The sequence below is a fragment of the Saccopteryx leptura genome, chromosome 4, assembly GCF_036850995.1.
Source record: "Saccopteryx leptura isolate mSacLep1 chromosome 4, mSacLep1_pri_phased_curated, whole genome shotgun sequence".
NCBI classification, from domain to species: domain Eukaryota; kingdom Metazoa; phylum Chordata; class Mammalia; order Chiroptera; family Emballonuridae; genus Saccopteryx; species Saccopteryx leptura.
The window spans coordinates 190,789,087-190,929,260 of NC_089506.1; the positions used below are offsets into that span (position 1 = coordinate 190,789,087).

The window sequence follows — 140,174 nt, forward strand, 5'->3', positions numbered from 1 at the left end:
GGCACGTATGAGAAGCACTCAATGAACAACTAAAGTGCCGCAACTATGAGTTGATGCTTCTCATCTCTCTCCCTTCCTGTCTCTCACACTAAAAAAAAAAAAAAAAAAAAAAAAGAAAGAAAGATTGGAGAAAGTGAAGGTGAATGGCTCCCAGTCCTCCAGTCAGGAGGAGAGGCCAGCTGGAGAGAGGGGCCACAGGAGGACGTTGGGGGTGAGGGGGCAGCAAGTGTCAGACAGGAAGATCGGATCAGCCCATTCACCTCCTTGGTTTGGACTCACCGTGGCCCAGTAGGCAGTGTGATCATTTTCATTTTATAGATAGGGACACCGGGGCCTAAAGAAAAGCTTGTCCTGCCCTAGATGGCTTAGTCAGCCTAGGACCCTGGACCTCAGCCCTGTGCTATATCCTCCTGAGAACCCCCACCCCTCAGAGGATCTGGGGACAGCAGGGGAGGAGACTGCCAGGAATACAGCGACACTGGTGCACAGGGGGTTGTTGGAGGCATTTATTTTTGAGCTCCAGACACTGCAGGACATGGTCTCGTCCCAGGCTCTGCAGCCTGGACCAGGGAGGTTGAGGGGCAGATGGGAGCCCCCTGGAGCCACTCAGGAGCCTCTCACAGCTCGAGGGCTGAACATGTGGTGGGTGTTATATCTTCTCATGCTCACCGATGCCCCTGTTCCAGAAATGGGGGTGCTCTCACAGGTGTCGTAGCTTGGGTAGGGGACAAGGAGGCAAGAGTGAGAGAGAATGATGGACATAGGGCCTGAAGTCCCCTGACAAATAACTGGAGCTCTAGGCATTGGAATGCTGGAGAAACAGGCTCCACTGGCCAGCTGGATTAACCAAAGGGAACAAGACTATTTCCCTAAACTTCACAAAGCCAGCTCTCCCCTCTCTGCCTTTGTCATCATCCAGCCCCACGCTCCCCTCCTATGTCCCCACACCCTAGGATGCCTGTCTTTCCTAATCAACACCTTAAGGATACAGCCATTTCCTAAGCTGGGAATCAGAGCTAGGCCTTGCCTGTTCAAGAACCTCCCCCCTCTCTCCTCACCAAATCCTACCCAGGGGTAGGTTTCCTTTTACTCTCAGAGGCCTTGCGGGCACCCCCTCTCCACCAGGACCCCGGCATCTGAGCTCTGAATGAAAAGCTTGAGGCAAAGTTTAATGCTTGACCTAAAAGCAATTCACCTCCACCTGGTGACTCCCTGCTGGAGGGTTGCTGCCCGCCCCCACTCACAATTCCAGTTATTGCCACCAGGGGGAGGTGGTGGCCACTCAGAAATTGTGTACCTCCTGGGCAAGTAGCAAGGAAAGGAACAAGGTAGGAAGAAGTTAAGAGGTTCTGGAACCTTGGGGATTCCTAGCTCAATAATTGTTACCCATGTCTGGCCTTCAGGGAAAGCCACTCCAGCATGGCTAGCAAGGGGGGGGGGGGCTGGGCTGAGGGCCTGGGCGGGGGCTATAGGTCAGGGTCCTCACCCCTCTCAGGGACCTGGCGAGTCTCTGCCTTGTCTACTTACCAGGTATAAATGAGCAGGGCAAGGAGGGCGGTGAGGAGGACAGCCAGCAGGACTGAGAGGATGGCGATGATGACCACGGCCCCCGTGCTCTGGAGCCCAGGGGTAACCTGGAGAGCCTCAGCTGAGGGGCAGGAGGGACAGGAGGGGCCCCCACAGGCAAGCAGGGCAGGCCATGCAGGGAGGAAAGAGAGAATCTGACCCAAGGGAGGGGACCTGGAACAGCGTCCAGGTCATCCAGCCCACACCCAGGCTGGGGAGGGGTACCTGCAGGCACAGGTGGGAAGGGTGGTCCTGAATGACAGGAGCTGGCTCACACCCAGTCCTGGGGGTTTCCCCAGCCCCCCAGCCCTATTGTGTGACTTGCTCATCAGATGCCGTACCTTGCTGCAGATGGATGTCACTGGACCACTCTGTCTCAGCCACGGGTCCTCTGTCACTCATCACCAGGAACTTCACTCTGAACAGAAGATCCAGCATTGGGGGTGAGGGTCCCTGCATCCTGAATCCGTGGCCCTGGTACCTATCAATCTGTCTAGGGCCTGGCAGGTGGGGGAGTGGGGACTGGGGCTTAAATATAGCCTTGGAGCCCACCTGGAGGGGCTCCTATCCCAGCTATGACATTTCCCAGCTGTGTGGCCTTAGGTGTATCCCTTACCCTCTCTGAGCCTGTGTTCTCACTTGGGAAATGTGTGTGGAGTAGACTGTATCCCCCAGCACTAAACATTAGTGAATTAAGCCCTGAATGAGGGGAGATAGGTCAAGGGGCCAGTCCTTCCTAGGGGCACACCCTGCCTGGATGGGGGAGACTCTATCTGCAGGATTTAAATGGCCCGGAGGGGCAGTGGCTCAAGTCAGGGGACCCTCAGCTCAAGAAAGACAGAAATCACCCAGGTCTCCTCCTACGCGGAACTACGCAGAGAACCCAGGCACCCAGGTGGGAGCTGCCCCAGACTCGGGTTTGAGCACAGGCAGGAGCACACCCAACCCAGCAGGGCCTGGCAGAGCTGCTCACCTGTAGGGACCCGGGCCTGGCAGGGGGTGGTTGCAGCCCCTTGAAGTTGGGAAGCAGCTGGTATCATTGCCCACACGGAGGACCCGGAGTTGGTTGCCAGGCTGGCTACTCGGATAGAGTGCCCGGTTGGCCATCAGAGTAAGGTAGTAGCCCCTCTGGGGGAAGTCGGCAGGGACTGGGATGTCCTCCACCCTTTGTGGAATGGCGACATTCTGGGAGGCTGAGGATTCGGGTCAGACAATGGGTAATGGTGGTTCTGACAACAGGGGCTGGCTCACCCCCAGTCTTCAGGAGCCCCCCAGGCTCCCAGGCCTAATGTATGACCTGCTCATCTGACCCCACAGGCCACAGGCAGGGTTCCAGCACATCCCCCCAGGTCAGACAGCCCCTGGCCACACCTCCAGCAGCACCCCCCCCCCCCCCCCGCACTGCCCCCGCCCTCCTGCTCCTGGCTCGCCCCTGCCCTGTTCAGAGGGAAACCCAAGGCCTGCCTAGTAGCTCCCACCGTTGCTGTAGGCCACCACCAGCCAGATGGGGTCAAAGTCAGAGATGTTGAGAAGGCCGAACTGGCCCCGGGGCTGCTCCAGTGTGAAGGTGGACTGGGTGAGTGTCCCCGCCAGAGTGGCACTTGCGAGCTGGGGCACATAGCTGATGCGTTCTGGAGCTGGCCGGGGTCAGAGACAAGAGGCTCAGCCAAAAAGCAAGCCCCTACAGCTCAGATTGCGGGAAACATGATCTTGGGAGCCCAATCTGAGGGGAAAGGCACAGCCCTAGTCTGAGCGAGGAGCTTTGCTCAGGCATTAATCAGGAGGGTTCCCGGGCAACTCTGTGCCCATGCGGCATGGGTGGGTGGCCTGAGCCCAGCCCCAGCCCCTGCCTCGGGAGTCTATAGTGGAGGGCACTGTGGGAGGTGAGGGGGGGCACTGTGGGAGGTGAGGGGGCGCCCGTCGGGCCCTGCCCTACCTAGGTCTCCCTGTGATGGGCAGAGTCCAGGGAAGGGGGCACGCAGAACCCCTAACTTCTCCCTGGGCCCCTTGAGAGCGGCGTTCCTCCTCTCTAGAGGCCTAAATACCAGAGAGCCACAGAAAAAGGAGGTGAGCCTTTATCAAGTCTCTGGGCCCTTACCACCACCACCCTTTTTGGTTCAAATCAGACAAATTATATTCATTTCCATTTCATTCCACTCAATTCCTAAGGTTCGGTGCTAGAACCTTCCTTTCTCTGAGCTCCCAGTTCTACCTCTGAGGCCAAGTACACACTGCATACAGCAAGTGTTAAGGTTTGCTTAACAAGGGAAAAGGCAGGGAACCGCAGAGATGGGGAGACTGCACCTCTGAGCCCCTAGGTTAAGAGCGCATGGTGAACAAGGCCTGCGGCCTCCCTCAAGGAGCTTTCTTTCCGGGTTGTCTCTGTAGATTTCTTTTAACCTTTGCTCAGAGACAGGAAGGAGAGCAAGGAGGGGAGGAGGGAACCATTTGGTGAGAAGTGGAGTGGGCTCAGGGTACACGGAGATGAAAAGCCCAGAAAGACAGGAAGCATAACTCCCTTCCCTGTCTTGGAGTGGGGGATAGGTGTCAGTGTTGTGACCTCTCTGGTGGGCTGTCTCTCCGAACCCCCCCAGAGCGAGGACCCAGTCCCCCGCCTTGAGGCTTGGGGGCCAGCTGGGAGAGGGGAGGTCTGTCCTCCTGAAGCCTGGGGCACAGCGAGCACCCTGCCCCATTCTCACTCTTACTCACCCAGGCCTGTCCCTGGCCTCAGGCAGATCAGCAGCAGCAATGGTGGCATCAACAGCCCAGACTGTCCTCCACTGAGCCCCATGGGACAAACCTCCAACTGTTTGTCCAAGGGTCTGTCTGCAGCATCCAGAGCCCCGGAGCTCCTTCCTCTGGGCTGGGCTGGGGGAGGCTTCTTCTGGCATCTTCTGCTGCCCCTCCCAGGTGCCCCCCCATCCCAAACAACTGGTTGGACAGGTTTGGGGGCAGAATCTGCTGGCCTCATGAATTTGGCATCGCCAGGGAGGGGTCTGAAGAAGACAAATCAGTTGCTGCGTCAAGACAAGCCTGGACACCCCCACCCCGACTCTAGGAGAGCCTGGCCCAGGAGGGGCCACAGAGAGGAGGCATCCCCGGTCCAGGCAACCCAGGGACAGTCCTGCCACACGCTGTTAAATCTTCTTGTCCAAACAGCCCCCAGCCTGGCAAATAGCGCTCTCCATAGCCCTCCTGTGCAGAAGGGACTTGCCCTCAGTTTTCTAGATGAAATCTAAAGAGAGGAAGGGGACTTGTTCAAGGTCACCCAGCCAGCCAAGCCAGAGCCCAAATTACAGGATCACACCCAAAGGCAAGCTTCCCCTTCCTCCATCTGTGGCCACTGCCAGGACAGGACAATCCCTCCGTAACCGAAGATTCCTGGATAGGGCCCAGGGCAGGCGGGCAGAGCGTGAACTGACCCTATCGCACCTGGATTGGACTGCAGCCCTGCAGGGCTTTATTATTATTATTATTGATTTTGGAAATACAGAGAGAGGAAGTTGGGGAGTGCGAGGGACATTTATTTGTTGTTCCACTTAGTTGTGTATTCATTGGTTGCTTCCTGAATGTGCCCTGCCTGGGAATCAAGTCCGCAACCTTGTCATATCAGGACAACACTCTAACCGACTGAGCTAACCAGCCAGGTCCTTGTAAGGTCTTTCTTTAACCCTCCCGCTTTTTACTACAGAAATGGCCACACCTAAAGAAAAGTTGAAAGAACATATATAGTACAATGAATGTCAGTATACATAGCCTCCACCCAGATCCTACAATTGTTAATATTTTGCTGCATTTGCTCTGGATCCTCTCCCTCCTAGGTAGATAGATTTACTATACATATACTATGTTACTCTCTATACATCGGTAGTCTACAGTTAGGCATGCGAAGTAGGAACCATAGGCCAGATATTGAAGGTCACCAGGGCAGAAAAGCCCCAGGTGCCTAGCAAGGGACAATTGTAGGGTGGGACTTTGCCCCCAGGATGACCTTTCTTCCCCTAGCATATTGCTGGTCATGCGATTTAGACCCCCTGACCTTTCATATCACTGGGCATGTGGTCTGGAGCCTCCCTTGGCATATCACAAGTCATGCAAGTAGAAAAAGGGCCCAAGAATGGCCTCATGCCTCCTTTGCATGTCCACTCCCTTAAGTATTAAGCCCTCAAAACAGTGAGGTTCTGGCCTGCACCAAATGATCTTGGAAGCAGAGTCTCTGGTCTGTTGGCCACAGAGACAGAGTTTGGGTCAAACTAGAGACAGCATCCAGGCTTCAGTTATGTTTCAGCTCCAGGCCAGAGAAGCAGCAAGACCAGGTGGGACAGAGCCATGGTGGACATCCAGACCAGCCGCGATGATTGATGATCCTCTGCCCTGGTGCCGATCAGTCAGTGACCGTGGCCCTGAGGGGACCCACCTGGAACGCTGATGAACAGGCTATTCAGATTCTCCCCTGAGACCTCCAGATAAGCACTCTCAAGGCAGGATTCAGCTCCCTTCTCCTCCCCCTCTCATTTCTGTCCACACTCCCCTCCCTTTGCCCCTCTCTCTGGGGCCTCTGCTGCCCCCAGGCGCAGTCTCTCTGCCTTTCTTTTTCCTAAGCTCCAGGGCCCTCCTTCTGCCTCTGTAACTTGCTTCCAGAGCCCGTGCAGCCCAGCTGGCTCACTTCCACGGTGGGCTCCCTCTACCTCTGTGACTTTCTAACTAAACTTTTACATGTATTTAAGTCTTGGCTCTGAATTCTTTCTTAGCCAGAACTCAAGGACCAAGGTGACACCTGGTTCCATTTCACTGCTAACACATCTATATATACACATGTGCATGTACATATATGTGCTTATATAATAGGTTTTTAGATATTACATCTTTTTATATAATATATTAATAAATATATATATTTACATCTCTCTCTCTCTCTCTCTCTCTACCTTTGAAAAGGAGTTGAAAGCAGACATCATGAAGTGGGAAGGGCTGCTGCATCCTTTTGAATGCTCATTCTTGCTCATGGGACTCATCTTCTCCCCAGGTCCCCAGAGGTGAGCAGGGCAAGCGAGCATTCTTCTTAATCTCATTAATGCAGATGAAAAAACCCAGCCCCAGCCAGGAGGGACTTCCTGGGCAGGGCAGCAGCATAGCTGGAAATCAACTGCCCATCTTCTGAGACTCAGGCAAGACTCTTTTTCCCTTTTTCTTCTGCATTTAATGTGGGAGCAAGTGATTAAGCTTCCCTCTCAAAGTGTGACACGCTTCGTGGCTGCTCTGCACAGCGCTGCTCGCTGCTTTTTTTTTTTTTTTTTTTTTTGTATTTTTCCGAAGCTAGAAACGGAGAGAGACAGTCAGACAGACTCCCGCATGCGCCCAACCGGGATCCACCCGGCACGCCCACCAGGGGCAACGCTCTGCCCCTCCAGGGTGTCGCTCTGCCGTGACCAGAGCCACTCTAGTGCCTGGGGCAGAGGCCAAGGAGCCATCCCCAGCGCCCGGGCCATCTTTGCTCCAATGGAGCCTCGGCTGTGGGAGGGGAAGAGAGAGACAGAGAGGAAGGAGAGGGGGAGGGGTGGAGAAGCAGATGGGCGCCTCTCCTGTGTGCCCTGGCCGGGAATCGAACCCGGGACTTCTGCACGCCAGGCCGACGCTCTACCACTGAGCCAACCGGCCAGGGCTAGCTGCTTTTATATTGCTAACTTTTCTCTTCATGCCCATCTCTCGCCTGCTCTTGCCCCTCCCTCAGTTCGGGGTGTGCCTGTATCAGTTAGTGACCTGTGACAGCTAGGATACATGTTGAGGGGGGGTTGTCTGTAGGACCAAGCACCTTTGTCTCTAGGACCAAGCCCAGGGCCCCTAAAGGGGCATCTTTTGTTCCCTGAAATAGCTCTGGAGTAATGAAGGGGAAATGGATACTTTTAGTTTTTCATAACAGGCCCTTTTCAACTATACCTGAGTTTACATGAATGAAGTGATTTTTGGAAAACCCGGGATGGGGACTGGTTGCCAAGGGAACCAAAGGTGTAATGAGAGGGTTGAAACTACATCCAGGGAGGGAGGGGAGAGAGGCTGGAGGTAGAATTAATCACCAAGGGTCTATGGTTCAATAAAGACACCCCAAATCCCCAAATACTGAAGGAACCTAAAATACTGAAAAATCAGACTTTTCCTTATTGATTTGAAATACCATTTTTTATCATATGCCACAGACATGGGCAGTCCTCAAAGTCCCCTCTCCCACACGGACCTCCCGTGAGTATCAGGGGTGTCTGCACCCACAGCCTGCTCAGGGTACCAGCTGCCCAGTTTATCTCCTCAGGTTTTGGTGTGAGCGTTTCTTCCCAGACCCACAGGGCTCCTGGGGTCCCCCTTGGTCTTGCATGCATCCTGGAGCTGCCGCGAGTGACAGCACTGTAGCCAGGCAGCAGACAAACACTCAGCCACGCTGGGGGGTGCTCCCTCCCACAGTCCCGGACAGGGGCCTGGCCAGCTAGTCCGGGGTGGGGTCCGGCTCCCACTGGAGGATAACTGAACTTCGCAGGAGTAAGCCACACCCAGCAGTTCCACAATGTTGGAGAAATGATAACAGCCAAGGGACCAGGGTAGACCCAAGACCAGAGACCCCACCTCCACCCATTGCCATTTTCCTAGCCTGGGCCAGCGCTGGGGCTTTGGCACAGCTCAGAGGGGAGAGGAGCTATGTAAAGTGACTGTTATTGTTACTGTCTTGAGGAGTGGACACCAGAAACCAGAGTTGCTATTATTTAGAAAACAAATTCAAAGGTCATGAAGACATTTGTGCCTGCTGTGTATGTGGTGTGTGTGTGTGTATGTGTGTGTGTGTGTGCGTGTGCGCATGTGTGTGTGTGTGTGTGTGTGTGTGTGTGTGTGTGTGTGTGTGTGTGTGTGTTTTCAAATTAGTTTTCAGACTCTGACTCACACCCTGGATAAATCTGTTTCCACAAGAATCAGTATCAGACCATTTTGGTCACTGTAACTTTACACTGTGTTTTGCTGTACCACAGGACAAACGATCCCTTACGTCAGGAGTCACCAGTTAGCTCGATCATTATTTGGTGAATAACTCCTTTTTCCATGTAACTCCCTGAGGGCAGGGATCAGGTCTATTTAGTTCTCCCCTCTATCCCCAGAGTTGAGCCTGGGGTCCGGCACAATAGTTGTGCTCAATAATTATTTTGCCTGCTAATATGGACCCCCTTTTTGCTCAGTATATCTGGCCAGCTGGCCCACGGGTGCCGTCTTGTTCTATAGCATCAGGCTGATGACCAGAATGTCATGGCTTCTGAGCAGAAGCCAGCCTCCCTGCTGTGTCCCTTCTGCCTGGTCCAGATGTGCCCAGCCCCAGTGAATCCCAGTGTGTAGGGAGTGGGCCCAGGGTGCCCAGAGGGGCCAAGGTGGCGTAGGGTGAGGAGGGACATGTCAGACTCTGGGGAATATAGTCTATTCCTAAGATCCTACCTTGCTGTGTACCTTTAGGGTGACTCATGGGACAGGGTGGGGTTCCCACTCATCCCCTCACATAGGGCAGCAAGTGAAAGGCTTCCAAAGGCCCACCCAACCCTGTGTTGGCAAACAAGGCCTTGGCTCCTTGACAACCTTTATACCCTGTCCTTAGGAGGTGCACAGGGAGACATAGCAGGGCTCTTCCTCACCCTTTTCCAGCAGAGAGAGGCCCCAGATTTGTGGCCTGGGACTTTGTCTGGGCAGAGAAGGGAACTGCAGGTGACCTAATTCTTCCCTTTCCACAAGTTTGGTGGCAACCCACCCGACCCTGACAAAATCCCATCTGTGCTATTATCAAGGGGGACAAACCTCACAGTTCATCAACCTTGCCCTGGGCTTGAATCTTTCTACTGCTCTGTGGTCTCGCCCTTTCCCAGTCTGTTTGTACACCTCTCATGACAGGAAGCTCACCACCTCCTTAATCTAGTTAAAGCCTCATACACATGGAATCATAAACCAGAAACTTTTTTAGTAGGTGAATGCTTCTCTTCAGTGAAATCTTACAATTTCAGGACCAGGAGGCAAGTGACCCTGGCTCATCCTTGATCCGTGTCCTTCATGCTCTGGGCCTGCATCTCCCTACCTGGGTATTGGGCAGCTGGAGGTCAGAGCACCGAGACCTTTTCAGTTGTTACATTCAGTGCAACTGACACACAGTTTAATGAGAGTCTTCTATGTACAAGGACCATGTGGGCATGGGCTATGGGCAGAAGCTCCAGAGAAGTCAGGGTTGGGAAAAAGGCAGGCATTTTATCCATTCATTTCTCTAGCAGGTCATCACAGAGCCCTTGCTCTATGCCAGGCACCAGGCCAGGCTCTGGGGTACCTCAGGGAAAATAAACATAGTCTGACATCCAGCTTAAGAGGGACAGAGAGTTAATTAAAAAATACAGGTATAGGCCCTGGCCGGTTGGCTCAGCGGTAGAGCGTCGGCCTGGCATGCGGGGGACCCGGGTTCAATTCCCAGCCAGGGCACATAGGAGAAGCGCCCATTTGCTTCTCCACCCCTACCCCTCCTTCCTCTCTGTCTCTCTCTTCCCCTCCCACAGCCAAGGCAAAGATGGCCCGGGCGCTGGGGATGGCTCCTTGGCCTCTGCCCCAGGCGCTGGAGTGGCTCTGGTCGCGGCAGAGCGACACCCCGGAGAGGCAGAGCATTGCCCCCTGGTGGGCAGAGCGTCGCCCCTGGTGGGCGTGCCGGGTGGATCCCGGTCGGGCGCATGCGGGAGTCTGTCTGACTGTCTCTCCCCGTTTCCAGCTTCAGAAAAATACAAAAAAAAAAAAAAAAAAAAAAAAAAAAAAATAGCCTGACCTGTGGTGGCACAGTGGATGGAATGTCAACCTGGAAATGCTGAGGTTGCCGGTTTGAAACCCTGGGCTTGCCTGGTCAAGGCACATATGGGAGTTGATGCTTCCTGCTCCTCCCCCCTTCTCTCTCTCTCCCCTCTCTATAATGAATAAATAAAATCTTTAAAAAAAAATACAGGTATAACAGAATGTCTGGTAGTGATACAGGCTTCAAAGAAACAAAAACTAGTAGGTTAGAGCAGTGATTTTCAACCTTTGTTTCTCACGCACTCATAAACTAATTACTAAAGAAAAAGGGGCCCTGACCTCTTCTTCTTTAGTAACTAATTTATTTGTGCCATGAGATGAAAATGGTTGTATTTAGTCAAGGGCACTGACCTTAGTAATTAGTGTGTGTTTGTGCCATGAAAAAAAAAGGTTGAAAATCACTGCGTTAGAGGTATGGAAGAGGGGGCTATTTTAGGGAGAGAGATCATGGGACCCGGACAAGGTGACATATAAACATAACCTGAATGAACCAGGAGGGTTCCAGCTGTGGGAACCCCTGTGGGAATGCTCTATTGGTAGAGGGGTCATCAGGTGTGAAGGTCCCAGGGTCAGTTGTCTATTGCTGTGTAACAAATGTCCTCAAAGCTCTGTGGATTAAAACAACAGCCATTTAATCATCTCTAGCAATTCTTTAGGAGGGCTGGGCTCCGTTGGGTGGTTCTTCTGCTCTGTATGGTGTCTGCTGGAGTCACTAATGTGATTACATCCAGCTGGGAGCTTAGCTTCATTCACATGTCTTGAGGGACGGGAACAACTAAGGGCTGGCTGGACCTCTCCTTTTGTCCTCTTCCTTCCTTCCCCTTTCTCTTCCATCTTCCTCCCTTCTCTCTTGATCTTCATCTTTTTCTGTCTATTAGGTTGCTCATTTTCAGTGGTCCAGCTTAAGCTTCTTTACATGGCAGTAAGAACTGCAAGAGGACAAGAATAGAAACTGTCAGGCCTTTCAAGGGCTAGACCTAAAAGTTGTACAGCATCAGTGCAGCCCCATTCTACGGCCAGAGCAAGCCAGAGGCCAGCCCAGCTTCAAGGGGGGTAAAGGGACACCACGTAGAGTGAAGTGCAGCATCCACACAGAGATAGGGGAAATGCCAGTATCATCCTTGGAACAATCCACCATGGGACCAAGCAGGGAGCATCTCAGTGGGTTTGCTAGGGTCAGAGTGGCTGGGGGTTAATTAGAGGGTGAGGTCAAGGGGCAGGACAGGTGGTGTGTGGCCATGCAAGTCACTGTCAGAACTTTGTCTTTGACCCTGGAAGAGATGAGAGCTAACATGTGGGGTTAGAGAAGAGGAAGGATGTGGCCAGGGTCTCCCAGACTTCTGTGGAGAGAACAGATTGAGGCTGGGGGATATATTCATCTCCTGGAGCTGCTGTGACAAAGGACCACAAACGGAGTGACTTATAAAAAAAAAATGTATCTCCTCAATTCTGGAGGCCAGAAGTTCAAAGTCAAGGTGTCACAGGCTGCTCCCTCTGAGGGCTATGGGGAAGAATCCTCCTTTCCTCTTCTTTGTTTCTGGGGGTTGAAGCCGTTCTTGGGGCTCCTTGGCAGTGCCCTAATCTCTGGCTTCATCTTCACACGCTGTTCTCCCTTCTGTGTGTCTCTGTGGTCAAATTTCCCTCTTGTTATAGAGACACCAGTCACATAGGGTTTAGGACAAACCCTAATCTCAGTTTGATCTCATCTTAACTGCAAAAGCCCTGTATCCAAATGTCACATTCACAGTTTCCCAATCGACATGAATTTGGGGGGGAGGACACAATGCAACCCAGTCCCGGGGCAAGGACTTTAGGATGCCCAGTGAGGAGGGTACAGGGGCAAGGACTTTAGGATGCCCAGTGAGGAGGGTACAGGGGCAAGGACTTTGGATGCCCAGTGAGGAGGGTACAGGGGCAAGGACTTTAGGATGCCCAGTGAGGAGGGTACAGGGGCAAGGACTCTAGGATGCCCAGTGAGGAGGCTACTATAGTCGTCCAGAGGAGAGCCAAGCATGGTAACAGCAAGGAGGCTCTCTAAACTCCCTTGCCATCCTGACTTGTGCAGGAGGCCCTCTGAGAAGGGCTCCATGCCTCAGTTTCCCTGAATCTCAGAAACCCTCGGCACTGGAGTCCAGGGGACCAGGGCCACCCAGTGCTGGGTGCTGCCTGCCTGCAGTGGTCCTGTCTGGGGGAGAGGAACCCAGTTCTACCAGGCACCCCCAGTTCCTTCAGGCTCACCCTAGGAGAAGCTGGGGGGTGTTCATGGGAGACCCTGTCCCCCAAGGCCCCACTCAGGCTACCTCCTTACTCTGCTCAGCTCTCCCTGCCACTCACTCCACCGGGGCCACCACCAAAGAGGCCTTCCTGAAACCCAGTCGGCCCCACCCCACTTGCACATCCTCTGCATGGCTGAACTCCTCTGGGTGGTATTCAGGGCCTCCCACACCAGGCCATGCCTTCCAGCGTTTGATGTTCCAGACTCCACATCTGTCTCATCCCAGACACACGAGCCCTCAACAAACCTGCTGTGCCCAGACACCACCTTCTTCAGGAAGTCCTCCTTGTGACCCCCACTCTAGTCATACCCTCAGGCTGGGTCAGATGCCTCCCCTGGGTTCTCCCCTAACCTTAACCCTAACCTTAACTTTAACCCTCACCCTAAGCCTGTCTTGTTGCCCCATCACAGTTCCCTCCCCCTGTTCTGTTCTGTGCTCGGTTTATCTGCACCCCCATGTGTGTCCAGCACAGGACTCCATGTGGAAGAGGCACCCAGAGACGTCTGATGACCTGAGCCCACTCTCAGCTCCCCACCCTTCCTGCCCATGCCCCCATCCCCATCCAGCCATCCCTGGGGACTCTCCCATTGCCCTGGTCCCGTGGAGTTAGGCCTCAGACAGGGACAGGACTCCATGCACAGGGCTGAGAAGACAAAGCTAAGCCTGGATAGTCATGAATTACTGCTGGGGCCTTCGGGCCCCTCCGCGAGGGAGCAGAGGGAGGGGCCTGGAGGGGAGGAGGGGGAGGCCAGGATGATTAATGGGACATTCCTCTCTGTCCCTGAAGAGGGAGAAGTCAAGGAGGAGGAAGGTTGTCAAGGGCAACACATTCTTCCCTGTGGGTAACTAGTCTGCGTCACCCACAGGGAGCAGGGTTTTGGGGAGCTGGGACTGGAGTGTCTGTGCTGATGGAGCCTCAAGACCCTCCTTCATTTTACAGAGGGGAAACTGAGGCCAGGGAGGGGGCAGGACCGCCTGGCAGGCTCACAGCAAATGAACATAAAGAGGAAAACCTGGGCTCCTGTCTCAATCCTGGGGCTGTCTTCAGGAGTCACGGACATCCAGACTGAGACCAGTGTGCAGGACAGATGTGGGCCAGGACACGGCGGCAGTGGCTTCTGGCTTCTCTAGCTACAAGGGACAGAGAAGGCAGCCTAGAAAGCTAAGCGAGGGGTCCAGTGTGAGCAGGATCAGGGCCAGGGCCCGAGAGCAGGCAGGCTCCAGCCGGCACTCATTCAGTTCCTTTCTGAAGGCCTTGACCTGCCCAGACCCTTTCTTACCTTCAAGCTTCTGCAGGGGCTGTTCCTGCTGCCGGCAAAGCCCTGCCCGCTGCTTGCCTGTGGGCTCTCAGTTAAGTGTTGTCTCATCACTGACTGCCTGCTCTGTGCACTCCACCCCCGTAATACTCCCGGCCATGACACCGTAATGGTGGGTGGATTGGTCTGATTGGGCTGCCAGGGAAAAATGCCACAGACTGGGCAGCCTAAACAACAGAAATCTCTTTCTCATAGTTCTGGAGGCTGGAAGTCCAAGTTCAAGGTGTGAGCAGGGCTGGTTTCTCCCGAGGCCTCTCTCCTTGGCTCGTAGATGGTTGTCCTCTTGCTGCCTCCATACATGGCCTCTGCGCATGCACCCCTGGTGTCTCCATGTCCTGATCCCTTTCTGTAAGAGATAGGGTTATTGGATCAGGGTCCACTCTAAAAGTTTAAATTTACTTAATTAAAAAAATTTTTTCCAGGCCCTGGCCAGTTGGCTCAGCGGTAGAGCGTCGGCCTGGCGTGCGGGGGACTCGGGTTCAATTCCCGGCCAGGGCACATAGGAGAAGCGCCCATTTGCTTCTCCACTGCCCCCCTCCTTCCTCTCTGTCTCTCTCTTCCCCTCCCGCAGCCAAGGCTCCATTGGAGCAAAGATGGCCCGGGCGCTGGGGATGGCTCCTTGGCCTCTGCCCCAGGCGCTAGAGTGGCTCTGGTCGCAACAGAGCGATGCCCCGGAGGGGCAGAGCATCGCCCCCTGGTGGGCAGAGCGTTGCCCCTGGTGGGCGTGCCGGGTGGATCCCGGTCGGGCGCATGCGGGAGTCTGTCTGACTGTCTCTCCCCGTTTCCAGCTTCAGAAAAATACAAAAAAAAAAAAAATTTTTTTCCGGCCCTGGTCGGTTGGCTCAGTGGTAGAACGTCGGCCTGGCGTGCAGAAGTCCCGGGTTTGATTCCCGGCCAGGGCACACAGGAGAAGCGCCCATCTGCTTCTCCACCCCTTCCCCTCTCCTTCCTCTCTGTCTCTCTCTTCCCCTCCCGCAGCCGAGGCTCCACTGGAGCAAAGATGGCCCGGGCGCTGGGGATGGCTCCTCGGCCTCTACCCCAGGCGCTAGAGTGGCTCTGGTCGCAACAGAGCGATGCCCCGGAGGGGCAGAGCATCGCCCCCTGGTGGGCAGAGCGTTGCCCCTGGTGGGCGTGCCGGGTGGATCCGGTCGGGCGCATGCGGGAGTTTGTCTGTCTCTCCCTGTTTCCGGCTTCAGAAAAATACAGAAAAAAAATTTTCTTTCCCATTGATTTGGGGAGAGGGAGAGGGAGAGAAAGAGAGAAAAGCATCAACTTGCTGCTCCCCTTAGTTGTGCACTCGTTAGCTGCTTCTCTTATGTGCCCTGACTAGTGATCAAACTCACAACCTTGGCGCGCCAGAATGACACTCTATCTACTGAATCACCTGCCCAGGAACTCTAATTACTTTCTTTTTAATTTTTATTTATTGATTTTAGCCAGAGAAGAAGGGAGAGAGAGAAAGAGAGAGAAAGATCAATCCATTCTTGTATGTGCCTTGACCAGGGATCAAACCAGCAACCTCTGTGCTTCGGGCTGATGTTCTAACCAACTGAGCTATCCGGCCAGGGCTCTAAATACTTTTTTTAAAGGTCCTACCCCAAATACAGTCACATTCTGAAGCACTGGAGATTACAGCTTCAATATATGAATTTTGAGGAACACAATTTTATCTATAAGAGTGGGTGTGCCTCCCTCATGAGTGGGACACTTTCTGAGGACAGGGACTGGATCTGAGCCCCTGCATGGCCTGTGGGGTCTCTGGGTCAAGTCTCTAGGCCTGTTGCTTTGCCCAGTGGTGGGTGCCCAGCAAATGCCCCCTCCCCCAACTCCACCCTATTCCGGATGCTCTCCCTCCTACGGGGAGGGGCAGGGCTGGAAAGCGGCAGAGTGGCAGAGTGAGTAGCGAGGTGGGACTTTGTCCCTCTGTGCCTGTTCATGCCGGCCCCTCCTGAGAAGGTGGAGTCTGCCCCACCCTCTACCACAGGCCCAGCAGGGACGGGAGCCCACGCAGGCGGTGGGCTAGGCTTCAGATCAGGAGCTGGATACCCCTCTCTGTCCCCCAGCTTGCTCCTATGGACAGTAGTGAAGGGTTAAGGTCTGCAGAGGGTCCTCGTGTCCCCATGCTGGAGAGGGAACAGGAAGCTCTGAGGTGGCCGCAGCCAATGGTCAAACTGACAGCTATGGCTCTCTCTGAAATAACAAAAAGTATCTCAAAGGAAAATATAAAAATTCACTAACTGAGCACATATATATCAAACCTTCCAACTCCTCCAATCGTGGCTGCTCACAGCAGCCCTGGGTGCCAGCAGTCACTGACCTCACAGCAGCTGTGAACGCTGAGACTCAGGGTGGGTATGGCATGCTAGAGAAGCCCTCCTCTCTCCCGCACTGACCCTGGGGACTTCCTAGAAGGCGGGCAGTCACAAACCCCAGCAAGGCTCTGAACATCCAGCATGTAATGAAATTCTTTCATGATAAGGAAGCTTGCCGACCAGCATAAGCTCCCCATGCTCCTGAGCACGGGAGACGGCTGCCACTCTTTCTGACTGCCCGGCTCCGGCCATTCCCTCCTTATGTCTGGGATGTCGCTTTCCTGCCACATATGTCCCCAGAGCAGCAGTAGCCACATGATATCTTTGTGAGAATCACAAAAAGGCATCCTTCTCCGGGTGAACTCGGCCCCTCCCTCACACCTGGGCACCCTCGTGCACGGCCCGTCTCGCACTGCAGCAGGCACCATGGGTGACTTTCCAGCCTCTGTGCAGCCAGGATGTCCTCCAGTCATGCACCCACACCAGACAAGGAAGCGGGTGACATGGCCAGCTCATTCTGACCAGGACAGGGGTTGCCATGCCCAGCTTCCAGAGATGACAGAGAGAGAAGGTCCCACGGCAGGGCCAGTGGACTGCAGGCCAGGACCAGCAGCTTTGTTTTGCACTGAGACGGCTGGTGTGGTCTCCAGCCCTTGCTCTCAGAGCCTCCAGGAGCTCCCTATAACCTGAAGCGTGTTCTTTTCCCACTCAACTGTCCGTTGGTTTTTGCTGTTTGCAACTGAGAATACGGGGGTGGGTGGGGTGGGGTGGGGAGGGAGAGGGGTCTTGGGCTCCCTTGATAGTTGTCTTGCGTGTCCTGGGTGAAAGAGACCCCACTCTTCCCAGAGGCTGGACCCTGGATTGCAGTTCTACCCAGTTATAAAGGATTAAGAAACAATTCAGTCAAGCAATGCAGGGCTCCTGTTTCCTTTCCCCCCAGACTGTGCTCAGTGAAACAGTCGAGTCCCAAAGGTTCACATATTGTGTGATTCCATTTCTATGAAATGCTCAGAAAGTAGGTGAGGGGTTCCCAGGGACTAAGAGAGGTTGGAGAGGAATGAGGAGTGACTGTTTAATGCAGGGGTAGTCAACCTTTTTATACCTACCGCCCATTTTTGTATCTCTGTTAGTAATAAAATTTTCTAACCGCCCACCGCTTCCACAGTAATGGTGATTTATAAAGTAGGGGAGTAACTTTACTTTATAAAATTTATAAAGCAGAGTTACAGCAAGTTAAAGCATATAATAATAATTATATATATTTATACTTTGGTTGCTCCGCTACCGCCCACCATGAAAGCTGGAACGCCCCCTAGTGGGCGGTAGGGACCAGGTTGACTACCGCTGGGTGTAGGGTTTACTTTTGGGTTAACTAAAATACCTAAAGTTGACAGTGATACAACTTTGTGGATACTAAAAATCATTGAATTGAAAAATACACTTTAAACAGGTATATTACATGGTATTTGAATTATATCTCCATGAATCTGATTTTAAAAAGAGTGTAAAGTGCTTTTTATGAAGTATTTAATCAACAATTTTTTTTTTTTTGTATTTTTCTGAAGCTGGAAACGGGGAGAGACAGTCAGACTCCCGCATGCGCCCGACCGGGATCCACCTGGCACGCCCACCAGGGGGCGATGCTCTGCCCACCAGGGGGTGATGCTCTGCCCCTCTGGGGCGTTGCTCTGCCACTACCAGAGCCACTCTAGCGCCTGGGGCAGAGGCCAAGGAGCCATCCCCAGCGCCCGGGCCATCTTTGCTCCAATGGAACCTTGGCTGTGGGAGGAGAAGAGAGAGACAGAGAGGAAGGATGGGGGTGGGGGGTGGAGAAGCAAATGGGCGCTTCTCCTATGTGCCCTGGCCGGGAATCGAACCCAGGTCCCCTGCACGCCAGGCCGATGCTCTACCACTGAGCCAAATGACCAGGGCCTCAACAATTATTATTATTATTTTTTTAAATTTATTTATTCATTTTTTTTACAGAGGAGAGAGAGAGCAAGGAGAGAGAGACAGAGAGAGAGAAGGGGGGAGGAGCTGGAAGCATCAACTCCCATATGTGCCTTGACCAGGCAAGCCCAGGGTTTTGAACCAGCGACCTCAGCATTCCAGGTCGAGGCTTTATCCACTGCGCCACCACAGGTCAGGCTCAACAATTATTTTTTAAGCACCTACTGAGAGTCGGGCACCATGTTGAGCCCGACATGGGAGCTCTGGGAGCACCCTGGTGAGCAAACCAGACCTGGTCGGTCCCTGCCCTCCTGAAGTTCACAGTTTAATAGGAAGACGCAAAAGCTCACCATTTTAAATGTCTAATTGCAAAATGGAAAATGTGCTGGGAAGGAAAAGAACACAGCTTAGGAGAGCTGATGGCTCAGGAAGGGCCGCCTTGAAGAAGAAAATGAGCTAGAGGAAGGAAAGCAAAGAGGAGTGTTCCACATCAAGAGATAAGCAAGTGCAAAGGCCCCATGGCCTCTGTGGCTAGAATATAGGGGTTAAGAATGGATCATGGGGCCCCAAGCTGAAATGTTGAATCCAGATTCTGTTCTTACAGTAGGAAGTCTCTGAGAGCTGTGAGCAATGGTGAGACATCATCAGGTTTATAATTTGGTCCCTCTGGATGCTGGGAGGAGAATGGAGGTGGGGAGCAGGAACACTGGTGTGGGCAGACTGGCAAGGGGCAACTACTGACATCCCAGCAAGAGACCAGGCTGGTTGCCACCTGCTGTCATTCTGACTCCTTTGATTTAGGTCTGATGAGTCACCTGCGAGTCATCACCCCCACAATCATTGCTGTTTTTTTCCTTTTTAACAATGAACTTGTTTTTAACTACTGAACCATTATGTTACGGGCCAATGGATTTGGAGACGCTTCCCCAAATACAGTCCTGGGGAAAAATTTAAATGCCATTTAATAAAAGAGTCTCCAAAACTCCATTTAATAAAAGATTCTCCACAATGTGACTATCACTATGTATTCTGCTCAAGGCTGTAATGAGCTGGCCCACAAAGGGCTGGGGTCAGCTAATGACCCTCTTGAGCTGGTCAATGACCCATCCCTTCACCCCTTTCTCTGTGGATTCTGTGACACCCTGGAGTGGTTGCCAGCACAGCCTTGGGGCAGAACACCCACAGTCATGCGAGCTCACAGCTGACCAGGGTAGGCATCCATCTTTGTAAAATATTAACAATTTGTTGACGTGCTTGTGGACTCACCCAGCTGCTAAGGTGACGTCTCCAGTACTCCCTCTTCTAGGGATTGCTGAAGCAAGCTGGGCTGATCGAACCACTTCCAGAACATAAAGGTCCTCCATTTTGCATCCACACTCATCCTCATGTCAGAAACCCAGGCCTAGCCTTCTCCTTCTGCCTCATCTCCCAGACCTAAGACAGAAGGTCCCCAGTCCTGCCATTCCTGAATATTTCTGGAATTCACTTCTTCCTCTCCAAACCACCTTTGTCTTTTTTTAAAAGATATTTTTGGAGAGAGAGAGATGAGAGAGAAGAGAGAGAGAGAGAGAAGGGGGGAAGGAGCAGAAAGCACCAACTCCCATATGTGCCTTGACCAGGCAAGCCCAGGGTTTCAAACCAGCGACCTCAGCGTTCCAGGTTGATGCTCTGTCCACTGCAGCACCACAGGTCAGGCTCTTCAACCCCTTTGTCTTTTTTTTTTTTTTTTGTATTTTTCCGAAGCTGGAAACGGGGAGAGACAGTCAGACAGACTCCGCATGCGCCCGACTGGGATCCACCCGGCACGCCCACCAGGGGGCGACACTCTGCCCACCAGGGGACGATGCTCTGCCCCTCCGGGGCATCGCTCTGTTGCGACCAGAGCCACTCTAGGGCCTGGGGCAGAGGCCAAGGAGCCATCCCCAGCGCCCGGGCCATCTTTGCTCCAATGGAGCCTCGGCTGCGGGAGGGGAAGAGAGAGACAGAGAGGAAGGAGGGGGGGGTGGAGAAGCAGATGGGCGCTTCTCCTGTGTGCCCTGGCCGGGAATCGAACCCAGGACCCCTTGCACGCCAGGCCGACGCTCTACCACTGAGCCAGCCGGCCAGGGCCCCCCCTTTGTCTTGTTAAAGGCTCAGTCCATCTGCCTGGAAGACCAGGCTAGGCTCTTGCATTGGCCTCCAGCCTCCAGTTCCCCCTTGGCCCTCAGCCCCCGGCCCCCAGCACCATTTATGCCACCACAGGGCAAGATGGTCTCCTTCCTCCCTCCTTTCCTCTCTACTTGACTAATGCAGCTCAGAAATCACCTCTAGGAAGCCCCCGTGACCCTCAGGTGGGGTCAGCTGCCTTCCCTGGGCTCTCCAGCCCCTTCAGTCTTTGCTCAGGTATTGCAATGTCTATTTAGAGCCTGACCCTATGGTCAAGCCCTGGGCCCCAGATCGGGTGAGAGCAGCTCCTCAGAGGGCTGAATGCCAGGCCCTTCAGAAACCAGGGGCAGCCCCAGGCACTCTCGGCCTGTCGCTGGGGCTGTGCCTGGAGTCAGCACAGATTCTGGCGTAAGAACCAGCCACAAGAGGGCCCTAGGACAAGAGCCTGGAACAATTCCTGCTCCCGACTAATCCTCCTGCTCGTCCGTATTTTCACTCAATAAACGCTTAGAGGACCCGTCTTCCTCTCCTCTCCACCATAGTCTCTTGGGCAGACCCCAAGCTGGGCATCTTGAGCTTCGAGGGCCTCTTCATCTGGTGTAGGAACCAGGTCTGAATGAATAGAGCAGTGTGAGACAGACTCTGCGAGGGGTAGCCGGTGAGGGTGAGGTGGGGGCATTTTCAACCCAACTCCAATTCCAGAATAGTACACTTTCAAACGTGGCTGCCCAAAGAGGCTGGCTCCCATTGAGACAGGTCAGTAAAAATCTAGGAAAATTCCTTGACAAATAGGATGGGGAAACTTAGCTGAATAAACCAAACTGGACAAGCAATTTATAGCCAGATGCAGAGATAACATCTAGGCTTCAATTGTGCTTTAGCTCCAGGCCCAGGTGGGTGAAGCTGGACGACAGACAGGCTGCGGTGGCTGATGGCCCACTCACTGCCCGGTTCTGGCGAGGAGCATGGTCAGTGGAGACCACAGCCAGGGGGGGGGGGCTGGAGAAGCTGATGAATATTCTATTGAAATCCTCCTCTAAGAATGCTCTCCTCCCTGGAGCACACTAGTCAGCCTTTCTCTTCCCCCTTCCCCTCTTCCCTGCCTCCCCAGGGGAGCAGTGGGCAGCGGCAGCTCTTCCAGGGCTAACTCCCTGAACCTGTCCCCAAGGTCCCTTACCTAGCCTCTCCCCTATTGTTCTTCTATTCTAGGCCCTCCCTTGTTTTACTGTCCCAGTTTTTTTTTTTAATTGATTTTTAGAGAAAGAAGAAGGGAAAGAGAGAGACAGAGAAAGAGAGAGAAACAGTGGGCTCACAGTGGCCGGTTGGCTCAGTGGTGGAGCGTCGGCCTGGCGTGCGGGAGTCCCGGGTTCGATTCCCGGCCAGGGCACACAGGGGAAGCGCCCATCTGCTTCTCCACCCCTCCCCTCTCCTTCCTCTCTGTCTCTCTCTTCCCCTCCTGCAGCCGAGGCTCCATTGGAGCAAGGATGGCCCGGGTGCTGAGGATGGCTCTGTGGCCTCTGCCTCAGGCACTAGAATGGCTCTGGATGTGGCAGAGCGACACCCCAGAGGGGCAGAGCATCGCCCCCTGGTGGGCATGCAGGTGGATCCCGGTCGGGCGCATGCGGGAGTTTGTCTGACTGCCTCCCCGTTTCCAGCTTCGGAAAAATGCAAAAATAAAAATAATAATAAAAAAAAGAAACAGTGACCTGTTGCTCCACTCATTCATGCTGTCACTGGCTGATTCCTGTGTGTGCTCTGATCGAGGATCGAACCCACAACTTCGGCATGTCAGAACAACACTCGACCAACCGAGCTACCTGGCCAGGGTGAGTATCCCTAGCTTTAAGAAATGTACTCTTATAATCACGTAGGCTCATGTGTGAAATTTTTCCTGCATGAAGTCAAGAACCCACACACTACTGGCTGGCCTTGGCAGACCTGAATGGCCAGGTCCCCTGTCTGGTAACACCATGACCAGATGTTACCCAGGACACCAGGGCCTGAGCTCCTGACTGCACTGACTCTGTTTCTGTCTACACCTGGAAGGTCTTGTAGCTGATGGGGGTACAGGCAAGATAGGGGAAAGACCACCAGGAGCCAGGAAAGACTCTCCTGAAGTGTTTGCCTGGGAGGGAGCACTACTAAACCCACACAAACTGCTTAGTAGCTGGCTTCCTGGCCCTGCAATACATGGGTGGGTTTCCCTAGTGCCCACCGGGAGGTGGGGGCACCCCCAAAGAACAATTAGGGCTTGCAATCAAAGGGACAGGCTCAGGGCAGCCCTGGGGCTGGTGGGGGGCGGAGGTGGACAGAGCAAGGCCAGGCTGGGTCCTATGGGTAAATGCTACTCTCCTGAAACCAGCACAGGAACCACTCGGATGGAAAAGCCAGCCTGACCAGGTGGTGGCACAGTGGATAGAGCGTCGGACTGGGATGCGGAAGGACCCAGGTTTGAGACCCCGAGGTCACCAGCTTGAGCACGGGCTCATCTGGTTTGAGCAAAGAGCTCACCAGCTTGGACCCAAGGTCGCTGGCTCCAGCAGGGGGTTACTCGGTCTGCTGAAGGCCCACGGTCAAGGCACATGTGAGAAAGCAATCAATGAACAACTAAGGTGTCACAACGCGCAACGAGAAACTGATGATTGATGCTTCTCACCTCTCTCCGTTCCTGTCTGTCTGTCCCTGTCTATCTCTGCCTCTGTAAAAAAAGAAAAAAAAAGAAAAAAGAAAAGCCAGACATTTATTCACCTCAAAAAGAGGGGGTACCCCTGCCCGTAGGCCACTGCAGGCAGGCTAGAATGGCCAGGGCACACGAGGTAGGGAGGCAGTGTGGATAGAACATGCAGGCAAGCCTCAGTTTCTCCATCTAGAAAACGGTGGGTTTGTGTGGACTGGATGGCACGCAGTGGTCCCTGAAGCAGGAGCGTGACTGCGCGTGCCCCAGGCTTGGTCGCGGTGGGGCCTGCAGCCTAGGCCTCCAGATACTCTGCTGAGTTGCGGCTGTTGAACAGAGCCATGCTGCTCCGGGAATAGGAGTGCGCAGGCGGGGTTGTGCGGCAGCAGCTGCTGTGCACTGGCGCCCTCGTGTGGCCACGGTGGGTACCACCGGCCTTGTTGGCAGACGGACGCTGGGGGAGTGAAGCCTGTCATTCAGTGAAGGGTGGTTGTGGACCTGAGAGCTCGTTGAAGGTGACTGAGGGAATGTGAGCCTGAGGGTATGTGACAATCAGAACGTGACAGCCTCCCAACAGTAACAAGTCACATCTGGACATGTGGTCATCTGAGGTCCAGAGCAGTGAGTGTGCTCCCCACCATCTGCCTGAGGCCCCATATCTAACACTGTGCATGGCCTGCAGCAGGCAATCAACAAATGTCTGTGGAGTAACAGTGAGTAGATAAGTGTGTGAGCCCTCTGTGTGTGCAAAGGGGTTGGAAGTGGTGGCCCAGATCAGTAGCCGGCCAGTCATAATGTGTATCTACACCCTGTCTGACCTTCTAGCCACCCTCAGGAAGGGACAATGACGGTGCTCTGAAGACTTTGCTGCAGCCCCGCCAGCAGCAGCTGGGCAGAGAGACGGGGGAAGCTCAGGCCTCATACACCCATGGTGGGTCCAGTTCAGCTCCTGCTCAGGACAGAGCGAGGCCCCTGTAGGCCTCCTCCCAGGCTGGAAGCTTCCAATCAAGGTGTCTTCTCCACATTACCTCCAGCCTCACTGACGGGAGGACAGGCAGAACAGAGGCACGGATGGAGGTGGGGCCGGATGCCAGCCTGACCGGAGCCGTCACCCAGACTCCCCTGCCTGGAGAGAGCGGGGAAATGGGGAAGCCGGTCGGGGCTGCTGCCGGCGGCCTTTCAGGCAGGGGGAGAGGGGGATGGGGAAGGCATGCGGCTGCAAGGGCAGATAAGGAGCAGCACTCTACCTGGTCTCCCCCAGCCCCTGCCCACTGCCCCAGCCCCAGCCCCGGGCACACTGGCCAGGCTAGGGACCAAGGCTGGGGAAGGGGTCCAGGCCGGGCTCGCAGCCCACAGGCAGGGTGGCAGCTTCACTAGGCGGGATGTGGTGGGTCATGTAGCGCTTGCCCATGAAGGAGCCAATCCGAAGCTGCTCGGGGGCCTCCTCAGGCCACCACAGGCTGGAGCTAGGAAGGGAGAGGAGGAGCGGTGTCACTGGTGGGCGGAGCTGGCTGCCATGTCAGGGCCTCCCCCACACACCCACACCCACACCCACACCCCTCCCCCGGCAGCCTCTGCTCTCCCTTCCCTCCCTTCTAGAACAAGCTGGAGGCCGGCCTTCTCCAGGTGGCCACCTTGATTACCCTGCTGTCAGTTCACTGAAATGACAGGGCTCACTGGAGAGAGAATGAGGCCCCAGAGGACAAGGGCGAAGCAAAGGACACGCGGATGGACAGGGCAGAGCAAGGTGGCCCTTTCTCTGAACCTGTGGCCAGAGGAAGGGCTGACCCACCTCTCTGACCTCCCAGGGTAGGCACACTCAGGGTGGAAATTCTGTGCGCAGCCCTTCCTGGGACATTTCCCAGCTCAAAGCCACAGGGTCAGGGAGGCTTTCCGTGTTCAGGGGTCAGGGAGAGGGAAGAGGTTCCAGGTGGGCGGGTGGGGGGTCCTGGGAGGTCCTCACTCACAAGCGCACTGTGGAGGCTGCCAGGAAGGCCAGGAGCAGGAGGCCAGCCAGAGAAGAGAGGATGGAGGTGATGACAATCATGTCACCACTTCGCCGCCCTGGCCACGTGTCGATGGAGCCTGGGGACTTCCCTGCACACACAGTGGCTGCTCAGAAGCTGCCCCTAGACCCCAGAGCAGTCACCTCCACTCATTCCCATACCCAAGGCCTGGCTGTCTCTCATCCAGACAGCCTACCAGAAGGGCATCTGTGCCCTGTAGCCAGGACCACCCATCACTCCAGCCTCCAACCTGGTCTTACCTTCCAGGCTGTTCCCACCCATGTGCCCACCCCTGCCCCAGCCATGGCAGGCAGTCTGGCCACAGACCTCGGGACTAACTGTGTGGCTGCCCACTCCTGAAGCCTGGCATACAATGCCTTCAAACAACAAGCCCCACCCCCATCTCTAGTTTCTGCAGCCCGCACCCCAGGCGTCCTCCACACGGGACGCTCTGGCCTTCGTACATGCAGTTTCCTTGGCCTGGTGACTCATGCTGGCTTTTTGGAGTCTGGCTGAGGGAAGCTTCCCAGAACCTGCGGCCCTGACTGACTGGCCTCCTGCTTGCCCTGGCCCTTCTCCACCCAGCAGTGCTGGGCCCCGGGCTGGCTCCCCACAGGAGGGGAAGGCTGTTTCTGTCCACGACTGGGCTTAGGCCTGGGCATCCAAAAGATGGCAAACATCTGGGGATGAACAGAGCTAGTGCCTCTGCCGCAGGCCCCAGCCCCCAGCATGAGGTTCTGTGTGGAGGGCCAGCTGGACTTGAACACTGCCACCAGGTCCCCAGTCCCATGGCAGCAGGGTGGGGGTGGCAGCTGAGCATGACCGTTTTGCAGAGGGTGATAAGTCTGCATGAGACAGACTGGAGCCAGAACACCCCCTTCCCCAGCGCTACCTTGGTGGAGAGTGATAGGGTCGGACCACCTGGTCTCAGCCTGGGGTGAGCCCATGGCATCCATCAAGAGGAACTTCACCCTGAAGAGAGGAGGGAGGAGGCTCAGAGCCTCAGCTGCCCTAGGCAGGGCGCCCACCACAGCCAGACTCCAGGCAGCTCTCCTGGGCCAGGCTGTGCACCTTGGCTCGCTAGGCTGTGTGGGCTGGGGGCTACAGGCCTCCCGGAGGAGAACGCTGGCCCCATGGAGTCTCTGAGGCCCAGTTGGGGTGAGGACCCCAGGTAAAGGCCTAGGGAAGAAGGGATGTATTCAGAGCATACTCAGGAACACAATGGGGGGGCAGGCTGGCACCAAGGGCCATACAGAGGAGCTCAGGTTGTATCAGGCTGGCACCAAGGGCACCGAGGGCCATACAGAGGAGCTCAGGTTGTATCAGGCTGGTACCAAGGGCACCGAGGGCCATACAGAGGAGCTCAGGTTGTATCAGGCTGGTACCAAGGGCACCAAGGGCCATACAGAGGAGCTCAGGTTGTATCAGGCTGGCACCAAGGGCACCGAGGGCCATACAGAGGCACTCAGGTTGTATCTTTGCTAGGGTTGGGGAGCTCTGGAAGGTTTCTTAAGGTTTTTTGTTTGTTTGTTTGTTTGTTTGTTTGTTTACAGAGACAGAAAGAGGGATAGATAGGGACAGACAGACAGGAATGCAGAGAGATGAGAGGGATCAATCATCAGTTTTTTGTTGCGACACCTTAGTTGTTCATTGATTGCTTTCTCATATGTGCCTTGACCGCGGGCCTTCAGCAGACCGAGTAACCCCTTGCTAGAGCCAGCGACCTTGAGTCCAAGCTGGTGAGCTTTGCTTAAACCAGATGAGCCCGTGCTCAAGCTGGCGACCTCGGGCTCTCGAACCTGGGTCCTCCACATCCCAGTCCGACACTCTATCCACTGCGCCACCACCTGGTCAGGCTGGAAGGTTTCTAACTATTAGGAGACTCAGGCAGCCTGGTACTGAGGGAAGCTCACTCTGGTGGCTGCTAGGGATGGAGGCCAAGCCAGGGAGTGGGTGGGGAGGTGGACCTGACAGGGCTGAGTGAGAAGGCAGAGGTGGTGGATGGAGCGCTGGCCCAGCCCACACCGCACCACCTTCCCTGTGTACCTGCTGGTTCTCCCAGCTGCACCTGGTCTCCCTGACGACACCTTGCCTCATCCTATGGCCCAGGCAGCCTTGGTCTGAACAGCTGCTCTCCCACCCTAGCTCTATGCTGACCTCGACAAGACACTTGGCACTTTTTTTTTTTTAGAGAGAGAATGGGGGAGAGAGACATGAAGGTAGAGAGATGAGAAGCATCAGCTCATAGTTCTGTCACTTTAGTTGTTCATTGATTGCCTCTCAAAAATAATTTGACCGGGGGACTCAAGTCAGCCACTATGGGATCATATTGATGATCCTATGCTCAAGCTGGTAACCTGTGCTCAATCTGAATGAGCCTACACTCAAGACGGTGACCTCAGGATTTCAAACCTGGGACCTCAGTGTCCCAGGTCAACGCTCTAACCTTAGCGTCCCAGGTTGCTGCTCTATCCACTGTGCCCCACGGGTCAGGCTTTTTTTTTTTTTTTTTGCCACTTGGCACTTTTGTGCCTCAGTTCCTTTGCCTGTAAAAATGGGTGGTGTTTCCCCACCTCATACCCACCAGGGTTTGAGCTCAGCCCTGGGCTCAGTTTCCCACCAGATGCCCCCATGAGAGAAACGGTGGGCCCGTGACTGCAGCCCTGCAGACTCACTCACCCCACCTCGCTCTCCAGCCCCGTGCTGCCACCTCTTTCTCCTGGGCCCCTGGATAGGCCGAAGTCCGCCTGCCCCCCCAATTGTGATGAGTGCTGCCCCACCCACCCTGGAGGAAGAAGCCAATGCTTGCAGAGTGGAAGGGCCTTCTTGGGCCTGCAGCCAGATAGGGCCCAGGGAAAGGCTAGGGAGGGCAACCCTGGGTCCCAAAACCCTTCCTCTCCCAGCATAGCCCTCATCCCAGGCTCCAGGCAGTGACCCACCGGTAAGGTCCAGGGCTGGGGAGGGGGGCATTGCAGTAGGATGGCTGCTGGAGGTCAGCCAGGCAGTCAGGGTCATTGCCCACCCGCAGCACGGGGATGCTGCTCCCGCCCACGGGATCCTCGCAGGGCAGCTGGTCCAGGGACAGTGGCAGCGTCATGTAGTGGCCATCGGTCTTCAGCTGTGGGAAGGCTGGGATCTCAGCCAGTGTCTTCGGGTTCTGGAAGTTCCTGGAAGCTGCAGGAGGAAGGGACAGATGGGACTGGTGGGCCAGGAAGCCAGGCCTTCCTTGCCCCAGCCCTGGCCCTCCACGCCACAGCACCCAGAGGACCCGTATGACACAAAGCAGGCTTTGTCACCCCCCAGAAGCCCTTCTCCACATAGCCCAACTCCCAATCCACACCCAGCTGTCAAAGGTCACACTGAGGGACTCCCGAGACCCTGCAGCTCTCCTCAGCCCCACCCCTCCCCCAGGCCCCACACCTGCACTGTGACACACCGTTGCTGAAGGCCACCACCAGCCAGACAGTGCTGGCAGCACTGGCATGCCCGTCCAGCACACAGCGCGGCTGCTCCAAGGAGAATGTGGTGGCCGTGACCTTCCCTTCCAGGTTCCAGGCTGTTATCTGCGGCATGTAGGGGATCAGCTCTGTGGCCATGGAGACAGGTGTGAGGGCCCTGGGACCCAGTGCCCCGGGGCTGCCTCTCCCAACCGGAGGCCGTGGACTCCCTCCCAGGGTCCAAATCGCTCCAGCAGGAGCCCCAGGCCCTGGGGTTCTGGCCAGGTGCATACAATCCCTGGACCCATACTCACCCAGGCTCATGGAGGGCTGGGGCCAGACCAGCGCCAAGAGGAACAGCAGCTGTGGGCGAGGCTGCCTCTTGGGAAGCCCCATGATAGCCACCTTCTGGGACATCCAATGCCTGGGGCTGGTCTGGCTGTCTCCTGCGGTACCCCTCCCCCAGCACCTTGGACCTGGAGGAGCTGGTTAGTCAGGCTGCCAGGCTGGCCAAGGGCTGGAAAGACCTGAAAATATGAATGCACCCAGCCCCTCCCGTCAGCCCAGCCCACCGCGAGGAGGGGCCAGAGCTGAGAGAAAGGCCCGGGATCCCTGAGTCCCAAGTCTGAATTTAGGCCCACCCAAACTCCCAGCCTCCCAGTATGCCAGTCCGGGGGGAGGGTCAGTCTCTGGAACCTTGTTTGTTGGCTCAGGGCCACATGCCTGAGATTCCTGCACCCTAGGTACCAGGAGACTCCCTCGGCCTCCCAGTCCCACCCAGGAGCACGTTGTAGGGGCAGCTCCAGCCTGTCCAGCTCCAGCCCCATCACAGCCCCCTGCCTTGCTGCCCTCTCGTGCCCTGTCCTCCCTCCTCAAGGCCACATCCTTCCTCATTCTTCAGTTTCCTTGTCCAAAGGAAGAACTTAGAGAGGTCTGTAGAGCCCTTGACAGCTGACAAGGCCCCCACTTACTTTACGTCCTATGGTTCTCACTATATATACAGGTGGGGCAAAGGTAGGTTTACAGTTTTTCAATAATTTTTTTTATTAGGTTCACATAACTATTCATTATAATTTTTTTTTTTTTTACAGGGACAGAGAGAGAGAGTCAGAGAGAGGGATAGATAGGGACAGACAGGAACGCAGAGAGATGAGAAGCATCATCAGTTTTTTGTTGCGACACTTTAGTTGTTTATTGATGCTTTCTCATTTGTGCATTGACCGCGGGCCTTCAGCAGACCAAATAACCCCTTGCTCGAGCCAGCAACTTTGGGTCCAAGCTGGTGAGCTTTTTGCTTAAGCCAGATGAACCCGCGCTCAAGCTGGCGACCTCGGGGTCTCGAACCTGGGTCCTCCACATCCCAGTCTGATGCTCTATCCACTGCGCCACCACCGGGTCAGGCTGTTCATTAATAAATCATTAACAAGGCCTGACCTGTGGTGGCGCAGTGGATAAAGCGTCGACCTGGAAATGCTGAGGTCGCTGGTTCGAAACCCTGGGCTTGCCTGGTCAAGGCACATATGGGAGTTGATGCTTCCAGCTCCTCCCCCCTTCTCTCTCTCTCTCTCTCTCTCCTCTCTCTCTCTCTCTGTCTCTCCCTCTCCTATCTAAAAAAAAAAAAAAAAAAATGCTTATTGCAGCTTTAATAAAAACCAAATTTATATAAAAAAAATCATTAACAAGAAAAACTTTCACGTACTCACAACTATAAATATATATGTATATATATTTTACTAAGATATAATTAATTCACATAGCATAAAATTCACCCTTTTAAAGTGTAAGTTCACTGGTTTTTAGTATATGCACAAGGTTGTGCAATCAACAGTGATTCTAGAACCTTTTCATCACCTCAAGAGGAAACACAGGACCCATGAAAATAGTCACTCCCCATTCCCTCCATCCCTGGGAACAGCTAATCTTCTACCTTGTTTTCACAGATTTGCCTATTCTGGACCCTTCACCTAAATGGAACCAGTCTGTAGCCTTTTGTCTGGCTTCTTTCACTTGGCATAACGTTTTCAAGACCCACCCATGTTGGAATATGTCAGTATTTCTTTTTTATGGTTGAATGACGTTCCACTGTCTGAAGAGACAACATTTTGTTTATTCATTCATCCATCTGCTGATGACTATTTGGGGTTTTCCCCACTTTTGGGCTATTATGAATAACGTTGCTGTGAACATTCCTGCTTTGGTGTGGACGTGTTTTCAGCTCTTGTGTATGAATCTAGGAGTGGCATTGCTTAGTCACATGGTTACCACTTTCTGAGGAACTGCCCAACCGTTTCTTTGAACCCCTGCTTTTCACATCCCTGCCAGCATCAGATAAGGGCTCCAATTTCTCCACATCCTCATCAGCACTTGCTTGCTATTTTCCTTTTTTCTTTGTCTTCCAATAACCACCCTCATGGGTATGAAGTGGTTATCACTTTGTGGTTTTGATTTGCGTTTCCCTGGCAATGTTGAGCATTCCTCCTGTACCTGTCAGCTATCTGTACATCATCTCTGGAGAAAGCCCTTTGCTTTTTAAAAATAATTGGGTGTCTTTTTATTGTTGAGCTCCTCATACAGTCTGTATACTAGACCCTTCCAGGAAGATTTGCAAAGCTTTCCTCCCATTCTGAGTCTCATTATACTGTAACCTGGGAGTCAAGAGGGCAGCGGCCCTCAACACCCTTACACCTCCTGTGCCCTGTGAGCCAGCGAAGCAGGTCTCACAGTGGAACCAAACAGGGTGGGGGTCCAGCCAGCTCCCCACCCTCCCCAGGACCAGCTCCTACATGAGGCTCAGCGAGCAGTGCCCAGGGCCCACAATACTTTTAGGAGCCCAGTCTTAATTTCTTTTAAAATTAGAAGGAAAATAATGAACTTCTAGATGAAATAAAAATGCTCTAACATAATCATCTTTATACCAAAACATTGTAAAACAAAATTTAACATTTTTCCTTTTAGAGAAAGGGGCCGCAAAGCAAAGTGTCTGTGGCCCATTCAAAATGTGGCCCTGTGAGTCCCTCTAGTCCCAGGCCACGAGCACTCCCTGGGCCAGACCAGTCTGGGAGTGTTTAATCCTCTTTCTGAGGGGGTCCAGAAGAATTAGAACTTTGAGGATGGTCTCAGACCAGTCCTGGCCTGGATGCCAGCTCTGGCTCTCTACACCCTTGAACCTGTTTCCCCATCGGTAAAACGGAGACTGCAGCACTTGCCTCCTGTGAGGAGCGTTCCCCAGAACCCGGGCAGATAAAGGGATGATGGCTCTGCACGCCACAGTGCAAGGAGAACTGGAGTGGGGTGGGGAAGCAGCACAAGTTGGTGCCATGGGCTCTCCAGCCCTCACCGCAGCCTCAGTTTCTTCACTCAAGAAATGGGAGTTGAATGGGCAGCCTTTAGGCCCCTTCCTGCTCTAATACAACAGGACATGTGTGTCGGCCTTCATCTCTCTCTTACACACACACACACACACACACACACACACACACTCCACTGACAAATACACCAGGACCTGCTGACTTTGGCTATTGGGCATTTATTGCAAACAGAACATCTGAGGTATGAGAAGCTAACCCAGACCCATGCCTGCCCCTGGCTGGGGGTGGGGTGGTCTCTCCTCACTTCGTGCCAGGCCCCCAGCACTGAGGTAGCTGCATCTTAAGCCCCCACAAGTACAACTCCCCAGGCTTGCCTGATTCCCATGCAGATCCAGGCCTGGAGGGGAAGAGGAAGGAAAGGCAAACAGGAGAAGCCCCAGCTTTGGTGGAAAATGCCCAAACCCCCAACAAACATTTTAGCCTCCAAGGAAAGGCACGTTCCTGCCTGCCCATCCCAGGGGCAGCCTAGCCACAGTGGGGACGGTGGCTGGCTGCCAGGCTGGTGGGTCACTGCTGCTCGAGGCAGTCCTCAGTCACCCCCTGGGCAGCCAGCTCAGCCAGCACGTTCTGCAGGTAGTTGGGGTCGGGGTAGCCATGGCCCGTCACGTTGCGGTCCATCTCTGTCTTGTGGTGGATCTCATTCCACACTACCGTGTCAGTCTCGCCCGTGGTGCTGGATGTGCCCACTGTGAAGATAAGTCGCCTCTTCCAGGCCACCTTCAGCAGCTCTAGGACCTGCCCCAGGAGGAGAGAAGAGAAGGAAGAGAAAATAAGGGAGGAAGGAAGGGTGCACAAGCACTGGCCTGTCTCCTCACAAGTTTTTCCGTCCTGGGGCAGGGGTGGCCAGGCAATAGGGTGGGAGTGTCCACTGCCCTCCCCCCTAACTTGCCCCAACGGTAAGGATGAGGACAGCAGCATCAGCCATCCACCAGTGTCAGCGGTGGGTTCTGAAGGGCCATGTGCTAGGCCCTTGTACCATTAACCACTGGTAGAACCCCTGGCCCTGTCTCCTCTCCATTCCATCCCACTGCCACCTAAGTGATGTCATCCATAGTCCCCAGCCTCTAACTTTAGCCCTAAGCCCCTGGAATGCCAACTGCTTATCTGATAGTCCAATGGGACCTCACACTGGGCACCTCCGTGACTCAAGTCTTGGCCCACCTGATGGCCAGCCCGCCCACCCAAGACAGTACTGCCATCTGCTCAGCCCCTAAACACCGGATTACTCCCTACTTCCAAGTACATCTTGGACGAACTCCCCTCTGTCCCTCCTATCCGGATCCAGGCCTCCCTGCTGCTCTCCATGCTTGGCCACCCGGAGTCCGTCCTCTCTTAGCACCAGAGGGAGCTTTCTCCAACCTAAAGTCTGTAGCTTTTCCTCTTCTGCCATGCCCTCACCTCACACTGTGCTCAGAATAAAGCCCACTTCCCCACAGCTGGCCTGGAGGAACTCAGCCCCACTCCTCCTCATTTACCTCACCCCTCCTCACCCCCTTGGTCCTCCTTGAGGCTCTTGACACCTCCCAAGCCCGTTTCCATCTCAAAGTTGTTGCATTAGCTACTAGGTCTGCCTAGAATGCTCTCCCACGAGCAAGCAAAGTCCCAATTCAGGTCTCAGTGCAGACTTAACCTGGCCCATCAGGCTGCTAGAAGACGGCCTCTCCTCCTTACTCGAGCCCCAGTAAGTCCAGATCATCTCACCTAGCACTCCTGGCACCTCAAGGATGTCCAACCTATGCGGGTTTCCTGGAAGGAGTGACCTTGCACTGGAACCAGCAATTGGGCACAGGCCTGCCAGCAGGGTGGCCCCTTCCCAAGGGTGGTGGTGGGGCCCTTACCTTGCGGCCCTGGGCATTGTCCGGAAGGTAGCACTGGCGGGGAAACCCTCTGGCGGTGAATGGCTTTCCGGGGTTGGGGTGCTCAGGGCCCTGTAGGAGGAACAGACATGGGAGTAGGGATGCTCTAAAACAGGGGTCTCCAAACATTTTACACAGGGGGCCAGTTCACTGTCCCTCAGACCATTGGAGGGCTGCCAAATACAGTGGTCCTCTCACTGACCACCAGTGAAAGAGGTGCCCCTTCCAGAAGTGCAGTGGGGGCTGGATAAATGGCCTCAGGGGGCCGTATTGCGGCCCGCGGGCCGTAGTTTGGGGACACCTGCGTCTAAAAGGTGCTCACCGGCTCCACAGTTGCACAGGACATGGAGGCCCAGCCTTGCCCCTTTGCCCTCCTGGCCAGGTCTATTCCTGAACTCAAGTAACCAAATAAATATATTGCTCTCTCTCTCAAATCTTGCCTAAGACCCAACATGAACATGGCTGCCTTTCCTGAATGTGTGCTACTCCACTTGGTATCATCAGACCCTCCTGCTAACTTTCTCTATTTCCCTGATGAGACCAGCACCCCTCAAAGGCTGTGACAGAGGCTCCTACTTCTTCAGCAATCCTCAGGCACTGGGCTCTCTGGACTGGATAGGTCTGCCTGCCTTCGCTCCAGCACATAGGCCCCTCCACTCTCCACAAATGGCTGGAGCGGAACCCTGAGACTGGCCGTGGTCTGAGGAGTGGGAGCTGGATCAGCAGCTAGCCCGTCCTCCTGCCCTCTGCCACACAGTGACGCACCATGTACAGCTCCAGGTTCCCCTCCGGTCCTATGGTGCCAACCCTGTCTAGAATGTTTTAAAATTTCACTCCGAGCCAAGGAGAAAAAGTAGAAGGAAGTCAGGGAAGAGCACATGATTAAACAAAATAGAGGCAATGCTCCATCTTTGGCAGACAGGCCCCATCAGGCTCCTGGTCCTCACGGCGCTGTACCTCCTCCAAACTGCCCCAGTCTCTGAGATCAACCATGGCCCAAGAAAGGAGGCCTAAGGGGCCAGTGCTCCTGTCTGGGTCTCCACTGGGACCCTAGGACCTTCTTCTAGGATTCCTGTCTTGTTCCCGACATCCAGACCCAGCCCCGCCGCTCCCAAGCCAGGCATGATCTGGCCACTGAGCCGGTCTCTCCATCAGTCCTTAATGCTGTCACCTCCTGGCTCTGTCCTGTGCCCCCAAGAGGGTTCCTGCCGCTCTACACAAGTGTTCTTCCTGCTTGTACCCTTGGCCTTCTGCCTAGTACAAATCCAGCTGTCTCCACCTCCAGGAAGCCTTTCCTATCTCAGGAAAGGGCTAAGGGCCATCTCTTTGCTTGCATGGTCCTAAGAGATTGCTCTAACTCCTCGCATTAGCTCCTTCTGGTTCCTGGAAGCCTACGCTTGACAACCTGGACATTCTCACAGTGACCAGGGCGCAGACTGTTGGGAGAGGGACTGATTCCAGAAAGATCCAAGCAGGCTCCTCTGTGCCAGTGCCCCCTTACCTGAATGCCATGAGGAATGTTGTAAACTATGAGTATTGTCCCACAGTCCTCATGGCCAGGGAGGGACACCTGGAAGGTGAACACTTCCATCTTCCCCCGGGGTTGTGTCCCAGTTTTCTCTCCATAGATGGTTTTGCAGGAAGGACACTGTAAACTTCCATCCTGAGACAAGAAAGAACGCCACACACTGAGCTCGAGGCCCTGAGAAAGCACCTAGGCACAGCCAGCCACCCGCCATCTAGATGGGAAAGAGGTCCGCAGGGGGACAGGTTGGCAGCAGTCAGACACTGGGTTCTGGGCAAATGGCCCAACTCCCAGGCAGCCTCCTTGCACAGAAACTTGATTCCAACAGCTTCCTTAGAAAGGTCAATTTTGTACCAGAAACTCGCTATGTAGTTTTCATTAAAGGGGAGAAAATACCAGGAGACTGTCATCAGGTAGAAAAATCAGGTTTATGAGCAGAAGTCCCCATAGTCTAATCACATTGCAAATCAGACAGGAAAACCCTGTGACTGATCAGCTGTTGTGCCAGCACCCTAGCTGGACCAGGACACACAGGGGTACTGCAGAGGAAGGCCAAGCCCAGCCTGAGGGTCTGCCACGGGCCTCACTTCTCTTCATCCTCCCAACCTCTGTCCGTTCTGGCTAAACTCCACTGAAGGAAGCACAGCCAGGCGCCCCCTGCCACTCCCAGCCCCCAAGGTCCATACCACATCCTGCTGCAGGGCAGGGGCTGCCTCTGAGCACTCTCCTGGTCCTTCCCAGGGCAGCCACCGTCACCTGCTCAGGTGCAGCGTGACCAGAACAGATCATCCCTGGCTCCCACCCTGGGTCAGCATGGAGGCACCTTGTTCCCATTGCAGTACATGGCCAGCAGGCAGAGCAGGTGGAAGGCATGGCTACACTTGGTGAGGCGGCCCACAGATGCTGGCCCGATGGCCTTGCTGTTGGTCACATCACTGTACCCAGACACCATGGACAGTTTCTCCATACAGATGATGCAGTCCTGGAGGGGGACCAAACACAGGAACGCTCACCAAGAGAGACCTGCACCCAAAGAAGCAAGACTTGTAGGAAAAGACCTTCATATGCAGAAATGCCAGAGTTACAAAGTCAATTCAACAGTCATTTGTTCCAGAGGCTGAGAACACAGATGAGTCACTGGGATCTGTGCTCTCAGGGGCTTACCAGGGCAAGAGGGATGTCAGGCAGCACCGAGCCCAGGGGGCCAGTGCAGTAACAGAAGCAGAGGCTAACACAGAAGCAGGAACAGCCAGAGAGAAAAAACAGGAGAGGCCCTCCAAGCTGTGTTTACAAGGGAAAAGGAAACTTGTCAGGTGGACAAGCACAGGAACAGACGTTCCAGATAGAGGGGAGAGAATGAGCTGAGCATGAACCAGCATATAGTTTCAGAGGGGCAGTAGCAACTGCCGCTGGCATGTGAACAGGGTTAGGAGATGAGGCACCAGGGGAGAGGACCAGACCCTGGAAGCTTCTGATCGCGCTCAGCACTTGGGGTTTTATACATCAGGGCCCCACTGAGGGGTTTAGAGCAGGGGTGTACTACCATGAGCACAGCTGTGTGCTGCCTGTATGGAGAGCAGTTTAGAGAGGGGGAGGCTGGGGGCAAAGCAGCCCAGTTATGCTGACGAGCACAAGGGCCAAGAGAGACAGCCTGAGTGATCTGAAGTGGGAGCTGAGAGGGCTGGAGGGAGGGTGGGAGACACAAGGAGGCCTTTCAGGCTTCTGTCTAAACCTTTACCAACCAAATGTTTCTCACATACTTGACTTGCAGGGAAAACAGGCCAATGAAGAGTCCTTGGTCTGTACTGGAAGGACTGACATTTAGCCCGCCTCCTCCAGATACTCCAGGACTCTCCATTCAATCAATGAAAGGGGGCACTTGCAGACTGCAAAACGTAGCTCAGCAGAGAGGTTCAGGTCTACTGAAGCTGTTACGGGGGTCTGACAGGCCCTGTTAATGACAGGAACCCTGACCTGCTCTCCCACCAGCCAGAAGGGCAGCACTGCTATCTGGACAAGGCCACTTCCCATCCACACCAGTGTCAGCCCTCTTGGGGAGTGGGGCTGGCTCGCCAGGACTCCTGGCCCCCAGGATGGCACAGTGCTACACAGAGGCCTGTGCAAGACAAGAGCTTTGCGCAGGCTCACACTTGTTTTTGGCAAAGCTAAGACTGAATCCAAGTTTCAAAAGCAAAAGCTGCCTCATCTTGATAAGGCCTGGCTGGGCGATTAAACCCAAGTGCCCAGAGCATGGTGCCAGCATCCATAGATCTCTTTCCAGCAGAGACCAAGTTGGCATCCTTCTTGTCTAGAGCTGTCCATCATTTCCAAACAATGCTAAAAGCAGCATGGTGCCTGTGACACCTACCTCATCGGGGGCTGTTTTCAGCTCTTCAGTGTAGTTTCTTAGCACCTGCTCTGGCTCTGGCTTTGGAGTCCCTCCTAGAAGAGAGGAGAACATCAGCGGTGTCTCAAGGAGTCTGACTGGAGATGCTGAAACCAGAGAGAGAGGAGGACAAGGAAGAGGTCCAAGCTGCCAGGAGGAATGTTAGAGTGGCTGAGACAGGAAGGTCAGCATGCAAGAAGGGACCGGGAGCCAGGTGCAGAACACGCTGCTGGACGAGCCCTGTCCAGGCCCACCCGTGAGGCCCAGCCCAAGAAGCCCTGGAGGCAGAGGAAGAGGGGCAGAGACAGCAGCTGGTCACAGCCCTCAGGTCCCTGTGCACATTCAGTCAGGAAACTGGACCCAGGCTCCTTGGAGTACATGCAGAAGAATCAAATTGTTTCTAGAACAAACTGCTCTGGAGCACATTTTGGCAGTGAAATTTCACTCCACTTTCATTACCCTTGTGAGAAGGTTTTGGTACGGAAGTCAGTTTTTTGAGTTGAATGTGTAGCAGGTGCCTACCCCATGTACAGGCGTCTGTGTACACACAGACAGCAGACGACAGCCACACTGACACTGTCACAACACATCGCAAAGTCTTCTTAAGCCTGTCCCTGGACTGTGGAGTCTTAAGTGACACACCTACTCTGTTCCTAATAGGAGCAGCTCTGGAAAGCAGCCAGGATATGCAGCAGGAAGAGCACCCTGGCTTCCCGCTCCTCTCTAAACCTCCTACTCCTCGGTGTACGTGTGCAGGAAGCTGGGAGGGGCCCTGCGCCTACATCAACACTGGACCTGCACCAACAGGCCTCATCCAGGACAAGGAACTCCTCCAGCTAGCAGGAGGGGCCCCCGTACAGTGGCTGGCTGTCCAGACAGAGGCAGCAGCAGAATCAGAGAGTGGTAGCAAGCCTGTGAGAGAGCAGAATGGAAGGGCCAGGGAGACCGGGGTAACCTGGGAACAGCCCTCTTGGGCTCTTCATCCTGCCTCAAGGTCACTGGGGAGCTCCTAGCCTCCGAGATCAAGGGGCTCTGGTTTGAACCCAAGCTCATGACCATCAAACTACGGCTGCAAAGACAAAACTGTGTTTCAAAAGCTGAGCTCCCTCTAGAGTGACAGTTATGAGGGGAACAGAGAGGCTGGGGCCAGGCCATGTGAGGTTTGATTCTGGCTCCTGTGCTATGACCAAATCATGTTACCTTTGAGTCTCAGTTACATCGTCTGAAAAGTGGAGACCTAATACCCAGCAAAGCTGATAGCTATAAATGCATGAGCTGCTATTACCTGAAAGGTAGCTACAGGCAAAAAAATACCACACTCTAAACACGCCACCCCCCACCCTTACAAACAAATACCCATTACCCCATACACACCCACATACAACCACAGACACACCTCTAGGACCTGACTCTGGCCACTATGGTGACAAAGCCAGGTAAAAGCACAATGACCATCAGCACGGGTGGCAGTCCTGGTATTAGGAACTCTGTTCAGATTTGGGGGATGAACCTCTTAGAAAAGCCTGGTGGCTACAGGTCAGTCTCCAGATTAGCTTCAGACCCCATCCTCCGGGACTAGCCACAGGCCGAGCTCTGGTGAGGCCCAGCTCGCATCCCTTCTCCCACCACCCACCCTGGCCCCAGGCAGCTTTCAGAACTGAAGGTAACTTTCATGAGCCACACTTTCCCAAGGGGGCCAGCCAGGTGACTGCCAACCCTATGGAAGGGTCACATGAGCCCGAGGCCAGGTTTGCCGAGAGCCTGTGTTCCTTCAAGGCAAGCCCGAGGGCTTCAGGGAGCTGTGGCCGGCCCCTGCCCACAGACTTGTCTCCACCTCCGAAGCAGAGTAAGAACTGGAAGGGGGTCAGGATCTAGGAGCCTGCTCCAATCACTGGGGGCGAGGGTAAGAACAGGGCAGGGCAGGGTAGATAAAGCCCTGCCCACTCCCCGGGCCTTACATCTACCCCGTGAGGTTCGGCAGGCAGTGGACAGGATCCAGTGAGTCACCCTTCCTATGTGCCAAGTGCTTCATGTATGTACTTTCTATTCCTCCCTCAGCCAATCTGCTAAGTATGAGGCACTGGATCATGACTGGAGGAGGCACCTGTGTAAGATCACAAAGCTAGTGAGTGCCTGAGTCAAGACAAAAACCCAGGACCAGTCGAGACAGGGCTGTGCTCCCTGCTCACCGCACCATCCTGAGTGTCATTGGGCCTTTAGCAGTCTGTGCTTCTCTGGCCCCAGGATGTAGCTACAGCTACAACTGGCTTTAGAAGTGACAGGTTAAGAATTTACTACCAGGAAGTCCCAGGATCAATTCCCGGCCAGGGCACACAGGAGAAGCGCCCATCTGCTTCTCCACCCTTCCCCCTCTTCTTCTTCTCTATCTCTCTTTCCCTCCTGCAGCCAAGGCTCCACTGGAGCAATGTTGGCCCGGGCACTGAGGATGGCTCCATAGCCTGTGCCTCATGGCTCCAGCTGCAATAGAGCAATGCCCCAGATGGGCAGAGCAGAGCATCGCCCCCTGGTGGGCATGCCGGGTGGATCCTGGTCGGGCACATGCGGGAGTCTATCTGACTGCCTCCTGCTTCTAACTTCGGAAAAATACAAAAACAAAACCAAACAAAAAAAAACAAAAACTTACTATCCACAGGCCCCTCCACGCAAGTCTTATTAAAACTCATGAAACCTTCAGACAGTGCTGGGGGCTTTTCCTGAGACACACACCAGCCCCAGTGAAAAGGACAGAGTTGTCCCTCATCCCGAATCAGGCCTCACCCCACACCTGTGTCTACACAGTCAAGAGTACTCAAAAATAGGCCACTCGCACTCCAACTGTGCTAGGGATACAGGACCTAAACTCTGGGACTGCAGGCAAAAGGAGATTCCCAAGGGGCTGCCTCTGCTGCTGAGGGCAGGGAGGAGGGCACAAAGCCCATGGCCGGCAGGTGAGGGAAGCAGAGAGGGGCCGTGGGAGTCAGAGAAGAGCAACTGATGCAGGAGAGTCAGAGGCAGCAAGACTCAGAGGCGGCTAAGCAGAGGCCAGAGTATTTGTGAGCAGAAACTACCTTTCATGGACATTTTCCTCAATCTCTTAACTGAGCTGTGACTTTTAGAGGCCAGACAGGAGGCGGGAGGGCTGGCAGGCTGGGGTGCGCGGCTAAGACACACAGGGAGTCCGATGGCTGACATCAGAACACTCGTCATGCCTACACGGGGTGTGAGATCAGACATGCAGAAGGGAGAAATATTAGGAGTCATCATTTGGCATGTGACGTCCACAAACCCCAGCTGAGTCCAGGTGGCACTGTGAATGGCCATCAGGACCTACTGGTCTCCCTGGGGATTCTGGAGGCTCGAGGCTGCCCGGGCCTACCCAGGCTGGCAGGGCTAAGATCCAGGCAAGGAACCAGTGAGATACCTGGCTCACTGGAGCCCTGGTCCCAAGTTCCACAGGCATCTATACAAGCAACTGATTAGCTTGCACCCATTGTATGCAGTGGGTGAGGCCATTTGATTCAAGATGACACAGGGCAGAATGCCACCCCAGCAGAAGTCACAGGCCATGGCTTCCTTCTCTGGAACCTTCAGCAGAAGTTTAAATAGCCCCTCTGCCCTGGGTGGGCATGCGTGATAGGCATGGCCAGAAGGGGGAGGGAGCTGTAGCAGGCAGCCCAGCTGAGGCGGACTGTCCACTCTTGTCATACTTCCTGATGCCTGCAGAGGGAGGTCTCGTTCCGTAGCCTAGCAATCCACGTCCTAACTGACCCTCACCCCACACTGCTCCCTTTGTGCTCAAGGACCCGACACTTCCTGGAACACAGCATGTCCTCTTATAGGAGTCCCTACTGCTGCCACCCTTTTAGCCTACCCTGCTATCCACGGCACCACCTCCACAATCCCTCCTGTCCCCTGTCTGGCTCAAAGCACCTCCTCCCAAGGGGAAGGGAACTCTGGGCTTCTCCTCGGGTACTTCCCTGAGTGCGGCATTCCAGGCACTAAGAATCTAGCTAGGGGGCTGGGCACTGTGGACAGTCTAGGTAGGAAGTGACAATCCTGGCCCTCCTGGGCCTCATTCGCCCACCCAGGCCAGGCAGACAGAGCTGTCCACTTTAGAGGCAATTCAGAGGGGAAGGGGACACCTGGCCTTGGGACCCATCAGGCCGGCCACTGTTGTATCTACCAGAAGAACAACGTTCTCTCGATGTGGCAAATGTGCCAGTCAGGGACAGAAGCAGGTGCTAGCCAGCAGCCTAGGTGGCACAGCTGAGGCAGGCAGGGTATGTTGCAGTGGCCACTAAGCAGGAGACCCCAGAAGGCCAAGGTTGAACCCTGGGAGCCTGCTCATCACATAATGCTATGCCACCAGTGTCCAAAGGTTTGTGCGTGGGCTCAAATGTGGATTCCCTTGGGAACTAAATGTCAGGCAGACTGAATGACAAGCAGACACAGGGGGCCAACAGATGGAAAGACCAGGAACAATTCCTTAGAACCTTAGGCCTTTATATTGATCATGAGCTCTTCCCCCAACATCAGTTAGCTCCCTCACTTCAACCAGACCTCTCCTCAAGTGTCACTGCAGCAGGCCGTCCTTTCCTAACCACCCCATTTTAAAAGGCCACGGCCCCCTCCAGCTCTGTCTCCTTTACTCTGCTTAATGTTCTTACCACCTGTGGGGACTCATTCATCTTTTTACCACTGCCTACCACCACACTGAGCACCTCGGGCAGGGCTGGGTCATAGAAGGGGCACAGTATCTGTCTTTTGGGGAATAAACTCACCCCTGGAGCCACCGTCGCAAGCCCCTAAGAGGCCAACATGACAAACACTCCTGCCCTTTCCATGCAGGACCCATTCCCTGAATTCAAGTCACACACACAGGTTTCCACTTAGAAGCCTGCATAAGTTTACCTTATGAGAAAGTCTGAAAATCACCCCATACCAAACACTTCACAGAAGCAGTGCCCAATGAACAGTATGGCCAGGGGACACCAAGAGTGGACCTTCACATCTTCCCCAATGGCAAGGACTCAGGACAGCCTCCCGAAGTCCTAACATCACCTAATAACTGTAACATCTCAGACAGCCACGGCTTTTTCTCTGCTCATCTGATCTGTTAGAGCCCCAGAGATTACCGTTCTTGTAAATGGGCAGATGCGTGAACATCCCCTTTTTGACACCAAGGGTCGGCCTTTCGTCCAGTGACCAGGGCTCAGATCCAAGCTTATCCTTCTCCAGCTCTGGCCTTGCCAAGCAGAGTTCAAGCCCAGCACCACTCCTCCCTGACTGACTGGTCTTGGCAGTTTGCAGCAGCAAAAAATGCAGATACTCCTCCTTCATAGGGTGGGAACCGAGCCTGAGCATCAGGGGCCCCTCCCACCTCCCCTTCCTCCAAAGAGAGGTCGGGCCAGGTCTCAGTCACTGAAGCTGTCACGTGAGGCACTCCTGGCCGGACCTGGAGGTGGATCCTCTGTAGACCTCCCCCACCAGTGCAGAGGGGTACACCGTCCAACAGCATGGCCACCTGTTTGTAAACCTACCTGCTAAACCCTGCGTCCAAGTGCTCACATCACTGTAGCCATGCTCAAATCATATTCCCAAACCCATCAACACAGCCCGGGCTGAGAGAACTCTCTCCAGACCTTGCTTCTTAGGGCCCCGCTTGGGATCCTTGTGCCCTGGCACCCTAGACAAAAGTCCCACCAATAGGTATAAGTCAGAGCCTTGCATTCAGGGTAGGCAGCAAAGATATTATGGCGAAAATACTGGACACGATAGAGAACAATCTGGGACCTAGTCTGGAGAGAGTGCTCTCAGCCTGAAGAGCAGAAGAAAAAGAGCAAGAGCTACTCAATCCCCAGACCATTTCTAGAGGTTATCATAACATGTGTGTTAAAGCCCTAGTGATTACAGAGTGGAATGGAACTGTGGCATGTGTAGAGCACGCCTGTTCACCCACAACCTTTCTCCAACAGAACCACCACCACCACCACCACCACCACACGCATGCGTGCACATGCACACACACACACCTCTGACTCATGAACAGCATCTGATGCCACAAGACCTACACTGGGCAGGAACTTTCTAGTCACCACTTCTCACTGTTCTCTCTGCCCCAGCAGAAGGTTAATGGCTGAGCAGCTGAAGCAGGTGCCAGAGGGCCTGCAGGGCAGTGTCTCCACATGGGGCTTTCCCAGTTCCACTCTTCCATCTTCTGTCACCTCCCCGACTGGCCATCCATTTCCTTCAAGGACTCTTCTTCTCAGTGTTCCACCCATGGTCTCTGTAAGCTCATGCACTCCCATGGGGGGCAGAGTTCACCCCAGTGCATCCCAGACTGCTCGTTTGAGCTGCACGTCTCAACTCCCCCTGCCTGCAGACCAGTTCCATGTGGCTATACACAGCCATTGCCCCCACCCGTCCCAATGTCCCAGCAGACTCAGGAGCAGCGCTGTGTAACAGCTAAGAGGCTACATTCTGAGGACAGAATGCTTGGGGCTGCATTCCAGCTCTCCAAGGACAGGCTGGCTGATCTGGGAAAGTTTTGCAATTCTCTGTGCCTCAGTTTTTTCAAGTGTAAAATGGAAATAAAAGTTTCCACCTCAGGGCTGTGACTGGGATGAAGAGAATCAATATAAACACAAAGTAAATCACTGCCATCAGCAACTGCCCACCAGGCCTCGTGCCAGCCCTTCTCTCTCACAACCAGGCCCATCACCAAGTCAGAAGTTCTCACCTCCCATCCCACTGCCATGGCCCTAGTCAGGCCTTGGCGGCTTACCTGAGGCATGAAGTCAGGCCCCACAAGGGTCTCCCTGCCTCCAAGACTGCCTCCTCCAATTCCCTGTGTTACCACAGCGACTCACCTAACACATGCACTCTGCTTATCTTATTCCCCTGCTCTAACCTTTAAATGAAGGAGGTTTACTACACTCAGTCCACCTTTCTAGAACCCTTTATATTTCTTGCAAGTTAAAAAATAACTTTCAGTGCCTTTCTAATACCTGTAAGGAGATCTTAAAAAACAGTTCCAAGATGTATGGTTAACAAAAAAGCTAGCTGGACACAAAAGCCACTTATTCATAATGTCACTCCAGCCAAAATAATTCTGGGACTCTTCCAGAGGGCTCCTTCAGGGAAATTCCTAATGCATTTCAGGATAGAAAAGTGACTCCTGAACCATATATAATTCAAGATGATGTGAACATTTAAAAGATGGGGAAGGTCCATACCAGGGCGGCCATACCCTGAGAGAGGAGGGGTAGCTACCCCAAGCTCACTTACCAAGGGTACATCATCACCGACAAGAAGCACTGCCCCCAAAGGAGCCCCTGTGGGTTTTCATGAGAACACAGAGAATAACAAGACCCTCACCCCACAATCTCCCCCCACACTCCCCAAGTCCTGCCAGACACAGTCTGTTCTGGACCCCAGAGCCCAACAGCAGTGTGCCTACCTGCAAGGGCTTGCTGGACCCTGCTGGGCTTCGGCATCTGCACGGGCACAGTGGCAGGGACGCTCCCAGGGCTGCTCACAGAACCGCTGGGGATGGAGGCACTTGGGGAGAAGAGAAAGCAAAGCTTAGTGTGCAGAGCCTACTTAGTAGAAATGGGAGCCGGAGAAACACCATGTTAGGGACACACTGGTGCTGTTGAGGTCCCGCCATAGTTTCACTTCCCAGAGCTGCTTTTGTGGAATGGCTTCTGCTTTTTCTTTTTTTAAATTAAAGCTCCTGATGAAGAGTATCTGGAAAGAGGAGCACAGAGATCTGAATTTCACCACTCTCAGACCCCAACTAACTACAGAATTTGAATGCTTAAAAATGTTAAAGCAAACAATCCAATTAAAAAATGGGGACAGGACCTGAAGAGCAGACACTTCTCTGATGAAGACATACAAAAAACAGATACATGAAAAGATGTTCATCTTTGCTAGCTATCAGAGAAATGCAAATCACAACTACAAGATAACACATCACACCTGTTATACTGGCTATTATCAACAAGACAGGTAATAACAAGTATTAGAGAGGTTGTGGAGGAAAAGGAACCCTCATTCACTGCTGGTGGGAATGTAAACTGGTACAGCCACTATGGAAGAGAGTGTGGCAGTTCCTCAAAACAATTAAGAATAGAGCTACCATAAGACCCAGTATATACCCCAAAAAACTTGAAAATATTGATATGTAAAGACATGTGCAACCCCATGTTCACTGCAGCATTATTCACAGTGGCCAAGACATTGAGACAACCAAAGTGTCCCTGGATAGAGGACTGGTTAAGAAGATGTGGTACAGGCCCTGGCCGGTTGGCTCAGCGGTGGAGCATTGGCCTGGCGTGCAGGAGTCCCGGGTTGATTCCCGGCCCGGGCACACAGGAGAGGCGCCCATTTGCGTCTCCACCCCTCCCCCACTCCTTCCTCTCTGTCTCTCTCTTCCCCTCCCGCAGCGAGGCTCCATTGGAGCGGAGATGGCCCGGGCGCTGGGGATGGCTCTGTGGCCTCTGCCTCAGGCGTTGGAGTGGCTCTGGACGCGGCAGAGCGACGCCCCGGAAGGGGCAGAGCGTCGCCCCCTGGTGGGCGTGCCAGGTGGATCCCGGTCGGGCGCATGCGGGAGTCTGTCTGGCTGCCTCCCCGTTTCCAGCTTCGGAGGAATGAAAAAAAAAAAAAGAAGATGTGGTACATATATACAATGGAATACTACTCAGCCATAAGAAAAAATGACATAGTGACATTTACAACAACATGGATGGACCCTGAGAACGTTATACTAAGTGAAATAATCATTTAGTATAAATCAGAAAGACAAAAAAATAAAAATAAAAAGTTCAGAACCATATGATTTCACACATAGGTGGGACATAAAACTGTGACTCGTGGACATAGACAAAAGTGAAGTGGTTACCAGACAGAGGGGGCTAGGGGGAGGGGAGTTAAGAGGAACAAATATATGGTGAAGGAAAATGATTTGACTTAGGGTGATGGACACACCACACAATCAACAGTTCAAATGCTATAGAGATGTTTACCTGAAATCCAGCTTCGGATTGGACCAATGTCAACCCACTGAATTTAGTTTCTTTAAATTTTTTTTTTTTAAGTAAGAGAAGGGGAGATAGAGAGACAAACTCCTGCATGCCCCCCCACCAGGATCCACCCAGCAAGCCCCCTACCGGGTGATGCTCCACCCATCCAGGGCGTTGGGTTGTTGCTCCATTGCTCAGAAACAGACATTTTTTTAGTGCCTGAGGTGGAGGCTATGGAGCCATCAGCACCCAAGGCCAACTTGCTCAAACCATTCAAGCCATGATTGTAAGAGAGGAAAAGAGAAAGAGAGAGAGAGAGGAGGGGAGAGGTGGAGAAGTAGATGGTTGCCTCTCTTGTGTGCCCTGAGCAAGAATCGAACCCAGAACATCTAACGCTCTAAAGATATTGGCCCTGGCTGGTTTGCTCAGTGGTAGAGCGTTGGCCTGGCGTGCAGAAGTCCGGGGTTCGATTCCTGGCCAGGGCACACAGGAGAAGTGCCCATTTGCTTCTCCACCCCTCCCCCTCTCCTTCCTCTCTGTCTCTCTCTTCCCCTCCTGCAGCCAAGGCTCCATTGGAGCAAAGATGGCCCGGGCGCTGGGGATGGCTCCATGGCCTCTGCCTCAGGCACTAAGACTGGCTCTGGCTGCAACAGAGTGACGACCTGGATGGGCAGAGCATCGCCCCCTGGTGGGCGTGCCGGGTGGATCCTGGTCGGGCACATGCGGGAGTCTGTCTGACTGCCTCCCCGTTTCCAGCTTCGGAAAAATACAAAAAAAAAAAAAAAAAGATATTAAGCCCAGGGCTCGATCTACCATCACTTCCCCTGAAAAAATCAAGTGACAAGAATCAATCTCCAGCCCTGGCCAGATAGCTCAGTTGGTTAGAATATTGTCCTGATGTGTAGATGTTGTCAGTTTGATGGGGGATCAAACTGACATACACAAGGCATACACAGGAACAGATCAATATTTCTGTCTCTCTCTCTCTGAAATCAATTAATCAATTTTAAAAAATCAAAGTCAGGCCAGATGTTTGACAGGAAGAAATGGCAGGCAGGGGCTGCTTGGATATGAGGTCTCTTATTTTTACAAAGAAGCTTTAACTGTCAAAATATGTTTTCCTGGGAAATCCAGAGACTCTAAAGACAAAGAATTTTGAGCTCACTAGCTTCATCAAAAGGAGAGCTCTATGGTAGCTACAGAAGGAAAATCTGGCAGAAGCCACTCTAACAAGTGATCAAGACCAACATCACCAGTAATATGACCGATTAGTAGCAGGAGTCCCAAGAAATAATGTTCTGAGGACACAACACCATTTTTGCGGTTCCTGCCAAGACTGAATAACCTCATTACAAATCGTGAGAAAACATTTGACGAACCTAAATTAAGGGACATTCGACTACCTACAAAAAGGGCAGGGTTACAGAAGATGAAAAAAGACCAAGAATGGTAGAAGGAGAACTGACAACTGGATGCAAAGTGGGATCCCACAGCATCCTAGGACAGAATGAGAACAGTGGTTGAAAACTGGTTTAGCTAATAGTACTGTACCAGTGGTAATTCTCTGCTTCTGAAAGCTGTGGTTATGAAAGATGTTAACATGAGAAGTCAAGTAAGGGAAATGTGGCAACTCTGTACTATTTTTGTAACTTTTCTGTAAATCTAAAATTGTTGAAAATAAAGGCTTTTAAAAATATGAGGGTCTTGCTTCAGACAGTGACTATGTTCAAGTGTATGTATATATATTATGTTTATGTATATATATATATTTTTTTAATCAAGTGAGAGGCAGGAGGCAGAGACAGACTGCTGCATGCACCCCAACTGGAATTCACCCAGTAAGCCTCCTACTAGGCGTTACTCTGCCTGTTTGGGCCGCTGCTCCGTTGCTTGGCACCCTAGCTATTTTAGTGCCTAAGGCAAGACCATGGAGCCATCTCAGTGCCCTGGGGCAACTTTGCTCGAACCATTTGAGCCATGGTTGCAGGAGAGGAAGGGGGGGGGGAGAGAGAGAGAGAGAGAGAGAGAGAGATGGAGGATGGTCGCTTCTCCTGTGTGCGCTGACCAGTAATCAAACCCAGGACTTTCACATGCCAGCCAATGCTCTACTGCTGAGCCAATTGGCCAGGGCCTATAGTTTTAAATAACAAACCATGCCATTACGGTTGTGGGGATCCCCACACTGGAGAACAATTGGTGTAGACGGACCAAGATGCCTGCCAACATCCCCCACCCTGATGCCTATATCCTCCTGTCCATCTCTGCCCATGTTAAACATGATTAAACAGGAAGAGTTATGAAACCCTTCCACATAATCCCTACACTGGAACTCCCCAAGGACGAGGCCTGGGCACATTTGTCTCTTTTCTACTAGGCCCAGCCAGGAACCAGGAACTGGGAAGGTACTCAGGAAACAAAACCAGGAACTGGGAAGGTACTCAGGAAACGATGGACAGCTCCAGTCTACTGTGCTCCCTTACAGCTGCCAGCAAACCAGCAACTTGCCTGGTTACAGCAAATGCTTCACAAGCTGTCCCAGATCTTTCCCTGCCACCAGCCGTGGGTCACAGATCCCGCTGGTGGAAACTACAGGGGGCTGGCTGATTTTGATCCAAACCAGAAAAACCTGACTCAGACGGTGCTGAGGATGCCAGGACTTTGCACAGGGTCTGTAGCACAGCAGGTTTTCTGATGTATCTTCTTTTCATTTCTGGATTGTTCTCCCAAACAGAACAAGCTATGCGGCCATGCTACTCAAGAAGCGGCTTCTTGCCCTCCTCATCTACTCTCAACCTCAAGAGAACAATGGAACTGGACCAGGAATGCTCTGATAATGCAATGGAAAGGCTGGGTGTTGAGGACACCTGGGCTAAAATTCTGGCCCACTAAGTTCTGTTTAAGTTGGAACAAGCTCTACCCCACTCCCTACCCCACTTTCTGAACCTCTTTTTCCACTACATTTTTTAAAAAGAAGGTAAATAGTCTAATAGTTTCTGATGGTCTTTGCAATTCTCAGGTTCTGTAAGTGAAGAAATTCGAGAAGCTATAGCCCTTCCATACATCTTTTATCTCCCAAGCAACTCTCCAGGGAGCACTTAACTAGGAAGCTGGAAAGTCAAAGCTTGGCTCTACAACTGCCCAAAATTAGTGGGCTACTTAGTGGGCTTGGCACCACTGGCCCAGAGGCTCCAGAAGTGGGGTCTTCCTTCACCAGAGAGAAGCACATATCTAAGCGAGAAGGCCTAATTTTAGGTTCCACACCCAACAACTAGAGCAGAAAACAGACATGCAGTGAGGCTCCCAGTGGGCAGCACATCCCGGAACTGGGACCAGGGGCTAGGAACCATGAGTAAGTTCTAGTTGTTTAAGGCGGGGTCTCCCAATGTGGCCATTTCCCCTATGACTTATCCCAGCACCTCCCCACACTTCTCTGCTCTGATAAAGAAAATGCAACAGAAAAAGGACTCAGTGGTTCCCAAGATGGTGACTCTCAGGAGTGGACAGAACCTTAAAGGCCACGATCCCTTCTACCATTCTCAAGAGGCTCAGACTAGCAGAATGATCCTGTGGGGCATCATTTGTGCCATGAAGTGCCCTTCGCTGATAATTCCCTCAGTCGCTGCCTCAGGCCTCTCTCCCTGCCTCCCCTCTTCCTGGGGCTACCTGGTCTTCCGTCTGGGTCTATCTCCCAGAGCTTCCAAATGGAGCTGAGAACATGAGACATGAGGACAGACACAATTTGATGGTCCCAGGTAAGGGGCAGGGAAGAGTAAGGAAATGCAAGGCCTTCCTCCAGCTCCCTAAAGTCCAGGAAGCCAGCACCAATGGGGGGGGCGGGGCTCTGAAAGTATGTACAAGGAGTGTCAGATGTGGAGTCTGGATCTCCCACTTCCAGTGCCTGCTCCCCTTAAAGCTGTGTGCCCTTGGGCATGTGGAGTCCCTTTCTGAGCTTTAATGTCTCTACCTGTAAGATAAGAATAATTCCAAAAGGCCCCAAGGGCAGCTGCAAGGCTTGATCTTCACCCCAATACAAATGTCCAATGTTTCCCAGATCTCGGAGGAGCAAAGGGGGTACAGGAAAGCTAAAGGGCTCCCAGACACCTTTCTGCAGGGCCCTCACTACACCCTGAAATCCACAGTGACATTAAAGCAAAAGGAAACTTCAGAAACTAACCAGCCCAACTCCTTAATTTTTTTTTTTGGCAGAGACAGGGAGAGTCAGAGAGAGGGACAAACAGACAGGAAGGGAGAGAGATGAGAAACATCAATTCTTTGTTGAGGTTCCTTAGTTGTTCATTGATTGATTTCTCGTATGTGCCTTGACCAGGGGGCTACAGCAGACTGAGTGACCCTTTGCTCAAGCAAGCGACCTTGAGCTCAAGCTGATGAGCTTTGCTCAAACCAGATGAGCCCGTGCTCAAGCTGGCGACCTCAGGGTCTCAAACCTGGGTCCTCCATATCCCAGTCTGATGCTCTATCCACTGCCACACCTCCTGGTCAGGCCCAACTCCTTAATTTTAAGAGAAGACAGACAGACCTGGAAAGGGAACAGAGCTGGCCCAGAGGCCTGAAGTGAGTGAAGAGAAAGGCCCCATCTGGAACCCAGGACTCCAAATTACACAAGCCTCAAGAGCCTGGCTGACAGCAGGCAGGAATAGGGTGCCTTTAGAGCAGGGGTCTCAAACTCAACTCAGCATGTGGGCCGCAGAGCAAGATCACAGCCATTCGGCTGGCCGCACTAGGTCTACAAAAGGCAACTGTTACGCAACACTTTTCTCACTGCAGTTGAAAACAAAAAAAAAAAATCAGTACAACAAGCACAATCATACATGCAGTTTACTCAGTGTCACAAAACGACCAGAAACTGTAGTTCGCATCACAACTGCTGTTAACTAAGCTAATATCTAGCTAGGATGCTAGAGAAATGAAAAATACAAGTAGGCCCCTAGGCTTACTTAATTTTATCCAAAATATTTTGAACTTTGTGGATTAGTCTGCGGGCCGCACAAAATTGTTCGGCGGGCCGCATGCGGCCCGTGGGCCGCAAGTTTGAGACCCCTGCTTTAGAGGAAGGGAGAATGCAGTGAGAACATAGCAGATGAAAGCAAACTGGAAGAACCATTTTCTAGGGCTGTTTAGTACAGAGACAAAGCGTGCCGAGGCTTAGCCACACCAGAGCTGCAATAGACCGCTGGTCATAATCACCACCCCAAGTCATTAAAATGCTCAACAAGCTGGCACACCCTCTATTAAAGAGGACTAGAATGTGCATGACACATTTTGGAAAGTTTTTCATCTACCATCATTAAAACAGAAGTTGTGATGCTTAAAGGGATAAACTTCAGCTACCAGGAAACTTACTTACATTCAGCAGCTCAGTGACAAATGTACCTTCTTGATGTATTACTGCCTACTTAGAAAGCCTCTCAGGGTACATGGAAATCAGTCAGCCACGGTTTTACCCAGATTGAGCAAGAAACAGTTTAAAACCACACGGATTCCACAAATTTTTATTTTACTCACTCACATGTTCTTTCTAGTGGCTACCAGTTAAACATAGCTAGTTCTCAGGCTTCCCCAGCCCATGGTGCTGTCTGCCCTGCCGCCTTCTCCTTGCTTCCATACACATGGTAACTTTCATCTAATGCTGTTGACATTCATATTTGGCTTCAAGAACTAAACCACAGCCCCTAGGGAATCCAAGCTGCCAAGTGTTTTCAGCCCTCCCATCCCTGCTGGGTTAAGAGGTCAGCTATTAAGCCCCTCTGGTTCTACAACACCCATGAGAGAGGGTTAACTGAAGAAAGCTTCACTACATATTAGATACAGAAAAACGTAGTTTTTCAAAGCAGGGCTAGGCCCATGCAAGTAAAGCATGCCCCTCCCAGCTCCCACAAAGCTGTAGGAGATAAAGATGAACATCCATCTTAGGAGGCAGGTCCCCTTGAGGCTGTTTCAATGAACAGAGCCAGCCGGCCTGGTTCCGTCCTGCCTTACAATGCAGGGCAAGCAGCAACACGCACGGCCCAGCAGCAAGGGTAAAGCCATCTGGGCCAGCCACTTTCCCTTCAGTAACTTGCCTGGCCTGTACCAGATGAGCCCTCATCAACAGTCTCTCAGGCCTTCAGGCAGGGAAGCAGAAACCAATAGAAGCTCTGTACCAGGAGAAAGCAACCAAACCTATTAAGTTGCCTGGCTCAATCCCAGCATCCCAGCTCTAGAACCACCTAGAAATTGACCTCAAAATAATTTATAAGAACTTAAGAAGCCCCAGGTGAGGCACAGCTGACCTGGTAGAAGCTCTAGCCCTACTGATAATCATTCTGGGCTGGCAGATACAGCAGACCTTTCCCTAAGAGACTGACCTACATATCAAAGGGGGCTTCAAAAGGGCACTGGGGGTACTGGGCTAGCAGTGAGTCCTGCTTGCTCGTGTCTGTAGGAAAATCTGCAGAGAAGGTCCAAGCGAAACTTCCCTGTATTCCCAATTCCTAAATTCTCAGATCCACACGCTCCAACTCTCGGAAGGAGAAAATGCCCAGGAAGATGCCCTGAGCCATCCAGGACCCTTTCCTCTCCTGTCAGACTCCTCACACTTCTCCCTCTGCCTTCGAGAACTCCACAGATCCCACACGGCTACTCAGGCCTGGGTTTAATCTCAGCTCTGGCACTTGCTGGCTGTGCTGCCAACCTCGTCAGCCTCAATGGGCTCACCATAAGCTAAGGATACTACCTGCAACATGACCATTATGAAGAATAAAACTGCTCACACAGCCTGCTCAACAGGGCTGGCTATAATGGCTGCTCAGTGAATGACAGTTGTTACTGTGTCTTCTACAAGCTGGCAGGGTTCTCTGAAACCTAGTTTGAAAAAATGCTAGAGACTCAAGAAGCTGCCAAGGTCTTGGCCACCCTAGGAAGCTTCAGTCCTCATTGTGGTCAAGGGGGCAGGGGTGGGGCTGGGTGAGTAAGGCAGCACCAAGATACTGACTGCCTGGCATCAGTGCAAATCAGCAAGATGTTGACTCCCTGGGAACTAGGGCAGCCACAGGCCTACTTGTCCTGTCACTACCTGTCCAAGTCACCTTTTCTCAGAAATTGTCCCATCCCAACTACCATTCTGAATGCTCAATATGTTCTTCAAACCCAATGTGCTAAAAAATGACCAATGACAAGGCCCTTGTAAGTGACAGGTCTCTGAGCACACTGGGAGCACAGCTCAGCTGGCCACTCCAGCTTTTCTCACTTTCAAGTGCTAACTGGTCTGGATGGGGCCTATTTCATCACCTTTCTCAGGGCGCAGAGAGCTCGGAGAGGCACTGGGCTGGAACACATCAGCACAGGAGCTATCCTGTCACCTTTTGCCCCCCACCCCCACTCAACATTTTGCTCTCTCTTCAACCAATGTTCTTTTGTTTATTTTTGAGAAAGAGAGAGGGACAGAAAGGGACACACAGACAGGAAGAGAGAGAAACAAGAAGCATCAATTCTTTGTTGCATCTCCTTAGTTGTTCAATGATTGCTTTCTCATGTGCCTTGACCAAGGGGCTACAGCAGAGTGAGTGACCCCTTGCTCAAGCCAGCAACCTTTGGGCTCAAGCCAGTGACAATGTGGTCATGTCTATGATCCCACACTCAAGCCAACGACCCTGTGCTCAAGCTGATGAGTCCCGCTCAAGCTGGATGTGACTGTGCTCAAGCTGGTGACCTCAAGGTTTTGAACCTGGGTCCTCTGTGACCTAGTCCGACGCTCTATCCACTGTGCCACCACCTCTCCTCAACCAATGTTTAAGCACCAAAACTGATCTCACAACCTTCCCCTGGACAAGACTGTGGGATTAGGGAGGGGACTGAACCTTCCATGTCTGTGTCCTTGGTGCCTGGTACATAGGGGTTGGTGAAATGTTCTCAGGCACATGGTACCAGCTACATGGCATATAGGTACAGCCAAAATGCGGTTAGATGCTCTACAGAGAGCACAAGTCTCCTGAGTGAAGGGATTATTGATTTTAACCTGTGTAGTGAGTGATTATCAGCACTCAAGTCTGAGAAGTCAGGGAGGCTCTGTGGGATATAAGACTGTGGCCAACTGTGGCACCACATAGCACATGAAAAGGATACTGTAAAGCAGAAATAATAAAGAAAGCAGGTGCCAGGTCTGCAAGTATTTGGGCGAGTCTTCCCAACTAAGTAAAAGCAAAACCCCAGGCTGCTGACAAGGTGCACAGGTGAACAAAACGACCCTCAATAACACAAGATACCTGGCTCCACTGGCAGTGGATGATCCTGGGGGCTGGTGCTGAGGTCCCAGGTGGGAGAGGCTGGAGAAGTAAAAGGACTGATGCCCCAAGGAGGGCAGCACCCCACTCCAGGGGTTGGTGGTGTTCAGCCTGGGTGCAGACCTGGCCCCAGAGAGTGAGGGCTTATTGTATGGGGCAAAGGCCTGGTGGGCCCCAAAGACAACAGCAGTCCTTTGGGGGGGCTGAGGGATAGGGTATGCAGGGAGGCTGGTCATGGAGTGGCGGTAGTGACCTGACACAGGGCCAGTTCCACCATTGTTGAGGCACTGATGGCAAGAGCAGACAACTCCCATGTGGCCTGGTGGAGCAATGATGTTGGTCACTGGGTAAGGAGGACCTGCTTGGCGTCGCACGCTACGACAGAAGCTCGAAGTCTTGTTGGTCTGTGTGTAGGTGGCATAGTTGACAATGTAGTTGTACCCCAGAGATGCCAAGTCCACGAGCTGGTTGCCCCTGGCCACCTGCTGCTCCAGATAGTCACAAATGCTGGCTTCATAGGCTGTCCAGGAGCCATCGTCACTGAGCCACTCCCAGACAATGCCCCGGCCCAGGGCTGAATACTGTGGGAACAGGTGCCTCCGCACAGCCCGCATGGTGCCTGTTTGAAAAGAATATTACATACAAATGGTTAATCTGCTAGCACCCTCAAAACAAAGGGAGCTTAAAAATTATTTTTTCTATAACCAAAATAAACCAATATGATCACAGTATATATAGGGTCATGGTGCCATTTGACCTAAAAGCTGGCAGTGGTTGTTCTGTCCATATTTTGAGTGAAAGATAGAAAGCTCTCTTTAGATAAAGAAACTGTGGCCCAAAGGAATCAAGCAGCAGCAGGGAATCTGTGCTCCTGGGCAGGAGTTAGGGATGCTGGAAGCCTAGGTCAAGGAATTGCTATGGCTCAGACTCAATTAGGCTATAAAAAATATTTCGAATGATGAGACTTATCTAGCAGCTTCACTTAAAAATTATTTTAATTTATTTATTTTTAGAGAAAGGAGAGGAGAGGAGAGGAGGAGAGAGAGAGAAAGAGAGAGAGAGAGAGAGAGAGAGAGAGAAAGAAGAAGCAGGAAGCATCAACTCATAGTAGTTGCTTCCTGTATGTGCCTTGACTGGGCAAGACCATGGTTTTGAACAGGCTATCTCAGTGTTCCAGGTTGACACTATCCACTGGGCCAGCACAGGTTAGGCTTAAAGGTGGAAGTTTTTTGTTTTGTTTTGTTTTTGCTTTATCTAAAATAGGTTATATCATATATCAGCTTTTTTTTTTTAAGAGAGAGACAGACATAGACAGGAAGGGAGAGAGATGAGAAGCATCAACTCATGGTTGTGGCACTTTATTTGTTCATTGATTGCTTTCTCATATGTGCCTTGATGGGGGGCTCCAGCCAAGCCACACTCAAGCCAGCAACCCTGCGCTCAAGCCAGATGAGCCTGTGCTCAAGCCAGTAACCTTGGGGTTTTGAATCTAGGTTCCCAGAGTCCCAGGACAACGCTCTATACACTGCACCACTGCCTGGTCAGGCTCACTTAAAAAATTGAAAACAAAAAAGTATACGTCACCATGTTAAAGTTAATTTTCTAAGTAAATTTTTAAAAATTTTAAAAAAGAAAAGAAAAAAGTATAAAGAAAATTAAGCCCTGGCCAGATAGCTCAAGTGGTTAGAGCATCATCCCAAAGCACAGAGGTTACTGGTTTGATTCCTGGTCAAGGCACATATAGGAACAAATCAATGTGCCTGTCTCTCCCTTCCTCTCTCACTAAAATCAATACAATAAACATAAAAGAAAAGAAAATCATCCATAATCCAACTGCCAAGAGGAAAACACACAATTAATATTGCAATACATTTCTTCCCATCTAGTTTTCTAGCCACATACTTTCAGGTAGTTGACAATCACACTGAAAAACTTTTCCTGCTATTTTCATGTATTATGCCATGAGTATTTCATGTCTCTAAAATTCATTATTAAGCATTACATAATTCTCTTATATGAATGTACCGTTCCCTCTGACTTCTCAAGTAGCAAATATTGGGTAACATCCTGTGCTTAGCTTATATTCTTAATAAAATCAAACCTGAAGATTAAAGAGAAAAAGAAAAACATAAATTTAAGCCATGTTTCCAACAGCACCTGATGAAAGATGATCACTGCAATTAAATTCCACCTGGTCTCCTGACTGCAGCAGCCCTGCCTCCATCCAAGCAGCTAGAGAGATGCTCTTAACCCCCAACCAGATTATGTCACTCCTCTGCCCAAATCCTCCCATGGCCCCCTCTTTCAGAATAAAAGCAGTCTCTCTGAGGGACTGAATAGCACTGCAGAACTTGCCTCTCCCCCACCCTTCCTGTCTGTCTCCGTCCCTTGCCAGTGCCACCGAAGCTCAAATTTCAAATTGACCTTTCCCAACACTACACTTCCACTCCCTGATAAACACTCACTGCTATCTAACATAATACACAATTTATGCATTATTTATCTTGTTTGCTACCTTCCTCAGTTTCCTGAAAACATTATGAAGGGACTTTTATCTACGTCCAACAGACTGAAGTCTTAGTTCTCACTCGCCTGGAATGCTGCTATAGGGATCAGAGCAGGGTTTCTCAGTCTCGAAACAAGTGACACTCTGGGCCAATAATTACTTGTCACGGGGTTGATCCTGTGCACTGTAGGATGTTTAGCAGCATCCCTGGCTACTACCAACTAGATGCCAGTAGCATCCTGCCTCACAGTCATAACAATCAAAAATGTCTCCAGACATTATCAAATGTCCTGTGGAACAAAATCACCTCCAGCTGAGAACCACTGGGTTAGAGGGACAGAGCAAGCTCTGGGAGGAAGTTGGTGGCCCCATTTTCAGTAATACTGATCAAAACATCTAATAAAACCAAACACGAGTGCACAGGAGAGTGAAGTAACCGCCCAGATCACACTGCTATGGCACACTAGAGCCGGAACTCATCACCAGGCCCTCCTAACTAGCATGGCACACCACCTCTATGCTGGCTGCCTGCCAGTGAGAGCTCAAATCTCCGCAGGTGGAGAAAGGCATTCTTGCTTTGGGAACAAGGGGGAAAGGGGCTGAGAGGGCCTCTGCACCATGCTCCTAAGGCACCCTCTACTACTAAGAGGTATAGCAGGGACTCAAGTAAGTTGTTTCATTAAAATGTTGATGAGATGCCATAGGAATTTTCCTCTTGTTTATATCCATCAGCCTGTGGTAAACTGGTTTCATTATACATCCTTTCATTTAAAGTCACAGAACCGCGTGACCTGTGGTGGCGCAGTGGATAAAGAGTTGACCTGGAAATGCTGAGGTCACCGGTTCAAAACCCTGGGCTTGCCTGGTCAAGGCACATATGGGAGTTGATGCTTCCAGCTCCTCCCCCCTTCTTTCTCTCTCTCTCTCCTCTCTCTCCCTCTCTGTCTCTCTCTCCTCTCTAAAAAATGAATAAATAAATAAATAAAAAAGAAAAGGGGTCACTTAAAAAATAAATAAATAAATAAATAAATAAATAAATAAATAAATAAAGTCACAGAACCTATTGCCTGACTGGTGGTGGTACAGTGGCTAGAGCGTTGACCTGGGACACCAAGGTCCCAGATTTGAAACCTTGAGGTTGCCAGCTTAAACGCAGGCTCATCCAGCTTGAACATCAGATCATTAACATGATCCCATGGTTGCTGGCTTGAGCCCAAAAGTCAATGGCTTGAAATCCAGGGTCACTGGCTTGAGCCTAAGGTTGCTGGCTTTGCAAGGGGTCACTGGATCAGATTGAGACCCCCAGGTCAAGGCACATGTGAGAAGCAATCAATGAACAACTAAAGTGACAACACAACTATGAGTTGACACTTCTTATCTCTCTCTCCCTTCCTGTCTCTTTCTCTCTCTCTAGCTAAAAAGAAAAGTCACAGAACATATTGACAACACTACGTAAACACTTATTATACATCTCACACTGTGTGACTTGCTATCACTCACAGTACCCACCTCCCAACCATGTACATTTCAGGGACAGAACTAGCTCTGAGAGTCAGTTCTGTTAACTCCAATGCCTAGATCAGCACTGACCCAAGGCAGGTGCTCGGATACATACTAGAGGCAGAACGTGTCTTACCAGTGTCCTGGCGGAACTGGGTCCAGCTGGGGAGGTCGATGATGTAAGGGGCCAGCGAGGGATCAGCTTGACCTAAGGGGATGCTGTGGGCCAGACTCCCCAGCCCAAAGCGCTGGCCCTTCTGCTGGACAAACTGCTGCTCGATGTAGCTGCAGACAGTGGCACTGTAGGGGTGCCAGGTGCCCAGGCCATCCTGCCACTCCCACACAGCCACTGCCACAGGGCTGGTGTACATCTGAGCCAGGGAGGAGCTTGGGGCCATGGCCATCTTCCCCAGCACTCCCTGTTTCCCAAACGGCTTTAGACCACTCTGAGCTGGTGTTTCCGGTTCATTGCCCAGTGTTTCCAGTAGACCTGTAAACAGGACAAACATGCAGTTACCAGAGCACACAGGGGCCCTGCCAGTCAGCCTCAGTGCAGGGGAAAAAAATCATGCTTTTTCCACAGTCGCTTTTTCCCCCTAATACCTTCAGGCATCTTGAATCAAATAACTGATCCTATCTCTTTGCTCAGGCAGCCAGGAAGAATTCAAAGTCAATCAAGCAGCCTACCTACCTCTGCAAATATTCAAGAAGATATAGTAAAGTGAATTTTAGGTGCTGATCATCAGCCCAGCTTCTGTCTCTTTACCAATAGTTTCCCTCTGACCCACTACTAAATGTATCTTTTATATATACTATATGTATTTTCACAAGTCACCCCAAATCTTTTGTGGACTGAGGCAATGATGACTCCTCACACCTCTACAGTTTCCAAAGCAGGTTTCTTTGTTTTCTCCCACACCACAAATGGGAAAATCTGGGTTTCAATAAAGACTGGGACTCGAGGATGCCCAGTGGCTCAATGGCAGAGTTGGGACTCACAGCATGGGTCCTTGCTCCATCTGAGTGTCTGGGCTGCCCCAGGAGGCACCATTAATCATGAAGGATGTCATCAATAAACATTAAAATAGCCTGATCTGTGGTGGTGCAGTGGATAAAGCATCGACCTGGAATGTTGAGGTCACCAGTTCAAAACCCTGGGCTTGCCCAGTCAAGGTACATTCGAGAAGCAACTACTATGAGTTGATGTGTCCCACTCCTCCCACCCCCCTTCTCTCTCTCCTCTAAAAATCAGTAAATAAATTCACATTATTTACTGATGATAAAATAACACATTAAATAAAATAAAAAAAACATTAAAATCTAGCTGCTGAGGCCTGGCCTCTCTGCACTCTACTTCCTGGGCCTGGGCCTCACTGACCAGTGGTCAGATCCAAAGTTTACACCCATCCTCCAAGGCATTCTTTTCCCAGTTACTCCAGCCTGTCATCTTCCCTTGTATACTCTATTCATCCTTCAGGCCCAGCCTGTCACTCAGGGAGCCTTTCCCTGGCCACCCAACACATGAACTCCTTCACAGCACCATTCAGAACTCTATGCTAATTACATGTATGGGTATGAAGACATTCTGTGTCTTTCTACCCCACCCCCAAGAGCACCCCCACTAACAGGTGAGTCTGCCCTGTCCACAACCTTATCACCAGCCCCAGCATAGGCCTTGTGACCTAGTTTTATACACGTTAGTTCAAAACATGGCTGAATGGAAGGGGATGATGCTCTTATGCACCTGCAGCTATCTGAAGGGGAAAAGAAGTCTATGAATGTACTTTATCATGGCAGTCCCCCAGAGCACCTGCTCCCAGAGAGTGTGAGGACCAGGACCAACATGTAATGGTGAGCACCAAATGTACTCATCTCATTTAGAGAAGGGAAAGGAGGAAGGGAGAGAGGAACCTGCACCTCAAGTCCTGTTACAGCATGCTCATGCAGGCCTGGTGCCAACAGGGTTCCCATACAAACCCTTAAGCACAGACATTGAAGTTTATCCTTATTTTACAGATGAGGAAACCGAGGTGCAGATAGTTACAGTGACTTGCTTACATAGCTAGTAATAATGCTGGGACCCTGGGCTTTCACTGCTCTCCCTAAGTTTGCATACCATCAAGGTTTCGATGAGAAGGCCAAAACCACTGCCCCACAAGGAAGATATTAATAGATCTGGAGCAGCATGTGAAAGGAAACAGGCATGGGCTCTGGCATCAACACATTACTGACTTATTCTACGCTCCTCACTGTATCACCCTGATTAAGGTACCGAAACTCTCCAAGCTGGCTTTTTCTTTCATTTGGAAAAGAAGATACCAGTATCTGCTCTAAGTGCTTGTCATGGGGATTAAAACAGAGATGTGTATAAAGCACCCAGCAAAGCACCAGGCACAAAGCAGGTATCAGCAAATCTTGGCCTCCCTCCCTTTCCTGTCCCCCTCAACCCCAGCATTTCCCCACCCATCAAATCTAGGTGAGGAGTGGCAGCCTGCAGCAGTGCTGAACCACACAGCATGAGAAAGGAGGCAATGAGTCACATCTGCAATAACTGAGCACACCTGTGGTGCTACGGCTGCCACTGAGCTACCAACTGCTCCAATAAAAGCACACATCCACCCTGGAGGACTGGGCCTGGGATGCCCTTGGGCTGGCTGGCTTATTAACTCAGTGCCTGCAATTAGAAGTCTCTGGAACCACATCCAGGTACAATCACAGAACCAGTTTCAGAGCCAATTATTCCTGAGTCTGGACTTTCCTCCCGGCAACTCCTGGCAGGCATCACTCATCTCTCAGGGAGCAGACACCTCCTATATGTCAGCACACATGGCATGTCCATACATCCCCAAATTAACTAACTTGCAGAACTTTTCCAAACAGCCTGGGAAATACAGTGGAGAACTTTAGCTAAAGCTTCTCATGAAAGTGTTCAGTCTCCACAGACCGCGGGCCCACCACTGTCCAAGCCCTGTCTGGGTACTGGAGACCCAGAGACGAAGCAGTCATGGCACAGAGCACCTCTGTGCCCAGCTCCTCTCCCATCTCATATCAAGACCTCCACCTATGTCTAGCCACATTAAATTCTAGCAAGTGCCAGAACATTCAGAGCCATGTCCCACCTCCCAGCCATTGATCCTGCTGATGTATGTGTCTAGACTTCCTGTCCCCTCTCTACTTAAGCCAAGCCAATAGGTCCACTTTTCCAGACTCAACCACAGCACCCTCCCTCCTCAACCCTCTGACCTCCACCCTCATGAGCATCTTCCCTACACATTCCATTTACCCTTGCTTTCAGTGTCTGTCTCCCACTGGAACAGTAACACCCTGAAGGCAGAGCCAAGACTGACCCAACACTGAGGCTGCAGTTATTTAATGTCCAGTATCCCAGAGGGTCTGATATACCAGAGGACAAAAGAGAGGTGAACCTTCTGCTCCAGGGGCCAGGCATTTGAGGCACTGCCCAGAAATGCCTACTGGCGCTCCACCTGAACACGGCAATTATGCACATATAGCAGCCCTGTCAATGCAACCATTCTCTACAACAACCTCAGTCATTTGTTTCAGTTCCTAACAAGAAGGCTACTTAGTGTTCTTAATTATGAAAATTATTATAATTGGCCATGGTAAAAAGCCTGAATCTGGAAGCAACCTAAATAATGGAATTCTTGCCTGACTGATGGTGGACTACAAGTCTTAAAAATGTTTAGAAAAGCCTTACAAACCTAAGATAATGCTCACAACAAATAAAAAATACAGGCTATATAAGTGCACACACTATGCTGTCCAGCAGGTTGGTATGCCATTTGTTGAGCACCTACTATGTGGCACACACTCAGCTTGGTGCTTTTGTCATCCAGCTTTGTCAACTCTCAATCACCCCTGAACATAAAAAATTACTCCCATTTTATACACAAGAGAACTGAGGCCAAAAGAAATTAAGAACTTACCCAAGGTCAGGCAGCCAGTCTGTGACACTATAAAGTCCATGCTCTTTTTATCTTATATAAAATAATTTTTAAAATGCTAGAGAAACAACTCTGAAACATTAATAAGAGTGATGGAGCCTGACCAGGCAGTGGCACAGTGGATGAAGTGTCAGACTGGGATGCGGAGGACCCAGGTTCAAAACCCCAAGATTGGCCCTGGCCGGTTGGCTCAGCGGTAGAGCGTCGGCCTGGCGTGTGGGGGACCCGGGTTTGATTCCCGGCCAGGGCACATAGGAGAGGCGCCCATTTGCTTCTCCACCCCCATCCCCTCCTTCCTCTCTGTCTCTCTCTTCCCCTCCCGCAGCCGAGGCTCCATTGGAGCAAAGATGGCCCGGGCGCTGGGGATGGCTCCTTGGCCTCTGCCCCAGGCGCTGGAGTGGCTCTGGTCGTGGTGGAGCGACGCCCTGGAGGGGCAGAGCATCGCCCCCTGGTGGGCAGAGTGTCGCCCCTGGTGGGCGTGCCGGGTGGATCCCGGTCGGGCGCATGCGGGAGTCTGTCTGACTATCTCTCCCCGTTTCCAGCTTCAGAAAAATACAAAAAAAAAACAAAACAAAAACCCCAAGATTGCCAGCTTGAATGCAGGCTCATCTGGTTTGAGCAAGGCTCACCAGCATGAGCCCAAGGTCACTGGCTTGAGCAAGGGGTCACTTGGTCTGCTGTAGACCCCAGTCAAAGCACATACGAGAAAGCAATCAATGAACAAACAACTAAGGTGCCGCAACGAAGAATTGATACTTCTCATCTCTCTCCTTTCCTGTCTGTCCCTGTATGTCCCTCTATCTCTCTCTGTCTGTCACAAAAAGAAAAAAAAAGAGTGATGGAGCCTGACCAGGCAGTAGCACAGTGGATAGAGTGTCAGCCTGGGATGCTGAGGACCCAGGTTCAAAACCTCGAGGTCACCCACTAGAGTGCAGGGTCACCAGCTTGAGCATGGGGTCATAGACATGATCCCATGGTCACTGGCTTGAGCACTAAGGTTGCTGACTTGGCTGGAGCCCCCTGGTCAAGGCACATATGAGAAAGCAGTCATTGAACAATTAAGGTGCCACAACTACGAGTTGATGCTTCTCATCTCTCCATCTCTCTTTAAAAAAGAGTGGTAGAATTATAGAATATTTTTTACCTGTTTCTGCACTTACAAATGTCCTACGGTGGGTATATTACTTTTTATGATCAAACCAAAAAAAATTTTTTTTAATACCAACAACTTTGACCACACATATACAAAAAATTCCTTCTTTCCCTGGTATTCTGTTGTGGAATTTAGCTGCAGGTCCCTGTCCACAGCACTGTGGCTCTAAAGCACAGAGGAATGCTGCCATTCTACCAGAGGTGTTTTCACACAAAAGAAAAACATTACGTGTGTCCAAAAGTCTTTCTAGTTGCAGAGGATTTAGAAAAGCTTTAGAACAAGATCTGCACTGGCACAAGAATATGAGTGAAATCATCCTGCCTAAATGTGGGCCCTCAGGTGGGTGAACCACACAAATGGACCCCACTACAGCTGTGGCCTCTGGGAAAAAGGCCCTGGGTGTGGTTTTTAAAGTCAGTCAGCCTGAGTCACTGTTAACATGCCAACACATAAGGCAGGATCCATTTCATTCCTCCAAAGCCCACTGAAATATATAACAGCTTAGCCCACACCTGAACTTCGCAGTTCACCTTTCAGTCCACACTACTGCCAGTGTCTGTCCTGCCTCTGTTGTCCTGAATGGACATGAAGATGACCTGTCAGACCCCTACTCTCGGGTCATACACATTGCACTTCACTCAATCTCCCATGTGCTCACTGACCTTGGGACAGTCACTTCCCTTTCTTTAGGCTCTACTACTCAGGTGGTTGGATGAGTTTTCCAGCCTTCCATGAGCGGCAGAACCTTTTTCCAAATGTGACTGTGTGCCATCCATTGATACGTAAAACACAGAAACATGGTGTGCTCTTTTTGACACGGAGATGGACTCCATTCCTACTTCCCAAGAGGTCCAGGAAGTTCTTCTGCAGAACAGAAGAGTTCTGAGGAGCATGATTGGAAACTGGTGACACCAGGTGACTTCAAGCCCTATTTTCTAAGCTCCCTCACTTTCAGGCTCTTTTCAAAAAGTATGGCCTGAAACTCCATACCCTACCACGTGACACAATGAGCATGACCTTCAAAGACTTCTTAGAGTACAGCCCGCCACCCAGGCACTATTAGGAAGCCTTCCCACAGACCTGGGAAGGTCAAATTCTGCACACAAATGCATCACTGAAGTATTCTACTTTACTAGAAATGTTGCTTGTAATACAAATTAAAAACAATGGAATATTCTTTTTTGCCTATCAAAGTAGTAAAAATAACTTAATTTCAACATTCAGTGCTAGCTAGCAACAGCAAATAGAGACTTTATACTGCTGGAAAGGATAAAACTTTCCAGAAAACAGTTGTGTAATATGTATCAAGAAGTTTAAAAACGTTTACTCGTTTTGACCCAATAATTAAGAATATATCTAAGAAGAATTTAGAAAATCTTCAATATAAAGATATTCATCATAGCACTATTTTAACTAGGCAAAAGAGAAGCATAAAGAAAACTTAAAAACGTATCAAAAGGTTAACAACAACTGCCTTTGAATAGAAAAACTATAGGAGATGTTTTGTTTCTGAAGTATAACTTGTTATAAGAAACAAATCTCTTTAAAATGCCTATTTATTTGCGTAGTTACTTTTTCTTTTTTTTTTTTTCCCAAAGTGAGAAGCAGAGGGAAGGCAGACAGAGACTCCCACATGAGCCCGACCGGATACACCCAGCATGCCCACCAGGGACGATGCTCTGGGCGCTTCTCCTGTGTGTCCTGGCCGGGAATCGAACATGGGACTTTAACACGCTGAGCCAATGTTCTACCACTGAGCCAACTGGCCAGGGTCTACTTACTTATTTTTTGTGACAGAGACAGAGAGGGGAAGGGAGAGATAAGCATCAATTCTTTGTTGCGGCACCATTGACTAGTTTCTCATATGTGCCTTGACGGGGGTAGGGGGGCTGCAGCAGAGCGAATGACCTCTTGCTCAAGCCAGCAATCTTGGGCTCAAGCCAGCAGCCATGGGCTTCAAGCCAGCAACCTTTGGGCTCAAGCCAGCGACCATGGGGTTATGTTTATGATCCCGCGCTCAATCCAGCAACTCCACGCTCAAGCCAGCAACCTTGGGGTTTCGAATCTGGGTCATCTGCATCCCAGTCCAACGCTCTGCTTGGGCAGGCTTGTTTTTATTTATTGATTTTAACCCTTTCCAGAGAGAAAGGGAGGGACGGAGGGAGAGAGAGAGGGAGGGAGGGAGGGAGGGAGGAAGAGTGCGTGACAGAGAACAGGGGAAAGAGGGAGAGAGAAAGAAACATCAATTTGTTGTTCCACTTATTTATGCATTCACTGGTTGATTCTTGCATGTGCCCTGATCAAGGATCAAATTCCCAGCCTTGGCATATCAGAATGATGCTCTAATCAACTGAACTATCCAGCCAGGGCAAAAATGCCTAACACTTTTAAAAGATCATAAACATAAACCAAAGCATCACCACCATTACTCTGCATCACTACTTTAATGGCTGCTACTGCCCTGGCTGCGTGGCTCAGTGGATAAAGCACTGTTCTGGCACGCCCAGGTAAACAGGTCATATCCCCAGTCAGAGCACACTGGATAAGCAGTCAATAAATATACAACTAAATGGAACAATTAAGTGGAACAACTAAGGGGAACAGTGAGTTGATATTTCTCTTTCTCTCCCCTTCCTCTCTCTCTCAATTAGTGGGAAACTATTTTTTTAAATAGCTGCTACTATCCCAACAGGGTTTCACTAACAGGCCTTGTCAAAGTACCATGGCACCTCCTTGCCAAGAGACAGCCCCCATCCCTAAGTTCCAAAAAAATGCATAAAACTGACCATCCAGGTGCCTAAACTTTAACAATAGGTAAGCACTGCAAGATGGAGCTGGATTTTTTTTTAAATTGGTCCTTTTTTATTTTATTTTTTTTAATTTTTATTTATTTACTTTTTTACAGGATCAGAGAGTCAGATAGAGGGATAGATAGGGACAGACAAACAGGAACGGAGAGAGATGAGAAGCATCAATCATCAGTTTTTCGTTGCGACACCGTAGTTGTTCATTGATTGCTTTCTCATATGTGCCATGACCACGGGCCTTCAGCAGACTGAGTAACCCCTCGCTTGAGCCAGTGACCTTGGGTCCATGCTAGTGAGCGTTTTTTGCTCAAGCCAGATGAGCCCGCGCTCAAGCTGGCAACCCCAGGGTCTCGAACCTGGGTCCTTCCGCATCCCAGTCCGACGCTCTATCCACTGTGCCACAGCCTGGTCAGACGGATTTTTTTTTTTTTAAGATTTTATTTATTCACTTGAGGAGGAGGGGGAGTGGGAAGCATCAACTTGTAGTTGCTTCCTCATATTTGTGCCTTGACCAGGCAAGCCCAGGGTTTTGAACCTGCAACCTCAGTGCTCCAAGTTGACGCTCCATCCACTGTGCCACTACAGGTCAGGCAAGATGGCACTATTGTTTTAGAAAGAGATGGCTCAGGCCCTGGCCGGTTGGCTCAGTGGTGGAGCGTCGGCCTGGCGTGCGGGGGACACGGGTTCGATTCCCGGCCAGGGCACATAGGAGAAGCGCCCATTTGCTTCTCCACCCCCATCCCCTCCTTCCTCTCTGTCTCTCTCTTCCCCTCCCGCAGCCAAGGCTCCATTGGAGCAAGGATGGCCCGGGCGCTGGGGATGGCTCCTTGGCCTCTGCCCCAGGCGCTAGAGTGGCTCTGGTCACGGCAGAGCGACGCCCCGGAGGGGCAGAGCATCGCCCCCTGGTGGGCAGAGCTTCGCCCCTGGTGGGCGTGCCGGGTGGATCCCGGTTGGGTGCATGCGGGAGTCTGTCTGACTGTCTCTCCCCGGTTCCAGCTTCAGAAAAAAAAAAAAAGAGAGAGAGAGAGAGAAAAGAGATGGGTCAGCCACTGCCACCCAAAACTTACTAGGTTTCTGAGACACAAGGAAACTAACACATGATTTGCTCCTTGCACACTGGGCCAATGGAAGGGAAGTGACAGCTCCTCTTCTGGCTGTGTCTGCCTTGAGCCCTCCAGCGACAGGTCAGAGTAGAACCGTCCAAACAGGGCCTGAGAAAGCCACAGCGACCTACAATTCCCTTGCGGGATACCTCCACCAGCACCAAGTACCTGCTGCTCCTGTGCCTGGAGCAACCTGATCACCTGCAGTAAAAAAAGCACTAGCTACCAACCAAGAGCTTACTATCCACCAGGCGTTGTACTACCATATAAAAGTTCTCATTTAATCCTCACAATCCTGAGGTGTAAGTATTATCTCTATTTTATAAATGAAAAAAGTAAGGCAAAAGAAGAAAAGCAATTTGCCCAAGGAATACACAGGTAGAAGTAAAACCAAATCTGGCTCTGGCTGGCTAGCTCGGTCAGTTAGTGTCATCCCGATGTACAAAGGTTGCTATTTCGATTCCCGGTCAGGACACATATAGGAACAGACCAATGTTTCTGTTTCTCCCTTCCTCGCTCTTTAAAATCAATAAATAAAATTTAAAAATAAAAAATAAAATAAAACCAAATCTGTTTCCAAAATCCACCAAGACAGAAGAGATAAACCGATGCTGGACATCTCAGCTGACATATGTGTTTTCTTGGCCTACAGTTGTGTTGTTTTTTTTTAAATTGAGCTAATGTTTAAAAATTAGAATATTTACCATTTTTTAAAAATCCAGATTTCCAGTTTTTTAAAAAACAGAGGAGCTGGCAACATTTGCAGGCCTGATTTATTATTCTTCCAGAAACAACTAGCTAGTACACACTCTCCAGGTTACCAGTTACCATGACTCCCCATGACAGGAATCGGCCAACCTTTCCTTAAAGGGTCAGAAACTACTTATCTTATGCTTTGCAGAACAAAGGGTGTCTGTTGCAACTATGCAGCTCTGGCACTATAACATGAAAACAGCCATTGACAATGTGTAAACTAGTTGAAGTGGTTGTGTCCCAATAAAATTCTATTAACAAAAACAGGCAGTGGGCCAGATTTTGCCCATGGGCCATGGTGTGCTGACCCCTCTCCTACTGCCTCCCCAACATCTATCACTGTATCCCACCGTGGTATACATGAGAAATACTTCTCTGAACTGATTTTTCTACCAAGAAGTAAGAGAGTGCCTTTGTCTCTGGCTAGCCACCCCAACGAAATACCCTGTTCTCTGCCAACATGTCTTTACAGCATCCAATAGCACAGCAGGCAGCATGTTGTCAGTGCTACAGGAGCCATACTGCTTCCCAAAGCCATGTCCCTATGGCTTTAATAATGCCATGCATGTAGATCATCCAAATCTTTCTACAGATGAACCCACTGTTGCAGTCATCAGGAACTTGGGGAGGACCCAGGACAGGCCAGGCTACTTCTTGCCTCTCCCACCCCCTCCCCACCCAGTGAGTATCTACTCTACCTGTCCACCTATTCCTCCTCTCTTAGCGTATTTCCCCATGTATAAGACGCTCCATGTATAAGATGCACCTTAATTTTGGGGCCCCAAGTTTGAAAAAAAAATGTATTACATAAAGTTATTGAACTCAAGTTTTATTCATCATAAAATTCATACAACTTCTAATCACTGTCAAAACTCCCATCCATTAGCTTGTCCTCATCTATATCTGACAACGAATCACTGTCTTCAACAATGAGCACAAAAACAAGTGCGAAAAAGTGGGAAATGCAAGTAAAAAAAAAAAAAATCTATGACCACTATATAAGGCGCACCATTTTTAGACCCCAAATTTTTCGAAAAATTGTGCATCTTATACTTGGGGAAATACGGTAATTCCCAGCTTAAGACTCTGTATACTGTGAAATCATTCCTATATCCACTCCTGCCCCACAAGGAGAAGTGGCTACTTCTAACAATGTCGATGTAACATCTAAGTGCAATTATCTACCTGTGCCCTCCACCAAGGCACAGGCTCCTTCAAGGCAAGGATATGGTCAGGAAAAGATATCTTAAACAAGACTGAATGCTGACTATAAATTTTAAAAAATACATTTCACTATGTTAAAATTAAGAATGGCCCTTCATCAAAATATGCCTTAATAAAAGGAGAAAGGTAAGTGATAAGTATATTTGTAATATGCATATAAATTAAAATCTTACAAATCAATAATAATGATGATGATGCACCAAATATCCCATAGGAAAATTGGCAAGAAACATGAATATTTTTCACAAGAAACACATATGCCAATAAACTTATGAAGAGATGTTCATGTCAGGGCTCAGGGACATAAAAATCAAGATCCCAAAGATCCTATTTTATACCTATTCAATTGGCAAATATAAAAAAAGTCTGCCTAACCTGATCTGTGATGGCACAGTGGATAAAGTATCAACCTGGGATGCTGAGGTCACCAGTTTAAAACCCTGGGCTTGGCTGGTTAAGGCACATGCGAGAAGCAGCTATAAGTTGATGCTTCCCGCTACTCCCCTTTGTCTCTCTCATCTCTCTAAAAATCATTAATTAGTGATAAAAATCTTTTTTAAAATTTCTATTAAAAATAAGTCTGTCTATGTAAAGTGTTGGCAAAAAAGTAAAGCAGCCCTGGCCGGTTGGCTCAGTGGTAGAGCGTCAGCCTGGCGTGCAGAAGTCCCGGGTTCGATTCCCGGCCAGGGCACACAGGAGAAGCGCCCATCTGCCTCTCCACCCCTCCCCCTCTCCTTCTTCTCTGTCTCTCTCTTCCCCTCCCGCAGCGAGGCTCCATTGGAGCAAAGATGGCCCGGGCGCTGGGGATGGCTCCTTGGCCTCTGCCCCAGGCGCTGGAGTGGCTCTGGTCGCAACAGAGCGACCGCCCCAGAGGGGCAGAGCATCGCCCCCTGGTGGGCAGAGCATCGCCCCCTGGTGGGCGTGCTGGGTAGATCCCGGTCGGGCGCATGCGGGAGTCTGTCTGTCTCTCCCCGTTTCGGGCTTCAGAAAAATACAGAGGAAAAAAAAAAAAAGTAAAGCAATTGAAAGTCCTGTACACTGCTGCTGGTAGAATGTAACTGGTACAACTTCAGAAAACAGTGTTGCAATATCAACAAAAGTTAAACATTTATTTACCCAATGACTCAGAAAAATATTACCCCTAAGTTTATACTCAAGAAGACCCCTTGCACATGTATAACAGAAGATGTGTATGGGAATGTTCAGAGCAGCACATGTGCAACAGCCAAAACCTGGAAACTAAGTGCCCATGTATGGAAGATCAGATGCATAAACTGATGTGCATACACCACAGAATATCAGTAGTAAAAAACAAATGAACCACAGGGAGGGGGCAAGGGAGATGCTGAGGGGAATATGGGGGAGAGGAGATGCATTCGGGGCAACATTAGAATCTATGTAAACACAATAAATCAAAATCAATTAAAAAAAACAAATGAACCACATGACATGCAATAATATGGACAAATCTTAGCAAAATTATATTTTTTTACTTTCCTAGAAAATGCATAGGTACAATAAAACTATATTAAAATGAAAGCAAGGGGATAATAGTTATCTCAGCATGAAAACCAGAAGAAAGATTTCATGGCTAGATGTATACTTTTGTTTCAAGCCCCAAGCTTTTGTTTTGAGTAATGGGAATACAGAAAGTTACTACATTCATTAAAAATAGCTTAGTAAAGCCTGACCAGGTGGTGGCACAATGGATAAAGCATAAACCTGGGATGCGGAGGACCCAGGTTTGAAACCCCCGAGGGTGCTCGCTTGAGCACAGCCTCACTAGCTTGAGAGTGGGGTCTCCGGTTTGAGCATGGGATCATATAGACGTGACTCCATGGTCCCCAGCTTGAGTCCAAAGTTGCTGGCTTGAACAAGGGGTCACTGGCTCAGCTGGAGTCCCCTGGTCAAGGTACATGTGAGAAAGCAACCAATGAACAATTAAAGTACTGCAACTACAAGTTGATGCTTCTCTTCTCTCTCCTTTCCTGTCTGTCTCTCTCTCCCTTAAACAAAAAAGAAGAGTAAATATAAGCAAGCCACGTGCTTATTTGAGGTAAAAATTAAACACAAGAAAGAGATCATTTAATTTATCTTTGTACTCCAAATGCCAAGCATAAACCTGGCATACAATTTCTTTTTTTTTTGACAGAGAGAGGGATAGCTATGAGAAAGCAATCAATGAACAACTAAGATGTCACAATGAAGAACAGATGCTTCTCATCTCTCTCCCTTCCTGTCTGTCCCTATCTGTTCCTCTCTACAGCAGAGCGAATGACCCCTTGCTCAAGCCAGCAACCTTAGGCTTGAGCCAGCAACCTTGAGTTTCAAGCCAGCAACCATGGGGTCATGTCTATGATCCCACACTCAAGCCAGAGACCCCGCGTTCAGGCTAGTGAGCCCGAGCTCAAGCCAGTGAAATCGGGATTTTGAACCTGGGTCCTCTGCATCCCAGTCCGATGCTCTATCCACTGTTTCTCCACCTAGTCAGGCTGGCCTGGCATACAATTTCTATAGGGATGTGTAGAATGAATCAGGGACTTCTCTCCCTAGCCCACAGTCCCCTTTTTGGTGGCACCTTAGGTACCTTAAACATGTCTAAAGTCAAACTCACTTTCCTTCTCCCTAATTCTGCTTTTTCTCCTGCATTTCTGGCTCCACTCTGACCCAGGCAGTTAGAAGAAAAATCTGGGTCTTGCTCCTCCTCAACCTTCTCCTCCACTGCCCCACAGCTTCCATGGCTTGCTCTGTTTTCCCTTCCCAGCTCCTCAGCACCCACTGCCAGTAACTGGTTGGGCTGCTTTATTCCTCTCACCTTGATAAGTATTCTCTCCCACTGGCTTCCCTAACTTTTGTGTCTCCTTCTAATTCACCTCAGAGACAGGTGCAAGATTGAGCTTCCTGAAGTCATAGTTCTGATCCTGTTTCTTCCATACCTCCACTGGATTTCTAGAATAAAGTTCAAGTTCCTTGGGTTGACACTGAAGCCCATCACTCCCTGGCCACTCTCTATCAACAGTATTTGCCAGTATGTATACTACCCTTTTATAGCCTCTTGTATCTATACTTCCCTCTCTCCATCTCCTCCCAAGAAGTTTAAGTAATGATTTGCTATCAAATAATACATCATAATCCCATTCACTTGGCCACTCACCCCACCTGACCCATACTTTCAAGGCCCCAATTAAATAGCATCTTGGGCCCTGGCCGGTTGGCTCAGCGGTATAGCGTCGGCCTGGCGTGCGGGGGACCCGGGTTCGATTCCCGGCCAGGGCACATAGGAGAAGCACCCATTTGCTTCTCCACCCCTTCCCCTCTCCTTCCTCTCTGTCTCTCTCTTCCCCTCCCGCAGCCAAGGCTCCATTGGAGCAAGGATGGCCCGGGCGCTGGGGATGGCTCCTTGGCCTCTGCCCCAGGCGCTAGAGTGGCTCTGGTCGCGGAGGCCCCGAGGGGCAGAGCATCGCCCCCTGGTGGGCAGAGCATCGCCCCTGGTGGGCGTGCCGGGTGGATCCCCGTCGGGCGCATGCGGGAGTCTGTCTGACTGTCTCTCCCCGTTTCCAGCTTAAGAAAAATAATAATAATAAAAAAAAAATAAAAAAAAAATAGCATCTTGGTGTGCCCAACTGAAAGAAAACATCCTTTTATCAACTTCCACAGCACTCTGCCTGTCCCTTACAGTTCTCTATGTCCATCAGTGAGCTGAGGGCAAAATCTCATGTTAACCTCCCCTTAACAGAAACTGGCTTAGTGTAAGGAAAGTCACAAAGAGAATAATCCAATCAAATCCAACCCACACTTTCCAGCCAGTGTGAAAATTGTAAATGCTCCACATGGAATTCTGCTAAAATCCTTCTGCTCCCCAGAGCCTTGGCATGGCCCATAAAACCTTCCACACTCACCCCTCTGTCCACCTTTCCAGCATCCTCTACCCCACATCTACCCCTTGTTGCTCCAGCCACTGAGCTATTTACCATGACCCAGACATGCCAGGTAGTTTCACGACTCTGCATATACCAACTCCTCTGCCAGGCAACTTACTGCCCTTACTTCTAAGTCCTACTTCTTTACTACTCACCTTAGTTATCATCTTCCCAAAGCCTTCCTGATCTTCTCACCTTCCCTTCTAGCCCTTGCTGGAGGGGTGCTGGCTCTGCCCTGAGTACCCCTCCTCAACATGTATCACACTGACAACATCTTGTCACTGTCTATGGTTCGTCTGTTTTTTCTACCACACAACCAAGTCCCAGAAGACAGAACTCTTGTTGCTCCTCACTGTACCCCCCCTCCCCCACTGAGCACGGGGCTTGACACTAAGGAGGAACCCAGTAAAGGTTCATGCAACAAAAGAAAAATTTCCAGTTCAAATGCAGAAATCATGACTTATGTCCTTCATCACATAAAGCACGTTTTAAAGTACAGACCATGTAGAAAGTACTCTCTAAGACTAGTTAAACAGGAGAAGCCATTGGCAAGAAGCCACTTGAATTTATTTGAGAGAGTTGGCAATCAACAATCTACTCCCAGGGCTCACTTTCATCCTGGAGACCTCAAATTCTACCCTCTCCAGTCCCCACCTTCTCTATTGAAAACCAGATTAAGAAGGCAGCAATGTAAAATCCTCATGGCTCTCACCTTTTCTCTCTGGAGAGCTGGCACAAACTGTCCCTTCTTGATGGAGACACCAGATCCTTAGGAGGAATGACTTGTTCGGGTTCCCATCTTGATATAAAACACAAACAACAAAAACCAAGCAAATCTGAAAGGCCTGCTGACTCAGCGACACAAATTCCAAGGCACCTTTGCCAACAAGGAAGAAGATGATCAGGTTTTAAATTGAGAAACAGCAGTTAGTGAAAACGAATGCACAGATATTGGATCTGTGCTGTGACTGGGGGCTGGAAACCACCAGATTTATTTTCCAAAACCCTAGGCAGAGCACAGGGTACAGCATTCTCCCTCTGCCTGCTCAAATCATCAAGGCGATGGTAAAAAATAATAATTATTATTATATTTTTTAACTGAGCCTTTTCATAGAAAAGTCCAAAAGGACTTTAAAAGCGAGTCTGCAGTGTAGGCATTCAGGAAATCAACACACCAGAGAGGGTAAAAGTTTGGCCAAAGTCACAGAGCAATGAACAAGAGGCCTAGTTCTAATTACTCTGATGGTTTAAGGTAAACCCTAATTTTGGCTCCCAAAAGTCCATCTTCTAGAACTCTAGAGGAGCTGAAATATTTTGAGTTTCTTAAGGGTCTAAGTGACTGTGCACTCATTATTTCCACTGCTACAGGCACTTAGGGAAGTGGAACCAGTAGCTGACTGAGAAAGCAGAGATGAAAGGTGAGCTCCAGAAAAAGACTTCTAAATCCTCTTCAGCATATATTACACACTCCGCAAAAGTAACCCAGGGTCCCTGGAAATAGGAGCTTCCTGGAAGGCAGACCCCACTTGGAACAGGAAAGAAAAGTTTGGAGGCAAAGTCCTCTAAATTACAAGCCTTGCCACAGTTAGTCGTTCACCTGGAGGAGACCCGAGCAGAATCCACACCTAACCGGTAGCCCGGTGGCAACATCATCAAGGCCCGCACTATGTTCGGTGGGAAGGGGTCCACTCCTCCCGACCGACCCAAACTCCCAGGGCCGGCGCCCCTCCACCTGCTGCTAGCCCTTTGGCTTCCACCCCGGCGTTCACCCTCTCACCCAGCACCATTAAGCTCTCAACGCCTCCCAACTCTCACCTCCAGGACCTACAACCTTGACACCAATCCTCTTAATGTCCCTCCGGATCTCATCCCGGGACTCTTCTCCGACCCGACCCGACCCGGCCCGGCCCGGCCCGGCCCTCCTTCACTTACAAGCCCGCCCCCTTCCGGTCCCAGCTCAGTTTGGTCTCCCCCGCCCTCTGGGGACCACAGTCCCAGGGACCAGCAAGTGGCCTGACCGTCCCCTCTCACGGAGCTGACCAGGGCGAGGGGGCAGGATGAGAGCACCGCCGCCCTGGGGCTGCAGCTCTGGCTCCGCCTGGGGACGACTCCGGCTGCCACTCCGACTCTGAGGAGAAGACAGCCGGAGTGAAACTCCGCGTCGCAGCTTCCTTGCGCTCCGGCGCGCATGCCCAAGACGCCGGGCCTTCTGGGAAATGTAGTTCAGTCCGGGCGGGGGCGGGTCCCGGATCCCAGCGGACTTGTGCACGTTTATCTATTCTTCCTCTTTAGCTTATTTACTCACCTACTTAGTCCTTCATTAACTTACTGATTATTTTACATAGTTTTTACCTGTACATAACATGGTTTTAATCCCTGTGCTGGGTACTGGGAATGAACAGATCAATTGGAAACTTGGTTTCCCTCCTGGAAGAACTCCATATCTAATTGGGGATACAGACACTTAAACACACAATTACAAGATAGTGGGGGAAATGTTATGATAAATGAATGAGAAGGGTGCACCTAATTTTGGGGGTGGGTCAGGAAGGCATCACATGGGGGATGACGCTTGAGTTGGATTTTCAAGCCCACACAGGGATTTGACTTATGGAGTTTAGAGAAACCCGTGTGAAGGAAAAGAGATGTGAAAGTGCCTGACGCGTTCAGGAAGCAGTAAAATGTTCCTTGTGGCCAGGACAGAGGATAAATGAAGGGGCTGAGGACAGAGAAAATGGATTAGGGTGTGGCAGGATATGAGTCTGGGAAGAAAGCTGGGTAAGATTATGATGGACTTTAAGTGCCATGCAAGGAATTTAGGCAACAACCAATGGAAGGATGTAAGCTGGGAAATGACAGAGTCAGCATGCACTTTAGGATAGCCTGTGTGGTGGGTGGAAAATAGGTGGAAAGGAAAGAGGAAGTAGTGGGGAGACTAGTTTGGAGACTGTTGTAGTACAGGTCAAAGTGGATGAGGCCTTGAAACAAAGCTGATGACTAATTTTTTGGTATCACAGATCTGCTTTCCAAAGCCAAAGAAAGCCATTCCCAGAAAAATGCTCAGATGTCAGTTTTCACACACGTGTGCACACACATTATACACACAGACATTTTGCATACAGTTTCAGGGGTACAGAGTCCTTTGAATCTTGGACTCTAGTTAAGTTCTTATAAAGATTTTATTTATTTTAGACAGAGGATAGAGAGAAAGGCAGGGGAGGAGCAGGAGGCATCAACTCATAATAGTTGCTTCTTGTATATACCTTGACCAGGCAAGCCCACAATTTCAAACTGGCGACTGCAACATTTCAGGTCAACGCATTATCCACTGCACCACCACAGGTCAGGCTAGTTAAGTATTTTTACACAATCTAATGTCACTCACACTTTATTGGGGATTTGAGAAAGATTCAGACTGCTGGGGATGGATGAAGAGACCTCCTCTGTAATTCAGTTTAAAAACTTCATTTTATAGAAGAGGAAGCTGATGCCCAGAAAGGAGTAGTAACCCACCTGAAATTAGTGAAGGAGGAGAAGAAGTGCCTATAGTAGGCTGAGTTTCTGGTACCCTAAACCAGGAATCTACCACCCAAGAGCTGACTGAGAGGACACAGTCCTCGAGTCGGGGCGGGGGGGGGGGGGGGCACCAAAGTCAGGCTTTCCCAATTACTTCCTGAGTCAAATCTCCATCAAGAAATGAGGATAGTATTTTACCTGTGATTTATACTAGATCACTATAGTGGCTACAGTTTAGGATGGGAACATTTACCTTCCCTTCTCAGTCTCAGTTTTCTCAGCTATAACCATCTACAACATTTCTAAAGCACCTATTATGTGCCAACCACTTGACACACGTCACCTCCCTGAACCCTCTCAGTGAGATAGGTGCTATTGTTATTTCCATTTTAAAAATGAAGACTTCTGAGGCACAAATTTTTTTTTTTTTTTTTTTTTTTTTTTACAGAGACAGAGAGTCAGAGAGAGGGATAGATAGGGACAGACAGACAGGAGCGGAGAGAGATGAGAAGCATCAATCATGTGTTTTCCGTTGCAACGTCTTAGTTGCTCATTGATTGCTTTCTCATATGTGCCTTGACCGTGGGCCTTCAGCAGACTGAGTAACCCCTTGCTCAAGCCAGCGACCTTGGGTCCAAGCTTTGCTCAAACCAGATGAGCCCGTGCTCAAGCTGGCGACCTTGGGGTCTCGAACCTGGGTCCTTCGCATCCCAGTCCGACGTGCTATCCACTGTGCCACCGCCTGGTCAGGCTGAGGCACAGATCTTAAGCAATGTGTCTAAGGTTGCATAGTTGGCAACCGACAGGGTTCATCTTTGAATTGAGGTAGTGTCTAATTGAGCAACCCCGTATGACTGGTCCCATTGGAGGAGGGGCACAGATGATGTAGTCTGAAGTATTAGAAAAGTCTTTTAACATTCAAAAGATAGTTTCTTAAGTGCTTCCTTTTATCTTAGTGAAATACCAAAGTGTTATTCACCAGAAACTCCACTGCATACACACCTAGAGACTCCAACAGAATAATGGTGGAAGAGTAGACGAAAGATTTTGGAAGTAAGGCTCTAGAGAGAGGAGATGGTGGAGTATGTGGAGCTCTGGGGGAGGTTGGGGATAATGTGGGATCCAGGGAAGAGGGCAGGTTAGAGACCTCCACCAGGTTAGAGGCAGGAAGGACACTGCCTAGAAGACTGGCTTGCATAAAGAAGAGGACACTAGAAAGGGGGGCAGTCAACAAATGAGTGTGTATAGGGAGAGAGGGGAGAACTGCAAGGTATGAGGCTCTGGAGCAGGGGTCCCCACACTATGGCCTGTGAGCCGCATGCAGCCCCCTGAGGCCATTTATCCGGCCCCCGCCGCACTTCCGGAAGGGGCACCTCTTTCATTGGTGGTCAGTGAGTGGAGCACTGTATGTGGCGGCGCCACAAAGCGCGGTGTTGCTAACATACAGTACTACTTCCGGTGACACGGGATGCACGCATCATGGCTCAAGAAGCATGTCATATCACTTGTTACAGCTAGCAGTGACAAATATGGAACCGGACATTGACCATCTCATCAGCCAAAAGCAGGCCCATAGTTCCCATTGAAATACTGTCAGTTTGTTGATTTAAATTTACTTGTTCTTTATTTTAAATATTGTATTTGTTCCCATTTTGTTTTTTTACTTTAAAATAAGATATGTGCAGTGTGCATAGGGATTTGTTCATAGTTTTTTTTTATAGTCCGGCCCTCCAATGGTCTGAGGGACAGTGAACAGGCCCCCTGTGTAAAAAGTTTGAGGACCTCTGCTCTGGAGAGATCTGGGGTAGAGACAGGGAGTTCAGAGTTGCTAGCAACATCAAGATACCTGGAAAGAGCAAAGATGATGAGAAAAGCCTGGCCTGTGGTGGCGCAGTGGATCAAGTGTCGACCTGGAATGCTGAGGTTGCCATTTCAAAACCCCGGGCTTGACCAGTGAAGGCACATATGCGAAGCAGCTACTACAAGCTGATGCTTTCCACTTCTCTCCCCTCTGTCTGTCTGTCTGTCTGTCTCTCCTCCCTCTAAAAATCAATAAATAAAATCTATGTCTTTAAAAAAAGAGAGAGGCCCTGGCCAGTTGGCTCAGCGGTAGAGCGTCAGCCTGGCATGCGGGGGACCGGGGTTCGATTCCCAGCCAGGGCACATAGGAGAAGCACCCATTTGCTTCTCCACCCCCCCCCTTCCTCTCTGTCTCTCTCTTCCCCTCCCGCAGCCAAGGCTCCGTTGGAGCAAAGATGGCCCGGGTGCTGGGGATGGCTCCTTGGCCTCTGCCCCAGGCGCTAGAGTGGCTCTGGTCGCGGCAGAGCGACGCCCTGGAGGGGCAGAGCATCGCCCCCTGGTGGGCGTGCCGGGTGGATCCCGGTCAGGTGCATGCAGGAGTCTGTCTGACTGTCTCTCCCCATTTCCAGCTTCAGAAAAATACAAAAAAAAAAAAGAGAGAGAGAGATGATGAGAAAAACTGAATCAGGTTTTAGTAACATCAGCCTTTAAAGAACAGGTGAGAAGTAGAAGTGTCAGGAGGGGGCTAGACTGGAGGACACTGGGTAAGCATGATTGCAGAGAACCCATGAAATGCTCAGTGGTGACAGATACTCTTGAGAGGCCCGACAGGCTAGACCCCGGGGAGGGCAGTCTATCTCTGGGTTAGGGGCTCTTGCCTCCCAGTTCTGGGCTCTTTCTTTTTTCTTTTTCTTTTTTTTTTTTTTTTTTGTATTTTTCTGAAGCTGGAAATGGGGAGAGACAGTCAGACAGACTCCCGCATGCGCCCGACCAGGATCCACCCGGCACGCCCACCAGGGGCGAAGCTCTGCCCACCAGGGGGCGATGCTCTGCCCCTCCGGGGCGTTGCTCTGCCGTGACCAGAGCCACTCTAGCGCCTGGGGCAGAGGCCAAGGAGCCATCCCCAGCACCCGGGCCATCTTTGCTCCAACGGAGCCTTGGCTGCGGGAGGGGAAGAGAGAGACAGAGAGGAAGGAGGGGTGGGGGGTGGAGAAGCAAATGGGCGCTTCTCCTATGTGCCCTGGCCAGGAATCGAACCCAGGTCCCCCGCATACCAGGCCGACGCTCTACCGCTGAGCCAACCGGCCAGGGCAGGGCTCTTTCATCTTTCAGTCTGCCAGATGACTTCAAGACAGGTCCCAAACTTCTGACTTTACTACATGGAGGCCAGTGGTGACCACAGAGTGTTTTCATTGACAGATAGAAGCTAGGGCAGATATATCTGTGGTCATGAAGGTCAGGAATGCAGTCTTGGCCGTAACAAGTGATATGACGCGCTTCTGTATACAGACAGCTCTTCCAAGAACAATCTCTGTGTTCCAGACATTATGGGGTAGAGGTGGAAGGGGCAGCAGAGGATAAACCCACTCGTGTGTAATGATGTCACTTACATAAGCTTGCCCATAGCTGTGTGTGCCTAGAAGAACACTAGCCAACATGGTAACATCCAAGGGGCGGGATAGCGGGTGATTTTCACTTTCACTGTACTTTTCCTGTATCATTTGAGTGTGTCCCAATGAATAGTTTCCATTTTTATAACCTGAAAAGAAAGACTATATTTGGGAAAAAATAGGGATCTGATGATGAAAAGAAGCAAAATAGGGCAGCAGCAAGAGGGAGTATGGGGAGCTTGGACTTTTCATTTTTAAGCAGGAGAGAGTGAGTGTGCTGTGTCCTGAGGCTGCAGCAGGATGGCTCTCACGAAGGTGGAAATGAAGGAAACAGGATTGGCCACCTGCAAACTGAACTTTAAATCAATGTACATAGTGAAGGATCAGAAACACCCACCCAGCAGAAAGGGGCTGCTTAAATAACCCTGGAATGCCAGGCAGAAAGACTGAGGAAGACTCACAAATCTATTGTTAAGTAAAAACGGTGCTCTAGCTGGATAGCTCAGTTGATTAATAACTCAACTGGTTAGAGCATCCTCCTGAAGTACAGAGGTTGCTGGTTCAATTCCCAGTTAGGGCACATACAAGAACAGCTCGGTGTTACTCTCTCTCTCTCTCTCTCTCCCTTCCTATCTTGCTAAAATCAATAAATAAAAATAAAAAGTGCCCTGGCCAGTTGGCTCAGTGGTAAAGCATTGGCCTGGCATGCAGAAGTCCCAGGTTCGATTCCTGGCCAGGGCACACAGGAGAAGCGCTCATCTGCTTCTCCACCCCTCTCCCTCTCCTTCCTCTCTGTCTCTCTCTTCCCCTCCCGCAGCCAAGGCTTCATTGGAGCAAAGTTGGCCTGGGCACTGAGGATGGCTCCAGGGCCTCTGCCTCAGGTGCTAGAATGGCTCTGGTTGCAACGGAGCAAGGCCCCAGATGGGCAGAGCATTGCCCCCTGGTGGGTTTGCTGGGTGGATCCCAGTTGGGCGCATGTGGATGTCTGTCTCTCTACCTACTCACACCTCACTTCAGAAAAATAAAAAATAATAAAGAAAAAGAAAAGTAAAAAAAAGGAACTTTCAGAGTAGAGGATAAAGTAGACCTGCACCAATTTTTGTGTATTTTGGGGAGGGGGGGAATGTTGATTTTGTTTTCTTAATGTACACACTGGCTTGTAGGCATACAAGGGTTCTGGGAGAAAACCTAAGATGCTCCAAGAAGATAAGAGATGAACTGTGGATTTTATTTACTATGTACTCACATTATTTTTTTTTTTTCTATTAGAGAAATGTGAGAATGCGCATACACACACAGTGAGTTAGGTTTGCCTTGCATAAAGGCATGAAGTCTAGGAGTAACTGGGAACTGAAACATTCCTGATGGGGGCTCTTTGTCCTAAATCATCTCTGTCCAGGGAGGCAGCCTTTTTGTTTGTTTGTTTGTTTGTTTGTTTTTAATGCCTCAAAGACTGGAGCTTGTGTAGCCCTCAGGCCTTCACAAGCAACTGAGAGTGGATGACGTGGACTAAGAAGGAATGTGGCTGTTGGCCTGGAATAGGGAGTAGTCATGGCCAGAGAGACTTACATAATTTTAGAAAGTCCTTGAACTTGACTCCAGGTGTCAGAGTTGACTGCTTTCTAATGCTCCAATCCTGGAAGGAGCCCTTGGCTCACCCTGGAGCAAGAACAGATCAAAGGAAACCTAGGAAAAGGCCATTGTTACGGGGCTCGAGAACTTTCTGATGCTTTGCTTGGAAAGGTAGAATTTTGTTGCTCAGTGCCTCAGCTAATTGGCCTCCATCCAACACTCTGGAGGGAGTAGCTGATTAGCAGCCACAGCTGCTTTGCTCATTATTTCTTTTTAACAGAACCTGGCATCTCTGGGCAGTCCATGATGCCTCCCCAGGACCCAGGTATGACCTACACAGCCATCAAAAGTGCAATGACTTTGCAGCCCTGAGGAGTGAAGCTGTCTCTCTTAGAAGCATCATCTTTTATAAGTCCTGGCCCATGGAACATATTTTGAACTGGCTCATCCTTGGTAGGGCCCTTGCTGCAAATTAGAAATGTTTGTTTTCACAGCAAATAATCACACTTGGCCTGTACCTTCCACCTCCAGAGAGCATTATAGCTATAAATTAATACTCTGGCACCCTGGTTTGGGATCTAGAGTTGCTCAAGAAAATAGAGCAATTATAGTGTGTGGACAAACTAGGCTTCTTGAGAGGCCCCTTGGAAGACACGGCTTTATCTATCTGCTGGTATCCAACCATCCCATGAAAACTTCCATTAGCCCTTAGGAGCTGCTTAGAATCCACCACTAAAAATTCATGATAAATTGGCCCTGACTGGTTGGCTCAGTGGTAGAGCGTCAGCCTGGCGTGCAGGGGTCCCAAGTTCGATTCCCAGCCAGGGCACACAGGAGAAGCGCCCATCTGCTTCTCCACCCCTCTCCCTCTCCTTCCTCTCTGTCTCTCTCTTCCCCTCCCGTAGCGAGGCTCCATTGGAGCAAGGATGGCCCGGGCGCTGGGGATGGCTCCTTGGCCTCTGCCCCAGGCGCTAGAGTGGCTCTGGTCGCGACAGAGCGACGCCCCGGAGGGGCAGAGCATCGCCCCCTGGTGGGCAGAACTTCGCCCCTGGTGGGCGTGCCGGGTGGATCCCGGTCGGGTGCATGAGGGAGTCTGTCTGACTGTCTCTCCCCGTTTCCAGCTTCAGAAAAATGCAAAAATAAAATAAAATAAAATAAAATAAATTCATGATAAATTAACACCTAGAGGAGGGCAGAACGCTTACTGGGTCTTCTGCAGCACCCTTTCAGGCTCCCTAATGCATGAGACTCTGTGCCTTTCCTAGTCTTTGTCTAAGGTATTTTACAATTCTGTAAATTGTAGAAAACCAATAGTAATGCAAACGGTTTCAAATAATCTTGTCCTTAGAGATGCCATGGAAGAAGCCATTTGTGCATCTATCAGCAAATTCATATCTGCATTACTGATTACCTTTATATAAATCTGTTATTTGAATTTTCTTTTGAGCCAGTTTTTTATACCTTGATTTCTCTCAATGAATAAATTAAAACAAGACCTTTGGCACATATTTGTTTTCTATTTGTATTATCATAATTTTACTTGTTTCCCCTATTGTCCTTTAACATACCTCATCTCCCTTTTTTCCGGGCTACAGAGGCAACATTTTAAACCCACACAGAAAGTGTTGGTTCACTGAGAATGTCACAGGATATAACAGGAAGCTATCCCAAACACCAGGGAAAGGGGCAGCTTGTAAGCAACAGAAATCAAGACAACTGTCAGTCCTCTGCCATCTCCCTCCCCTTCCCACTCAAGCTCCACCTTGAGGGGGAAAGCAGGACCTTCTGACATTACTTCTGGAGGCTGCCTCTTGGGCCTGCCAGGGCCAGCTTCATGTTGAGCTGAGGCCCATCTGGAACTGGCTGGGGCTAATTTTCAGGGCCAATTCCTAGTTATACTTCCTCTCTACAGCAGACACAGCCACTTCCTCTCTCTGCTGAGGACAGCAGAAGTTGAGAGATAAGTTGAGAGATGAGTTCCCAGGGTGTCCCAGGGTGTCGCAACATCCAGGAACATGAGGACAAGTAACGGATTGATGTTCAGGCAGGGACAGTCCCCAGGGTATTTTGGGAGTAGCCTTTGCTTCTAGAACAGCTTAAACACATGCCGGACACCTAATATCACATTAATCCTCACAACAACCCTGAAGTGGAGAACTTCCTTATCTGAAAGAGGACGTTGCTAAGCAGGGGTAAACAGGTTCAGAGCTGGGTGGTTGTGAGACAAGCCATCTGGCCCCTAGAGTCCTGCTGTATGAACCAGGATCCCATCGTGTTCTACTCACCCCTCCTCCAGACATTCCCATCCTATTGCTCAAGCAGCAGGGAAACAGGCTGGCTTTCTCTCAGCCTCCAGGCCATACTCTGCTGCTCACGCTGATTTTCCTAACAGGGATGGTCCATCCATGGCACTCAGAAACCTTCGGTGCCTCCTTTTCACTCAGCCCTACTTCCCTCTCTCTCCCCCATCCTTACTGGGCATCGAAGCCCTCCATTCCTCCAGGGCGCAGTTTCTTCCTTTTCTCTCCTCCCTTCACTCACCTCCTCCATCTTGCCCAACTAGGACCTGCTAGCTCTTTGAGGATTTGCTCCAGGATCGCTGGCTCCCAGAAGTCCAGCCCTTCTACCCCTAATCTCTCACTCCCTTACACAGCACGCCATAACCTACTTGGGGATGGGGGAACGCGATTCCCCCTTGATGCAAACCCCCTGACTCAGTGCGCTTCAACGCACACCTGAATCATGTCAATGTAAGAAATTTCCAAACCTGTAAGAATTTTGAGTTTGAGCCAAACTGTCAACAATTGTGGGGAAGCAAAGTCTCAAGAGACTGAGAAAATGCTCTGGAAAATGATGGTTTCACCACTTATTTTATACATAAAAATCAAAGGGAAAAACATAATGGGAGGGGGTTGCATGAAATTGATTGGTGAATGATTAGAGAGGCAAGAGAAAGCAAAGCAGGGTGAGGGGGTATGGGGGGGGGAATTTCTGGGATTGGATAAAAAGTAAAAATGCACATACTGAGGCCCTGGCCAGTTGGCCCAGTGGTACAGCGTCAGCCTGGCATGAATATCCTGGTTCAATTCCCAGTCAGGGCACACATGAGAAGCGACCATCTGCTTCTTCCCCTCCTGCAGCCAAGGCTCCACTGGAGCGAGTTGACCCCGGGCACTGAGGATGGCTCCATGGCCTCACCTCAGGCCCTAAAATGGCCCCGGTTGCCATAGTCCCAGATGGGTAGAGTATCGCCCCCTAGTGGGTTTATTGGGTGGATCCCAGTCAGGGCACATGCAGGAGTTTGCCTCCCAGCTCATTTAAAAAAAAAAAGAGCCTGACCAGGCGGTGGCGCAGTGGATAGAGCGTCGGACTAGGATGCGGAAGGACTCAGGTTCGAGACCCTGAGGTCGCCAGCTTGAGCGCGGGCTCATCTGGCTTGAGCAAAAAGCTCACCAGCTTGGAACCAAGGTCACTGGCTTGAGCAAGGGGTTACTTGGTCTGCTGAAGGCCCGCGGTCAAGGCACATACGAGAAAGCAATCAATGAACAACTAAAGTGTCGCAATGAAAAACTGATGATTGATGCTTCTTATCTCTCTCCATTCCTGTCTGTCCCTGTCTATCCCTCTCTGACTCTCTCTGTCCTTGTAAAAGAAAAAAAAAAGAAAAAAATGTACAAACTGAAACTTCTTTTACATAGGCAAGAATAAGATAATAGTTAACATGATAATAACAATGAGGGTGTTTGTTTTTTGCTCTGGTGGGATGCCTACCCTGAGGGGGGCAGGAAAAGATTACCCTTATATTTCAAAGGCATGTTTTCAGGTACCATTACTGTAGATACGGAAAACACAGGATTAAGGTAAACATTGACTTTTGTTTTAAAAAAAATTACCTTCCCAGGACATGACTGCCCACCAGGAACTGCTTTTAGTTAGAAAGTTTTCATTTCAGACCATCCTGTGTGGTTCCTTTAGGTCCCTGAGTCTGCAAGGCCACCATGCAGGCTTTCCCCGAGCTCGTCAGGGTCAGCATGTGGCCCCTTTTTTGTCCACACACACCTGGGGATTTTGCTAAGATGCAGATTCTTAGGTCTGGGGTGGGCCCTAACACTCTGCCCTTCCCACAAATCCCCAGGTGATGCCAATGGTGTTTTCAGACCACATTTGGGGGCAAGCATTTAGGTCAAGGGTCTTTCTATAGGTCTCAGACCCAGAGAAACAGACCCTAAATATACTTTACACATCTGCCTCTTTGCCCATGTCAACACATTTGAACCCCTCGCCTCAACCAGACCCAAGACCACAGAAAGCCTTAGATGCAGCATTTATTGGCTCCAATCAGTTTATGCTTAACCACCCTGCCTAGCAGGTACCATTCTGTTTTGCCTCTGGGGATTCCAGGAGTCAGAGCAGAGAACTAGCAAAGCTGGCATTCTGCAGTGAAGGCAAATCTTACCCAATGAGAAGAAGAGTCAGATCTAGAATGAGGTTGGAGCCAGATTCTAGTCTGAGGAGCAGGGAGATCTAGAATGAGCTAAGGGCCAGCCCACTGAGGGGCTTTAAGGCCCTCAGCAGAGGAAGCATGACCTCTTGCCCTGGAGAGAGAACCATAAGTTTGCTAGGCACTTCCAGCTGGAGGCTGAGGCCAGGGCCTGGGGAAAGCAGGCAATGTGGGAGAGTGATATGAAAATGTGAGAGGCAAAGATGCAGTTCCCCTCAGAAGCAGGAAGCACAAAGCAGGTCCGAGCCCTCCTGAGGCACCCCCGGCACACATGCCCTCAGATGAGCTTCTCTACGGTGACTTCAGGCCAAGATGACCGTTGCCCAGACTATGGCTCAAGACCCAGCCACCTCTGGCCTTCAGGCCTCTGGCATGTGGACATGTAGCTTTCTGCTTGCTGCCCCTAGGAAAGGGGGCTAGAAGTCCTTTAGTCCATTCCTCCCCATCCCCCCACCTCAAATCAGATCCAAAGGGACCCCCAAGACCCTTGCTAGCCTAGAAGTAGAGCTAGAAGCACCCTACCCCACTTTTTCCCCTAGCTTTTGTTTTGGCATCCTTGGAAACATGACATTATAGTTGCAGCTGGGAAGATGAGCCTTGCAAGCCCCAGGAAGAATATGCAACATAAAGCCAGAGAACCGTAGGCTTGCCTTCACAAACCAGCCTGGCTTCTCCACTATGTAGCTAGGCAGACTCACACTAGAGGCATACCGTTACTTAGAGTATGCTATTTGAACCCATGGCTCTGTTTTACAGGGTGTCCTCTCCCCAACACAGCCACTTCCAATTCACCCCCCTCTGTAGTCACTGCACTACATCCCTGAGGTTACTTTCTTCTTTTATTTAGAATCATTCACAAGTCACATCACACGGTGGAAAGCAGCCTGACGCCACCTGGCGAGACCCAGGACAATGGTGGCCAGAGTCAGAGATACCGCCATTGCCAGGCCTAACCCCAGCATCACAGAGGTGAGAGAAGAAGTTGACTCCTCCACACCATGGTCACCAGCCTTGTCCAGGAAGATCAGTGGCCCCACCGTGACATCTGCCTCTTCTGTCACTGAAAGACAAGATCTAAAGGTCACCTTAATCCCTCACCAGAAGTCAGGTTAGGGGTTTTGTAGGATGAACTAGGCTTTTTTTTCTTTCTTTTAATTCATTTTAGAGGGGCAGGAGGGGAGAGGGGGGGAGAGAGAGAGAGAAAGAGAGAGAGAAGGGGGGAGGAGTAGGGAGCATCAACTCTCATATGTGCCCTGGGCAAGCCCAGGGTTTTGAACCAGCGACCTCAGCATTCAAGGTCCACGTTTTTATCCACTGCGCCACCACAGGTCAGGCCTCAGTGGGCTGAACTAGGTTTACGTTTTAAGTGAGAAAGCTCAAAACTGAATCTGCAGGGGTAAGTATCCTTAACTGAGGGAGAGGGGAAGGCAATAGCCCTGTGGCCACCCTGAGACCTACCCTAGGACCTACCATGCCTGCGACTGCGGGAACCAGACTTTTGCTTCTGTCCCACTAGTCTCCTGGTGCGACCTGGAGTGCCACAGCTACCGCTGTTACAGCACTGACAGATGTCAGCATTGCCTTCTACCGGGGACCAGCTGAGAGGAAAGACAAGAGATTAGATGACTCTGTTGCCTGCAGGAAGCAGTTTGCTGATAATGTTCGTGCTGGGGAATAGACATGAGGGTGGCCGATTAGGTTTTCTCCCTGAGCCATATCCAATCCTGTCTCCTCACCTCTTGGAGGACTTGCTGAAGGAACAGGCTTTGTTTAGTTGGTCTGGGACTTGGTCAGCTGAAGTGACCTTCAGATGGCAGGTGATATACATCTGGAAGTAAAAGCAGCTGTTACTAGGTGGAGTTCTAAGCTGTGTCAGTAACTTTAATGAGTCAGTTCTTATATAACCCTCAACCTTTGAGGGGCGGGGAGGAAGAGCTTCATTTTAGAGATGGTCAACAGAAGGTCAGATTAACTTGTCTAAAACTTCAGGGCAAGTAGAAAATTGGATTCTGAATTGGAACCCATCATCTTAATTGCCCATCATCTTTCCCCAACTTGTCCAACCATTTTAGCGTGCCCAACATGGGCCCATTGAGTTGGAACCTTGGGGTCAGGGCTAGGAATCAAGCCCCAAAGGGCCAATATCCCCCAGACCACCTGGGGTAGGTGGAGTTTTGATAAATCCAGGCCTCAAGTAAGCTCTGCTCCTCTTGACAGAGGAATCCTCAGTCAGAGGTCCTATTTTAGATTCTACATGGTCCATCAACAGTCCCTGCCGACCCTGCAAGAGCCTGGAAATTCCACCTTTTCTCTGAAGCCTTCTGCAGAGCCACAAAACCTTGGCCGCCACCTAGTGGCCAAGTAAACAGGCAAGGAAACCATTGCAGAAACTTGAACAAGCCAGGATGCACGTCTATCTGCCCCATCAGAGAAGGGTGGGTCCCTATTCCAGGAAGGGAACTGCTGTTATCCTCCGCTTCTTCTCAGTATATTCTTCTGATGCCAAATGGGGCCTAAGATCCTAGGATAGTTCCCCATTAGCTCTTGAATAAGGTGTTCCTTCTCCCTTATGCCATGGCCACAGTCAGCCAGGCCATTTGGCCCACCTTTGAGAGAGAACTCTCCCAGAGTTCAGGCGACCTTCCATTGATTGGCATTGTCTTCTGATCTCTTAGTTACCTTCCAATCCCTGGAGATGCAGGTACCAGCTCAGGTTTACCCCTGCTGATGACCATCACCTGTATAAAACCTTATGCCTATCCTCTCCACTGGACCACTTCTGAAGTTTACATCAACTCTCTATTCCCAAAAGGATACTCTAGCCTGTGACCAACAAGGCCACCAATGGAGGGACTAAAACCTCCATTCTCCCTTTTTCCCCAGATCCATTCAACCTGTCATCAGAAAGTTCGGGACATCTCACTAACAGCTTTAATTCCTGCCATCCACCAGTCTCTCACAAACTATTTCTGTTCTCAGCACGGAACTGCTGGGCAGGGTGAGGGAGCATCAACGTCCTCTTCTCCAAATTCAGACTACTTGCCCCTAATGCTTTTGAGCCTCTGGTTCAAGTGGTTTACAAACCTGGCTGATTATTTGAGTCACCTGGGAACTTAAGTGGCTTTTGATGCATTTTCAAGTAAAACAAGATAGACTAGTCGATGATGATATAGTAAAATCTTAATGGTAGAACCTAGATAGTGGGTATATAGGCGTTTACTATAAAATTCTTTCAGTTTAATGTTTGAAGATTTTCATAAGATGTTGGAAAAAGGCAATGCCAGGACCCACCTCAATTAAGTGAAAATATTTGAGGTGATATATTAATAATGTGGCCATGGCACAAGGGAGAAGAAACACCTTATTCAAGAGCTAATATCAATGTTTTTATGACCTTTCCAGGTAATTAGTATAGAGCCAGAGTTGAGAACTCCTGCATTAATCACTTCCCCCTCCTGACCAGCTATTCAAAACTTTACACCCTCCCCTCCCCACTTCTATCTCGGGAAAGTTGTTTAAAAGCTATTTGGTTTTTATTTGGAAGATTCTAGCAGCACTTTCTGACTAGGGGCCAGTCCCATCTACCTGTGCTTCCTGCCCCATCTGTCTATAGCTCAGGTATGAGGAGCAGTCCATTATCTTAGCTCCCATCTCTTAGTTTCAAGTGAGCTTTCTAAGCTTAGTGGTTCTGAAGAGATGTCCCCCAGAGCAGCAGCAACAGCCACTGGAGACTTGTTAGGAATGCAGATCATAGGCTCCGTTCCAGACCCTGGAGGCAGGGCCCAGTGATCTATTTCAATAAGCCCTCCCGGTGATGCTGATGCAAAATGTCACTGGTCTCACCTATGGTCAGGGTCAAGATGCTACCTTGTATGAAAAGTTTATGCTCACTTTCCTTGCCCTTCTAGAAAGCCTCCAGGAAGGCTGACACCTGCTTTTGTCAGCTCCTTTACTCAGCCCACCATCATCCGGGTTCTGGCCCTGCTGACTTTGGCAAGGACAAGATTAGTGACCTGGTCACCAAATGTCATGGTTGTTGGTGTCCATCCTATTTGAACTGTCAAATAAGTCTCCTGGGTTCCTATTTTCCTAGTTTGTTCTATTTTTAGGACTCCTGATTCTCCCTCTATCCTTCAAGGGTTTTCTAAGTATCTAAGGGGTGGTCACCCATGCCTTCTCCTTGAAACTCTCTCTAGAGCCTATCCATGGCTTTGCCTACTTGGCAAGTTGCCGAGTTACTAGGATGGGGCAGAGCTATCAAGTTATTACTTGAGGAAACAGCTAGTGAGCTAAAACATCAGAATAAGGCTGATCAGCCTGACCCCTAAAGTTCAGTCTTATTTCGGGTTATTAAAGAAAGGCATTACCATGTTTCTGGAGTCGTTAGCAAAGTGGAACACGTCCACTGTGAACTGAAGAGTCTCCGGCCCTGGTCTGGGTGCTTTGAAAGCAGATGAAGCATCGGAGAGGCCATCCACGAGACAGCTTTGAAGAGATGGAAGTGAAGAATGAAGTTAAAGGCCGAGAAATGTGGTGTAGGTTATGCTGTTATATTGGTTCCCCAGAAGGGCAGCCCAGCTCTGACCCATGGAAGTCCACGATGGTGTGATAAGGGGAGGCATTCCGATTTGGCGTTGGCGTGGCCACACAGTGGTCCACGAACAGTCGCAGTGGCACATGGCTGCCAGTGTGAACTTCAGCCTGGAGGTAGGCTATATCTCCCAGCTGGAAGGTGAAGGATGTCTTCCTGGAGCTCCAGTTCTCTGAAGGGCAAAGACAGGGGTGAGAGACTCTCCCTGGCCGAGCTCTCCCTGCCAGCTCCCCATACCCGCCCTCCTTGCTTACCCTCCATCAGGTGCAGGGAGAAAATCAGCTTCTCCTCCAAAAACATGGTGGTCCTGAAGGGCACCCAGGTAGGCAGGATGGCCTGGCTGCTCACGTTGCCCTGCCTGGGAAGAGAATAGAGCTACCCACACCTGACATGGGGCTCACCCAATCTGGCTCCACCGTGGAAGGGATTCCACTTCTACCCTATTACAAAGTCTTTAGCTTTGACCCAGCCAGGCAGCTAGGCAAGGCAGCTGAACAGATACACGAAGTCTGAGTCTGTCCCTTAACCTTGACACCTGTGAGTGGGCCCTCCTAGCCATGAGGACACCCGAGCTGTAGCATGAAGACAGATATCTTAAGTTACTTTGGTTTCTAGACCTACATCTGCTCCTTGTTAAGGGTTACCCTGGAGGCTCAGGTTTGGGGTCTGAGGCAGCAGTCCTCTCTGTACCACTCAGGATTCCTGAGGCCAGTCCCAGAGAAGGAAGTCCGTCACAGATACATGCAGTTAGGACTCTGGTTCTTGAACCAGTGTGATACTCTGAGCCTATACTGGGACAGGAAGTTCCCTAGAAGCAGTCAGATGTCTCCGGACATCTGCCTTGCTCACCCTATGGAGTCTCATGGCAGAGGCTACTTTAAGAACCAGACCTCAGCTAACTGGAGCCAGGATAAAGTGTCTCCGCTTGTGGCAGACCACCCCACACTGTCTGCAGCCATCAGGCCAAGTGAGCCAACATTCTCAGGTCAGTCCTAAGCAGAGTAATTTTAAAGTGAAAGAGCCAGGATCCCAGGAAGTCTTCAATCTCTGGCCAATAGGAGGCAGGCTCAGAGTCCTGTTCTTGGCACCTGTGTCCCCACCCAGCACTGTCAGGCGCCCAGCTCCTCCAGCTCTCCTTAGCTCCCTCAAGCCAGCTGCCATGGGTCACGTCTCATCTCATCCCAGTCTCCCAGCTGGTCGCACCAACTCCCATCCCTCTCCCCTACCAGCTACCAGAGGACCTTCGGGTTGAAAATCAGTTTTTGCCCTGGCTGGTTAACTCAGCTGGTTAGAGCTTCATCCAGATACACCAAGGTTATAGGTTTGAGCCCCAGTCGGGGTACATACAAGAATCAACCAATGAGTGCATAAATGAGTGGGACAAAAAAAAAAGCTTTTGATGTTTCTCTCTCCCTTTCTCTAAAATCAATATACATTAAAAGATAAAGAAAAGGGATAAATTTCTAAAAAAAATAAAGGAAGGAAGGAAGGAAGGAAGGAAGGAAGGAAGAAGGAGAGAAAGAGAAAGAGAAAGAGAAAGAAAGAAAGAAAGAAAGAAAGAAAGAAAGAAAGAAAGAAAGAAAGAAAGAAAAAGAAAAATAAAGAGAAAAAAAGACCAGTCCTTACCCATTCTGCTTGGTGCTTAGGGAGGGGCACCTGCTGACTTGTGAGCCTGAATACCTTTACTGTATCTCTTGGCCTTTAGAACCCACCTGTTCCTCTCCCTTTATTGGCCTGTAGGCTCCAGGCCCCCAGCTGTAGCCCCTACTAGTGACACACTGCCCTCCCCTGAGATGTGTGTGGCTCTGCCTAGACTGCCTCAGACCCACCTGCCCCAAGGCCCCCATGGAGGATCTTGTTGTTCTGGGAACCCCTCCCTGAACTCCTGAGGGCATCTGGCTCATCCCTGTGCCTGCATGGTGTCAGCACCATCCTCTCCTACCTGCTCCCAGAGGGCAGGGATTAAGGCTCACGTGCTCTGTACTCAGTCCGGCATAGGACTCTGCATTGTGTTATAAGCCACAGTCACCCTCTCCTCACACCTCAATGCCCCGAGTTCACAGGCACTGCTTAGTGCTCACGGCTTGAAGGGCTCCCCCCAGCCCCACACATGTACTGGGTTAAAGTACAGGGAAAGCAGGTTGTGTTGCTCAGGGCTTGTACCTCTCTCTACATTCCTGAGAAAGTGTTCTCAACTCTGAGGGGGCCTGGGCTGCGCAGCCCTGCAGCTTTTACCAAGAGGCAGCTGTGGCCCAGGTGCATTTCAGAGGCTCGTAGACTCAGCAGGCCCCCAAATCTACCCAGGGCTGAGGGCAGTACCCACAGCACAAGCCCTTCCCACTTCTTGCAGCCATGCTGCCAGATGCTGCTGAGAGCCTAACGATTGCCAAGGGGCCTCTGTACCAGGGGCAGCGATAGGCACCTCCCACACTGACCTGGGGAAGCGGCACTCGATGGGCACCTTCACGTAGTTAGTCCTTAGGATGGACAGGTTTCCAACAGGGTGAGGGTTGTGGAGCAGAAAGGTGCTATACACCAGGGCATCCTTGGTCACCTGAAAGAAAGAGGAGGGTCAGCCCCACCGGCTTCACCTGCCAGAGGTGGTCCCAACCTATGCAAGGAGGCATGGAGGGCAGCCTGGAGGAGGTGGAGAAAACGTAAGCCCTGGACTCAAAGTTTGCTCTGCTGCTGATACATGGGAGAGTCTGGGCAGGTACCAACCGCCCTCACACCTGTTTTTCTGCCCTTGAAGTGTTGATGGCACTGCAGGGGTCTCCCTCAGCTCCCTGGCAGGCACTGGCTGGGCAGGTACCAGAGGAGTCAGGCACGTGCCCCCCTGCTCAGGCTGCCACCCCAACCCCAACACACACGCAGTTTCCTTTTTCAGGGGAGGCCAGAGGCCAGACAAGTCCCCAGGATGAAGCCAGCAAGTTCCAGGAACTTGAACTCATTGCCACAGCAGTTAATACTGACGATACCCTTCCTCTGCTGCCCTGCTATCAAGCTCATTTCACAGGAAGCCCACTTGGTTCATTGGCTGCCTGAGGCAGGAAGAGCACAGGCAGGTGCTACTAGGGCGATTTGCAACCTCCCAATCACCTTCCTAACCCTCAGATCTCCAGGGGAGAGTCCTAGCTTTCTATTAATTGTTAGATGTAAGCTAAAAGTTGTGGCCAGCAGCTGCCAGTTTCACTTAAGATTATAAAAATAACTGACCCTAACCAAATCCCACTAGCCTAGCCCCAAACCTGTTTCAGTCAAGTTGTAAAAATAAGTAACTACAGAAAAATAATAGGATTGTTTCTCTAAATTCTAACCTCAGGCTGGAAGGAATCTTCCACCCCCAAGGGCACAAAGAGACTGCCAGACTGATGGACAAGCTAACCGGACGCCAACAACCTGCACCAACCATTCCCCTATATAACCTCTCCCCTACCCTTGCTCGGAGAGGTTGCCGTTCTTAAGGTTCAAACAAGCTTCATGAAATGGTTCAAACAAGCCTCAAAGAAATATTTTTTGTTTTGATACCCTGTGACTTCTTTCCAGCCATACCTAACATTGATGAGTGCCCCGGACAGACCAGTTGCATAATTTGTGGGGCCCATTGCAAAACAAAAATGTTCAAAAGTTAATTTCAGGACAACAGGACATTAAGTGTTGTCCTGAGGGACTGCACAGGTGTCATTCCCAAGAGGCCCTGAACCCAGGTGGTCCTTATCAGGCAAGATTGGGAACCAATCAAGGGAAACACTGCACTTGTCAGGCTCGTTGGAGTCATCTGGGACCTTCAAGATGCGGATGTCTGGCTCCCACTTCCGTTCTGATTTAGCACAGGATGTGGGAATCGGGAGTTTTAAAAGCCCCATCTTAGTATTAACAGCTGAGTCTAATTAATGCACAGGGTTTGGGAGTTACTAAACTAGAATAATTCCTTAAATACCTGCTGCACCTTTCTAGTCTCCCAGCCCTCTCTCCAGGAATACAAGGGGCCAGGAGACCTCAAGGCAAACCCTGGGAGCACACCTAAAGCCAGAGCTCCAGGTGGAAGGCTCCAGGGCTGGGCTCGTTGCCTCCCTCTCCAAACTAAGAGTTGAGTTCAGAGCTGGGTAGGCAGAAGCTGGGGTCTGTGATGGAAGGGGGAACAGGGTTCTGTGAAGCAGGAGGAAGTTGGTCCAGGGGACCAAGGACCAGCTGGGGACCTGTGTGCAGGCCAATCCAGCCTTGCTGGAAGTCCCCTCCTAGTCTGTGGACAGCAGTTTCTTTTTTTAAGCAGTTTCATTATGATGTTGATGAGATGCCCTAGGAATATAACTCTTATTTAAATCAATTAGCCTACAGTAAAATTGGTTTCTTTTTTTTTCCTTCTTCTTCTTTTTTTTTTTTTTTTTTCTTTTTTTTCATTTTTCTGAAGCTGGAAACAGGGAGAGACAGTCAGACAGACTCCCGCATGCGCCCGACCGGGATCCACCCGGCACGCCCACCAGGGGCGACGCTCTGCCCCCCAGGGGGCGATGCTCTGCCCATCCTGGGCGTAGCCATATTGCGACCAGAGCCACTCTAGCGCCTGAGGCAGAGGCCACAGAGCCATCCCCAGCGCCCGGGCCATCTTTGCTCCAATGGAGCCTTGGCTGCGGGAGGGGAAGAGAGAGACAGAGAGGAAAGCACGGCGGAGGGGTGGAGAAGCAAATGGGCGCTTCTCCTATGTGCCCTGGCCGGGAATCAAACCCGGGTCCTCCGCACGCTAGGCCGACGCTCTACCGCTGAAATTGGTTTCTTTATACGTACCTCTTTTTGATGAAAGTCACAGAAACTATTCATGACAGTGAGAACTTACTATATGTGTTGTGGGGCAGCTGTGTTAGGCTTGCTCACCGGTTTACTGGCTGCAAGCCCATTGCTGGATTAGTGTGTGAGCACGTGTCAGCACCACGTGTGTATGGCCTATATAAGGCTATGGGTGCTTGCACTCAGGGGTATTGCAGATGCTCGGATTGCCTGCCCATCACTGTGAGGGGCCATTTTGCTGTTTGTTTGCCTGAGAGGAGGTGGTTTGCACACAATCCCTGCCTGTGTGCTTGTCCGCCATTGTGAGGCTTTATTAAATGGAATGGTCCAACCCTTTTCAGCTCCGCAGTTTTTCCTAGCATCTGTCCGAATCCAATGTGGACCTGCCTGGCCTCTGCCACCAGCATTACATGTACCCTGCCCTACCACCCCCACTTGAGGGAAGTGGTGTGGCCTGAACTACTCGGTTCCCTTCCCACACACACCTCCCACATTAAGCTCTCTCCAATCTGGCCCAAAATGCCCTGCCCCTCTAGACTCCACCCCACCTACCTAATTTGAGCAACTAGAAGTCCATCGCATATTACCAGTGCCCAGCTTCGGGCCTCAGCTGCTCACCCCACAAGAGAAAGGAAGCTGCTCCAGTCCCATTGTGCACTGGTTATGAACCCACACTCCCCCACCCCATTTCAGGCCACCTCTTCCGTGTCTTTCCCCCAAGCCAGGGCCATGAAGGGGACCCAAGCCTCACCTGAAGGCTGTTGCCACACTCATGTAGCCCAACTTCAAACCTGACCACATCTTTGGTGTCCGTGGAGTCCAGGGGCTTACAGTCGTCAGGGCCCAGGGTGAGGTCTGCAGGCCTGATGAGCTTCCCAGTACCAAAAAGGTCTTTGCTGACAGTGACCACAAGCTGAGCCTCCTGACACTCCACCACAATGTGGTGGGCCTCATCATGCATGAGGTTCTCGGGGTGACACAGCCACGGGCATCCCCAGAACAGAAGGCAGGTGAAGAGCCCATAGCTCAGCGCCATGATGCCTACAAACACTCCCACTAGTAACTGCTGGGCAGCCAGCCCCGCCTTCTTATACCCTGGACGATGGCCACTCACACCTGGGCTCCCAGCTGGCCCCCTGCCCCAGCCAATCCAGTCAGTTAGGCTTTTTCTGCTCAAATTGCCCCCGCTTCATGCAGTAGCATGGGCAGCACCTGGAGCTCTTTAGAAATGCAGGCTCTCAGCGCCCCCAGACCACTGAGTCAGAATCTGGTTTTTCGCTGTCTCCCCAAGTGATTTGTATTCACATTAAAGTTTGTGAAAAGTGGGCTGGCAGCCTGGTCAGTCAAAATTTCTCATCCCTTTTTAGAAACTCCCACCCCACATGTGTCCACCCTTTGCTGGCCCTGCCCTCATAGCCCACAAAGGGAGCTAAGAGCTGTCCCAGGTCGACGGGGGAGGCCAAGAGAAAGGTCTTGATTGAAGGGTTGGGAGAATTTGATCAGAGAAGGCACGGAGCTCATCCCAAGTAAGAACAGGAGGAGGTATCTTTAGGAGTTGGAGGATTTTATGGAAGGTAGGAGAGGAGGTCAGTTTAGGTAGAGGCAGCTGTGTGAACAGAGGTGTAGAAAGGGCCCTGGATGGGCTTGGGAGAAAACCCTAGGAGCTCAGAGATGCGAGGGCAGAGTGGCAGTTTATAGGGCTGGGGAGGATCATGAAGGTACTGGCTGAGAGGCTGCATTTTACTCTGTGGTTGAGAGATGCCACAGAACGGTGCGAAGCAGGTGAGTGATCCGCTAGCTCTGCCTGGAAGCTGTAGGACTAGAGTCAGGGGTCAGGAAGCTAGTCCTGGTGGGAGAGGGTGGAACAGGCCCAGCAGGTCAGTGTTTACTGATGGCCTACACGCTGCTAGGCCTGCCTGAAATTCCTTCAGGAGGGAAAGAGAAATACAAAAATTAATGGCACTTAAATTCCTAGAGATAGAAGTATGTACTCACTTGTAAATGCATGCTTCTAAAGTAATTAAACCATAAATTTAAGTTGCTAAAAACCCCACTGGTATTTTTTTGTGTTGTGTGTGTTTTTTTAATACTCTGGTTCACTTGTGGGAAAATAAATAAATGGAGGGAAGAGATTACCCCCACAACTTCCTCTGAGCTATCAACATGGGGTAGAGGGTAGAGATAGCCAACAGAGAGAAGCAGGTAGGAACTCAGAGCTCAGGCTCCAAGCTCACCTGGGTGGCCTACCCCTCTGCAGACTCTCCTCTGTGGGTTTCCTGCCTACCAGGCCCAGAAAGAGGCCCCAGATGTGGCCTGAGGCCCCTGAGGGGCAGCTGGCTGAGAGGCTGTGTCCTCAGAGTGTTGACCCGCTGGGGAAGGGGCCTCCCCATGCTTGTTACCCACAGCTGTGTTTTCAGACAGTGCTGGTAGTAGGGTGGGGTGGGCTGGCGATGAGCGAGTGATCAGGACCTCCCTGAAGCCTCCTATTCGTCTGCTCTTGCTCTCTGCCTCAGAGCTAACCCCCCTTAGAAGACTTCAGAAAAAAAATAATAGGAAGAAATTGGTGAGGGTGGGGTGAGGTATGTACTGGTTGAGGGAGTCTAGTTGAGGATAGGGGTGTCTTTTTCCATGTGGAGAGGTGGTAAGCCTGTGGTGGGGGTCTTGTGTTCCCCTTTTTTGGAAAAAGGACCAGAGACTACATTAGGAAACATGGCCAGTCCAACCCAGGTTCTTGTCTTTTGCATTTTTCTAAGAAGTGCTGCCCTCTGGTGGCCAGAATGCACCAAAGCCGTGGCCATCTAAGCATTTTTCTTAAAATTCCTTATTGCCCAGATGTTGGTTTCTAAATACTACATGTATTTCTTTGTAAAGCAGGATCTAGGGCTCCTTGAAGAGTGGGCTGATTCCAGGTTAGGGCCAGAAAATACAAGGAAACTCTGGAACATCTTGTTAAGCCAAAACATTGTTCACAAAATGATGAGAAGGTGTCAAAAGAACACAGGAGCCAAATTGAATGGTTGTACAAATTGGGGACAATTGTGCATCAAAATGAGTAGGACATGAAAACTACACATTGAGCCTGGCCTGTGGTGGCACAGTGGATTGAGTGTCAACCTGGAATGCTGAGGTCGCCGGATTGAAACCCTGGGCTTGCCTGGTCAAAGTACATACGACAAGCAACAAGCAAGCAATGAACAATTAAAGTAAAGCAACTCTACTTCTCACCCCCACACACACAATCTGTAAAACCAATAAATAAAATATTTTTAAAAACCCAAACAAAACAAAACTACACAATAAATAAAATAAGAATCCATGAGCATGTATGCTGATGATAAGACCTACATAAAAACATGTAAGTGGGAAAACTTTCCATAAAAGGGAAACCGCCTTACAATAGAATGACAGTTAATAAGCATTTGCAATCATCATAGTAGTAATAGATTCAGGCAAAAATTACCAGCATGTGTTAAAAATTAGTTGATGATATGATGGAGATATTAGTTAAATCTATGGTGATGATCATTTGCAATATATAAAAGCACCAAATCAATATGCTGTACATCTTAAACTTATATAATGCTCTATGTCACTTACATCTTGATAAAACTGGAGGAAAAGCCTGACCTATGCTGGCATAGTAGATAAGGTGTCAAACTGATAAGGCTAAGGTCACTGGTTCAAAATCCTAGGCTTGCCTGAGAAGCAACTACTATGCGTTGATGCTTCCTGCTCCTTCCCCTATCCCCCCCTCCTCTCTTTAAAAAAATCAATAAATAAAATCTTTAAAATGCTTGGCCAGATAGCTCAATTGATAGAGTATCAACCAGAGCACAAAGGTTGCAGATTCAATCACCAGTCAGGGCACATACAGGAACAGATCAATGTTCCTGTTTCTCTCTTCCCTTCCTCTCTCTCTAAAATCAATCAATAATTTACTTTTAATCTTAGGAAAAAAAAACTGGGGGAAAAGTTCTGGAGAAGGATAGTGGACTGCACAACAATGTGAATGTACTGAATACCACTGAATTGTACGCTTAAAAATGGTTAAAAGGTGGCCCTGGCCGGTTGGCTCAGTGGTAGAGCATCGGCCTGACGTGCAGAAGGCCCGGGTTCGATTCCCGGCCAGGGCACACAGGAGAAGCACCCATCTGCTTCTCCACCCCTCCCCCTCTCCTTCCTCTCTGTCTCTCTCTTCCCCTCCTGCAGCGAGGCTCCATTGGAGCAAAGATGGCCCAGGCGCTGGGGATGGCTCCTTGGCCTCTGCCCCAGGTGCTAGAGTGGCTCTGGTCGCAACAGAGCGATGCCCCGGAGGGGCAGAGCATCGCCCCCTGGTGGGCAGAGCGTTACCCCCTGGTGGGCGTGCCGGGTGGATCCCGGTCAGGCACATGCAGGAGTCTGACTGTCTCTCCCGTTTCCAGCTTCAGAAAAATACAAAAAAAAAAAAAAAAAAAAAAACCCTAAAAAAAAATGGTTAAAAGGTAAAATTTATGGTTTGTATGTTTTACCACAATAAAACTAGTTGATGGAAATTTGAATGGGTAGTCTCACAGTTTGTCCTTAAAGAGTCTTTATTAATTACAAAGGATTAAATGGTTACTTTATAGTGGATAAATCTATCAGACACCACTTCAGCCACATTGTCAAAGCTAACTAACCATTAGTTAGATAAACATTATCCCAATAGTGGGAAAAACTGACATCAGATACCTCCTGATGAGAGGGAATGATGCCCAGTGTTTAGAAAAAAAGCATGTTTGTATACGTACATATGTATTATATATATGTACACACACGTGTATATATGAATATATATGTGTACATACATTATACAGACAGACATATACACACAAGTGTAAAGAGATAGAGAAAGCATATGTAGCAAAATGTTCATATTGCTGAATCTGGGTAAAGGGTAAACAGAAATTTCAAAATAAAAAGTTAAAAATAAACCCTCTCTAAGTTAGCTTCAAATGAAAGAAAAGACAATGGGATCCATTTTCAGAAGAAGGCTATTAACCAGTTTTCAAAAGCAGCTGCTGAAACAAAATATGAGGTTACTAAGCTTAAAATAAACAAACAAAAGAATTGTAAGATCTTTGAGGAAAACTTTATGAAACTTTATTGAGCCCTGGCCCAGTAGCTCAGTTGGTTAGATCACCATCCCCATACACCAAGGTTGCGGGTTCGATCCCTGTTCAGGGCACATATAAGAGGCAACCAACAGCCTGGTCTGTGGTGGCACAGTGTATAAAGTGCCGACCTGGAACAATGAGGCCGCCAGTCAAGCCTAGAACACTGACTAGGCTTGCCTGGTCAAGTCACATACGACAAGCAACCAATAAACAGCTAGAGTGAAACAACTACTTCTTGTTCCCTTCCCCCTCCTCTCTCTGTAAAATCAATCAATAAAGAATTTTTAAAACTTTATTAAAAATCGCCCTGGCCGGTTGGCTCAGCGGTAGAGCGTCGGCCTAGCGTGCGGAGGACCCGGGTTCGATTCCCGGCCAGGGCACACAGGAGAAGCACCCATCTGCTTCTCCACCCCTCCCCCTCTCCTTCCTCTCTGTCTCTCTCTTCCCCTCCTGCAGCCAAGGCTCCATTGGAGCAAAGATGGCCTGGGCGCTGGGGATGGCTCTGTGGCCTCTGCCTCAGGCGCTAGAGTGGCTCTGGTTGCAACATGGCGACGCCCAGGATGGGCAGAGCATCGCCCCCTGGTGGGCAGAGCGTAGCCCCATGGTGGGCGTGCCGGGTGGATCCCGGTCGGGCGCATGCGGGAGTCTGTCTGACTGTCTCTCCCTGTTTCCAGCTTCAGAAAAATGAAAAAAAAACCACAAAACTTTATTAAAAATCATCAAAGAGGCCTGGGCTGGTTAGTTCAGTGGATAGAGTGTTGGCCCAGTGAATAGAAGTCCCAGGTTCAATTCCTGGTCAAGGCACAGAAGAGAAGCAACCATCTGCTTCTCTCCCCTTACTTCTCCCCCTTCTCTCCCTCTTTTCCTCCCAAAGCCAGTGACTTGATTGGTTTGAGCATTGGCTCTGGGTGCTGAGGATATCTCAGTTGGTTTGCGTGTCAGCCTCAGGTGTTAAAAATAGCTTGGTTGATTTTAACATTGGCCCCAGGCGGCCGGGTGAATCCTGGTCAGGGCACATGCGGGAGTCCATCCCTCTATCTCCCCTCCTCTCACTTAAAAACAAAACAAAACAATATAAAACAAAACAAAAAAAAACATCAAAGTTGCCCTGGCTGGATAGCTTGGTTGGCATTGTCCTGGCACAGAGGTTGCTGGTTTTATCCTGGATCAGGGCACATAACAAGAACAGTTTGATGTTCCTCCCTTTCTCTCTTTTTCTCTCTTCTTCTCTCACTGAAATCAATATATTAAAAAGAAAATCATCAAAGAATATCTAAATGCACAAAGACATAGTCCATATTCATAGATGGGAAATGCAATATTATAAAGATATCCATTCTCCCCAAATTAATCTATAATGCCTATCAAAATTCCAACAGGGGTGTGTGTGTGTGTGTGTGTGTGTGTGTGTGTGTGTGTGTGTGTGTAACTTAGAAACTGATTCTAAAATTTATTTGTAAAGACTAAGGGCATGGTCCAGGTGGTGACACAGTGGATAGAGCATCTGCCTAGGATGCTGAGGACCCAGGTTCAACACCCTGAGGTTGCCAGCTTGAGCATGGGATCATAGACATGAATTACCCCATGGTCACTGCTTAAGCACAAAGGTCATGGGCTTCAGTCCAAGGTTGCTGGCTTAAGCAAAGGGTCACTCACTCTGCTGGAGCCCCCCCCCCCCAGGTCAAGGCACATATGAGAAAGCAATCAATGAATAACTAAGATGCTGCAACGAAGAATTGATGCTTCTCATCTCTCTCCCTTCCTGTCTGTTTGTCTCTTTCTCTCTTTTTTTAAAATTTTTATTATTTTTTACAGAGACAGAGAGTGAGTCAGAGAGAGGGATAGACAGGGACAGACAGACAGGAACAGAGAGATGAGAAGCATCAATCATTAGTTTTTCATTGCGCGCTGCAACACCTGAGTTGTTCATTGATTGCTTTCTCATATGTGCCTTGACCACGGGCCTTCAGCAGACTGAGTAACCCCTTGCTGGAGCCAGCGACCTTGAGTTCAAGCTGGTGGGATTTTTGCTCAAACCAGATGAGCCCGCGCTCAAGCTGGTGACCTCGGGGTCTCGAACCTGGGTCTTCCGCATCCCAGTCCAACGCTCTATCCACTGTACCACCGCCTGGTCAGGCTGTCTCTTTCTCTCTTTCTCTCCCTCACTCGATAAAAAAAGAAAGGAAAAAAAAGACTAAGGGCCAAGCAAGGAAGATAAGACTTTTGAAGAAAATGATCAGGGAGCATTTGATATCTTGCTCCTTGGCATATATAGTCAGCATATAGTCAGTTTAGATCAAAATAAAATAAATTCTTTTTTTTTTTTTTGCCAATGGTGGTACAATTTTTTTAAGACTTTATTTATTCATTTTAGAGAGGGCAGGGAGAGAGAGAGAGAGAGAGAGAGAGAGAGAAAGGAAAGAAAGAAGAAAGAAAAAGAAAGAAAGAAAGAAAGAAAGAAAGAAAGAAAGAAAGAAAGAAAGAAAGAAAGAAAGAAAGAAAGAAAGAAAGGGGATTGGAGCAAGAAGCATAAACTCCTCTATGTGCTTTGACTGGGCAAGTCCAGGGTTTTAAACTGGTGACCTCAGCATTCCAGGTTGATGCTTTATTCACGGCACCACCACAGGTCAGGCAGAAAAATTTTTTTCTTTTCTTTTTTTTTAGAATTTATTTTTTTGTTTGTTTGTTCTTTGTTTTTGTTTTGAGAGAGAGAGGAGAGAGAGACAGACAGACAGAGAAAGAGGGGACAGATAAGGGAAGCATCAACTTGTAGTAGTTGCTTCCTGTATGTGCCTTGACCAGGCAAGCCTAGGGATTTGAACTGGCGACCTCAGCATTCCAGGTCTACACTTTATCTACTGTGCCACTACAGGCCAGGTTAATTATTCTTTATAAGAGAGAGAGACAGGAAAGGAGGAAGAGAGAGAGATGAGAAGCATCAACTCATAGTTGCAGCACTTTAGTTGTTCGTTGATTGCTCCTCATATGTGCCTTGACTGGGGGCTCAAGCCAAGCCCACTGCTCAAGCCAGTGACCTTGGGCTTCAAGCCAGTGACCTTTGAGCTCAAGCTAGTGACCCTGCATTCAAGCTGGTAAGCCTGAGTTTAAGCAGGCAACCTCAGGGTTTTGAACCTGGGACCTCAGCATCCTAGATTGACATGAATCCACTACACTACCACCAGTCGTGCCAATTTATTTTAGTGAGAAAGAAAGAGATAGACAGACAGACAGGTAGGGACAGACAGACAGAGAGGGAAAGGGATGAGAAGCATCAACTCATAATTGCGGCACTTCAGTTGCTCATTGATTGCTTTCTCATACATGCCTTGGCCAGGGAGCTCAAGCTAAGCCAGTGACCCCTTGCTCAAGCCAGTGACTTTGGGCTTCAAGCCAACGACCTTTGGGCTCAAGCCAGGGACCATGGGCTCATGTCTTCGATCCCATGCTCAAGCTGGCAACCCCCACACTCAAACTGGTGAGCCCATTCTCAAGCCAGATGAGCCTGCACTCAAGCTGACAATCTTGGGGTTTCGAACCTGGGTCCTCTGCATCCCAGGCCGATGCTCTATCCACTGTGCCACCACCTGGTCAGGCAGGAGTATCATACTTTTTAAACAGAACCATGAAGGTGGAAAGCAATGGGGACTGCTAATTTGGAGAGGGTGATCAGGAAAAAACATTCTGGGGGAGTGACATTTGAATGAGGTGAGGGACTGAGTTGTGCAAATATTGGAAAAGACAGCTTGAGGCTAAGGGAATTGCAAGTACAAAGGCCCTGAATTCAGAGCAGGCTTGTGTGTTCAAAGAAGGACAGGGAGGCCAGTGTGGCTACAGAAGAAAGAATGAGAGAGGGCTGGGTGGGAGGTGAGTTCAGAGAGGTGGCTAGGGACCAATTCATGAAGGACCTTGTGGGCCTTAAGATCTCATTCTAACAAGAAGCCATTCAAAGATGAGAGCAGGAGAGTAACAGAATGTGATTTACATTTCAGAAGGACACTTGGTCACTGTGTAGCGAATGCATTTCAAGGGGCAAGCATGGAAGCAATGAGCCCAAATTGGCAACTGTAGAAGTTCAGGGGCAACATGGTTCATGGGTTTCTCAGCCTCAGTACTATTGAGGCCTGTCCTGTGCATTATAGGATATTTGGCAGCATTTACCCAGTTGTGAAAACAAATCATCTACCCTCCCCAGCTGTGACAACTAAAAATATTTCTAGAAGTTGACAAAATGTCCCCTGGATGGTGAAATCACCCCCAGTTGAGAAATATGTTACTACATTAGAATGACATAGAGAAGGTAAAATGAGGTTGACTTTGGGTATATATTTTTTAAATTTTTATTTATTGATTTTAGAGAGAGAGATAGAAGGGTGGAGAGAGAGAGAAACGTCGATTTGTTGTTCTACTTATTTACACATTCATTGGTTGATCTTGTATGTGCCCTGACCAGCGATCAGACACTCTAACCAACTGAACTATCTAACCAGGGCGGCTCAATATTTTAAAGGTAGGGCTGAAAAGATTTGCTGATGGATGTAAGAAAAAGAAGAATCAAGAATGACTTCAGGATGACGTCAGAGTAATGGCGGGGTAGGAAGCGATACCGATAAATCTCCCCCAAAACTCAACAAGATCTTCAACCAGAAACAGAAAAACCTATACTTGGAGCTTCCAGATGCTTCGCAATACACCCAAAGGTATGATTGAGTGAAAAATTGGCTAAATATATAACCAAACCCCGAAGGAAATAGGGAGTAAGAAATGCTCCGCCTTCCTCACTAACCTAAACAGGGCGGCTTTCTCTGGTAACTGTGAATATAGAAACTGAGGCGGGCAAAGGGGGTGAATACATCCAGGCCGCGAAACAAACGGCCGAACCAGGCTGTGGCACGGAGATCCAAGCCGAGGAAAATCTGATCCTGTGGCAACCCGGGCAATACAAGCTAACACTCGCGCCAAACCCAAACAAAGAAAGACAAGCGGCGCGGCCATTTTACCCGGTCTCCTGGCTGGTGCGCAGTTAGTGGGCGAGAGATTTCTTCCTAAGCCCCGGGAGTCAGTGCCCGTGTTGCCCCACGGAGAGGCAGGGTCAGAGGCCTTTCTGTGGGCCGAGGGCAGAGTCTCTGGGCAGCCCCAGCGCCCTGGGAAAGCCACGCACTGGAGGGAGTGAGAACTAATTCCAATGGTGGAGATTTTCCTTGCCGGAGGGTGTTTCACTCAGAGGGAAAGCGGCCAGCCTCATATCCTGGTTTGCGCGCGCAGATAAGGAGTGAGCGATTCCTCCGAGTGCCTCGGCAGTGCGCACCCGTGTTATCGCACAGAGGAGCAGAGTCAGGGGCCTTTGTGTGGGCCAAAGCGGAATCTCGGGCCGCCCCAGCGCCTTGCAAAAGCCGCGCACGGGGACGGAGCGAGACTCAATTCCAACGCTGCAACTTTTCCCTGCGGTTGGGGGTTTCACTCAGAGCGTGAGACTGCTGGCCGGATATCCTGGTCTGCGCGCGCAGCCAGTGAGTGAGAGTTTCCTCCAAGTGCCCCGGAAGCGGGCACCCGCTTGTGTTACCGGACAGAGTGGCAGAGCCAGAGGTCTTTGAATGGCCGGAAAGCCCGCCTGATTATGCTAGCAGCTCTGACTGACTGAGCCTTACCCAGAGCCCTGTGCTGAGTGGAAATAGAGTGGGGATTTGCCAGCTCTTTGAGCCTCTTACTATCCAGGCAGAGGCAGCAGCAACCCATAGCTGGATTATCAGGCTACTAATTGAGGAAGGAAAGACTAGGAGAAAGGCTCTAGGAACACGGACTCTCTCACTGTCGGAGCCTATAAATGCTAATAGCCTAGACTGCCAACGAGACTAAAGCACAATACATGACATTGCCATAGAGACTTATCAACTGCAAACCTCCACCTGAGCGTGCCAAAGGGGCAAAACCCGGGGTACAGAGTCACCGACCAGGAAGAGGGAGAGAAAAGAAAAAGCAAGAAGATAACCTCTCAAAATCAAGAATAATCTGCAGACTTTATAACCTATCCCATTTTATTATATTTGTTCGTTTGTTTCTCTTATCTTCATTCTTGATACTTTTTTTTTCCTCCTCCAATTTGGCCGATTAACTCTGTACCGGTCTTACTCTCTCCTCTCCTTGAACTACACTACCCATAAGTGTTACATCTCCCATTATCTTTTCTCTTCTCTTCCTTTCTCTCTATGAGGGTTGCACTCCAAAACCCTTAACTCTCTCTCTCTCTCTCCTTTCTTTTTTCTTCTTTTAGTGGTTCCCTCTTTTTTTTTCTCTCTCTCTCTTTCTTTTCTCCCTCTATATTAGTTTCTTCCTTTCTCCTTTACATCTCCTCTCACTCAAACCTCAATAACAAACAAATTATCTTATCTGGGACTCAAACTTATGTTTGTGGCATTCTGGGGGGTTTTTACTTCACCTTTTTAACTTACTAGCAGTGCTCCCATCCCTGGCTCTCCATATTATCTAGTTCTTGTTCCACTAAATACAATAGTAATTTTTTAATTTGTCCCCCCATTTTTCCATTTTCCTCTTAATCCTCTCATCATAACTCTTAGACAACCAACACCTAAAAGCAAATCATTTTATTCTTGACCCAAATTTTTTCCTTATTTGCTTTTTGTGGGTCCATACGCTCTTTTTTTTTTTTTTTTCTTTCTTCTTTTTTCTTTTTTTTTTTTTTTTTTTTGTTTGCCCCTTTATTACTTTTCCCCAATTCAGGCCCTCCATCACAGGCATTGTTTGTTTTATCAAGAAAGAGGGGAGAGGAGAGGAGAGGAAAAAAGGAGGGGGGGAATAATTTCCTTTTTTTTTTTTTTTTTTTTTAATTTTTATTTTATTTTTCTTTATTTCATTATTAATTTTTTTTTAAAAAAACAACTTTTTTCGATTTTTTTTTTATTATTTTTTTAAACTTTTTATTCTTTATTAAATCTCATTAATACTATCAACAAAACCACCCTCAGATGCCATTAAGGAAGAGAAAATCGAATATCATGGATACAAAAGAAAGAGTGGTAACACAGCTAGATGAGGAAAAATCTATGGAGAAAAAATTTAATATATTGGAAACCTTGGAGCTAAATGACAGAGAATTCAAGATAGAAATCCTAAAAATCCTCCGAGATATACAAGAAAACACAGAAAGGCAATTTAGGGAGCTCAGAAAACAACTCAATGAACACAAAGAATATATGTCCAAGGAAATTGAAACTATAAAAACAAATCAAACAGAGATGAAAAACTCAATTCACGAGCTGAAAAACGAAGTAACAAGCTTAGCTAATAGAACAGGTCAGATAGAAGAGAGGATTAGTGAAATAGAAGACAAGCAACTTGAGGCACAACAGAGAGAAGAAGAAAGAGACTCAAAAATTAAAAAAAATGAGATAGCCCTACAAGAATTATCTGACTCCATCAAAAAGAATAACATAAGAATAATAGGTATATCAGAGGGAGAAGAGAGAGAAAATGGAATGGAGAACATACTCAAACAAATAATAGATGAGAACTTCCCAAGCCTGTGGAAAGAACTAAAGCCTCAAGTTCAAGAAGCAAACAGAACTCCAAGTTTTCTTAACCCCAACAAACCTACTCCAAGGCATATCATAATGAAATTGACACAAACCAACAGCAAAGAAAAAATTCTCAAGGCAGCCAGGGAAAAGAAGAATACAACATATAAAGGAAGGCCCATTAGATTATCATCAGATTTCTCAGCAGAAACTCTACAAGCTAGAAGAGAATGGACCCCAATATTTAAAGTCCTGAAAGAGAGGAACTTTCAGCCACGAATACTATACCCATCAAAGCTATCCTTCAAATATGAAGGAGAAATAAAAACATTCACAGATACAGAAAAGATGAGGGAATTTATCATCAGAAAACCCCCACTCCAGGAATTACTAAAGGGGGTTCTCCAATCAGATACAAAGAACAAAAAAAAAACAGAGCCACAAGTAAAAGCTCCAAGAAGAACACAATAAAACCAAATTTAAACTGTGACAACAACAAAAAGAAAGAGGGGGAGAAGATGGAGATTAACAGTAGCAAAGGACGATGGAGTGCAAAAGTACTCACAAAATAGTTTGCTACAATGAACAGGGTAGGGACCCTTTTCATTATTCAAAGGTAACCACCATTGAAAAAACCACCACAGAAGTACATGAGATAAAAAAGATAGCAACAGTGGAAAGATGTATGGAATACAACCAAATAAAAACAAAAGATAGAAAAACAAAAGAGAAGGATCAAACAAGACACAAAACTAACAGAAAGCAAGATATAAAATGGCAATAGGGAACCCACAAGTATCAATAATTACACTAAATGTAAACGGATTAAACTCACCAATAAAAAGGCACAGAGTAGCAGAATGGATTAAAAAAGAAAATCCAACTGTATGCTGCCTACAGGAAACTCATCTAAGTAACAAGGATAAAAACAAATTCAAAGTGAAAGGCTGGAAAACAATACTCCAAGCAAATAACATCCAAAAAAAAGCAGGTGTAGCAATACTCATATCGGATAATGCTGACTACAAGACAGGAAAAGTACTCAGAGACAAAAATGGCCATTTCATAATGGCTAAGGGGACACTGAATCAAGAAGACATAACAATTCTTAATATATATGCACCAAACCAAGGAGCACCAAAATATATAAGACAGCTACTTATTGATCTTAAAACAAAAACTGACAAAAACACAATCATACTTGGAGACCTCAATACACCGCTGACGGCTCTAGATCGGTCATCCAAACAGAGAATCAACAAAGACATAGTGGCCTTAAACAAAACACTAGAGCACCTGGATATGATAGACATCTACAGGACATTTCATCCCAAAGTGACTGAGTATACATTTTTCTCCAGTGTACATGGATCATTCTCAAGAATTGACCATATGTTGGGCCACAAAAACAACATCAGCAAATTCAGAAAAATTGAAGTTGTACCAAGCATATTTTCTGATCATAAAGCCTTGAAACTAGAATTCAACTGCAAAAAAGAGGAAAAAAATCCCACAAAAATGTGGAAACTAAACAACATACTTTTAAAAAATGAATGGGTCAAAGAAGAAATAAGTGCAGAGATCAAAAGATATATACAGACTAATGAAAATGACAATACGACATATCAGAATCTATGGGATGCAGCAAAAGCAGTGATAAGAGGGAAGTTCATATCACTTCAGGCATATATGAACAAACAAGAGAGAGCCCAAGTGAACCACTTAACTTCCCACCTTAAGGAACTAGAAAAAGAAGAACAAAGACAACCCAAAACCAGCCGAAGAAAGGAGATAATAAAAATCAGAGCAGAAATAAATGAATTAGAGAACAGAAAAACTATAGAAAAAATTAATAGAACAAGGAGCTGGTTCTTTGAAAAGATCAACAAAATTGACAAACCCTTGGCAAGACTTACCAAGGAAAAAAGAGAAAGAACTCATATAAACAAAATCCAAAATGAAAGAGGAGAAATCACCACGGACACCATAGATATACAAAGAATTATTGTAGAATACTATGAAAAACTTTATGCCACTAAATTCAACAACCTAGAAGAAATGGATAAATTCCTAGAAAAATACAACCTTCCTAGACTGAGTCAAGAAGAAGCAGAAAGCCTAAACAGACCTATCAGTAGAGAAGAAATAGAAAAAACCATTAAAAACCTCCCCAAAAATAAAAGTCCAGGCCCTGACGGCTATACCAGCGAATTTTATCAAACATTCAAAGAAGACGTGGTTCCTATTCTACTCAAAGTCTTCCAAAAAATTGAAGAAGAAGCAATACTTCCAAACACATTTTACGAAGCCAACATAACCCTCATACCAAAACCAGGCAAGGATGGCACCAAAAAAGAAAACTACAGACCAATATCTCTAATGAATACAGATGCTAAAATACTAAACAAAATACTAGCAAATCGAATACAACAACATATTAAAAAAATAATACATCATGATCAAGTGGGATTCATCCCAGAATCTCAAGGATGGTTCAACATACGTAAAACGGTTAATGTAATACACCATATCAACAAAACAAAGAACAAAAACCACATGATCTTATCAATAGACGCAGAAAAGGCTTTCGATAAAATACAACACAATTTTATGTTTAAGACTCTCAACAAAATGGGTATAGAAGGAAAATATCTCAACATGATAAAGGCCATATATGATAAACCATAAGCTAACATCATATTAAATGGCACTAAACTGAAGGCTTTCCCCCTTAAATCAGGAACAAGACAGGGTTGTCCACTCTCTCCACTCTTATTTAATGTGGTACTAGAGGTTCTAGCCAGAGCAATCAGACAAGACAAAGAAATAAAAGGCATCCATATCGGAAAAGAAGAAGTAAAGGTATCACTTTTTGCAGATGATATGATACTATACATCGAAAACCCCAAAGAATCCACAAAAAGACTACTAGAAACAATAAGCCAATACAGTAAGGTCGCAGGATACAAAATTAACATACAGAAGTCAATAGCCTTTCTATATGCCAACAATGAAACAACTGAGAAGGAACTCAAAAGAACAATCCCCTTCACGATTGCAACAAAAAAAATAAAATACTTAGGAATAAACATAACAAAGAATGTAAAGGACTTATATAATGAAAACTATAAACCATTGTTAAGGGAAATCGAAAAAGATATAATGAGATGGAAGAATATACCTTGTTCTTGGCTAGGAAGAATAAATATAATCAAGATGGCTATATTACCCAAAGCAATATACAAATTTAATGCAATTCCCATCAAACTTCCAATGACATTTTTTAAAGAAATAGAGCAAAAAATCATCAGATTTATATGGAACTATAAAAAACCCCGAATAGCCAAAGCAATCCTAAAGAAAAAGAATGAAGCTGGGGGCATTTCAATACCTGACTTCAAACTCTATTATAGGGCCACGACAATCAAAACAGCATGGTATTGGCAGAAAAATAGACACTCAGACCAATGGAACAGAATAGAAAGTCCAGAAATAAAACCACATATATATAGTCAAATAATTTTTGATAAAGGGGCCAACAACACACAATGGAGAAAAGAAAGCCTCTTCAATAAATGGTGCTGGGAAAACTGGAAAGCCACATGCAAAAGAATGAAACTGGACTACAGTCTCTCCCCCTGTACAAAAATTAACTCAAAATGGATCAAAGATCTAAACATAAGACCTGAAACAATTAAGTACATAGAAGAAGACATAGGTACTCAACTCAGGGACCTGGGTTTTAAAGAGCATTTTATGAATTTGACTCCAATGGCAAGAGAAGTGAAGGCAAAAATTAATGAATGGGACTACATCAGACTAAGAAGTTTTTGCTCAGCAAGAGAAACTGATAACAAAATAAACAGAAAGCCAACTAAATGGGAAATGATTTTTTCAAACGACAGCTCAGATAAGGGCCTAATATCCAAAATATACAAAGAACTCATAAAACTCAACAACAAACAAACAAACAATCCAATAAAAAAATGGGAAGAGGATATGAATAGACACTTCTCCCAGGAAGAAATACAAATGGCCAACAGATATATGAAAAGATGCTCATCTTCTTTAGCTATTAGAGAAATGCAAATCAAAACGGCAATGAGATACCACCTCACACCTGTTCGATTAGCTGTTATTAGCAAGTCAGGTAACAGCAAATGTTGGAGAGGCTGTGGAGAAAAAGGAACCCTCATACACTGTTGGTGGGAATGTAAAGTAGTACAACCATTATGGAAGAAAGTATGGTGGTTCCTCAAAAAACTGAAAATAGAACTACCTTATGACCCAGCAATCCCTCTACTGGGTATATATCCCAAAAACTCAGAAACATTGATACATAAAGACACATGCAGCCCCATGTTTATTGCAGCATTGTTCACAGTGGCCAGGACATGGAAACAACCAAAAAGCCCATCAATAGATGACTGGATAAAGAAGATGTGGCACATATACACTATGGAATACTACTCAGCCATAAGAAATGATGACATCGGAACATTTACAGCAAAATGGTGGGATCTTGATAACATGATACGAAGCGAAATAAGTAAATCAGAAAAAAACAGGAACTGTATTATTCCATACGTAGGTGGGACATAATAGTGAAACTAAGAGACATTTACAAGAGTGTGGTGGTTACGGGGGGGGAGGGGGGGAATGGGAGAGGGATAGGGGGTGGGGAGGGGCACAAAGAAAACAAGATAGAAGGTGACAGAGGACAATCTGACTTTGGGTGGTGGGTATGCAACATAATTGAACGACAAGATAACCTGGACTTGTTATCTTTGAATATATGTATCCTGATTTATTGATGTCACCCCATTAAAAAAATAAAATTATATATAAAAAACAAAAAAAAAAAAAAGAAAAGAAATTAAAAATACTGAAAAAGAAAAAAAAAAAAAAAAAAAAAAAAAAGAATGACTTCAGCCTGACCAGGTGGTGGCGCAGTGGATAGAGCGTTGGACTGGGATGCAGAAGGACCCAGGTTCGAGACCCCAAGGTCGCCAGCTTGAGCACGGGCTCATCTGGCTTGAGCAAAGAGCTCACCAGCTTGGACCCAAGGTCGCTGGCTCCAGCAGGGGGTTACTCGGTCTGCTGAAGGCCCACAGTCAAGGCACATGTGAGAAAACAATCAATGAACAACTAAGAAGTCGCAACGCGCCACAAGAAACTGATGATTGATGCTTCTCATCTCTCTCTGTTCCTGTCTGTCTGTCCCTGTTTATCTCTGCCTCTGTAAAAAAAATAAAAATAAAAATAAAATTAAAGAATGACTTCAGTGGATGAATAAAATGTGGTATATACATACAATGCAATATTTTTCAGCTTTAAAAAGAAAAGAAATTCTGACACATACTACAATATGGATAAACCTTGAGAACATTATTCTAAGTGAAATAAAACAGTCACAAAGGACACATACTGTGTGATTCCACTTTTATGAGGTACTTGAGTAGTCAAATTCATAAAGACAGAAAGCAGAATGGTGGTTGGAGGAGGAATGGGTATAAAGTTTTAGTTTTGCAAGATGAAAAAATTTTGGAGGTAGGTTACACAACCATGTTAATACAGTATACTTAACACTACAGAACTGTACACTTAAAATGATTAAGATGGTAAATTTTATTTATTTTTTTAAAGATTTTAAAAATGTATTGATTGATTTGAGAGAGAGAGAGAGAGAGAGAGAGAAGAGATGGAGTAGAGGAAAGCATCAATTCATAGTAGTTGCTTCTCCTATGTGCCTTGATTGGGCAAGTCCAGGGACTCAAACCAGCGACCTCAGCATTCCAGCTCGATGCCTTATCCACTGTTACATGTATTTTACTACAATTAAAAATTAAATTAAGAGCCCTGGCCGGTTGGCTCAGCGGTAGAGCGTCGGCCTAGCGTGCGGAGGACCCGGGTTCGATTCCCAGCCAGGGCACACAGGAGAAGCGCCCATTTGCTTCTCCACCCCTCTGCCGCGCCTTCCTCTCTGTCTCTCTCTTCCCCTCCTGCAGCCAAGGCTCCATTGGAGCAAAGATGGCCCGGGCGCTGGGGATGGCTCTGTGGCCTCTGCCTCAGGTGCTAGAGTGGCTCTGGTCGCAACATGGCGACGCCCAGCATGGGCAGAGTGTCGCCCCCTGGTGGGCGTGCCGGGTGGACCCCGGTCGGGCACATGCGGGAGTCTGTCTGACTGTCTCTCCCTGTTTCCAGCTTCAGAAAAGTGCAAAAAAAAAAAAAAAAAAAAATTAAATTAAATTTTAAAAATATTGTATTTTTAAAAAATGAATGAAGTTTCTGGCCAGTAAGCTCTGCTTGATTCTCAGAATGTGGCAGGTGCTGCCAGAAGGTTCCTCTGGGCATTGGTTGCTCCAACACAAGAGCACTTTCCCTTGGGATGTTTCTGCTTTGGCAGCCCTTCGGCTGGCAGCTTCTGAAAGAAGGTGCTGGACAAACATAATGACCCCTGGTTCTGGTCCTACCAAACTCTGCATCAGCACCAGAGCTTCACCAAACACACTCCCTACAGTTGTCTATGCAAAGATCAAAGAATGAAACTTCAGCGACTCGAAGGGGAAATATTTGGCACCTCTTCTATCTGGATTTCACTTTTGTATATTACGTGGAAATTTGTGACAGCTGAAATGCATTTCATAATGAGACTTTCACTTCACAACCAAGGGCTTTGCTGGATTTCCACTCTGGCCATTTTGCCTAGATAGACACACCAAGAAAGAATAGTAATTTGGGTACTCTTGTCAGATTTAATGCAACAAATTTTCTGAGACTAGGGAGAGCTATTAGAAGTGCATTAGGGCCCTGCCGGCTCAGCAGTAGAGCGTCAGCCTGGCGTGCGGGGGACCCGGGTTCGATTCCCAGCCAGGGCACATAGGAGAAGCGCCCATTTGCTTCTCCACCCCCCCTCCTTCCTCTCTGTCTCTCTCTTCCCCTCCCACAGCCAAGGCTCCATTGGAGCAAAGATGGCCCGGGCGCTGGGGATGGCTCCTTGGCCTCTGCCCCAAGGCGCTAGAGTGGCTCTGGTCTCGGCAGAGCGACGCCCCCTGGTGGGCAGAACGTCGCCCCCTGGTGGGCGTGCCGGGTGGATCCCGGTTGGGCGCATGCGGGAGTCTGTCTGACTGTCTCCCCGTTTCCAGCTTCAGAAAGGAAAAAAAAAAAAAAGAAGTGCATTAGGGCTCCCTTCCCCAGTTTTGGCTTTATGAGCAGGATCTTAACCACTGGTAAAATTATACATTGGCTAGCTGAGAATCTGCTTTCCCTGGATGGGAAAGCTGCTTCCTCCAGACGACGGCGGCAGACCAAGGGATCCGGGAACATCTGACTAAGCCGTCATAGTGAAAGGTAAAAAAGGCTCTGGCTGGGTAGGTTACTTGGTTAGGGCATCCTCCCGATACACTGAGGTCGTGGGTTTAATCCCTGGTCAGGGCACATACAAGAAGCAACCAATGAATGCATAAATAAGTGAACAACTTTCTCTATCTCTCTCTCTCTCTTCTTCTATCTAAAATTAATCAATAAAAAAAAAAAAGCAGTAGTGGCCCACAGACTGACAAGCCTTGACATCCCTTTTGACCAGGAGACCAGATGAATGGCAAGGTCTTTAGAAGAAAACACGTACTGTCACCTCGATGGGAAGGATGTTATGAACAACTGTTGACTACCTACACTACCATTAAAATAAAAGAAAAATCCTCCTGGATCCACGCAAACCATGCCAAACAGACCCAAATCATTATTGCTCTCAAGACATCTGGAGGTAGTCCAAACAGCAGGCCTTAAACTAAAGTTTTCCAGGGCAAATTCAAAGACCCCAGAAGCAGACAGCACCACCAAGTGGACAGTTTTCCCAAATCACATATCAAGAAACTGCTTCCACTTATCCTCTTTCCCTTTTGACACCCTCCCTTGTGTATGTGCACTAAAAACTCTGCCATTTTTATTAATAATTTTCTACATTTATTAATCAGAAAAACTAGAAATGCATTAGAAGGTCTTTTCATAACTGACCTAAATAGAATTATCGAAGCATTTGAGTGTGTCTGCCTCCCAGGAAGCTGAAGAGTGCAGGAGGCACTCTGCTTGGGAAAGGCACTCCAGAATGTGGAGGCCCAGGGAAACCCACTCCCACACTGTACACCAGGTTTTCCTACCCTCCAGCCAGCCCAGGTGCTTCCAAAGGATCTTTGTGAAGGTAAACCAGCGAATCAACCCCTGGGCATCTGCAGGTCCTTATACCAGGAAAAACTGCTCGTCTAAATCCATTTTTCACACTTCAGGGTGATGATTTAGAGAAGTGCAAAAATCTTCTGCTTGTATTTTTAACTATTAATCTGTTTTGTTCTTGTAAATCAGTTAAGACTTTTAAAAAAATGTTTTCTTTTAAAATAATTATAAATTCACAAGAAGTTACAAAGAAATGTATAGGGAAGTGCCATGTGCCTTTTTACCTGACCTTCCTCAATGATTAGTTACATTTTACATAGTTATAGTACAATATCAAAACCAGCAATGTGATATTTGTCAAATGTGTATGTGATCGTTCTATAATTTCATCATATGTGCAGATTCCTGTAATCATCATGACCACCAAGATAAGGAACTATTCAATCACCACAGAGCTCTCTCTCGAGCTGCCCTTAACAGTTATATAGTTACACCTCTCCTTCCCAGTCCCTAAACCCCGGGCATCACTAATCTGCTTTGCATCTCTGTAATTTTCTCACTTCAAGGATATTGTATAAATAGAATCATATATGGTGTAACCTTTAGAGATTAGCTTTTTCACACAGCATAATGTCTTTGAGATCCATCCAAATTGTTGCATATATCAATAGTGTGTTCCTTTCTGTTGCTGAGAATTATTCCAAGGATTGGCTGTACCATGGTTTGTCTAACCATTTAACTATTACAGGATATTTAGATTGTTTTCAGTTTTTTACTATGACAATTAAAGCTGCTATGAATATTCCTATACAGGTTGTTATGTAGACATAAATTTTCCTTTCTCTGGAATAAATGCCCAGAGTACATTTTGCTGAGTTGTATAATTATGTGTATGTTTAGTTTAAAAAAAAAAAAAAGAAAGAAAGAAATGCCAAACTGTTTCCCAGAGTGACTGAACCATTTTTACATCCCTGCAAGCAATGTATCCAGTTTCTCCACATCCTTGTTAGCATTTGGTATTGTCACTATTTTTATTTTAGCCTTCTGATAGGTGTGTGGTGATATCTGATTGTGATCTTAAATTGCATCTCCCTAGTGGCTAAAGTGTTGCTGAGTTGTTTTTTTTGTTTTTGTTTTTTTATTGTTTATTGACTTTTGAGAGAGAGAGGGGAGAGAGAGAGAGGAAGACAGAAACATTGACCTGTTCCTGTATGAGCCCTGACCAGGGATCAAACATACACTTTTGCACATCAGGATGACACTGCAACCAATCAAGCCATCAAGCCATGGCTTGAATATCTTTTCATGTTTTCGTTTGCCATCTGTATATACCTTTTGGTGAAATGTCCTTTATGGATAGTCCATTGTCTAACTAGAGTGTTTGGTTTTTTAATGTTGAATTTTGAGAGTTCTTTATACAATCTAGACAGCAATATATTAATTCATATATGTGGTATATGTACAGTGGAATATTACTGACTGAGCTATAAAAATGAATTAAGTACTGATACATGCTACAACATGGATGAATCTTGAAAATTATGCTAAATGAAGGGAGTGGGACATAAAAGACCATATATTGTAGGCTTACATTTATCTGAAATATCCAGAATAGGCAAATCCATAGAGACAGAAAGTAAATTAGTGGTTGCCAAAGGCTGGAGGGAGTGGGAAGAGAGATTGACTACTAATGGGTACAGGATTTCTTTTGGGGTGATGAAAATGTTCTGTAATTAGATAATGGTGGTGGTTGTACAACTCTGTGAAACCAATGAGTCATACACCTTGAACTTGTTTGAAGTCTCCTAGAGAGGGAGTTTGGATAGAGAAGATGAACCAAGACGGAGCCCAGGACTCCCCTCACTTGTCTATCATGCTTTGCAATGGGTAAGTAACTAGATTTGGCCAACAAGACATGACAAGATAGTTGTTAGGGATTTTCTGGGAAAGTCTTCCTAGCTTTAAAAACAGGACACATAATAGAGATGTTTATTTATTTATTTTTCTTCTACAGAGATAGAGAGTCAAAGAGAGGGATAGATAGGGACAGACAGACAGGAGCAGAGAGAGATGAGAAGCATCAATCATCAGTTTTTTGTTGCAACACCTTAGTTGTTCATTGATGGCCTTCCCATATGTGCCCTGACCGTGGGCCTTCAGCAGACCAAGTAACCCCTTGCTCAAGCCAGCAACCTTGGGTCCAAGCTGGTGAGCTTTTTGCTCAAACCAGATGAGTCTGCGCTCAAGCTGGCAACCTCGGGGTCTCGAACCTGGGTCCTCCACATCCCAGTTTGACGCTACATCCACTGCACCACTGCCTGGTCAGGCTTTTAAAAAATTTTTTTAAAAGATTTTTTAGAGAGAGGAGAGAGAGAGAAAGGCTGGCTGGAAGGCGGAACAGGAAGCACCAACTCTCAGTTGCTTCTTGCATGTGACTTGACTGGGCAAGCCCGGGGTTTTAAACCAGCACCTTCAGCATTGCAGGTCAACACTGTATCCACTGCACCACCACAGGTTAAGCAAGAGATATGTCCCTTCTTCTGGCTCTGAACATTTATGAGATACTCAGAACTGAGGCCACCATCTTGAGTCATGAGGAAAGTGACCCAAGAAGAGAAGACAACTTGCTAATGTTGGCAGAGTAGATTGATAGAAAGGACCTCGGTCCCTGATGATGTCACTTTACTGAATTACCCAATCCTGAAATGGGCTTACCTCTGGACTTCTTGTTAAGTGAGATAAAACCCCTCTTTGAGGGACTTTGATTTGTGTTTTCTGTTACTTGTAGCCAAAAGCACTATCACTGATAGAGTATCAGATGCTGCCGAGATATCAAATAATACAAGGATAATGCAGAAGCAGTAATTGTCCCCTGGTATCTGCTCTGTCTCCTTTGCAATAATAGAATTCTTAGCTGGGCTGTGGCCATGAGAAGAAGTTCTAGTCATGAGATATGAGCAGAAAGACATATGGTTGTGTCCTTTATTTATTTATTTTTAAATATTTTATGTACTGATTTTAGAGAAAGAAAGTAGGGGAAGAGCAGGAAACATTAACTTGTAGTAGTTGTCTCTTGTATGTGCCTTGACTGGGTCCAGGGTTTTGAACAGTGACCTTGGCACTCCTGGTTGATATTCTATCCACCGCACCATCACAGGTCAGGCTGGTCATGTCCTTTAAGGAAGAAGCATAAGTATGCTCTCTGTTTCTCCTATCTTTCCCTTTTTAAAAAAATAAATAAAATTTATTTTATTTATTTATTTTAGAGAGGAGAGAGAGAGAGACAGGGGGGAGGAGCTGGAAGCATCAACTCCTATATGTGCCTTGACCGGGCAAGCCCAGGGTTTCGAACCAGAGACCTCAGCATTTCCAGGTCGACGCTTTATCCACTGCACCACTACAGGTCAGGCTCTTTCCCTTTTTATTGTCTGTTTTGTACTGAATGTGTTTCTCTAAAATTTATGTTGAATCCCTAATCCCCAATGTGACTGTATATGGAAATAGAGCCTTTAGGAAATAATTAAGGTGAAATGAGGTGATAAGGATGGGGCTGTGATCCCATAGAAAAGAAGAGACACTGTGCCCTGCCTGGATAGCTCAGTTGGTTAGAGTGTTGTCCTGAAGTACAGAGGTTGCTGTTCAACCCCCATCAGGGCATATACAGGAACAGATGGATGTTCCTGTTGTGTGTGCTCTCTCCCTCTCTCTCTCTTCCTTCCTTTTTCAAAGAAAAAAAGAGAAGAGACGCCAGCCATGGCCAGGTAGCTCAGTTGGTTAGAGCATTGTCCTGACATGATGAGGTTGTGGGTTTGATCCCTGATTGGGGCACATTCAAGAATCAGCCAGTGAATGCATAAATAAGTGGAACAATACATTGATGTTTCTCATTTCTCTCTCTCTCTCTTCCTATTTCTCAAAAAAAAAAAAAAAGGAAAAGAAAAGAACAGAAAAGAAAAAAGAGGGAGGGGGAGGGGCACAAAGAAAACTAGATAGAGGATGATGGAGGACAATCTGACTTTGGGTGATGGGTATGCAACATAATTGAAGGACAAGATAACCTGGACATGTTTTCTTTGAACATATGTACCCTGATTTATTGATGTCACCCCATTAAAATTAATAAAAATTTATTTATTAAAAAAAATAATACCCTTCATGGTTGCAACAAAAAAAATAAAATACCTAGTAATAAACATAAAAAAAAAAGAAAAAAGAATGGCAAAGCAAGAAGAGAGAAGAAATTTGCATCCTTAACAATCTTGAGCCTGACCTGTGGTGGCGCAGTGAATAAAGCGTCGACCTGGAACACTGAGGTCGCTGGTTTGAAACCCTGGGTTTGCCTGGTCAAGGCACATATGGGAGTTGATGCTTCCTGCTCCTCCCCCCTTCTCTCACTCTATCTCTTTCTCTCCTCTCTAAAATGAACAAATAGTAATAATAATAATAATAAAGATTCATGAGCCTGATCTGTGGTGGTGCAGTGGATAAAGCGTCAATCTGGAATGCTGAGTTCACTGGTTCAAACCCTGGGTTTGCCTGGTCAAGGTACATATGGGAATTGATGCTTCCTGCTCCTTCCCCCTTCTCTCTCTCCTCTCTTCTTTCTAAAAAACCTATCACAAACAATCATGAAAGCTCCAGATCTTCAATTCCAGATTCCTACTAGGACTTGTGAGAGAGAAAAATAAAATGTTTAAGCCTGTTATATTCTGGTAGGTTATACTACTTTTCAACTAGTATTTATTCTCTCTCCTCCTTCCCTTTATAGAGGGGGTATATTTCTCCTGCCCCACTGGTGGATCACAGGCTTGGCCATGTGACTTGCATTAGACATTAAAACATGAACAGATAGGATGTGTATCCTGACAAAGCAGAGGTGTTAGATGTGCCTGTGTGGTCTGGCTTTGTCTCTAGGTTCCTGCCTCCTCTACAGGAAAGAACATGCCCTAGGTAAGCACTGTTCCTTTCCCGTATCCTGGAATGAGACAGACCTGAACCTAATCCACAGCCTGAAATAGAGCCATCACAAACAACATAACAGAACCGTGGGAGAAAATTAATTGTCGCTTTAAGCCAGCAATTTTCAACCTTCTTCATCTTATGGCATACGTAAACTAATGAGTAAAATTCTGTGGCACACCAAAAAACTATATTTTTGCTGATCTGAGATAAAAAAAAAAAGGGTATAATTTTGATCCATTCACACCAAGTGCTATTGTTGTGTTGGCTGTTGTCATTTTTTTTTTTTTTTTTCATTTTTCTGAAGCTGGAAACAGGGAGAGACAGTCAGACAGACTCCCGCATGCGCCCGACCGGGATCCACCGGGCACGCCCACCAGGGGCTACGCTCTGCCCACCAGGGGGCGATGCTCTGCCCATCCTGGGCGTCGCCATGTTGCGACCAGAGCCACTCTAGCGCCTGAGGCAGAGGCCACAGAGCCATCCCCAGCACCCAGGGCCATCTTTGCTCCAATGGAGCCTTGGCTGCAGGAGGGGAAGAGAGAGACAGAGAGGAAAGCGCGGCGGAGGGGTGGAGAAGCAAATGGGCACTTCTCCTGTGTGCCTTGGCCGGGAATCGAACCCGGGTCCTCCGCACGCTAGGCTGACGCTCTACCGCTGAGCCAACCAGCCAGGGCGCTGTTGTCATTTTTAATTTGGCAATCTAAAGAAAAAGAGGTCTGTGTTTGTTTTTAAGATATCTGTGAGTTTTTTTGCATTTTATTTTATTTTTTAGGAGTTTTTTTTTTTTTTTTTTTTTTTCTTTTTCATTTTCTTTTCTGAAGCTGGAAACAGGGAGAGATAGTCAGACAGACTCCCGCATGCGCCCAACCGGGATCCACCCGGCACGCCCACCATGGGGCGACGCTCTGCCCACCAGGGGGCGATGCTCTGCCCATCCTGGGCGTCGCCATGTTGCGACCATCCTGGGCGTCGCCATATTGCGACCAGAGCCACTCTAGCGCCTGGGGCAGAGGCCACAGAGCCATCCCCAGCGCCTGGGCCATCTTTGCTCCAATTTTATTTTGTGTATTTTATTTTATTTTGCATTGATTTGAGAGAGAAAGGGGAAAGGGGGATGGAGAGAGAGAAAGAGAGAAGCATTAACTCACTGTTCCACTTAGTTGTTCCATTTAGTTGTTCGCTCATTGATTGCTTCTTGTATGTGCCATGACTAGGGATGAAACCTGAGACTTCTGTGTGCCAGGTCGTAACTCTATACACTGAGCCACCCAGCCAGGGCTGTATTACATATTTTTTTGTTTTGTTTTGCTTTGTTTTGGTAGTGAGAAAGACAGACAGGAGCAGACAGACAGGAAGGGAGAGAGATGAGAAGCATCAATTTTTTTTTTTTTTTGTGACAGAGACAGAGAGAGGGACAGATAGGAAGGGAGAGAGATGAGAAGCATCAATTCTTCGTTGCAGCTCCTTAGTCTCCTTAGTTGTTCATTGATTGCTTTCTCATATGTGCCTTGACTGGGGGGTCTGCAGCAGAGTGACCCCTTGTTCAAGCCAGCAACCTTGGGCTCCAGTCAGTATCCTTGGGGTCATGTCTATGATCCCACGCTCAAGTCAGCAACCCTGCACTAAAGCTGGTGAGCCCGTGCTCAAGCCGGTGACCTCGGGTTTCGAACCTGTGTCCTCCGCGTCCCAGTCCAAAGCTCTATCTACTGCACCATTGCCTGGTCAGGCTAAGCATTAGTTCTTCATGCAGCACCTTAGTTGTTCGTTGATTGCTTTCTCATATGTGCTTTGACAGGGGTGGGGCGGCTCCAGCTGAGCCAGTGACCCTTGCTCAAGCCAGCGAACTTTGGGGCTCAAGCCAGCAACCATGGGATCATATCTATGATCCTACACTCAAGCCAGTGACCCTGTACTCAAGCTGGTGAGCCCACGCTCAAGTTGGATGAGCCCACACTCAAGTCAGCGACCTTGGGGTTTTGAACCTGGGTCCTCAGCATCCTAGGCCGATGCTCTATCCACCGCCTGGTCAGGCATGTATTACATGTTTTAAAAATTCTTGAAGCAGGCCCTGGCCGGTTGGCTCAGTGGTAGAGCGTCGGCCTGGCGTACAGGAGTCCCGGGTTCGATTCCCAGCCAGGGCACACAGGAGAGGCGCCCATCTGCTTCTCCACCCCTCCCCCTCTCCTTCCTCTCTGTCTCTCTCTTCCCCTCCCTCAGCGAGGCTCCACTGGAGCAAAGATGGCCCGGGCACTGAGGATGGCTCTGTGGCCTCTGCCTCAGGTGCTAGAATGGCTCTGGATGCGACAAAGCGATGCCCCGGAGGGGCGGAGCATCGCCCCCTGGTGGGCATGCTGGGTGGATCCCGGTAGGGCACATGCGGGAGTCTGTCTGATTGCCTCCCGTTTCCAGCTTTGGAAAAATATATTTAAAAAAAAAAAATTCTTGAAGTATACCAGTTGAAAATTACTGCATTAAGCCATTTCAAGTTAGGGATTGTTGTGCATGTTATCACAGCAAAAACTGATGAATACAAGTTCTCTCTGTTACCATATCAGAGCTCATACTCTAACTCAGGGGTCCCCAAACTACGGCCCGTGGGCCGCATGCGGCCCCCTGAGGCCATTTATCCGGCCCCCGCCTCACTTCTGGAAGAAGCACCTCTTTCATTGGTGGTCATTGAGAGGAGCACATTGACCATCTCATTAGCCAAAAGCAAACCCATAGTTCCCATTGAAATACTGGTCAGTTTGTTGATTTAAATTTACTTGTTCTTTATTTTAAATATTGTATTTGTTCCCGTTTTGTTTTTTTACTTTAAAATAAGATATGTGCAGTGTGCATAGGGATTTGTTCATAGTTTTTTTTATAGTCCGGCCCTCCAATGGTCTGAGGGACAGTGAACTGGCCCCCTGTGTAAAAAGTTTGGGGACCCCTGCTCTAACTAAAACAAGACATGAAAATTGTCCTTTGAATTTCATTATACAAAGGTCACTGGTGACCTTAGGAAGAGTTGCCTCAGTGGAGTTATGAGGACAGAAGGCAGACTGGAGCATCCTGGCCAGGTAGCTTGGTTGGTTAGAGCATCATCCCGAAGTACAGAGGATGTTGGTTCAATCCCTGGTCAGGGCACATACAGGGACAGATTGATGTTCCTCTCTCTTTCTCTATCCCTTCCTCTCTAACTACAATCAATCAATAAGCATTTATTTTTAAAAAAATAAGAAGGCAGAAGGCAGCCTGGAGCAAGCTGAGCAGTGAGTGAGAGGTGAGGCAATGGAGATGCGGGAGCAGACAGTTCTTTAAGTGTGCCTGTGATGGGGAGGAGAGGGGAGCACAAGCTGGAGGACGGGGGTGGAGTCCAGTGGCAGCCTTGCAGATGCGTCCCTCAGATCTGCCCTGGAGAAATAACTTTCTGTGAGGAAATCAGTCAGCTGACAGACGTCCGTCTAGCACCTTCCGGATGTACTTCAGTGTTTGAGCCAAAGCCACACTCTGCCTGGGCATCTCCTAGCCCAGAAGGGACACCAGTGAGTGCCTGGCCATTTCAACCCTGAAGATCCAACCAACAGTGGTTGAAAGGGTTTTCTGTTGTTTGCTTTTAATATTAGAGTACGCTTAGAAAATCAAAGCGAAGATCCAGTTGGAAAAGAGCAGCTGACTAGAGGAGAGAAAGGACACCCAGATGGAGAGAGGGAGGTCCCTGAGAAGGCAGAAGGAGATGGGGTCTGGACTGAGGGGGACTCATTCCTCTGGTCAGAGGAGGAAGGAAGAGGCAGGAGCAAAGTAGGGATGGGAGTGGAGTGATGGCAGACTTCCTAGAAGAGAGTTTTCTTTTTCTGAAAAGTGAGAAACAAGATGAGATCGGAGAGTCAGGACACTAAGTCCTGTGAGATGCATGGGCTGCATGTCCTCTTTCCACTGTCAGCCTCTGTCTTCCCGTCTTCCCACCTGCACCATAAACAGCTTCAGCCTAACCCTGATCCCCAAACATGTTTGAGCCTCAGGGGCTTTTGAGAAATACACTTTTAGGGGGACCTCATCCCTGAACCGCTGGGTCAGAACCTCTGGGGAATAAGTGGTGGGGGCAATAACCTATATAAATTTTAAAAGTGCCCCTGGGGGTGATGGGATGCATGGCCAGGTTTGGGAACCACACTGTGGGGCCTCTAGCTCTGTGGTTCCAGCCAGAAGGTGCAGAATCTCAGCACAGTGTTTTAATGAAGCTACAAACTATAGAACAAGCTATATGTACTACTTCCTGTCACCTATGACAAAAGCCCAAAACATATCAGAACTCAAGAAGAACCACATGAAGGCAAAGTCAGCAACAAAATCAGAGGCCCTGCCTAAGTAGGAAAACCACCATGCACACTTTGGCTCCTGTGACCATGTTTCCAAATCCCCAGGTGGGATGTGGGTCAGGGCATGGTCAAGGGGACTCCCCAGGCAACAGGATTAAGATGTTGAATCAGGGCCATCACAGGAAATCAGGGATGCTTGGCTGCCCTGCAAAGGGGTGGAGACCTGTCCAGGCCTTTCTGAAACCTGAGTCCTAAAGTAGGGGGAGCAGAGTGGGAGGGGCTGCCTGGCCCTGAGAGTCCAGCTGGCTTCCCCACCCTTGTAGCTCCTCCTCCGCCTGGGTGCCCGTTTGCTGGGGCTGCTCCAGACTGTGCAGGCCACCTCTACTCTCCCTGTGCCTCTTTCTGCCCCTAAGGTCTGGTGGGAACAGCCTGGGGCCACCGGCCAGCTCCATGGACAGAGACTTGGCCTCTGCTCACCTTCCAGCTTTGGAAAGAAAAGAAGAAAGATCTGTGTTGATTTGCATTTGGGGGATCCTACCCTCTCCCAAATTTCTGAGGGCAGAAAAAGTGATTTGACTTTGGATTGACGGTAGAAGAAGGGACAGAAAGAGCCCAGAACATTCTCCAGGTATGAATCTTTCACTTTTGCTTTTGTGTGTGTGTGTGTGTGTGTGTGTGTGTGTGTGTGTGAGAGAGAGAGAGAGAGAGAGAGAGAGAGAGAGAGAGAGAGAGAGAGAGAGAGAGAGTGTGAAAGAGATACATTTTCCACTGGTCAGCTGTCGAGTTGTCCTTGATGATTTCCCAGGGCCCTTCTGACCACTTCATTCCGTGGTTCTGTAGCACTAAACTTCATCCGGCCACTCAATAAACATTTCCTGAGTACCCACCCTGGCCCAGGTGCTACTATTGAGTAAGATCTGGTCCTTGCTGTCAAGGGTTCACAGTTTAGATGCGGAGATGGTAATAGTAATAATAGCTACCATACTTACTGTGGGTCACACAATGGGCTAAAATCTTTTATAAATTTTAGCTTATTTACCTAGCAACAACTGTAAGAAATGAGTGTACTACTAACCCCATTTTACAGATGAGGACAGTGAGGCTTACTTAGCAAAGTGAAGTCACACAGCTATAGATATTGGAGCTGATGTTTCTAACCATTGTGTTATGCTGCCTGCTCCACATTTAAAGACACTGTTCAGCAGCTGGGGATGGGGAGAGAGTTTAGGGCAAAAGGTGCCATAATGAAGGGTGGGGAGGGAGCAGGAGTCCTTTAGAGAGCCAAGTTCAAAAAGAACAGGAAACAGTTAAGACTCACTTTGACCAATGTTCCCAGGGAGTAAGGCAGGAGCAGGTTTGGAGCCAAATTTGGAGCTAGAGGTAGGCAGGCTACAAGAGGCCCACTGGGAACTCTTGGGTCAGCTGGGACTTGAGGTCAGTGGGGTTCAGGATCAAGGGTCCTTATCCCTCATCACTAGGCAGGGGTGTCAGGAGATACAGTGGGAGGACTTGAGGATTACTGGCCAGGTCCCCTGGAAGCTGTGTGTCCCTATACTCACATAGTGGGGGCTGACCTGACCTGGGGGCCAGCATCCCAGCAGCCTGAGAGCTGGGTGGCCTGAGGCCTAGGAGACGGGAAGCAAACCCAGACCATGATGGCTCTCCTCAAACAAGATTGGACCATGGCTCCCCCTCCTCACAGCTCTCAACTCCCACCTCCCAGCTGTCTCCAGGCCAGGCAAAGGGAAGACAAAAGCTGATTATTCCACTGGGGCTGTCCTGAGCCCCATGAATGGGGTATTGAAAACCCCGTGCCCACATCCAGATAGGTTTTCATCCTCTCCCCAGCCAGACTCTTTATATGCCAGGGCCGAAGCACAGCCAGGGAGAGATGGGGGGCAGTGTGGGTAGGGATCCCCCATCCCTGCACTCTCAATACTGTATATCCCAAACAGAACCATCCCCTAGGCCAGCAAACCCCCCACCCGGTTTAGTCTCTGAGGAAAGGGGGCATGAGGTGCTTCTGGGATGCTGGTTACATGGCGTGAATGTTCAAAGATCTACACTTATGATTTAAATACTTGTTTATTTGTATACCTCAATCCAAAATTTAACCAAAAAAAATCCTCAAGGACTTCTCTTCCCCAAGTGGCAGAGCATTCCAAATGGCATTTACTTTTCACAGCCCTTCACCATTTTTGTATATTTGTGAGTCACGGGAACTAAATTTTCTTGATTTTTTTTCTTTAAATTGACTCATTTCTTCTCATTTAAATTAACTTTAAAGAAAAACTTTATATTGTTCCAATAAATGAAAAACCAAGATCCTTTGCCATAAATAGAAGGCATTGAAAAAATGAAACAATAAATGTCCATCTATTTCCCTCTAAATTTTGTGGCACCAACACCACTCTTGGGGATGCTCTGCCGTGGAGGATGACTCAGCCCTGGGCACAGCTGCATGGCCTGTCTGGGCTAGGGCCCTCCAGCCTCATCTCCACCATTTGCTTTTACCCGCTCTCTGCTCCAGACAGACCTCACTCCTCATAAGCTTCCATCTGTTCTCCCTTTCTTCTCATTCCCAAGCTGTTGCTCCTGCTGTCTCCACTCAGAATGCCAAACCCAAGTGGAAATGTCACTTCCCCTGATGCTCTCATTGGGCCCTTCTAGCTGGAAGAAGTGACTTGGGATTTTTAATTCCAGATGTTCCTGCTGTGACTTCTCTACCAGTTCCATAATGGAACCATCGGAAATGCCAGTGGCTGGCTGGACACACAAGGAAGCCGAGATTCAAATTGGTCCCCAACCAGATCAGAGCAGGGGATGGAGACCCGGAGAGAGGAGCACAGCCCCTGCACCCATGCCTCCAGCCCTGTCTTTCCTCCTCCTCTTGCCACTGGGTGAGTGTCCCCCTAAGCTCCAACTATTTCCCTTCCTGGCTGTTTTCCCAGCTGTAAAATTATGGTGGGAAGTAGTTTGTAAATTAGGTGGTTTCCAACATTCTTTCCAGTTCCAACATTTGCCCAGGGTTGATGAGAGCTAAGGGTCTGAGCTGGGCAAGTAGAGGGCTCAATGCTGCAGCTAAGGGATCAATGTAAGAGTATGGGCAGTTAAGGGACATTGGAAATAGAGAAGAGGCAAAGGGGGTGGGCTTACCAATGGCTGTTGGAAAGGCAGCTGGTAGAATGGATGGAATCAAATTACCTAGAAACTATCCTAACTTTAAAAAGAAGAAACCAAGTCTTAGTTTCTTCATCTGTAAAATGGGTACCTTAGTACCCGCCTCAGAGCATTGTTGTAAAGATTCTCTGAGGTGATGTGAACGTGTCCAAACATAGTAACACCCTGTTCGCAATTGGACTGTTACGGAGTTTTCCATTTCCCATGCTTGGCAAGTTTTCCTGTTTCCTCCCCACCTCTCAGGCCATGTACTCAGAATTGTATGGTGAAGAAGAGTGTGGCTATTTTGGTTGGAATACCAGTTCTATCCTCTGTTGTGTGGCCTTGAGCAAGTTGCCTAATCTCACTAAACCAGAAGTTTCCCCATCTGCAAAATCTTACCTTTCTTTTAAATTGTCCTAATGATTAAGTGAGCCAGGCCCCATAGAGGAATGAGCACACTGCCTGGCCATACATACATGAGAGCTGACGCAGAGGGACTTGTCTAGGTAAAGCTTTTGGGGGAAATCATAATGAATCCCGAAACCAGATTACACACTTAAGGCACAGCTACTGAACACCTGCTGAGTAACAGGCTCTGGGCAGGGGCTCTGGGAGACACCAAGATGAGACTGCCATGGCCACGTCACCAGGCAGAAGGCCTGGAAAGGGGCCTGTATATGATGCTCATGGATTCAGAGGGAATAGAGAGCACTTTTAGCTGAGGGCTCCAGGAAGGCTTTCTGGAGGAATGGGTTCCAAGCTGGGTTTTGAAGGCTCCGAAGGGCTGTAATGAGCAGGATTGGCCAGAATTGTTCAAGCAGAGGAGACTGCATGGTTAAAGTCCTGAAAACAAGACTGATGGGATATTAAGAAGTAAGGTGAGGCTGGTCAGATACTAGGAGGCTTTGTAGAGAAAGCTCAGGGGTTGGGACTCCTATAAGAAATGGGGAGTCTTTGAGAAATATAGCAGTGGAATGGCATAAACAGATCTGGGGTGAGCCATGGGCCAATGGGAGAGGGGTAAAGCAAGGAAACCAAGTAGGATAGTCAGGAAAAGAGAAGATGAGGCTTCAGGGACAGAAGAGTAGTGAAGAGAAGGGGGATAATGGTAAGGACCATGGTGGGAGGGGAGGCTGTGTTCCCAGAGCCAGGCAGCAAAGGGAGGGGGAAGGGGGCCAATGCTCTCCTCACTCTGTTTCAGCCAGTGCCCTACAGCCCACCCCACTGCCCTTTCCAGGTAGGTGCCCTTGCTCCTCCCTCTCCCACCCCTGCCCTGACCCCCCAGGTACTCAGATGCTCAGACAGAAGACCTCTATTATTTTAGATGCCCCAAAGGAACTGCACCAGTCTCCCCATTTTATAGAAAGGGAGAAATAAGACCTAGCAGGGACTGTTCCTAAGGCTCCCATAACTTTATGGCAAGGTGGGTATCCTGTAGGTTGGACCCAGGGATCCCCCTGGTGCCAATTCAACCCTCTCCACAGAACTGAGGCTGGTGGGGGGTCCAAGCCGCTGCCGGGGGCGCCTGGAGGTCCTGCATGGTGGCTCCTGGGGCAGCGTCTGCGACGATGACTGGGACGTGGTGGACGCCAATGTGGTATGTCGTCAGTTGGGCTGTGGCCTAGCACTGCCTGTGCCGCGGCCCCTTGCCTTTGGCCAGGGCCGAGGTCCCATCCTGCTGGACAACGTGGACTGCCGTGGGCAGGAAGCTGCTCTGAGTGAGTGTGGCAGCCGAGGCTGGGGAGTCCACAACTGCTTTCACTATGAGGACGTGGCTGTCCTGTGTGATGGTGAGCAGAGGCCTGTCACCTAGGAGGGCAGAGTGTGTCAGGCAGCAGGGCTGAAGGCTAGATAAATTAAGGGACTTCCCAGTGGTAACACTGCTCCCTGTAGGAGACCAGCCCAGTGTCTGAATTGCATGGTGCTGGGGAAGAGCCCTAGGCTGGCTGTCAGGAGTGCTGGGCCCCAGTGGTGCTTCTGGCTTTTTGTGTGACCTTGGTTAAAACCCAGCATCATTTCTTCCATGTAGCACTTTGGCAGTTACAGCAAAGCCCCCTACCATTTTTTAAAACCAGATGAATGGAGTCAACATGGGCCACACTGGCCATAGGTCCACTTCACGTAGAGTTGCAGCAGAAATCCCTGAGAGGCTTTCATCATGAGAGCAGTAGTTATAATTTTCTTTTTTTAAAAAGATTTTATTTATTGATTTTTTAGAATGAGAGAGAGAGCAAGAAGCGTCAGTTGCTTCACTTTAGTTGTGCATTTATTATTTCTCGTATGTGCCTTGACCGGGCAAGCCCCATGTTTTGAACTGGCAACTTCAGTGTTCTGGGTCGGTGCCCTGTCCACTGTGCCATCACAGGTCAGGCTGAGAGCAGTTTTAATTTTCAAGAAAATACCCTGGAAGGTTCAGACTGTGGCCCCATCCCTGAGTTTCTGATTCTGCAGTCTGAGGTAGGGCCTGAGAAATTAGCTTTCTAACAAGTTCTCAAGGAATGTGATGCTGCTTTAAGAATTAAAAGGGTCCTAAGTGGTTGGCTCAGTGGATAGAGCACTGGCCTGGCATGTGGGCATCCTGGGTTCAACCCCCAGCCAGGGCACACGATATGCGACCATCTGCTTCTCTTCCCCTCTCTCTCCCCCTTTTCTCTCTCTTCCCCTCTCACAGCCAGTGGCTTAACTGGTTCGAACATCTGGACTGGGCACTGAGGATAGCTCGGTTGATTCGAGCATTGGCCCCAGATGGCGGTTGCTGGGAGAATCCCAGTCAGGGTGCATGCGGGAGTCTTGTCTCTATCTCCCCTCCTCTCACTTAAAAAAAAAAAACCCAGCCTGAGCAAAGCTCACCAGCTTGGACTCAAGGTCGCTGGCTCAGGCAAGGGGTTACTCAGTCTGCTGTAGGCCCACAGTCAAGGCACATATGAGAAAGCAATCAATGAACAACTAAGGAGTCCCAACGAAAAACTGATGATTGATGCTTCTCATCTCTCTCCGTTCCTGTCTGTCTTCCCTATCTATCCCTTTCTCTGTAGAGCTACTGTGTTCTGGACACTTTAATTCTTTCTGTAGCCAGAGGCCCTGAGAAGAAAGTATCTTAGTGATACATGCCCTGACACTAATATACCTGCGGGTGTGAGGATCCATTTGTCCTCCTCCCTTCCTTTCCAGAGTTCTTGCCCACGCAGCCCCCAACAAAGAAAATGTTAACCAGTAGGGCGCCTCCTACAACTCCCCGGAATGGGAAAGGTAAGTAAGGGCAACATAAGGGACCCAGAGAACAGTCCCCAATACCTACCCTAGGCAGGAAGAGGGGGATTACTGATGTTAACCAGTAATCATTGGTCATTCCCCTCTGCATCCTGCCCCCTGTATCCCTTCAGGCCACTCACCTTCTGAATAGGGAAAGACGATTCATTCCTATGAGATGATTAAAAACAGTCAGCATGAGGTTGGAGAAAGTGAGAGAAGTGAGCTAGCACTGGAGGCTAATTAATAGGAGAATCAGATATACACAGAAATGCTGATAATGATGTAGAACAAGAAAATGAAAAGTGACTTAAAAGAAGAACAACAGATAAAAAGCCAAGGAAGTCCAGAGGAGGAAGAGGGTCCAATCCATCAGAGATCAGGCAGGGCTCCCTGTAAGAAGAGTTGTTGTTGCTACACCTGGGGAGGCTTTCACTGCAGTCTTAGATGAGAAAGCAGCACAAACTAGATGTTTAGGAGATCCTGGACAAGGGCAAGGAGAGCTGCTTTTAGGCAAGAAGTGACAGCCAAAGCCAATCTGTCCTCTGATCCCACAAACCACCCTCAACCTGGACTAGAAGAGACAGTGCCTTGGGGGTGAGTGAGTAGCTCCTCCAGGGTTTTAGGTACTGGGGCAGCATGCGCGGTGGGTATGGGGCAGACCTAGGGCCTTATAGAAGTGTGTTAGATTAGGTGGGGAGGGGAGGCGCAGCCCTGTGGGATTTGCTCCTTGCCCCCTCCCCTTCCCTCACCGTCACCAGGTGAGGGCAGTGTGCGCCTGGTGGGGGGCGCGGGCCCGTGTCAGGGCAGAGTGGAGATCCTGCACGGCGGCCTGTGGGGCACTGTGTGCGACGATGACTGGGGGCTGCCAGACGCTACCGTGGTCTGCCGCCAGCTGGGCTGCGGGGAAGCCCTGGCCGCCACCACTAACGCCTTCTTCGGCTATGGCACCGGGCATATCCTGCTGGACAACGTTCACTGTGAAGGCAGCGAGCCCCGCCTGGCAGCGTGCCTGAGCCTGGGCTGGGGTGTGCACAACTGCGGCCACCATGAGGATGCCGGAGCTCTATGCGCAGGTGCAGGCTCCAGGGGGGTGGGGCGGGGCCAGTGGGCGGGACCCAGCTGTGTCCTTATGCAGGAGGAGCCTGAGTGGGGTTTGGGCGGGGTGGGGTTTGGTGGCTACCTTGGTGTTTCCCAGAGTAATCCAGGAAGGCCCCAAAATTATTTGTAATATTTCAGTACTTCTTTGAAAGTGTCTCAGAAAACCCTAGCACTCTTTTGGTGAACTGCACATCCGTGTAATACTACAGTATTGCTCTTTCAATACTCCAGAATTATCTAGCAATACCCCAAGAATGCCTCCGGAATTTTCCAGCATGTTCTAAGCACTCCACTGTAGCCCGAGTATGTCTTCAGAATTACCTAGCACAGTCCTCTTTAATCCTGATGCTCTTATCTTTCCCCCTCTGGGCCCCTCTTCATTTTGAGAGGTTTTCTAAGAAAATACAAATAGTAGAGCCAATTATGGCACTTCACAGATGAACTCCACTCTACAATGCTTGCCCATGCCTCACAGCAAACCAGGTACTATCATTCCCAGTTTACAGTTGGGAAAGCTGAGGCCCAGTACGAAAGAGCCATAGCCGTAGTCACACAGCCCAGGCAGTCACAGCTAACCTTGCTGCATGGTCTCATGCAGGCCCTTTGCCCTTTCTAGTCCTATTTCTGTAAGTTCGGGATAATGAGTCTTATTCTGTAAGCCCTTCAGAACTGTGCATGGCCCTCCCTTGTGGGCAAGACCTTCCCTAATTCCCCATTTTGGACACACATTGGGCTTCTGAGAACACTGGAGAGAAATGAAAGCATGTCTGTGAAAGTCCTGTACAAACTATGATGTGTACACTTGTACAGCACAAGTGATTACATCCATTGTCAAAGTGGGGCAGACCTCTTTGGACCCCAGCTGGGGCTAAGCCTCGGCTCTAGAAGTAAAAATCTGTTGTTTTCTTCAGAGAAACCCTTTTATCCTCCTGACAGCCAAAGGCTGACCAGGAACCAGAATCTTGGCCTCTGACCTTGCTCCCTTCTCTCCTGCTCTAGTTCTAGGTCCCCCGACTCTCACAGCACTGCCATCCTCCGTTACAAGAGAGGACTGGGCCTGGCACACAGAGCCGGCAGGTAAGGAGCCCCGCCTGAGCCTGCTAGCCTCCAGGCTATAATGGTAGGGGCAAGATTGGTAGGGCAGGGAATTGAGAAGGCTGTTTGGGTCCACAAAAAGAAGGCCTGACTAGAAGACCAGACCTTTAGGCCAGATGGTAGAAATAGGTAAGAGAATGGAAGAGCAGATAGAGCAAGGATAAAAATCTAGACCTGAAAAACGTTCAGCAAGATAGGAAGAGGTAGTAAATTGTTTCAAAGCTCTTAAGTAAAATTTGGGTTGGTGCTGAAGTTGGGAATTGAGAGGCCTTGTGAGAGGGTTTAGATAGGGCTGTAGTAAGGATAGAAATACACCTGAAATTAGGGTTGAAACTATCATTAAGATTGAAATTAGGATAAAGCCTGGAAATAGGATCTGGTTCATCCCCATCAAGTTTTATGTGGACTACCACCTCACCAATCAACATGGTGAATCTATGGGGTTGAAGTCGAGTGTGGGGTACCGGTGTGGTACAGTTGGGGCATCTCAGGAGCCCCTGTGTCCCGCTGTAGGCCAGAAGGCTTCCTTGTCCCCTTCAAATGCTCTATCGTGGTATCCTGTTTCTGCAGTTACAAGAGTTGGTGCCCTGCCTTCCAAGGAGACGGCACTGTTCACCACAGCTTCCTGGCCCGCGAGGAAGAAAAGTAAGTCGCAAAGCAGGGATTCCGAGGTGGGTGGGAGAGGATGGGGCTGGCTCCAGCCCAGCCTCCTCTGGCTGCGGGGCTGTGCGCCACGCAGGCGGGCGGCTGCGACTGGTGGGCGGCCCGGGACCGTGCCGCGGCCGCGTGGAGGTTATGTACGCCGGGAGTTGGGGCACCGTGTGTGACGACGACTGGGATTTTGCGGATGCGCGCGTGGCCTGCCGCGAGGCAGGATGCGGGCCTGCGCTGGGCGCCACTGGCCTTGGCCACTTCGGCTACGGTCGCGGCCCAGTGCTGCTGGACAACGTGGGCTGCGCCGGCACGGAGGCCCGCCTGAGCGACTGCTTCCACCTGGGGTGGGGTCAGCACAACTGCGGCCACCATGAGGATGCGGGAGCACTCTGCTCAGGTGAGGCTGCGGCAGGAACACGCAAAAAGGTGAATTATGCGCGAGCGAAGGAGTACCGCCCCGGGTTGGGCCGTACTGCGGAATAGGCGGGATAAAAGAGGATTTCAGCAGTGGGCGAGGCCGCGCGTAGGCAGCCACTGTAGCGCGGGCGCGCGCAGCGTCATTTGGCGACGTGGGAGGGGCAAGACAGGTTCTGAGCAATGAGCGTGGTCTTACGTAGTCACGCACTGCGGCGGGGGGGCGGGATCTGCAAGAAATGGGCGGGGCCATGCGCGAGGGCCCTCGGCTGCACAATAACGTGGGCGGGGCCGGAGAGGACGCCCCCCACGCAGAGAGGCAGAGCCCGCCCATTCCTGCACTCTGCTGCTGGGCTGCATGGGCGGGGCAAGAAGGGAGCGCCCTCTGCAGTGAGAGAGTGGGGCCGGGCCTAGGGAGCGCTAGTGTTTTGCCGCAATGAGGGGCGGGATTAATTCTAAATCTGTAAAAGGCGGGGGTCGAGGCGCTATTACTCTGCTAGGTTAAGGACCCGCAAAACTCGAATAACCCGAGTTGATCAGTTTTCGGGGGCAGCGTCTCACCTTTGGAAAAAATCAATGGAAAGGGGTTTTGTACAATCTTACACATTTTAAAATGCTTCTGTTCATTGTTTGGTGTGGGAATTGATATCTTCTTCCTGATTTGGTGCCATGGGCCTAGTAGCTTAGGCCACAAAGGGTAGGCTACCATAAATTATGCTTTGGGCCCCAGGGTGAAAGAAACACAATCACCATTTCTGATCCACCAGGGTGGGGTTGGGGGTAGGGGTAGGTGGGTGGGGTAGTGGGGAGCAGTTCTCCTTCAGGAACCTATGAAGTCCGTTGTCCCTAGATCAGGCTCCCCTTGCGAGGGTAGGAAGTGACCTGGCCTCAAGTAACATGTTCCCCAATGTGACAGTCACCTCTTTTTCTTTGTCCTTGCTGAGCCAGGCCCAGAGGAACCAGGACTGCAAGTCCAGCAGGAGACCACCAGAGTCCCCACTCCTCGGCCCAGGGACGGTAGGTGCCCACACCCCTAAGAGGCAGGTAGAGGCAGGCATCAGTATATTAAGGACTAGGATGGGCTTATGTAGCTCTGCAGATTTGCACCATGTTCTGGAAACTTTGTCCTATTATGCTAGTCTCATTAATAGAGGTATGGTGTCCAGAAAGAGGGAGATGGGTTTTAAGTTAGAGGAATCTAGAAATTCCTAGAAATGGAACCCAAATGAGGGGATAGGGCTCCTTTTTTTGAGGAGAGAAATGAAAGAGTTCACTCTTTAGACCGGGGAGTCCAGGGGGTGACAGGAAGCAATGATGACTTCACGGGACACAATCTACCTCTAGAGAGTAGCCCTGGGGCTGAGATACTGGGATTATGAACACAAGACTAAGGAGAGAGCAGACATGTAACCCAACATGCTTAGAGCACTCTACAAAGGCTTGTACATGTACTTCCATCTGGAGACTGGACTGATACCTATCCTATTTGAATCTCATTTATCTGCCCTTGTCCAGTGTGACACCCAGGGCAGTGCTGTGTCTCAGACCAACACCCTTTGCCTCCTCTGCCTCTTCCCTGGACTTGCTTGGGAATGGCCTGGCATTATCCAGCACCTTCTAGCTCCTGGCCTTGTCCCCCCTACAGGGCACCTACGTCTGGCCAATGGAGCGCACCGATGTGAGGGACGTGTAGAACTCTTCCTAGGACAGCGGTGGGGCACTGTTTGTGATGATGCTTGGGACCTGAGGGCAGCCGGTGTCCTGTGCCACCAGCTGGGCTGTGGCCAGGCTCTGGCAGCCCCTGGAGAGGCCCACTTTGGCCCAGGCCGAGGACCTATCCTTCTGGACAATGTCAAGTGCCGTGGGGATGAGAGTGCCCTTCTGCTCTGCTCTCATATCCGCTGGGACGCCCACAACTGTGATCACAGTGAGGATGCCAGTGTCCTGTGCCGGCCGTTGTGACCCAGCCCACTCTGCAGACCACCTCTTCTGGGAACCTCCTGTGGCCTGCCCTTCTTCCTCCAGGATAACTACAGTCCACTCAGCCCTTCCTTTCCCTTGCCTGGGAGAGAGCCTGCCCAGATGGTGTGGTCCTGCATGGGGCAGCCTGGCTCTATCCCATCAACTTATTGTGTGACCTCACCTGTTATCAACTATTGTGGGCCCAATTCAATGAAAACTCCCACTTTCCACTCAGTCAAAACAAAGTTGGGGTAAAGGAGTGACTTCTAACTCTCCTCTTTGGTAGGGCTCCAGTTATAGCATCCCTGATCCTGCCTTCTTGGAATTCAGTCCAGGAGGTTCAGGGGCTCTCTGAAAATGGGGTATCTCCCTTCTCCCCACCCATCTTGGGATCCCCAAGAAGAGGGAAGGCAGAAGAAGCCTGCAGCTCTTACCTTAGCCTGCCTGGGGTTGTAGAAGAACTTGTGTCATTACCCTGGCCTGCTCCATGAGGGCCTGGACTCAGATGGTGCTTGGCTGCACAAGGGGATTGGAGGGGCCAAAGCAGGGACAATGGCCCCTCCCTGCAGCTGGAACCAGTATCTCTGATTTATGCTGCCCCCACCACAGAGCCTCTACTTTGCAGTAGCAGAGAACCATGGGGGCCTGTAGCCACTCATTTATAGGTGCCAAGTCAATAAAGCATTGTCCCCTCTGTCTTTTAACTGAGGTCAGTGTTTGGGCAAAAGTACATTGTTGTGGCAGCAGGAAATACTCTCATAGGAGTCTCTGGAGGCTTGGGGATGGAGGGCGGTTCAAGAGCATCATCAGAGAGCTCTCTGCGGGCATTTCATATCCTGGAAATGCTGACTCACAGTGTCAGGCCTGGAAGGCCTCTAGAGGGTCTTCTCGCCCATCTCTGGCTTTTCTTTTACATTCTAGGTTCTGCGAAAGGAAGGGTTCTGCTCAAGGTCACATAACAAGCTGGTGGAGTCACTAGAACAGAAAAAAATAGAGAGGAGGCAGGAAGGCAAATAAGGGAGAGCAAAGCAGCATTGGGGCTTCCCCAGAGGCTGCTTTTGAGGCACCTCACTGGCCATTCCTCACTGGCCTTCTCTCACTGGCAGAGAGAAGGGGATCCTGCCAGAGCCTCTCTCACTCCGATTCTTGCTAGTAGCAACTGTGGTGTCAAGCTTCTGCCCTCTAGGTCCAGTCCACAGGCTCTGCGTTAGTTTCTTACAGCGGCTGTTAGTTTCCTATAGCCAAATGACCACAAACTTAGTGGCTAAAAGCAACACAAATTGAATATCTTACGGTTCCTGAGGTCACTAGTCTGAAATGGGCAAATTGAAGTGTCTGCAGGGTGGGGTTCTTTACGGAGGCTCTAAGGGAGAATCTGTTTCCTTACCTTTTCCAGCTTCTAGAAGCTATCTGCTGTCCATGCCTGCTCATGACCTTCTTCCAGGCAGCAATTACATCACTCTGACTGCTGCTTCTCTACCAGCTCAGTTTCCTCTTCTGATTCTTCTGCCTCCCTCTTCCATCCTCTAAAGCAGTGGTAGTAAACCTGGTCCCTACTGCCCACTAGTGGGCATTCCAGCTTTCATGGTGGGCAGTAGCGGAGCAACCAAAGTATAAATAAAAAGATAGATTTAACTATAGTAAGTTGTTTTATAAAGCTTTATTCTGCCAAACAGCGAAAATCCGACATAAAGTACTTGGAAAGTAATTATTATTATATGCTTTAACTTGCTGTAACTCTGCTTTATAAATTTTATAAAGTAAAGTTACTTCCCTACTTTATAAATCACCATTACTGTGGATCCGGTGGGCGGTTAGAAAATTTTACTACTAACAGAGATACAAAAGTGGGTGGTAGGTATAAAAAGGTTGACTACCCCTGCTCTAAAGCTTGTTGTGATTATGTTAGACCTACCTGGATAATCCAGGATAATCTCCCCATCTCAAGGTCCTTCATTTAATCATATCCATATAATCCCTTTAGCCATATAAAGTAACAAAATCAGGAGCTCTAGGAATTAGGATGTGGACATCTTTGAGGGGCCATTATTTTGCTTCCCACAGGCTCTAAACCTGGGTCTAGCTCCCAGCTAAGGAGGGAGGCAGATACTTGAGCTCCAAACTCCACCAGGTCTGGGCAGTAATGGCTTTGTATCCAGTTGTTAGGGA

General features: G+C 49.3%; 5 protein-coding genes and 1 non-coding gene across 15 annotated transcripts; 2 read left to right on the plus strand and 4 right to left on the minus strand.

Annotated features, from left to right (window-relative positions):
* Positions 1-488: 488 nt before the first annotated feature.
* LOC136402482 (uroplakin-3b-like protein 1) lies at positions 489-4,472 on the minus strand. 2 transcript variants are annotated; one of them, XM_066379950.1, is made up of 7 exons: positions 4,276-4,472; positions 3,503-3,603; positions 3,045-3,203; positions 2,540-2,759; positions 1,908-1,984; positions 1,528-1,648; positions 489-715 (listed from the first exon to the last, which is right to left on the minus strand). In XM_066379950.1, the coding sequence occupies exons 1-7, from the start codon at positions 4,455-4,457 to the stop codon at positions 607-609; spliced, it is 969 nt and encodes a 322-aa protein (XP_066236047.1). In that variant the 5' UTR covers positions 4,458-4,472; the 3' UTR covers positions 489-606. The 2 variants fall into 2 exon arrangements, with proteins under 2 accessions (XP_066236047.1, XP_066236048.1); XM_066379951.1 differs by lacking the exon at positions 3,503-3,603 and having other exon boundaries at positions 4,276-4,406.
* An 18,676-nt stretch (positions 4,473-23,148) lies between these two features.
* UPK3B (uroplakin 3B) lies at positions 23,149-29,033 on the minus strand. 2 transcript variants are annotated; one of them, XM_066382337.1, is made up of 6 exons: positions 28,838-29,033; positions 28,523-28,672; positions 28,026-28,260; positions 25,979-26,058; positions 25,048-25,177; positions 23,149-24,546 (listed from the first exon to the last, which is right to left on the minus strand). In XM_066382337.1, the coding sequence occupies exons 1-6, from the start codon at positions 28,938-28,940 to the stop codon at positions 24,387-24,389; spliced, it is 858 nt and encodes a 285-aa protein (XP_066238434.1). In that variant the 5' UTR covers positions 28,941-29,033; the 3' UTR covers positions 23,149-24,386. The 2 variants fall into 2 exon arrangements, with proteins under 2 accessions (XP_066238434.1, XP_066238435.1); XM_066382338.1 differs by lacking the exon at positions 28,523-28,672.
* Positions 29,034-32,033: 3,000 nt separating this feature from the next.
* Positions 32,034-76,070, minus strand: DTX2 (deltex E3 ubiquitin ligase 2). Of its 5 annotated transcripts, none has more exons than XM_066382333.1 (11): positions 75,926-76,070; positions 74,607-74,693; positions 59,106-59,459; positions 54,946-55,582; positions 45,118-45,218; positions 40,727-40,867; positions 37,641-37,714; positions 36,096-36,254; positions 35,249-35,410; positions 33,730-33,819; positions 32,034-32,626 (listed from the first exon to the last, which is right to left on the minus strand). In XM_066382333.1, exons 3-11 carry the CDS (start codon positions 59,371-59,373, stop codon positions 32,399-32,401), a joined length of 1,860 nt encoding a protein of 619 aa, XP_066238430.1. In that variant the 5' UTR covers positions 59,374-59,459; positions 74,607-74,693; positions 75,926-76,070; the 3' UTR covers positions 32,034-32,398. The 5 variants fall into 5 exon arrangements, with proteins under 5 accessions (XP_066238430.1, XP_066238432.1, XP_066238433.1 ...); XM_066382335.1 differs by having other exon boundaries at positions 75,935-76,067; XM_066382336.1 differs by lacking the exon at positions 75,926-76,070 and adding an exon at positions 75,710-75,808.
* Positions 76,071-87,753: 11,683 nt separating this feature from the next.
* ZP3 (zona pellucida glycoprotein 3) lies at positions 87,754-97,305 on the minus strand. Its single transcript, XM_066379952.1, has 8 exons — positions 97,021-97,305; positions 93,920-94,038; positions 91,739-91,842; positions 91,479-91,656; positions 91,261-91,378; positions 88,630-88,721; positions 88,364-88,491; positions 87,754-87,953 (listed from the first exon to the last, which is right to left on the minus strand). Exons 1-8 carry the CDS (start codon positions 97,303-97,305, stop codon positions 87,754-87,756), a joined length of 1,224 nt encoding a protein of 407 aa, XP_066236049.1.
* A 3,021-nt stretch (positions 97,306-100,326) lies between these two features.
* Positions 100,327-100,402, plus strand: TRNAV-GAC (transfer RNA valine (anticodon GAC)). The gene has a single exon. It is a non-coding gene; the product is annotated as a tRNA-Val (tRNA).
* Positions 100,403-126,734: 26,332 nt separating this feature from the next.
* SSC4D (scavenger receptor cysteine rich family member with 4 domains) lies at positions 126,735-138,709 on the plus strand. Of its 4 annotated transcripts, XM_066382348.1 has the most exons (11): positions 126,735-126,996; positions 129,072-129,268; positions 130,732-130,767; positions 131,015-131,320; positions 132,702-132,779; positions 133,541-133,855; positions 134,880-134,957; positions 135,546-135,620; positions 135,715-136,026; positions 136,992-137,060; positions 137,689-138,709. In XM_066382348.1, the coding sequence occupies exons 2-11, from the start codon at positions 129,106-129,108 to the stop codon at positions 138,003-138,005; spliced, it is 1,749 nt and encodes a 582-aa protein (XP_066238445.1). In that variant the 5' UTR covers positions 126,735-126,996; positions 129,072-129,105; the 3' UTR covers positions 138,006-138,709. The 4 variants fall into 4 exon arrangements, with proteins under 4 accessions (XP_066238445.1, XP_066238447.1, XP_066238446.1 ...); XM_066382350.1 differs by lacking the exon at positions 133,541-133,855; XM_066382349.1 differs by lacking the exon at positions 130,732-130,767.
* Positions 138,710-140,174: the final 1,465 nt, after the last annotated feature.

Bases quoted from the DNA above. Each gene is read 5' to 3' on its own strand.
- UPK3B (XM_066382337.1), bottom strand. From the start codon at position 28,940: ATGTCCCAGAAGGTGGCTATCATGGGGCTTCCCAAGAGGCAGCCTCGC. The intron at 28,261-28,522 runs GTGTGTCACAGT...TTCCTCCTGCAG, and splicing joins GGTGGTGGCCTTCAGCAACG to CTTCCAGGAACTTCCAGAAC. The intron at 26,059-28,025 runs GTGGGTCACTGC...TCCTCTCTTCAG, and splicing joins CCCAGCCCTGGACCTTACCG to GGTGAAGTTCCTCTTGATGG.
- SSC4D (XM_066382348.1), top strand. From the start codon at position 129,106: ATGGAACCATCGGAAATGCCAGTGGCTGGCTGGACACACAAGGAAGCC. The intron at 133,856-134,879 runs GTGCAGGCTCCA...CTCCTGCTCTAG, and splicing joins TGCCGGAGCTCTATGCGCAG to TTCTAGGTCCCCCGACTCTC. The intron at 134,958-135,545 runs GTAAGGAGCCCC...CTGTTTCTGCAG, and splicing joins CTGGCACACAGAGCCGGCAG to TTACAAGAGTTGGTGCCCTG.
- ZP3 (XM_066379952.1), bottom strand. From the start codon at position 97,305: ATGGCGCTGAGCTATGGGCTCTTCACCTGCCTTCTGTTCTGGGGATGC. The intron at 94,039-97,020 runs GTGAGGCTTGGG...TCTTTCTTTCAG, and splicing joins AGTGTGGCAACAGCCTTCAG to GTGACCAAGGATGCCCTGGT. The intron at 91,379-91,478 runs GTCAGAGCTGGG...ATCTCTTCAAAG, and splicing joins ACCATCGTGGACTTCCATGG to CTGTCTCGTGGATGGCCTCT.
- LOC136402482 (XM_066379950.1), bottom strand. From the start codon at position 4,457: ATGCCAGAAGAAGCCTCCCCCAGCCCAGCCCAGAGGAAGGAGCTCCGG. The intron at 2,760-3,044 runs GTGGGAGCTACT...CCGAATCCTCAG, and splicing joins GGTGGTGGCCTACAGCAACG to CCTCCCAGAATGTCGCCATT. The intron at 1,985-2,539 runs GTGAGCAGCTCT...TCTTCTGTTCAG, and splicing joins CCAGGCCCGGGTCCCTACAG to AGTGAAGTTCCTGGTGATGA.
- DTX2 (XM_066382333.1), bottom strand. From the start codon at position 59,373: ATGGCCATGGCCCCAAGCTCCTCCCTGGCTCAGATGTACACCAGCCCT. The intron at 45,219-54,945 runs GTATCTTGTGTT...CTTCTCCCCAAG, and splicing joins TCCACTGCCAGTGGAGCCAG to TGCCTCCATCCCCAGCGGTT. The intron at 35,411-36,095 runs GTGCCTCCATGC...TTCTTGTCTCAG, and splicing joins TGTACTGCAATGGGAACAAG to GATGGAAGTTTACAGTGTCC.